Below are 139,681 nucleotides of genomic sequence, written 5' to 3' on the forward strand. Positions count from 1 at the left end.
AGTTGTAAAGGAAATTAATCCTGAATATTCATTGGAAGTACTGATGTTGAAGCTGAGGCTCCAATAGTTTGGCTACCTGATGCAAAGAGCTGATTCATTAGAAAAGACCCTGATGCTGGGAAATACTGAAGGCAGGAGGAGAAGGGGTAACAGAGGATGAGATGGTTGGAGGGCATCATCGACTCAGTGGACATGAGTTTGAGCAAACTCAAGGAGACAGTGAAGGACGGTGAAGCCTGGCTTGCTGCAGTTCACAGGGTCACAAACTAGTCGGACACGACTAAGTGACTGAACAACAACAAACCCCCCTTTGGTCCCCATCAGAGCCAGGCTGTTCCAAACGAGCTCTACAGATCTCAGCCTGCTCCTCGACTCCTTGCTCGCTGATGTGCCCAGTGACCAGATCCAGGACCCCGCTTCTTTAAGTGGTGTGTGTGTAAGCGAGCTTTTTAAACGTTCTCCAAGGGCCAACACTCTTAAAGAACACAGAAACATAACAAAAATATGTTCAGCTATTAAGTTAATTGCAATAATGGAAGACGTTTGAAATTCTTATTCCTCTTTGCTTTTACAATAGAACCAAAAGAGAGTCAACTTAATAACTTATCTTTCCTGCCGACTTCTGCAAATTAGTTATTTTAACCATATTTTACAAACGATAGTAATATTATAACAGTAATTATGGAGAAGTTAATTGGATGATAGAGCTTTTCCACAATTTAAATAGAAACATATAAGAAACTAGAGAATTTCAGCCCCACAACTCAAAAGGCTACTGATCAAACCAACCCCACTGTCTGCACTTCATGGTGACCCTAGAGGAGACTAGTAATTTCTGAGACTCCAGGGAAATATTTACACTCAGAAATTCTCCAAGGTATTTAGTAGTTCTCTACAGATTTTACATTATACCTTAGCAGCCTATCTGGGGAATTTATTTCTAAACAATTTAGGGGAAAAATCATTATGGCTTTTCATGCAGAGAAACCTCCAGAGGAGGAAAATTCCCTGGAGAGGGTGAAGTCAATAGGAAAGGACTTGTATTTCTCTCCAGGGCCTGCTTCCACCCTCCATTACTCAATGCTAGTGCAGACCATTCTCCCAGGATTACAGGAACCCACGCTGTCTCCTTGGGCCCAGACAACAACAGTAGGGTCATGCACTTCCTCAAAACGTGGTGGATGATTTCAGTCACCAAATCCCTTAGAGACTCTGAGTAGCCCCTCAGTGTCCTGATGCAGGGAGAAAATTTGTTTTTAATGATGAAGCTATTGGTACAGACACAGCCTCATGCTCCTTAAAATAATCTTTCTAAACTACAGATTTCCTTCAGAATACGGAGCCAAAACCTACACACATGTGTATTTCATGCTGTACTCTACTCAATTTTCAGCCCTTTGGATTTAAACTCAATATGGAGAATCTGTGACAAGCATCTGCCAAACTCCTCTAGGATCATTTGCTCCGCCAGGCACTCTGAGCAGTGCTCCTTCTCTGCTTCTTCGCCCTGGGCCAGCAGGCAGGCGCATGTGGCTTCCACCACCTCCCAGGAGATGCACGAGGTCGGCCGCCTGTCAAAGCAAACCAGTTGAAGGCCACATTCAGTCACTCCACTGTTTTAAATACCTTTCACAGTCCAGGGGACATGCTTGTTATAGTACTTTAAAGAGTGCCACTGGTAAAATCTAATGTTGTTTTCTTAATACTGGAAATTATATGCCCTGTGACCATATATAGGACTGCTTTTAGAAGAAGAATGCAGAGGACAGATGAGTCTGTCAGCTCCTAGACATCCTTTTCCCTGAAGATTCTGCATTTTCTCAAACTTAGATCCACAAAGGAGCCCGGAAACCTGGGCTGCAGCATCAAGCCTGCAGGCTGCTCAGGGGTTGAAGCAGCAGGAGTCTTAGCCAAGACAAGCCGTGGTCTGGGCTCCGTTCACAGTCTGTCTGCCTGAGGAAAGCGGCCCCAGCACAGCGGGCTCTGGGCGCTGGCCCCTCCTCCCCAGGGGCCCGGGGGCTCTGAGGAGTCGCCTCCTGGGGGCACACTGTCAGCTTGCCTCTCAACACCCCCAGCATCCCTGAAGTGGTTCTGAAAGTCAGGTGAACCACGTCATACAGGACCAGTCACTTCCTCACTGGGCTGCGGGGGCAACTGTGACTTAGCTAGATAGTTGCCCAAGTCATGCTCAAATTGAGAAAATTTAGCAAACCTCTAGATTATGAAAATATAGACATTGGGATTGGTTTAAATCTGTCAAGGCAATACACAATGACTTTTGTTGCAGATGAATGAACAGGGCTGGCCTCAGGTCAAGAGTCTTAACATTTTGAGACCGGACTCCAGAGTATAGAGTCCCTGTGACATTCCATCAGATACTCAGCATCACCATGTCAGGCAATAATGTTTCCACATGTAATTTCACAGAAGATGCAGCCATGCTTCAGTACATTTTTACTAATAAAGACCTCTTCAGGTCACAGTGATGAGTATTCCTGATGTCTCTAACCAACAAAGCAGGAATTTGTCTTTTCTACATGTTATCAATTAATTAATGACATCTGGTAGTTTATCATGACATGACCCATCCCATCAAACTCAAGGAAATTTTTTTAAACAGGTGAATCTAGTCCAATATCTAATAAAATTATTACTCAACCTTTGAGACTTCCTAGGAGTATAATAATCACAAATATTTTTTGTAATTATTACAAAATATTAAAAAATGGCCTCAAAATAATTACACGGAACGACACGCCACTAAAGTGGGCTCTACACGCCCTTTAGTGAGGTGTACAGCACGCACTGAGAGCGCTTCTCACGTCACTTCCTGTGGTGAAGAGCGGTTTAGGCATGTGCTGTCTAGAGATCAGGCCTTTGCCACCTGAGGGCCTGGAGGCCCTCTGCTCTTGTACAAAACAGGGGCAACGCAGACAGTGAGGACCGAAAGGTTGAGCTAGGAGGACAAAGAGGACCGAGGGGTTTGGGCAGCGGGGCGCCTCTGGGGTAACACAGTGTGGGATCGAGGGCTGGTCAAGATAGAGAAGCTGGAGGCTCCCTTCCCTATCCCTCATCTCCTGCCTTCCCACAGACAAAAATGCTTTCTTTCCAGTGTGGAAACCATTTTAACTCTCCTCTTAAATTTTTTCTTGGCTGTGAGGTGAGGCTTACAGGACCTTAGTTTCCCCGACCAGGGACTGAACCCATGCCTCCTGCAGTGGAAGCGCTTAATCCTAAGCCCTGTTTCACCAGGAAGTCCCAACTTCCCTCTCAAGTTATCCTTGAATTCCCTTATTAAGAGGCTGAGTTCAGAGTACCTACCTATCTTTTCTGAATTTTGGCAGTCCTGAAAATTTTGTTGGTGACAAATGATGGCCGCCTTCAAAACCTCCAATTTCCATGTAGTTTGGCATGTTCATTAGTGTTTTTCGTTCTGGGCTTTCTTCATAATTTTTGCAACCAATGCATTTGCAAATAGAAGAACACATAATTTTGGCCTGGTAACATAAAATGCTTTAATAAAACTAGGTTGCCCTAGAATTCATCAAAAACTGACAAAAACTATTTGGACCTTAAATAATGTTTTATATTTGTGTGTACACACATGTAGTAATCGCAATATTCATACCAGAAAAAAAGGGGAGGGGAGAAGTGAAGATGGATGAGTGACGGTGATGTAAGGAGAAAGGCACATTTCCATCCACGTCGCCGCCACCCGGGGTGAGAGAGGGAGGGGGCTCCTGAAGGCAGGTGTGTGGGTGTGGGTGTGAGCCCTGAGGAGAGCTGGGTCTCTCCCTCACCCAGGGGGCACACAGTGAAGACTCTACCTGACCCTTGTTCTGAAGGAAGCCTGCCCTGGCCGATTCTAGAACTCCAGCCGCCCAGACAGCCTTCTCCTTCAGCACTGAGAGCATGGGTGAAACACGAAACCCCCCCGAGGCCAGGCCTGTGGTGGGCGTTGTAGGGGAGGGCCTTCTCTCTTCCTTGTTGGGGGGACATTGTTTCTTGTCACATGGTCGTGTGACACTCAGGGCCGGGGGCCAACCCCTTGTGCCAGCCAGACCTGGGGGCAGCGGGAAGACTAGCTCGTTTCTGGCCTCCTCATGGTTTCAGCCCCTGGGGGTTTCCCTCAGGGAAACTCAGACCTGCGTCTAAAGGGGTGTGCTTTCGTTTGCACCTCTGGGAGTTCTGAGCAGGAGGTTGTCTGGAATTTCTAGTCTGCTGTGATACCAGGCGCTGCAGGCCCTCTGCCCAGCTGGGGAAAGCGGCTGGCACACTGCCCCAGGGTGCCAGGGCCCTGGGGCAGCAGCGGGGGCGCGGAGCAGAGCGGAGGCACTGAGAGGAGGTTTGAGAGCAGCTCCACCGGGTGAGGCCACTGCCTTCCTGTACCTTCAGCTCTACAGTGTTTTTTACTCTATTTTCAAAATGTGAGCTAGCGGATTGCTAGGTCTGCCGGATCTCCAGAATCAGGAAGACTTTACTGAAGCCTGACCTTCTATGACAATCTTCTAAAAATAAAGTTCACAGGAACATCCCCAAGAGACCTCAAGCAAATCAGAGTCTTTGCAGGAGGGGCTTCTCGGCTGCTTCACTGACAAGGCCTGAGGGTTCCCTTCCTCCCTCTTTCTTCCTTTCCCTTCAACACAAAGAAAGACAGAGAGAGACAGAAAAAGGAGGTGAGTGAGGGATGAACCTAAAGGAGAAAACCAGTCCTTCTACTGCCTTTAAATCTTTTGAGGAAGGAAACAAAGCTCTGTCTGAGAACTGGTCAGCATCTCCCCAGCAGCAAGGGCAGCTGTGCATTCTGGTCTCTGTCCACTTGGAAGCTGCCCCCTCGAAGCACCCAGGGGAAGGCTCGTCTGGGGACAAGGCTGTCCTCACTGCCCTCCCAGAGCATCTCTGCTCTGCTCAGCTGGGCAGAAGCCCACCTCGGGGAGCCAACAGACTGCCGGCCCCTGAGGGTGGCTCCAGCATCAGATCAGCAGCCGTAGAGCGGGCAGGGCTGTGGCACTGGGCACCCTCCCGGGACACTCGGGGCGAGCTCAGTGGGGACAACATGCTCCCAAAGGAGCCCTTGCTTCATAAAGTGAAATTTATGTTTGAGACATTAAGGTAGATTGATGAGTGCTCTTTAGAAGCCCTGGAAGGAAGAAAATTAAATTCTTAATTAAATTTTTAACCACAAAGTTACTTAGACCATTTACCTGGCTTTTAAAAATAATGCTTGGCAATTGTTGACTGACCTCATAGCACTCACAGTAGTTCTTAAGGCAGCCCGACCTCTTGCAATTACATCCTTTGTTATGTCGAGGCTTCACATCACCCAGTTTTCCTTTCCCAATTTTTGGTTGGAAAGCTTCTGGATTTCTATCAAGACATGCCTAAGACAGAAAATGCAAAACTCCATCAAGATATATTTTATTACTTAAAACAATGCTTAGTGCCACGTATCTGGCTTGCCATAACTGGGTCTAGCTGTAACTTCAGGAGCGGCCACGACGAGCAGCGGGCCTCTACCCTGGTCCTGCTCCATTCTCTTGAATACTTAAAGGTGGAATAGTGGACGGTAAAGATGCAAAGAAAATCACTGTGTCCATTTGAACACAGCTCCTTCCCGGCGCCTGTGTACACTGTTTCCTGAGATGTTAATAGTTGGGATCACAGCACTCTGCTACCAGCTCACATTTATTAAACGTGCACTGTGTTCCAGGCATCTTTCTGTGCGATGTATGCATTCTCTCACTGAAGCCTCACACAACCTTGTGGAGCAAACACCACCCCTCCTCTTGGCGCCCGATGGATGAAGAAACTGAGGCGCCGAGGGGTCAGAAGATTGTGGCCCAGGGATGGCATTTGGTCTCTGAGTTCACGGTCAGCCCCAGGTCTCAATCACCTCTCTAACAAGATGGCCCTGTTCTCTTTATTAAGCTGGGTTGGGGCAATATGGACATCACAGCGGCAGCCCCATGCTCCTTCTCCCCTCACCATGAGTGTGGGGATCCGTCTTGACACCAGAGCCTGGCTCTGCAGAAGGGCCTTTGCAGTGAGGACCCTTTGGTGTGTGTTCTACTTTTTAGTGAAGCAGAAGGGATGGTGGGATATGATGAATTGGGGCATTTGTGACCCCCGTGTGACCCCCATGTGGCCCCCACCCAGGCCAGGTCAGAGGACAGTCCATCTCCCCACCCGAGGTCCCTCATGTCTTCTGCCCATCAACACACCCCAGTGGGAACCCATCTTCTGACTTGCGCTGCTTTAATTTTGCTGTTCTGCAGCTTCAGCTAAGTGGAACCCTTCAGCATGTACTCTTTGTCATCTGACTTCTTTCACCAGTGCAGTGTCTGTGAGGCTGTCTGGGCTGTGGCAGAGATGGAGGTCTTCCTTTCCCACTGACATGTGTAACCCATCATATACTGCAGACCTATCCAGTCCAGCACAGAGAGGCACCCGGCTTGTTTCCAGTTTGGGGCTATTATGAACACAGCTGCTGTGAACATATTTGTACAAGCCCCTGGTGGACATGTACACTCATTTCTAGGGGTTGTATTTTCAGGAATGAAACTGCCGGGCACAGCACAAACAGAGGTTTAACTTTAGTAACTACTGCCAAACAATTTTCCGAAGTGCTTGCACCAATTTACACTGCTACCAGCTTTCCATGATTTTTAAATAAAACTTTTTATACTTTTAATTGCAGATAGTGTTCTTTATGCCTAAAGAAAATACAACTGTGTTGAACTTCAGATGAATCACTATTTTTTTCTGTCCTGTGGATCTGCCGGTATCAAAACTGATTTTCAATTGATTTATCTATAAATCGAGGCAAATTAAATTATTTTAGAAAAAACCAGACTAACCATGGCACAGTATGAGAGCCTCAAGTCCAAGTTTCCTCTGGTAAGTGAGAGGGCGCCGAGACATGGCCTGGGCAGGTGGGCTGTGCTCCCTTCTCCGGTGGTCTTTCGTCACCGGGGGTGTGGAGGGGTGGCGGTTAACCTCTCTCCTGCATTTAGTCTTTAGCAGGTGGCCTGAGGGGCTCTCCAAGGTGCTGTTCACCTCTAGATTCTCCCTTTCGCCCAAAGCCAAGAAGAATAAAAATCAGCCCAAACTAACAATGGCTGAGAGCTTTCATCAAGGTTTCTTCACACAGTGAACCATCTATTCCTTTTCAAACTATGCTCTTTGAACTTAGGCTTATCTGCTACAGAACACAATCTAAATTTCCAAACCCCAAATCAAGACAAAATGGATATCTGCATGTCCTTAACCCGGAAACTTCTGGGACCCTGCTGCCCCTCTAAGCCTCCTGATACCGGTTGGAGAATAAAGGTCTTTCTCTGGCTGCCACTCTCACAGCAGCTTCTGGTCATGGCCAGTGCCCCTCCTTCATGAAGAGAGTCCTGTTTAATGTATACTCTTCAATACTTTGGGGTTTCCCCAATATTGAAATTAGAAACCTGTAGAGATTGTTTTGTGAATATTCCTGGAACTTTTAAATGCATTTTTTTAACTGGAGTCTAGTTGCTTTACAATGTTGTGTTAGTTTCTGCTGCAATGAAGTGAGTCAGCTATCGGCACACAAAACCCCCCCTCCTGGGCCTGCCTCCCACTCCCACTCCCCATCCCACCCTTCTAGGTCATCACAGAACACAAAGCTGGGCTCCTTGTCTATAGAGCACGTTCCCTCTAGCTATGTGCTTTACACATGGCAGTGTGTGTATGTCAATCCTAATCTCTCAGTTTGTCCCACCCTCCCCTTCCCACACTCCCCGTGTCCACACGTCCATTCCCTACATCTGTATCTCTATTCTGGCCCTGCAAATAAGTTCATCTGTACCATTTTTCTAGATTCCACATATATGTGTCAACATGAGTGTATTTAAAGGAAATTTTTACCTTAATGGCCTTAAACCTTTCGATTTCATGACGTAAATTGTTGCAACAATTATTACAATTGCAGTTGTTGCAAAAGTCCCCGTTAGCAAAGCAATCACAGTACCTGTGGATAAAACAACACAGCGTGTCAAAGGCACCCAGCGAGGAGATGAAGACAAGCGTGCATATACCTATGAGGGAAGGCTGGCCGGCACGCTGGGTCAGACACGACCTTTAGTTACCTGATTCTCCTGTTTCTGTGAAAATAGATCCACTGGGATGATGTTCTCCAGTGACCAACACAGAAGAGAGAGACTAGTGAAAATCATGGGTTTCATAACACAGCAGTCGGCAGAATAAACAATATTCCAGTCAATGTCCACTGGCATCCATTACCTCCTTCCCTTGATGCCCACTGCCCTTGTTCCAGGAGAGCTGTAAGCTGGTGAGCACTGAGCCATTCTCCCATCAACCATCCCAACCCAGCCAACATCACTGAATGCCAGTTCACTTCTCAGCCAGACCTTGCCTATGAGCAAAACCTAAGGGACCTAGAGGTGGACCCAGGCTTTGTCGCACTTTCACTCCATGTCAGCATGTGGAGGAGGGAGACACGACTGGGGCAGAAACACAGGTGAGTGCTGTCACATGTGGTAACACAGGTCTTCCACGTACTCAGAATCCACAGAGTAGCAGGCTGAGTAGACCTGTCTGAGCATCCACCTCCCACCCTGAGGTCCTGGAGTCAGACAGGCAGTAAGTACCCTGTGGCTCAGGCGGCCAGCACCTTCTCTGCTGTGTCATCCTTGAAGACCTCTCAGTGTTGATGACCATGAAACTGCTTCACACGCTCCTGCAGGATCTTCCTCTCGTGCCGCATGACCGAGGCATTTATAGGCCTGAGGTTTTTCAGTATGAAGAGGGACAGGACACTTTCTTCAACTCATGTAAGAATTGAGCATCTGGACAGACTCCGAACAACCTACCTGTAAGCTGCACCCCTGAGAGGCTTTGGAAGGCTCATTAGCCACCCCACAGCTTCAGCTCGTGACTAGAGAGGACCCATAGTGTTCTCTTCCTGAGCACAGTTCATGGAAAAGAGCTTCATATGCAGGTTTAATATCAGCTCTGCTACTAGTTTCCCATGTTACCTGATCCAAGTTATTTGTTTCAGCGTCTAGAGCCAGGACATGGGAATTCTGCCACTTGACTGCCTGGTCTCCCAGAGTTGCTGAGGGAAGCCCTGAAGCCCTGGTGTGCTTCCTCCGACAGAGTGCTGCATGAAGGCAGGAGGGCCTCTGCATCTGGTTATATGGTGGACGAGATGCTTGCAGAAACTTTCCTGTTATAGAATTCCTAAGTACAATTATTTTAACATTTATTATTTTAATATTTTAAATAATGTGTCAAAATTCATGCCAAACAAAGAGGAGAGTAAAGGAGATTGTTGGATGTGAAAAGAAACTGTGAGCCAGAGGGGTGGGTCTGCAGCTGCCAAGTGCTGTCTGGGCCCTCTGCTGGTCCCTAGTGGCCCAAAGCTTGAGTTCAGATTGGCCGCTGCTACAGGAGACAGCGTCTGAGCTACAGAAGGTAGGAGCTGCATCAAAAACCCTTATAAAGTGTGAGTCCTTCAAAGGTAACCTTCCCACAAATCTACTTCGTGGAGATTTCAGAGCACAGGGACCAGAAAGAAGATCCCAGAAGGTTCTAGAAAGAATAATACAGGTTTCATACAAAGGGTGAGAAAAAATTTCATAACAACACCAGAAACTAGAAGAAAATGCAGCAAAGCCTTCCAAATCCTAAAGGAAAACTTAATTAGTTGAAGTTGAAAACCCTACCATCCATCCAAAGTGACCATCTTAGTGTGAGGACAGACATGACACTTTCAGACACGCACAGTCTGAAAACATTCTCTCCATCACTCTTGCTTGGGAAGCTGCTGGACGACATGCTGCCTGAAAACAATGCAGTGAATCAAGAATGAGGAAGATAATGCTATCCAGGAGCCAGGGGGTCAGATATGCGGAAGAAGCAAAGGAAACCCTGGGACCAATGCTGGAAGGAGGGTAAGGAGAACCGCACCTAGGGCTGAGAACCAGCCCCTTAGGAGCAGGACCTTGACGGCGGCAGGAAAGGCTTCCTCCAGACCAGGCCACTGAGCACCTAGCGTGTTTGCATGTGTTGAGAAAGCACTTACACAAGCAGAGAAGAGTTAAGGGTTAAGTTAGTGCTCGATACATTTAAAAACTAAGTATTAACGTGAGGGAGAAGAGAAAGAAGTTGAGGAAGAACAGTAATCAAACCTCAGATGTGTTTTCACAGTCATAAAAACACTACTGATCTAACAAAGTACATCTGATGTCTGGGAACAGGCCACGTGCATGTTGGGAGGGGGTTAGGTGTGAGTAGGAAGAGGAAAAGGCTAAATCCACATCTTTCATGGCACAAAAACAAGAGATCATGCTGAAACTGAAAAGCCAAGAAGCAGCGATGCAGGCATGTTATTTAGATTTATGGAGGCAAATACTAAAAGATTTGGTTAAGGGCCAAAAGCGTCTGGAGATCAGAAAATAAGGAACAATTACCAGGAACTACATTTTTTGGTCATAAACCTTGTATAATTATTAGACTTTTTTTTTTTTTTTTTTGACTGAGCCACATAGCTTTCAGGACTTAGTTCCCTGCTGCTGCTGCTGCTGCTGCTGCTGCTGAGTCACTTCAGTTGTGTCTGACTCTGTGTGACCCCATAGAGGGCAGCCCACCAGGCTCCCCCGTCCCTGGGATTCTCCAAGCAAGAACACTGGAGTGGGTTGCCATTTCCTTCTCCAATGCATGAAAGTGAAAAGTGAAAGTGAAGTCACTCAGTCTTGTGTGACTCTTAGCGACCCCATGGACTGACCAGGGCTCAAACCCAGGCCCTCGGCAGTGCAAATGCAGCGTCCTAACCACTGGACAGTCAGGGAATCCCCTATTTAGCTCTTTAAACTATGTACATATGACCTGGATAAAAGCAATAATTAAAAGTCAGAAAGGATAAACAAAGATAAAGAGTTAGATCCAGATTCAGCATAAAATGACAAAGAAGTTAGAAACATGGGAGAGATGAAGAGAAATGGTCCCTAGTTAGGGGGTCACGCATGACTGATAAGCATTACAGGACAGAAAAGAGAAGCAGAAGAGAGTTATACTTGGAGGATACCTGTGCTTTCCAGTTGTGGGTCCTCAGATTTCAGAAAACTAATGAACCTCAAAAAAGCAAATAAAAAGAAAAATCAAAGATAAAAAGAAAATTGTAAAAACACCAGAGAGAAAAGACATTACCTAGACTGACCAAAGACTTTGTGTTAGAAATAATGGAAAACAGTAGAACAATATTTTTATAGCATGGAGAGGAAAAACTGACAATCTAGAATTTTATACCTAGTTCAAGATATGTTTAGTCACCGAGATCCAAGCTAGGCACACTTCTTTTCTCACTCTACACACTTTGCTGGGTGATTTTATTTATTGACTACTTTTTAAAACTTTGGGCTTCCCTGGTAGCTCAGTTGGTAAAGAATCTGCCTGCTATGCAGGAGACCCCAGTTCGATTCCTGGTACAGGAAGATCCACTGGAGAAGGGATAGGCTACCCACTCCAGTATGCTTGGGCTTCCCTGGTGGCTCAGCTGGTAAAGAACCACCTGCAATGCAGGAGACCTGGGTTCAATCCCTGGCTTGGGAAGATCCCCTGGAGAAGGGAACAGCTACCTACTACTGGCCTGGAGAATAGGCCTGCAAAGAGTTGGACATGACTGAGCAACTTTCACTTTCTTTTTAAAAAAACTTTATGTAGAAGATTTGTAAATCTGTGTCACCAAAGTCTCATTTTCTTCTTTCACAAACATCAGGTAAGGGTTTCCTCACTTGCTGCTCATCCTTCCTCATCCCCATTCATTCTTTAATCTACTGCTCTCGGACCATCTTCCTGCCTCCTTCTAACTCTCAAAGGTGGTCAACAGCCTCCCTAACCAGAAAGTGCAAGGACCTCTGCACTGCATTTACCTCACAGCAGCGTGTGACACGATTAGGCTCCAAAACCATTTCCCTACTGCCTATCAGACATTTCCACCTTCAACTTAGGGTGTCCACACCTTAAGTTCTGACCTTCTCCTTCAGCCTTCACCCTGCTCTTGCTGTAGTCTCTCTGCATTTGTGGTGTCATCACCTACCCAGTGACATGACCCCAAGTCATTTCTGATGACTGCCTTTCTCTCTTTTTTCATATCCAAGAGGTTACCAAGTCTTCTGATTCTGGCTCAGAAATGTCTTTGCTAATTGTCTTCTTGATACAAGAAAATAACATTTGTTGTAGTTTTTTAGAATATAAATAAAAAGAAAAAATTTAAATAATTCAGAATCCTGCTCCCTAGAGATGACCATTTGGTGAATATATTTCAGAGTTTTTCTGTAAAACTATGCATGTTATCAATAACTATATGCTGTTTGATTACATATAATACATAAATAAAAACAAGATCATATTCTATACAATTTCAATGTGATTTTACTATGTATCAAAGTTAGTAATCAATATGACAGCTTGCTTTTATTACTTATCAATATGAGAGTTAATATTACATGTAAATAGATTTATGTCACTGTAATGACTGCACTGTATCCCACTCTGTAGTAACATCAGTATAGAGTGATGAACATTCAGATTATTTTGTACATTTTGGTATAATGAACAATATTACACAGATGGCACTGGCCTCCTTTCTGTTCCCAGAACCCGGTGCCCTCTCTCTCTTGCCATATGGCCTTTGTACCTGCTATTTCCTCTGCCTAGAATGCTCTTATCGACCCACTTTGAATCCACGTCTGCCTCATTAACTCCTGATTAACTCCTCCTCATCCAAAACCATTCCCTTCCTCAGGAAAATCTTCCTGGCTGTCATACTTGGTCAGTTCCCCCATTACCCTCTGCCCATCGCTGTTCCTTTGCCACACATCCACCACGATCTCTGTGTATGTGACTGTTATATTCATGTCTGTCTCCCCAGCTGGACTGTGAGTGTTGAGACGGCAGGGACCATAACTTTTCTTGTTAATTTCTGTTTTCTCTATCCCTGAAATCACAGGCATAAAAAATATTTGTGGAATGAATAAATGAGTGAAAAATGTGTATGTCTCTTTACACACAGTTTGCAGCGTCTCCTAATCTGTGGCTCTCCTCACCCTGCCGTCTCCGCCCGAGTCCAGGTCACCATCACTTTTGTCTGTGCTGTTGTGATGTCTCCTCACCTTCAGCTTCCTCCACTTTGCCATTAGTTTTTAAAACATAAATCAGGCAAAAAGGGAAGCGAGGAAAAAATGGTAATCAGAAAACACAAAAGTGGTACTCTGTATTTCTGGTGGGAATATAAAATGGTGTAGTCATTGTGAAAACCAGTAATGTGTTTCCTCAAAAGGTTAAATAATAAGTTACCATATAATTCAGCAATTCTACTTCTAGGTATATACCCCAAAGAAATGAAAGCAAGAACTCAGACAGACACGTGCACACCCATGTTTGTGGCTGCATTATGCACAATAGTCAAAGGTAGAAACAACCCAAGTGTCTATCAACAGATGATGGACAATCAGTGGATAAACAAATGTGGTCTATGATACAGTGGGATATTAATCAACCTGGAAAAAGAATAAAGTACTAATACAGGCTACGACATGGATGAACCCTAAAAATATTATGTTAGTGAAAAAAGCCAGACACAAAAGCACAATACTGTATGAATCCACCTATATGAGGTGCCTGGAACAGGAAAACTAAGAGACAGAAGGTAGAACAGAGGTTTGCCAGGGGTTGGGGGTAACAGAAATCTATTTAATGGGTACAGACTTTCTATCTGAGATGACAAAAGGGTTCCAGAAATGGGTAACGGTGATGGTTGCACAGCATCATGAGTACAATTAATGCCACTGAATTGTGTATTTAAAAATGGTTAAAATGGTAAATTTTATGTTCTGCATATTTTACCATGATTTTAAAAAAGCAAGGTGCAGATTGCACATATGAAATGCTGCCATTTTGGGAAACAAAAGAACTTAAATAAATTTTAAGGCTTCAAAAAAAATTTATGAGACTTATTTGTGATACAAATAAGTCCACATATATCAATAACGAGACAAAGAATGCAAATAGATTTTAAAGTCTATTGACACATGGATTATTAGATTTGCTTTTTAAAAACCCGACTACAGGACTTCCCTGGCAGTCCAATGGCTAAGATTCTGTACTTCCACTGCAGGATGGTTCGAGCCCTGGTCAAACCCTGGTCACTGGTGGGTTCGAACCCTGGTCACTGCGTGGCATGGCCAAAAGAATAATAGTAATACAATAAGTAAATAAAACAAAATAAAAACCCAACTATATCTAGATGACAGAAGACACACCTAAAACACTACCACACAGAGCATGAACACAGAAGGACGGTAAGAGCACATTTGCTAATACAAACCAAAGAAAATATGGTGTAGTAACAGTAATATAAAAAAAAGCATACAAAGCAAAAAGCACTAGGATATAGAGTCACATTTAACAGTTAACGGAATAATTCACAAAAAGATACCACAATCATGAATTTGTACACCTTTCACTATAGGCTCAAAGTATATAAACAAAAATGGAATTATAAGGAAAAAATAAGCAAATTCACAATCATAATGAGACATCTTAATGAACTTTTATAAAAAACAGATAAATCACACAAAATTTAATAAGCATTTAGCAGATTTAAAAAACAAAACTAACAAACTTGAACTAGTGGATAGTAAATGCATCTAACAAATAGAGAATATACATTTTTAAGTTAATATAGAATATATTAAAAATTGACCAAACATTGTCATAAGGCAATCTTCATTAATTTCAAAGTATTGCTATCATACAAACCATATTATCTCAGCACATTATAATTAAACATAAAAATTGACAGTAAAAATGTTGCTTAAAAATACATATAAACAGATACATGCACATATATGCATACATATATATCTGGATACTTTGAAATGTACACCTAAATGATTCATGCAGTGAAGAGAACATTACAATGAAAATTACAGAATACTTTGAGTGAGTGACAATGAAAGTAGCACATACTCTTGGAGGATGCAGTAAAGCGGTACACAGAGCAAACTTATGGCTTTAAATGCATTTCCTAAAAAAAGATTGTAAATAAATATTTAACACAAAAAAGCTATTAAAACAAGGGAATAAAATGATAAAGTGTGAGGGAGAAAATGGGCTTCCCAGGTGGCACAGTTGTAAAGAACCCACTTATGATACAGGAGACGCAAGAGACTCAGGTGAGATCCCTGGATCAGCAAGATCCTGTGGAGAAGGAAATGGCAACCCACACCAGTATTCTTGTCTGGAAAATTCCATGGACAGAGGACCCTGGCAGTTTAGTCCATGGGGTCACAGAGTCAGACATGACTGGGCGTGCAGGCATGCATTGTAATAATTATTATATGAGGGAGAAAAGAGTTAAGAGTAAGAAGTAATGTTTTTAAAACAGGAATATAAGCAAGAAAGTCAATAAAACCAAAAGTTGCTGCTCTGAAATGACTGACAAAACAGACAAATCTCTCATGAGACTGATCAAGGAGAAGAAAAGATACAACAAACAATAGTAGAAATTAAAATTAGAAAAATTTAAAGCTCTAACTACAGATAGATAATTTTTAAAAATAACAAAAGAGTATATGAACAGACATATACTGAGACTTAAAAATGTCAATAATAATAATCAATAATCTTCAAGAAAACAATAATCTTCAAGAAAATATAAAATAAAATGGACTCAAGAAGAAGCACAAACTTAGAGATGGCAACAGCTTGTAAAGAGAGTGAATGAGTATTCCATCTCTTACCCCCACTCTAAATCCCAGACATTAAATCAAACAGCTTTATGCACAAAGCTTAATCAAACTTCAAAGAACTAATAAATCCTATCTTGCCCAACTTTTCCAGAGGCTAGAGAAAAAGAGGGTCCAGTGGGAATTTGGGAAGACTACTAATGCATTTTATTAGGCAATTCAGCACTAATAGCAATTTCAAACAAAGAAAATATGAGAAAGGAAAACTACAGATCTATCTCACTCATGAAAAAGATACAAAATCCTAACAAAATATTGAAAACTAAATCTAGCAGTGCACATGAAAGATAAAATCAATACATCATGATCAAATCGGGTTTAATCTCTGGCCTACGAGGGTGGATGACCATTAGAAAATGTTGTCATAGATCAAACTGTAAGATTAAAAGAGGAAAGCAATCTGATCATTTAAAAGAATGCAGGTATTTAAAAGGCTTTGATAAAATTCACCACTCATTTATACTAAGAATTAAAAAAGAAAGGCACTTAGGAACCCAGGCATACACAGAAGGACCCTTTCTGAGTCCGAGGTGGGCATGCAGCAGAAAACAGCCCACACACCCCTCGCTCTGCCCCTTGCCACAGCTCTAGTTGAGGGTGTGGTTGACTCTGCATCACTTCCCAGCTTCCTACACCACATGGTCTGACCACACGACTAGGTTCTGGCCAAGGGACGTTGGGTGGAAGTGGCTGTGGCAATCACGGATTATGCCTTAGAAGGTAAGGAGTGTGCCTTTACCCTGCTCTTTCCTCTTCCTCATGGCGGGAAGGCGACTGTGAGGGTGGCAGCTGGGGAATCACTCGAGGATGGCAGGACATCTGCTGAAGGAGGAGGAGGCACTAACGCCGACCAGCCACCACAAGAGCCCTGCTTGCCGTGCAGAGTCTGTTACAGCATCTAGGCATGTCCTCTGCATACTATAGAGCATTTCTCAAAAACCTATAGCAAATATCTTATTCAGGGAATAAAATTTAGGTAAGGGAATTTTAGAAGTGTTTCTATGAAAATCAGCAGCAAGGCAGTGCCCTGCCCCAGCATCCCCTCGTCACAGCTGTGGAGGTCCTAGCTAAGACCATACGCCAAGGAAAAGGAAAGGGTGGGAAAGACACCGTCAAAGACACTTTGCAGACAAAATGACTGCTTAAATACAGAGATGAAGGAAATTCACAGATGAATCGTTACAACTAAGAAGTGGGACAAAAAGCAAACCTTTAAACTTTTATAAATAGTCTATTGGCACATCTATTTAACCTTGGGATATGGCCAGATTTCTTAAACAAGGCACACAAAGGCAGTAACAATAAAGACATTTGGTAATTTTGACTATATTAAATTGAAAACTTCTGTTCAACAAAAGTCACTGCTCATTTTCTGCCGTGTGTATTGAGTGCCCAGTCGACAGCAGCCTTGCACTGGACGCTGGAGGTAGAGTTGTGAACAAGACACAGACTCCTCCCCATGAGGCCTTCCATCGAGCACACGTTCTCTCTCTCAGGGCTAGAACAAGGGTCAGACAGGGTCAAAAACCCATGTCTAGGGCCAGGACATACACCTTGGCCCTCAACCCAAATTCCACTCCCTTCTGTTACCTCTGTGGGCTCCCCTCTAAGCAGAATCACTTTTCCTCCTAGGAAGCTCAGGCTGATCTGCCCCAATGGTAACAGCTATAATGGCAGCCACAAGATGAGAGTTGGAAAAGCACCGCCCTCTCTGGTCTCAGGCTCCTCCACGTGGTGGGTCAGTTGGACAGACATAAGGGTTCCAGTCTTCAGTGGAAGAAAATCCAGCTGCCTGCAGGTTGATGAGTGAGAGTGGGTGGCGCTGTTTCAGGGCCTGCTTCACTCCCGAGCCCATGCTGCCTCACCAGTGCTGCCCGCAGTCTAGCTAGTCTTGCACGAGGTGTTTGTGTTGTCCTCCTTCCTCAGTGCACTCTCACCGTTGCCCAGGAAACCACGTCTACAGCCCTCACTCGAGGTTTGTGGCCCCTCTCTTGGCTATGAAACACCAGCGCATCATCTGCTGAAGATACTGTCCTCGAGGTACAGACTGCTGCAGTGCAGGCAGACAGCAACTTTCCAACCCTCTGTGGGTAGTCTTACTCTGTCACTTAATGAGAAAGTGACAATACTATTCAAGAAAATACCCAGGATGCTCTGTGGTACGTTCACTTCCCGCAGGCACATTGTAGCCTAAAATTTTAGTTGTAGTGCTTGAAAAGACTTGAGATGATACATTCCAAACTCATTCTTTGTTCACTGGCATCCTGGCATATCCCTGGCTACAAACACTTTAAAACTTTGGAACAACAATAAAAACAAAAATTTGAAGTATAAGATTTTTGAGTTTCAAGGGTAAACAGCAAAGGAACTGAAAACAGTGGCTCTAGCCAAGGGGGTTGAGTGCAGACTGTCCCCTCCTCTCCCACAGCAAGATGGCAGCAGATGATCTTTCCAGACATGGAGGCAAAGTTCAGAAAGCCTGAACACAGAAGTCACTGAAGTGGCGGCCTCTAGGGAGAAGTCTGGGGAGGGGGAGGGATGCAGATTATGATGCAGTTCTCTCCATTGTAATCACATATACTTACTGATTTTTACCCACGTGTATGCAGCACCTGGATTTTTAAAAAATACAATAATGTGGTTTTCTCTTTATTAATGGTCAATTAGTAGTAATCCCTCTTAACATTTATCCAAGAGAGATTCCCAATAATGTGGGACAAATAGACTCCAAGAAAATTAGATTCCACTGCTTTGAACATGACTTCGCTGCGGGGAAAAAAGCTAAAGGAAGCTAAGAGCTATGACTGGTGCTGATGCCATGCTGGCTAGTGGAGCCACAGTGGTGAATCCACCCCTGACTGGCATCAGGATGGGTACCTGTGGCACACGGAGACAGAGTGGTGTTGCCACCAGCACAAGCACACAGATGTCACCAAGAAGGTCCACTGGGTTGAATATGCCCATTTCTAGCCTTTCCAAAATCAGTATTTCTGGAGATAATTGGTTTTTCAGTGGTAGATTGATACCAACCAAAGATGCACTGTTCAGAGTGCCATGTGTTAATTTTTGGTGGAAACAGCATCCCCTCCGGTGCCTATAATGTTCCCAGCCTTTATTCAGGGCCCCCTGCTTCTCAGGATGCTGCTACTGAGGAAGCAAAATCACCGGTGCTGAGTGTGAATTTAGAGGTGCAGAGGCACAGAACACACCGGGAGGGCTGCACCTCCCCTGTGCATGGCACCCGCACTTCTCTGGAGTGGGCGGCCCCCGCAGCCCCCAGACACAATGTCTGCCTTCCCAGGACAGCACCACAAACACTCTGAACCTCCTCTTCATTTGTTCTAACGCTGACCAAGCCCCCTTGTGATGATAAAATCTTTCCTTAGCAGGTTAGTCACCGATTAATCTGGAAAGCTGCTTCTAGGCAAGAAGCTATTTCTTGGGCCTTTCCCTTATGAAGTAATCAATAAGTAACCCTTCTTTACTTTAGCTTGGTGGCTCAGACAGTAAAGCATCTGTCTACAATGAGGGAGACCTGGGTTCAAGCCCTGGGTTGGGAAGATCCCCTGGAGAAGGAAATGGCAATCCACTTCAGGACTACTGCCTGGAAAATCCCATGGACAGAGGAGCCTGGTAGGCTACAGTCCATGGGGTCGCAAAGAGTTGGACACGACTGAGCGACTTCACTATTCACTAACCCTTCTTCAGTTCAGTTCAGTTCAATTCAGTCGCTCAGTCGTGTGCGACTCTTTGCAACCCCATGAATCGCAGCACGCCAGGCCTCCCTGTCCATCACCAACTCCCGGAGTTCACTCAGACTCATGTCCATTGAGTCAGTGATGCCATCCAGCCATCTCATCCTCTGTCGTCCCCTTCTCCTCCTGCCCTCAATCCCTCCTAGCATCAGAGTCTTTTCCAATGAGTCAACTCTTCACATGAGGTGGCCAAAGACCTTGAGTTTCAGCTTTAGCATCCATCATTCTTTCCAAAGAACACCCAGGACTGATCTCCTTTAGAATGGACCGGTTGGCTCTCTTTGCAGTCCAAGGGACTCTCAAGAGTCATCTCCAACACCACAGTTCAAAACCATCAATTCTTCGGCACTCAGCCTTCGTCACAGTCCAACTTTCACATCCATGCATGACCACTGGAAAAACCATAGCCTTGACTAGATGGACCTTTGTTGGCAAAGTAATGCCTCTGCTTTTCAATATGCTATCTAGGTTGGTCATAACTTTCCTTCCAAGGAGTGTCTTTTAATTTCATGCCTGAAATCACCATCTGCAGTGATTTTGGAGCCCCCCAAAAATAAAGTCTGACACTGTTTCCCCTATTTCCCCATCTATTTCCCATGGACCAGATGCCATGATCTTCGTTTTCTGAATGTTGAGCTTTAAGCCAACTTTTTCACTCTCCTCTTTTACTTTCATCAGGAGGCTTTTTAGTTCCTCTTCACTTTCTGCCATAAGGGTGGTATCATCTGCATATCTGAGGTTATTGATATTTCTCCCAGCAATCTTGATTCCAGCTTGTGCTTCTTCCAGCCCAGCGTTTCTCATGATGTGCTCTGCATATAAGTTAAATAAGCAGGGTGACAATATACAGCCTTGACGTACTCCCTTTCCTATTTGGAACCAGTCTGTTGTTCCATGTCCAGTTCTAACTGTTGCTTCCTGACCTGCATACAGTTTTCTCAAGAGGCAGGTCAGGTGGTCTGGTATTCCCATCTCTTTCAGAATTTTCCACAGTTTATTGTGATCCACATAGTCAAAGGCTTTGGCATAGTCATTTTTCATTCCAGTCCCAAAGAAAGGCAATGCCAAAGAATGCTCAAACTACCGCACAATTGCACTCATCTCACACGCTAGCAAAGTAATGCTCAAAATTCTCCAAACCAGTCTTCAGCAATATGTGAACGGTGAACTTCCAGATGTTGAAGCTGGTTTTAGAAAAGGCAGAGGGACCAGAGATCAAATGGCCAACATCCTCTGGATCATGGAAAAACCCTTCTTAGAGACATCTTATTTCCAAGTCCTTAAGAGACGCCTCACTTCGTCCCCAGTCACAGTGTACATACCTCGCTCTAGGCTTCACGGGTTGTTCATGGGCAACCCAGTCGCCGACCCAGCCAGCAGCATGGCAGCCCTTGTCCACAGGAACCCCTTCACCCCCCAGCTCCGTCCACTCTCGTCTCTACCACCTCGTCCTCCACCGCATCAGAAGTTTCCATCTGGGCTGGCCACTCTGGCTCGACAGTGTCACATGGTCCAGGCTTTTCTCTCTGTTCTCCTTCCTCCTCACCCAGCTGCATTATTAGAGTTCCTGATCAATAGTCTCATGGTGTGTCCAACGTTCAGAGAGGTATAGGACTTGCATTCACAGACTAAACCAAAGACAACTCAGTATTTACATACAGTCAACCCTAGATTTTAACATTAACTTAAAAAATCAATTTGTTTGTTCAGTTTTGTTTTGTGAACCAAGTTTCACAGACTTCTGGATTTTTACCCACTTCTGCACCCCCACATCACTGTCCCATCAATGGAGCTCTCAGTGACTTCAGCAGGAGCTCTGCAATGGAAAAATCATGTGGAGATAGTGGTTAGGGTTGTTAGACATCGGCACAAGGCGTATTCTCCCCTTCCATCACGTAACTTAAAGCTAGGCGGGCACTCAGGGCAGAAGCTGAGAGCAGACAGATTGCATGGATGAACCTCACATGACAGGCGGGGACGGGAGCTCAAGGGCACGGTGCCACCAGTCATGGTGACCGGTCCACCTCCTATTCCAGCCACACAGTCCACCCCAGCCCGGATTCTGCTTCACAACCTGCCCTACCATCCCCCCGACTGAGCCTCCCAGGAAGCTGGCATCCCTGGGGGAGAATTGTTCTGAGAAGAATTCAATATAGAGTAAACCAATTCATCCAGCTTTTAAAAACTAAGATGCGGAAATGTTACAGTTAATGCTCAACAAGAATGCAGTGTTTAGCACTTGTTGGAGGGGCTGGAGAACGTGAACCAAAATCCAAGAAAATCACACCACTTGAGGCGCAGGCAGAGTCTTTTACTAAGTTAGTTGGTCAAGATAATACCGAAAGATCCCAACCAGGCTTATGCAGAAGGTGCTGTTTCTAGTCTCTCTGGTTTACGAGGAGCGTGAGTACACGGCTGTTGAGTCTTAACTGTAGCATATACACTACTAGCCGTTCACGTTTGTCTGGACCCTGCTCCACTTACTGATTTCTAAACAACCTTATTTCTACTTAATAATGAAGGATTTGCGATTACTTACAATTTCAGACACTGGGATTTGGTACAGTTACATGGCTTTTTAGACTTTGTGTCCAATGAACTAAGAGTTACTCTATAAAGATTAAAAAAGAAAATGTATTCAGATCATTACTCTTCAAAAAGAGAATTAGCTAAGCAGCTGGTGTTTTTGAACAAAGACTGAAAATCTCAACACCAAAGAGTTATAGGTATCATTTATCAGTGCCAGATCATAAGATGGAGCGGCATGCACATTCACAATGTGAGGAGCAGGCCTGGCCAGGTCCAGCTGCACGCCCAGAGACCCTATCGCTGTCTCTTCCCCAAGCCCGCACACATAGTCTCAGGGAGCAGATGGCAGAACTCGAGGGCACAGGCCCCAGGGAAAGTGAAAGTGAAAGCAAAAGCATTAGTCACTCAGTCATGTCCGACTCTTCACGACCACATGAACTGTAGCCTGTCAGGCTCCTCTGTCCATGGGATTCTTCAGGCAAGGATACTGGAGTGGGTTGCCATGCTCTTCTCCAGGGGATCTTCCCAACCCAGAGATTGAACCTGTGTCTCTTATGTCTCCTGCACTGGCAGGCAGGCTCTTTACAACTATGACACACACCGTTTTGGGGAGCAGAGGAGGGAGAGATATTTCATGTCACTGGGGCCTTGGACCTTCCCCAAGCTTCTTCCATTGATCTGTTTAAACCTCTACTGTGTGTGGCTCCCCACACCAAATAGATTTCTATTTCTGTATTTTTCAAATCAGAACACTAATGAAGAGTATAAGCTAAAGAAACAACAGATAAACCATCGTCCACTGTGTTAGAGCTGACTAGTATTACCACGAGTATCACATGTGTTTTGAATGTTATCATGTGGGTACTGGGGACTGCCCTCCTAACTGTTCCTTTGGGGATTAGCCCAGAAGCCGTTTTCAGGGGCATCAGAAGGGGCGAGGTGAATGTGTGCTGGATACTGCTAAACCTGAGGGAGGCTTCGGGTTAAGAAACGGACAAGCTCCCAAGCGCGGCTCAGAAGCACTGCTGCCTGAGGGCACTTGGGATGTCAGCTCTGTGAGATGGTGGGTAGACCCTGGGGTTGAGCAGGGCTCCCCCTCCCTGGGCCTGTGGCCCTCGAGCTCAGCCTCCTGCTCCCCGAGGCTGTGTGCGCAGGCTCTGCCTCTGTGGCCCTGGCTGCTTCTGAGACCACGTTTTGGTCTTGGTCTCCTCAGGAGCTCCGGCAGTGCTCGGCACACACAGACTTGCTGACAGCCTCCTGGCAGCCTGCAGAGCACGGGAGCCACCCTCTGCCTGTGCGCTGTGCCCTCACACACACAGCTGTCTTGAGTCAGGGGAGGTCAGTCTAACCTCAGCTCAGGCCCCCGCCCCCGTGCTCTGGAAGCTCCCCTCATCAGGGCTCCGCCTCTCTCCTCACCGTGGGTTTCTGTTCCAGGAGCCCTGCCCTCTCTCATCGGAAGCCATAAAGGTCCCCGACTCCCGGCTGAGCTGCTGTGTGCTGCTTCTTCTGGAGATGTCTCCCATTTTTAAGGTTATATCCCCACACTATGTTGTTGAGTCTTTATTAATTTATTCTTCATCTAGTCTAGTTTTCCCCTTCATAGAGAGGAGAGTGGCAGCCTTCCATCCCCATGGTGCCTGCAGGCGGCAGATCTGGCTGCACTGGCCCCTGGTCCCCGAACCTGGATCAGATGTGGGCTGTTCAGAGCAGGGGGACACGGGCACCCACTTCACCACTCTTGCCCTCGGCCTTGCCTCTAAAATGGGGCATGGTGTGACCTGGCACTACCTGTCCAGAGGAACCAAAACTGTTCCCTTTAAAAATGGAGTAGGGGCCCATGGAGACACTGCAGTGGTGCCCTGCCGTAACTGTGGAAGGAGAGAGCGCGGTTCAGTGAGCATCTACGGTGCAGGAAGGAGCCAACAGGCGCTGACTATGAGATCACTTTGTGGCTAGACTGTCATAAGTGCTTCAGGGGAATACCAAAATATACATACATACACATCTATTTTAATTTACGTTGCCTGTTCTAGAGGAATCCACCAAATAATTTGGGACATGAGCTATATATAATTGAAAAATTAGAGAACAAAAGATGTTATATAATCAACTATCAACTTATATGATATAGATTATAAATTATATAAAATTCGAGGACAGTTTAATAGAGATGAAAAAACAAAACAAACTACTCCTGAAAGAAGTCGAACTTGACATTGACTTTCGAGGGTGTGAAGTTTTTTTGTTATTCATCAAAAGGATGTTTCAGTTGAAATAACAGCACAAGCAAAGATACCACATCAGGGCTGAGCAAAGAACGCCTGGAGGGACAGTAAAGGGACAAGTTCACTGCAGTGGGTTAAACTGGAAAAAACTTCCATGGCTCTAATATTAATCATATTTGACTACTCTTCTATGCCAACCTGAGAATTAAAGGGCTAGAGGAGATCTGGACAACTCTGCCTCAGAAAAGCATTATAAATAAACTGTACCACAGTGAGATATGACCTCATCTTTAAGAAAAAATTTCCAGAGAAGCAGACTCTTGAATTTTATAATGTTCATGATGTTACCAAAAATAAAGATCTCAAGGGATATCAGAATTCACAGTAATGTCTGATTGATAATTTGATTATTAAAGCCGTGCAGAGTGACAGGACGTGAATTTTTATTCATATGATAGGCTACTGAATAAGTCAGCCAGTTCACCACCTGTATCTTGAGAATGGTGACTGGGTGAATTCACCCACATGGACTGCTTGCTGTGAGGCCCAAGCTGGCCCACATCTAAGTCACCTATCTCAGAACGTTAACACCACAGGGGCTGACAGAATGTCCTTTCTCATGTCCTCACACCTACTTTAACCTTGTTGTCTGATGAAAGTTAAAGAAAAAAAAAAAAAAAGCCTAACAAAGCATCTAAAGAGGTCTAACAAATTAGTCGTGGTTGGGAACTCATACAGAATGAAACAGCCAGCAAATGGTTTTCTGACAGCTCCCTCACCAAAAATAACAAGTTGGTAGAGATTCCAGTATGCCATCAGTGCTGTGGATGTAGAGATAATAATCATCTGGCTGATTCAGTGGCATGACATCAAATCAAGTAGTTATTTGCAGCAAAAAATACAAAAACAAAGCTCATGTTGTTCCTGACAAACCTTCCTGGCACATCATTTATAATAGAAAAATATTTTATGGCCTGCATAATGACTTCACAACAGAGAAAACCTTGCAGAGAGCGGGAAGAAGGCAGGGGGAGGGTGGGAATAAGGGGGTGCACCGAGTGAAAGTCCCCTCACTGCTGCTCCTCTGTGGAAACGTGTAGCAGCTGCAACGCAGAGAAACTTCAAATGGCACTCTAACTCCGAGATCCACACCGGAAATAAAGTATTGAAGCACCGAATGCCCGTGGATATGGTAGGCATGCTAAAGCACATGGTGTGCAATACCACGGGCTGGATGCTCCCAGATTACAAGCGAGGTAAGGTACATATCCTGAGAAAATCCTGGGTCATATGGTATAGCCAAAGATGTAATACCATCAGCAAATCTAGAAGTTGCTCACAGAGTTGTTTTGTCCACAAATATTATGAACCATGATTACAGAACCAGGTAAACAGCAACCACTGATCCACCATGCCAAGATAGTGAAGCCAGGAGAATGGCTCCCACAGTCAGAGTCAGCCAAATTAAATGAGAGTCAACAACTGAGGTGGCACAGAATCACAACCAGCTCCACGACCAACTACTAAGACTGGAGCAGCAAATCCTGTGAGCAACTGACGTTCTTCAGCGACGCCGCAGAGGTGTGTGTTGACTGAATCCCACCAGGTCACCGAACTCGACCTAGCAGCTCACCTAAGCCTCTCACACGGCCCCATGACTCTCCTCACCCTCATCAAGGTCACAGTGAAGATGTGCCTAAAGGCAGACACTTCAGGAGGCTGGGGGCACTAGAGACCAGCCTACATTTCCTAAATTGCTGGCCTGATTTCTTTCAGGCCCTCAAATGTACTTTTTCATTAGGCTGTGTGTCCCAACTTCTGGAGGCAGGAAGAGATGGCCCTCCATAACCAACTAGATGGCTCCATGAACAAAGAGGGCTGCTCTATTCACTGACAGCGCATGAGTGTGAACTCAAGAAAGTTGCAACCAGCTTGGTTAGTTTAGTTAGTTACAATTATAGACATGATTTTAAAATGTCCAGACAAGGTCCCAGATAAGTGCAGCCATATCCACCTGCAGACCATGTGCCTTGGACCCTGCCATTGAACCTGAGCAAAGGCAGCGGGCAGAGGCTGTCATAAAGGCACGGAGACTGCGGTCAGCATTAAGTGACTGCCACACCATTACCTGTGTTGATGACAGCAAAAAAGAAACAGAGCAGCCAAGTTTAAGCCAATGTGCTCTCAAGACAGCTAGGATCGGCAGCAAACCTCCGAAACACTGCCACTGGGCAGTGGGCAGAGAGTGGAAGTAAATGAAGGTTACAGACCAGTCTTTCAAGCAACCACAAACCAGACACTCACAGCAATACTGTTAGTGCACTGCTGAATGTAAAAATCCTATTTTAGAAGTCATGAAAGTTTGCAGGTAAAGTTAACTTTAAAACTCAGAAGAAAATCACAAATGTACCCAAGAGCCTCTTAAACTCTTACATTAAAGTGACAGTTGCTTTTAATTCTTACCCAGCCAAAGTTATTTTTGGTGGTGGTCCTGGAAGAGTTGATCCTGAGGGGAAAGCAGAACCGTTGATTGCAGATGGTAAGGCTCCACTGTCAAGCTGTGTAAAGTCAAAGGCAAGCATAATTTGAATTAGTATACATTTTAAAAGTTTATTATACCTCCCCCCCCCACCCCAGATATAGACAAAAATGATTTTCTTCTGGAAGTTTATACCACAATCCCTTTACGACAACATCCAGGCCTTATTATCACCATGGTTCTGCTAACACCTGAGCGGGTTCCAGCCAAGGGTTTCAGTAGAAGCGAGAGGAGTCCAGCCCCAGTCACCTCACCCACCAGACCACAGGATGCCCTGGGGCGAGAAAGCCTGACTGTGGTCAAAGACTGAAAACAGGCCAAGGACTCAGGGCCAAGCCACCTACAAGCTGACAAGCAGTTCACACGGCCGTCAGTCGGCTGCCCAGTGTTATTGCAGTGGACATCTTTTTCACTTTTATGAACTACAAATTCGGAAATAAATTTAATAACATATTTCTATAAACTAAACATGTTCTTTGATTATTATTATGTTCTTAGTTTAACACAAGAGATCTTGACATTAGAAATCTCATTGGCAACCATTACTTTCTCATCTAATCATAAAAAATTTTGTAATCAATTTTAACAAATTCAAAACCAGTGTCCTAATCTCTGCATTATCCATGTCCTTTGCTTTTTGGTTCTCACGTTCTTTTATTGTATATTATCCATTCACATGGCTTACAGGGAAAGGAAAGGGTAGCAAAATCAACGCTGACCTTTATTTTCTTAAAAGAAGCTTGAAGAAATTTCAACTGTTGAATAAGTTTAGATTTTGAAATTATTTGTGTATATCACAAACATCCTATCCTTGTCCCTTCCTCCCTAAAAACTTGAAATTTAAAAATAAGCTTTATTTAAGAAACATAGTTTTGGAATTTCCTGGCAGTTTGGTGGCTAGGACTCTGTACTTTCACTGCTAAAGACCTGAGTTTGATTCCTGGTCAGGGAACTTCCCTGGCGGCTCAGACGGTAAAGCATCTGCCTACAATGTGGGAGACCCGAGTTCGATCCCTAGGTCGGGAAGATCCCTTGGTCGGGAAGATCCCTTGGAGAAGGAAATGGCAACCCACTCCAGTACCCTTGCCTGGAGAATCCCATGGATGGAGGAGCCTGGTGGGCTGCAGTCCACGGGGTCGCAAAGAGTCAGACACGACTGAGCGACTTCACTTGCAGGGAACTAAAATCCCACAAGCCACTCAGTGCAGTCAAAAAAAAAAAAAAAGAAGCATGATCTTGGGAAAACACAATTTATCTATCATCCTTTCTCTCTTCTGCTTCTTTTATCATTGTGTGTAATCATTCCCTGATGGGCCCTGAAGACACTGAGAAACCACCCAGGGTCCAACTCCTTCATTACAAATCCCCCACCACAGTCTCACAGGGAGTCACCACCAGAACCACCCTGGTGGGTCTTGAGAGCTGGGAGGCTCTGTGTTCCTCTCCCCTGCTTTGCTAGAGGGAAGTGTTCACCAGTGACTGCAACTGTTTTTTTTACAGTCACCCAGACACCCAATTATTGGGCCCACACCTCCTCATGGCAGTCCATGAGGAGTAGACTTCTCTGGACTTTTGCCTTCTTTTGAGGAAGTGATTTAACAGTTCTTGAGGTTGAGATGATTCTCAGAATAAACCAGATATAATTTCTCTCTCTTTTGCTTATTTATTTAGCCTCAAAGTAAAGCAGAGAAAAAGAGATGTCTTTTAAGTAAGATGTTTTCTGTCGCGTTCCACTTCCTCCTGCTCTCCCCTCTTGCTTGCTCCACCCTTGCCCCATCGGCCTCCTGACTGTCTGCACAGCCCACTGGACCCAGACTGTGAGTGCTCCTCGCCATGCCTGAAAGGCTCTTCCACGTGACAGTCACATGGTTCACCTCTTCCTCTCTCTGAAGACTTTGCTCGAGTGTCACCTTCTCAGTGGCGCCAACACTGACCACCTTGCTTAAACTTGCCACCTGCCTTCCTCCTCAAACCCCCACCTCCAGTGCCCTGCCTCTGCTCTCCTAGCATACAGTTTAATTTATTTATTTATTAGGTTTGCTTATTGTCTGTCTCCCACACTGAACTGTAAACTGTGGGAGGGCAGAGTCATCTGTTCTGCTTTGATTTGTTTTGGGGGGTTCACTTAATATTGGCTCACTGATGTAACCCAAGTGCTCAGGCATGCTGCCCTGTTGCAGGCCACCCTCCATGACGGCCTGATACATGTTAGCTTTGCTCCAGCCCTCAGTCCACAGGTATAACCAAGAATCGCAAGACCTCCGCTCTGTGCAGCTTGTATTCCTGTGGGTGGACACAGGCAAACAAACAGACTGAAGAACGCAAGACAGTCACAGTGTGTGCACAATCAAACCGGCGCTGTGACAGAGAGGCGTCTACACTGGGGGCGTATGCAGAGAATCAAACCGGCGCTGTGACAGAGAGGCGTCTACACTGGGGGCGTATGCAGAGAATCAAACCGGCGCTGTGACAGAGAGGCGTCTACACTGGGGACGTACGGAAGGCTCTTCTGGAGAGGGGACATTTTACATCAAGACTTAAGGAAAAGAGTACATTTGTCTTATATTTAATCTATGCACATTATGGTGTAATCATAAAAGTATTTTAAACTAAAGAGCATTTTCCTGATGTGGACAAAGGTGGGAAATAAGTATTCTAGACCAAGTGAGGGGTACGTGCTGATGGGTGCCAGGGCCACAAAGGACACACTCAGCGAATGGGGCAGAACTGGGGTCCAGAGGCCTAGGAAGGCCAGGTGGTCTCACAGAGCCGGCAGAGAAGGCGGTCTTAGACTCACTCTGCTACTCCCAGTGCCTAACGTGGGGTGAAGGTGTTGGATACTTGGTTTAACCACTGATTGTAAAACAGAGGATAAATATACTTTCTGAGTAATTCAAACTTCAACAATTGAAATTTCAAGAGACAATAATACCCTATTGTATTTTTTTTATTAAAGCAATAACTCACTTGTTGTGTAATGAGATTTAATTTTGCTGGTACTGGCAAAAATCTTCCTACTAAAGTAGTCATGGGTTTAGGGACATCTGTAAGGAAGACACAATTAATTACAATTAATTGATAGCATATATTGTTCCTTTTCCACTTGCACATGGAATAAAGTACAAAAATGATAATGTATCATGAGTTTAACATGTGCAAAGTCATTTACACTTCTCTTGATCCTATTTATGTTTTCTATAAAACCTTTCTGGTCAATGTTTTCAGCTTGGGTTTTTTTGTTTGTTTTTACTTATTACACCTTTTTTCTTTGTCATAATGCTACTTTACTTGAGCTAGTTATGCTAAAAAATGTCGCTGCCCAGGTTCCTAAACTCTGTGCCACGGTGCCCTCGAGTGCTGCAGCACTCACCAGGGAGGCTGTAGATACGTCTCATTTTCAAAGAAAGCACAGCGCCCCCTGTGGGACGACACACGGGCCACCTTCAGTTTGTGTGTGCTCTTCCTCAGGTACTGATTTGATGGCATGTGAATACTTACCAGGCTATTGGGAGCAACTACTTAAGATTGGAGCTGATACTGTATTTCTTTGGCCTAAGCGCGCCATGAAGAACACCCGTGAGACACTACGGTCCCTGTCAAATTCCGTGTTTGAACTGGAGTGACAGAAGTCTCCTGATTGCCCACCTACTGAAGGCTTGTGCCTCCTTTGAGTGGTGTTTCCTTGAGATTTACGTAACTGAATGCATCTATTTCACGGTGATATTTAATGTGTACACAGTGACAAAGGAAACTAGGCTGGGGGCTGAGCAGTTATGATGATATGACAAGGACATAGATGAGGAGAGCATTATGTAAATCTTCCTTCTGGGGATGATCTAAGGCATTAGGATTTTGTTGTGTTCCAGAAGGAAGGGAATTGGAAAAGAAGCCTTCTCTGCCTGTGTAGAGGATCAGAGGCAGCTCTGACCCACAGGGACTGGAGCCAGAAAACCCATGGCTGGTGTGCAGGAAAGTGCTCCTGGAGGTGCTTTGCATCATAGAAAAGTAAATGCCTTAGAGGCATGTTATCTGTCCCTGGATAAGGAGACTATCAGGATGGAATAGCAGTTACATTCTGTCTTTTTGCCCTGGGTTCCAAAGGCTCACTGGAATGGCATCAGGACTTAATATTGACTTAAATTATGACAAGGTCAGTGAATCATATGATAATGAAATATTCTGGTTAATTCAAGCTTTAGGGTAACACAATTATGTGCATAGTACACACAGATGCCCAGTTTTGAGTATTAGTGTCTAACTTTTGTAAACACAATCTTAAAACTATGTCATTTGACCTTCCTTTAATCATTCATGAGTCATTTGATGGTAATCAAGTAGTTATAGATTATTCATTATTATTGCACCAGTTTAAAGAAGTTTCTGAATAAATCAACGGCAGATAAGTCAGCATTTGATAGTTATTTCAGAACCCATGATGATGAAAGCGGAGTGCTGGTTCTCCTTGACTGCATTAAAACATTTACATTAAAATGTGTATAATTTTTGCCACATCTGAACAGTCAACCCACTGCCTAATCTGGGAAAGTTTGTTTCAACCCAGTTACCTCTGGCCACACCACTCATGGGTACAAGTAGTTGCCTATTAGGATCACAAAGCTCTCTACAGATAGCAGAAGGAGAGGACAGCTATCTAAGAATTCGAGATAGTCAGAACAATGTACATGAATTAACCTATAAAGATATATTTTTCTAGTCTTAACTCACTAATATGGGCTGTAGGTTGCCAAATTGCCTAACTGCCTATTTGACTTTCACTCTGTATACACATTCACACACATATTCACTTACCAACTTCCATGTGATATATGACATATTTTTCTATTAATTTACTTTGTACCTGACTGTAGATAATTATTTTGGTCTTGATACTGAGGAACCAAATGAAGTGCTTGTAGTTCTCTTGCGCCAGAACTGTCTATACACAGCATTTGTGTGCCCCCTTTCAACTGACATATCACCTAAAATGAAAAATAATGATCAGGCTCCATTTTTAAAAAGATATCCAGTAATATGAATCTAAGTAAACTTAAATCCAAGAACACAGTTTTAATGCACAATTTAAGTTTTAATGGAAAATGGTAAACTATAGATATATTCTCACTTATTTACTCTACAATAACATGCTCTCTGGAGGGACCACAAGGCAAAAAAATTCCCGGGGAAACGTCTTGGGAGGTGTGTTCAGTGTGTTAAGAGAAGTTCCTGCTCACACCTGTCTCTACAGGTATAGGCTTAGGGTAGGGAACAGGTGACTATGAACCAGAGCTTCTGTCCACCTGTCCAGGTACTCCACGGTCTTCAGGAATGGAGAGAGTGTGCTGACTTGCCTAACCTGGCCCCACTGAAATCCAGTTAACCATAGGAAGGGCTTTGTCCCCCTGACTCCATCTCTGTAGCTGGTCAACTACTTAGAATAATCTTTAATTTTATGACAGTTGTTCTCTCCTTCCACATGCACATGTTATTATTTAACATTTAATGTGTTTTTAAGATACCCATTTATTTCATTTCCTACAAGTACAGTTTAGAAAGTTTAATCCAAGTACTGGAAAATTCCAAGAAACCATGTCAATCTTTCTGGGCCTGACCAGCACCCTCAGATCGCCTAGTTGGATTCTGACCATATATAAATCCCCAGCAAGCCTGGTGAGTCACCAGTCCACCACACCAGTCAAGCCAAGCATGGACTCGGCCCTCCCTTGGGCAGCCCTGTCCATGGCAGTGCGGCATGAACATGAAGGTGAGAGGAGTCACTGTCTCTCACCGCACATAGCTTCTAATTCTGATGGTAAAATCGCAAATACCCAGAGAAACTACGGTTTCTGTTGTTAGGTTGCCTTTGGGTTTCCTAGACAGGAAAACCCAAATAAGCTTAAAGGATCGATGTTACCAAAATAACACACATACAACCTACATTAATGAGGTGCTGATCGCCAGCTCACATCTTCAGATCATCCTGACACTGGATAAGAGGCAAGCATTCATGTTCCATTGGAATTTTCTTTGTATTTAGAGGATAATTATAGCCACACACGCACAGGTGCACAGATGGGCTGAGTGGTCTGTCCAGGCCTCTGCCTATTGCACAATTCTGGACTCCTGAGGGACACAATCCTGTCCCTCCTGTGAGCATTCTAACATTACTCAGGAGTCTGGTGTAATCGGAAGAATTCTCATCCTGTTCACCTGATCTAAGTGTCCTAGAAAAGCTCTGCTCATTCTCAAGTATTTTCCAGTTAAAGTACACACCTTAGGTCTAAGGTCTCCTTTCTTGGAATAGAGAGCTGATGGTGGGGACAGCAATTGGTTCTGTGGACCTTTTGCCGAATGAATGCTTGGGGCTGGATTCCCTGGTTTCCCTCCCTTTTTGGTCCTCAACACACCACTTACAAGTAGACTATGCAACATCTCTGTTTTCTGATCCATAAAATGTAGGTAAAAATAATGTCTACCCTACAGAGTTTGTCTGTATTAGTAGCTCAGTCGTGTCTGACTCTTTGTGACTCCATGGACTGTATCCTGCCAAGCTCCTCTGTCCACGGGATTCTCCAGGCAAGAATACTGGAATGGGTTGCCATTTCCTTCTCCAGGGGCTCTTCCCAACCCAAGGATCAAATCCAGATCTCCCGCATTGCTGGCAGACTCTTTACTGTCTGAGCCACCAGGGCAGTTGATAGATTAAATAAAACGACAAACATGCGAACCTATCACATAAACCACAAATGTTACTGATTCCTATCTTACTTGAGTGTTAGTTGGTAGGAGGGATTTGGAGGCAGGCAGGGAGGAAAGCAGCTTCTGCCCTGCAGCCACAGAACCGCAGCTGCCCCCTCCCACCAGCATGCCAAACCACACAGGTCAGCAGCTGCTCCTTTCCTGGGCCAACCCTGGGTCTGCCTGGACTGAGGTGACTTACGGCTTCTCTCTTTAGTGAATACAGCAGTGTCCTAATCTTTGATTTGCTAAGATCGAGTAGAAGAGAATCTTAGATGTGAAGGAAACATTAGAAAGACTCTAATTATATCCCTCTTTTCATAGATAAGACAATCAAAAATGCTGACTCGACAAGTAAACAGAATGCAAAGCAATGACTGAAAATATTTTACTGTTGACTTAGTAATGATAAGGGTCAAACATTTAACATCATGTTAGTCAGACACATTTTCTTTGGCATAATTACCATTGGGTTAGAGTCTTTCTTATGAGAGCAACCAGAGGCATCCTCTGCTCCTTGAGATGATGGGAACTTGCAACATGACTCCTGGGCCAGAGGATGTTGGAAGGCTGCTTCATCCAGATTGTTACTTGTGATAGAACCACCTGCTTCCTTGATTTCAACCTGAAAAAGTAAACGTTATCTTAGAAATCACATTGTGGACACTGCACTTTATTTACAGTTGCATAATATAGAAAATTCTTTGTAGAAGTTACATTTTTGAAGTAAAGAACATTCTTATGCTTAGCATCCTCTCTTCCTCACTATTAATTCATCCTCTGGGGCGACAAGTCATCTGACCATCCTGGCTGGGGATCGAGAACACCAGAGATCAGGACCATCTGCCCATGAGGTGTGGGGATGTGACTTCGATGTAACCCTCTTGCTGTTTGAAAAACATGGTGTGGGTAATCTGAGAAGATTCTGTGATTGGTCAGCTCCCCCTTGAGCTTCTAGACAACCCTCTACTACAAAAGAGCTGGCTGCCTCTTGGGAACTTCCTTAAAATCGCCTAAAATGCTTCTCCTTAATCATCATTCTCAGAGCACGCTCATTAAATTGTATTAATGTTCTAGTCTGTTTTGCCTTTTCCTCAAGAAGCCAGACATCTTTGCTGATGTTTTAATGATATTATGTTGTAACTTGGAGCTTCCCAGGTGCCCTAGTGGTAAAGAATCCTCCTGCCAATATAAGAGACATAAGAGATCTGGGTTTCCCTGAGTCGGGAAGATCCCCTGGAGGTGGGCATGGCAACCCATTCCAGTATTCTTGCCTGGAGAATCCTATGGACAGGGGAGCCTGGCGGGCTACAGTCCATGGGGTAGCAAAGGGTGGCGGGACATGACTGAAGCAATTTAGCACACATGCACATAACTTACAATGTATTTATAGTAATGTTTATAATTAAATAGTAGAGCTTCCCTCACTGAATGGTAGAACGATAATTAACATGAAAACCAAGAGGGTAGAGAATAACTGCCAGCTTTGTTTTTTAAGCTATCTTCTGCAACAACTCAGCGACACATCAGCAAAAGTACCAAAACTAGGGAGAAACATCAATGATGTCATTGAAAGTCAATGGAATTTAAAAAACTAAGTAGTCTCGATGCTTTAAAAAAAAATACCACTAAAGTGTTTCAAAAAAAAATTACCATTTAAAGTGTTTCAAAACTATAATTATATATCTATAGTATATGTATAGTATATATAAATATATTATAATGTATATAACATGTGTACACCCATGGCGGATTCATGTTGATGTATGGCAAAACCAATACAATATTGTAAAGTAGTTAGCCCTCAATTAAAATAAATAAATTTATATTATAAATATATGATAATAGTATAATAAATATAAATATAATATATAAAGTATGTAATAAATATTATATAATATACTATATTAATATTAATTATATAATTCTAAATTATTATATAATTATATAAAATAATATAATTTTATTTTTATTAAATTATAAAATTTTTAAATTAAAATAATAAACTTTTAAATATATACATTATATATTATTATATATTATCTATAATATATAACTATTATATATTAAATATATATTATATATATGTTTGTTAGTTGAAGTCAGCTAGTTGACTATATATATAATATATATTATAGCATATATATTATATACTATAGATATAATATACATAATTATAATTATATATTTACATTATTTATATATTATATATATCATTATATAATTATATATATACATATATACATACAATTATATATTTATAATTTCTATATATAATTATATATATTTATGTTCACACATATAACATATATATAATTAATATATAATTTATATTATATAATAATTTATATTATAAATTATATAAATTTACATATAAATATATATAATTATAAACATATATAAATATATATTATGTATGATTATATATTATATATAATTATAAAGTTAAGATGTAATTTTATATATTGATTATATATAATATATATTATATAATATATATAATAAAATGTAATATATACTAATTTAATTATATTAATATATATTGTTATATTAATATATTATTATATATTTTTTAAGTGCTTCTTTAAAATGTGATATGTAAGGAGATCAGGAAATAGCAGTCAACCCACAATTTATATGGTCTCTCCCCCTCCTTAACCTCCACCTGCACAGACTGCCTGTTAGAGAGCACAGGTGAATTTTCCCAAAGGCCAGGAGGCAGATCATAAAGTCCTTCAAAGAAGATGGTGATTCTGAGGTAACATTCTGAAGACCTTCTGTAAAATCACAACAGAGACAACTATCTTTCCAAGTGTGGGTCTGACTCAGACTTGAAGATCATCTAAGTTAAAATCTGGGATCCAAACAATTAATTATTTTCATGGACTGGCAAATCCCCTAGCACAGCAGACTAGTATCTAGGTAGAAATTTTTTTTAAGATATAGGAAAGTTTAGCAATATTTCAAGTTATAACTTTTTTTAGACATTTCAAATTTTACAGAAATGTAGAATTTTTCAATTTTCTCTGCTTTCTGCTTTGGGGAATTTGTCATGTACATGTCATCAAAGTTTAGATTTTGGTTTTTAGGGAAGAATAATTTTATTTTTTAAATGATCAAGGCTTAGATTTAACTTGCTGCTGCTGCTGCTGCTAAGTTGCTTCAGTCGTGTCTGACTGTGTGTGACCCCAGAGATGGCAGCCCACCAGGCTCCCCTGTCCCTGGGATTCTCCAGGCAAGAACACTGGAGTGGGTTGCCATTTCCTTTTCCAATGCATCAAAGTGAAAAGTGAAAGTGAAGTCACTGAGTTGTGTCCGACTCCTAGTGACCCCATGGACTGCAGCCCACCAGGCTCCTCCATCCATTTGATTTGCCAGGCAAGAGTACTGGAGTGGGGTGCCCTTGCCTTCTCCAGATTTAACTTATTTCCCTGTAATTAACAGATACTTAATAGTAAATACATCAGTTCCTCAATCCCATGCAACTGATACTTGGACTACTTATAGTATAGTAAAACCCTATTTTTACAGAATAAACAGAGGTCAATATGTGGAAATGAATTTCTAGAAAAAGGAAATTAGCAACTGACCCTGAATATTTACTGAAAAATAATTCCATTCTGTTTAAATGATAAACATGTTTGTGCTAAATCTTTTTCATTTTATTAATAAATTTGGACTGTCAGAATCATGTGACTCAGATGGTAAAGAATCTGCCTTCAATGTGGGAGACCTGGGTTTGATGCCTGGGTTGGGAAGATCCCCTGGAGAAGGGCATGGCAACCCACTCCAGTATTTTTGCCTGGAGAATCCCATGGACAGAGGAGCCTGGTGGGCTACAGTCCAAGGGATGGCAAAGAGTCAGACATGACTGAGTGACTAACACTTGGAATTTGTCAATAAAATTAATAAAAAAAAAAAGAAATATCATCCAAGTAGTCCCTCCTTTATCTTGCTAAAGTTGAGTTACATTAAAAGAGAATTTACTATTTTAATGAGCTAATTCCCTTCCCGTTCTGGTGAACACTGAGTCCACTGGGCACAGGAAGGGAACTGCACTTGGACCAACAGGCAAAGGTGCTGGGACTTAAGTTTGGCCTGGTAGCAAGATGGAATGTCCGACACTTCAAGCCATCTCAAAAAGATTCCGAGAAAGACTTCTGCGCTGACTGAAGTCTGGAGGAACAAGATGTGCTCTCTGGTTTCTCCAGGCCTCAGCCTCTCTTCCCCAACTTTCCTGTGCACTAAGGAGCAGAAAACAGGAATCTAAGCTCCTGCTGCTACGGTTTACGATATACAAAGTCAGGTTCCAGCCATCTTAATACCAACTCAAAAATGTTCCACACAGGCTTAATTTATAACTTACTAAAATTAGTGGTTGAGTAATCTAATTTTCCAAACTAGATCCTTTTGGGGGGCCAGTACACATTTCCTTGGAAATCCTTTTCTTCCTTTAAAAATTGATTTTTTAGTTTCAGCAAAAATAAAACAGAAAATGGGAATTCCCTGGTGGTCCAGTGGTTAGGACTTTGTGCTTTCACCACCCAAAGCCCAGGTTCAAAGTAAATAAATAAGAACAAAGCAGAAAATTACTAGTGGTTATCCACAGCAAAATAGGGTAGCTGGCTGACAATTAGCATGAATTCATATAGACTCTGATTTATATTACATACACTTGAGGAACAGCTACTTACTAACAGAGGGAAGCTCTAACACCGTGATTTCACAGCTCACCAAACACAAGTACTAACTGTAAGTCCTACCTAGCAGCGAGTCCTAGCTGTGGAAAATTCTTAAAGAGATGGGAATACCAAACCACCTTACTTACCTGCCTCCTGAGAAATCTGTACGTAGGTCAAGAAGCAACAGAACTGGACATGGAACAAAAGACTGGTTCCAAATTGGGAAAGGAGTATGTCAAGGCTGTATATTGTCACCCTGCTTATTTAACTTATATGTTGTATCATGCTAGATGCTGGGCTGGATGAAGCACAAGCTGGGATCAAGACTGCCAGGAGAAATATCAATAACCTCAGATACAGAGATGACACTACCCTTATAGCAGAAAGCAAAGAACTAAAAAGCCTCTTGGTGAAAGTGAAAGAGGAGAGTGAAAGAGTTGGCTTAAAGCTCAACATTCAGAAAGCTAAGATCATGGCATTCAGTCCCGTCATTTCAAGGCAAATAGGTGGGGAAACAATGGAAACAGTGAGAGACTGTTGTTTTGGCTCCAAAATCACTGCAGATGGTGACTGCAGCCATGAAATCAAAAGACGTTTGCTCCTTGGAAGAAAAGCTATGACCAACCTAGACAGCATATTAAAAAGCAAAGACATTACTTTGCCAACAAAGGTCCATCTAGTCAAAGCCATAGTTTTTCCAGTAGTCATGTACAGATGTGAGAGTTGGACTATAAAGAAAGCTCAGTGCCGAAGAATTGATGGTTTTGAGCCATGGTGTTGGAGAAGACTCTTGAGAGTCCCTTGGACTGCAAGGAGATCCAACCAATCCATCCTATATTCATTGGAAGGACTGATGCTGAAACTCCCAATACTTTGGCCACCTGATGCGAAGAACTGACTCACTGGAAAAGACCCTGATGCTGGGAAATATTGAAGACCAGAGGAGAAGGGGATGACAACGGATGAGATGGTTGGATGACATCACCAACTTGATGGACATGAGTTTGAGCAAGCTCCAGGAGTTGGTGATGGACAGGGAAGCCTGGCATGATGCAGTTCATGGGATTGCAAAGAGCCAGACATGACTGACTGATCTATGAATTAGAACCCTTATAAATCTAAAGGGGAAAATATGTAAAAGGCCAGTGCATGAAAACTCACTGCACTTGTTTTCACAGACACTAGGGCTTCTTTCCTAAAGCTGCTTTTAAAACTTTGTAGGGACTTCCCTGGTGATCCAGTGGTTAGGACTCCCACTTCCATAGCAAGGGGCACAATTTGATCCCTGCCTGCAGAGCTAAAAAAAAAAAAAAATTCTAGTTGTTTCCCTTCTCTTTTGTTTTTTAATCCCTGCTGGGTCAGGCCATGTATTTTTTGTTTTTTAAATATTTATTTGGCTGCACGAGTTCTTAGTCGATGCACATGGTATCTTCAATCTTCCTTGCAGAATGTGGGATCTTGGAATCTTTAGTTGTGGCATGTGGGATCTAGTTCCCTGGCCAACGATTGAACCAAGGTCCCCTGGATTGAGAGTGTGAAGTCTTAGCCACTGGACCGCCAGGGAAGTCCCTGAGTCAGGCCAGATCTTACCTAGGGATGAAGGACCTAATTCACCATCAGCGAGGATGCTTGGCTGGCTGATGCATCTCGCTTCAGCAAGGGATGCGCCTTTTTGGGAATGGTGAGTCCAACAGTGATGCTACTGACACAGGAAAAATCGAGGTAAAAGTCCTCCCTCTCTATTGGGGAAGAGGAGCAGGGGGAGCTGTGCGATGCGGATCTTACTGGAATCACACGGACACCGGGGTGGGTGGCTCCGTCCCTGGCCCAGGCGCCCAGGGGCACGACGGCAGAGCTCCTGTGCGGGGTGAGCAGGGAGGACAGGAAGTGGACGTTGTAGGCCTGCGGCTGCGGGGCAGAGAGAACGGTGTCTTCCAGGGGGTTGAGCTCTGGGAGGTTCGGGTACTCCCCCAGGAGTCCCTCGTCTTCGTTCTCATCCACCAGCAGCTCCACTTTGACCTTGCTCTGGCAGTCCCCGCCGAGCGCGGGGTTGAACGCGTGCAGCAGGGGCTCTTTGGGATCCGCTGGGCCCAGGTACGCATCCTTGAAGACGTGAAAATCGTCTTCCTCGTGCTTTATCGCCACCGGAGTTTTCAGGGGAAGGTTTTCAGGAACAAACTGACTCTCGGCACTGAAGAGGTCTGTCACCATCTCGTCTTCGGGGCTGGACATGCTGCCCAGCAGAGGGGCGTCTTCCATGGCCACTGGGGGCGTCGAGGCCCGGGCATCGCCCCGCACCTGCAACGACGCGGCCCGGTCAGCGGCGGCCCCCAGAGGGCCCTGCAGCCATTCCGGGGGGCCCGCGGCTCCTAGGATCTGATGCGATCGCCCGCCACTCCCAGGGTCTGGTTTGGGGGTACCGCCGCCCCCGGAATCTGACCGGGGGCCCCGACGCCCCCAAGATCTGATTCGGAGGGCCCGCCGCTCCCAGGGGCTGACAAGGAAAGGGTCTTGCGGGATGACACGGGGAAGGGTCCCGCCGTTCCGGAGGGACCGACGGGGTCGCGGCCCGCCGCTCCCAGGGACTGGCCTGGGGGGTGCCACCGTCCCAGGCGAGGACGACCGGAGAAGGGCTCCCTGCTGGCCCGACGGGCTGACAGGAGCGGTGTCCCGTCGCTCTCAGAGGAATGACGGAGGCAGGGTCCCGCCGTTCCCCAAGGGGCTGACTTGGAGGTCCCGCCGTCCCCGACAGGGACGAAAGGAGAGGGGGGGTCCCTCCGCCCCCTCGAGGCTGACTCGGGGCCCACGGTCCCCCTCCCGTCTGCAAGCCCGAGGCCGGGCCCGGGACCGCGGGGAAAGCCGGCGTGTCAGGCGCTGGAGGGGTTCCCCGTCAGGTCTCCTCAGACGACGTACCTGGGCCCGCGGGAGCTGTCAGACCACCTAGCGCAAATGTGGGGGCGAGGCGGGGCCAGCCGTTGGGTTGGCCGTTGGGAGGAGGCGTGGCCAGGGGCAGGGCGGGGCTCGCGGCGATGGGCGTGGCAGGGGCGGAACACGTGGCCTAGGTGGTGAGAGGGTGGGACGCGTTGGGGGTGAGGTGTGAAGGCCGGGAGCGGAAGTGAGTGGGGCGGGGCCGATCAGTGGGAGGGAATAAGCCAGAACTGTGGAAGGGCACGTGGAGGGCTGGAGGGTGGTGTTGGGCTGGGGCCCGGGACCCGCCAGTTGAGGTAGACAGGGCGGGACACTACCGGGACCAGCAGCTCTTGGCTCAGGTGGGGAAACTGAGGCCAGTCCGAGGCAGTGACTTCAGACCCCTAGACTTCACCACATACGTTTCCGCCCGGCCACAGAACACCGCAAGTGGGTGGAAGGCCAGGGGTCCGCACAGGCAGGTAGGTTCCCAGCCCAGCGTGCACTTGAGGTCCGTGGTGCTGGAGCTCCAGATGAAGACTAGGCGTTCCTTGTCGACATAAGCGACCCAACGCTGATGATGTTCTGGGGAAGAGGGAGGTGGTCAAGACCTAGAACTAACACACACAACCACATTAACACAACGCAAACTTAGGGTGGGTGGTGAGCTAAACACACCTTCTTCATCAAGAAAGGAGGTGGGGAGGGGTGGGAGATGAGGAGAAAGGAGAGGGGGGGATATATGCAGAGAGTAACATGGAAACATACACGACCATATGTAAAATCAGCTCAGTTCAGTGGCTCAGTCATGTCCGACTCTTTGCGACCCCATGAATCGTGGCACGCCAGGCCTCCCTGTCCATCACCAACTCCCAGAGTTCGCTCAAACTCGTGTCCAAAGAGTCGGTAATGCCATCCAGCCATCTCATCCTCTGTCATCCCCTTCTCCTCCTGCCCCCTTCTCCTCCTGCCCCCAGTCCCTCCCAGCATCAGAGTCTTTTCCAATGAGTCAACTCTTCACATAAGGTGGCCAAAGTATTGGAGTTTCAGCTTTAGCATCATTCCTTCCAAAGAACAGCCAGGACTGATCTCCTTTAGGATGGACTGGTTGGATCTCCTTGCAGTCCAAGGGACTCTCAAGAGTCTTCTCCAGCACCACAGTTCAAAAGCATCAAATTCTTCGGCACTCAGCTTTCTTCACAGTCCAACTCTCACATCCATACATGACCACAGGAAAAACCATAGCCTTGACAAGACGGACCTTTGTTGGCAAAGTAATGTCTCTGCTTTTGAATATGCTATCTAGGTTGGTCATAACTTTCCTTCCAAGGAGTAAGCATCTTTTAATTTCATGGCTGCAGTCACCATCTGCAGTGATTTTGGAGCCCCCCAAAATAAAGTCTAACACTGTTTCCACTGTTTCCCCATCTATTTCCCAGGAAGTGATGGGACCGGATGCCATGATCTTTGTTTTCTGAATGTTGAGCTTTAAGCCAACTTTTTCACTCTCCTCTTTCACTTTCATCAACAAGCTTTTTAGTTCCTCTTCATTTTCTGCCAAAAGGGTGGTGTCATGTGCATATCTGAGGTTATTGATATTTCTCCTGGCAATCTTAATTATAGCTTGTGCTTCCTCCAGCCCAGCGTTTCTCATGATGTAATCAGCAAATAAGTTAAATAAGCAGGGTGACAATATACAGCCTTGACATACTCCTTTTCCTACTTGGAACCAGTCTGTTGTTGCATGTCCAGTTCTAACTGCTGCTTCTTGACCTGCATATAGGTTTCTCAAGAGGCAGGTCAGGTGGTCTGGTATTCCCATCTCTTTCAGAATTTTCCACAGTTTATTGTGATCCACACAGTCAAAGGCTTTGGCATAGTCAATAAAGCAGAAATTGATGTTTTTCTGGAACTCTCTTGCTTTTTCCATGATCCAGCGGATGTTGGCAATTTGATCTCTGGTTCCTCTGCCTTTTCTAAAACCAGCTTGAACATCTGGAAGTTCACGGTTCACGTATTGCTGAAGCCTGGCTTGGAGAATTTTCAGCATTACTTTACTAGTGTGTGAGATGAGTGCAGTTGTGCGGTAATTTGAGCATTCTTTGGCATTGCCTTTCTTTGGGACTGGAATGAAAACTGACCTTTTCCAGTCCTGTGGCTACTGCTGAGTTTTCCAAATTTGCTGGCATATTGAGTGCAGCACTTTCACAGCATCATCTTTCAGGATTTGAAATAGCTCCACTGGAATTCCATCACCTCCACTAGCTTTGTTTGTAGTGATGCTTTCTAAGGCCCATTTGACTTCACATTCCAGGATGTCTGGCTCTAGGTGAGTGATCACACCATCATGATTATCTTGGTCATGAAGATCTTTTTTGTACAGTTCTTCTGTGTATTCTTGCCACCTATTCTTAATATCTTCTGCTTCTGTTAGGTCCATACCATTTCTATCCTTTATCAAGCCCATCTTTGCATGAAATGTTCCCTGGTATCTCTAATTTTCTTGAAGAGATCTCTAGTCTTTCCCATTCTATTGTTTTCCTCTATTTCTTTGCATTGATTGCTGAGGAAGGCTTTCTTATCTTTCCTTGCTATTCTTTGGAACTCTGCATTCAAATGCAAATATCTTTCCTTTTCTCCTTTGCTTTTCGGTTCTCTTCTTTCCACAGCTATTTGTAAGGCCTCCTCAGACAGCCATTTTGCTTTTTTGCATTTCTTTTCCATGGGGATGGTCTTGATCCCTGTCTCCTGTACAATGTCAAGAACCTCATTCCATAGTTCATCAGGCACTCTATCTATCAGATCTAGTCCCTTAAATCTATTTCTCACTTCCACTGTATAATCATAAGGGATTTGATTTAGGTCATACCTGAATGGTCTAGTGGTTTTTCCTACTTTCTTCAATTTAAGTCTGAATTTGGCAATAAGGAGTTCATGGTCTGAGCCACAGTCAGCTCCTGGTCTTGTTTTTGTTGACTGTATAGAGCTTCTCATCTTTGGCTGCAAAGAATATAATCAATCTGATTTCGGTGTTGACCATCTGGTGATGTCCATGTGTAGAGTCTTCTGTGTTGTTGGAAGAGGGCGTTTGCTATGACCAGTGCATTTTTCTTGGCAAAACTCTATTAGCCTTTGCCCTGCTTCATTCCATACTCCAAGGTCAAATTTGCCTGTTACTCCAGGTGTTTCTTGACTTCCTACTTTTACATTCCAGTCCCCTATAATGAAAAGGACATCTTTTTTGGGTGTTAGTTCTAAAAGGTCTTGTAGGTCTTCATAGAACCGTTCAAATTCAGCTTCTTCAGCACTACTGGTTGGGGCATAGGCTTGGATTACTGTGATATTGAATGGTTTGCCTTGGAAACGAACAGAGATCATTCTGTCATTTTTGAGATTGCATCCAAGTACTGTATTTTGGACTCTTTTGTTGACCATGATGGCTACTCCATTTCTTCTAAGGGATTCCTGTCCACAATAGTAGATATAATGGTCATCTGAGTTAAATTCACCCATTCCAGTCCATTTTAGTTCACTGATTCCCAGAATGTCGACATTCACTCTTGCCATCTCCTGTTTGACCACTTCCAATTTGCCTTGATTCATGGACCTACGGAGAAGGCAATGGCACCCCACTCCAGTACTCTTGCCTGGAAAATACCATGGATGGAGGAGCCTGGAAGGCTGCAGTCCATGGGGTCGCTGAGGGTAGGACACGACTGAGTGACTTCACTTTCACTTTTCACTTTCATGCATTGGAGAAGGAAATGGCAACCCACTCCAGTGTTCTTGCCTGGAGAAAACCAGGGACGGGAGAGCCTGGTGGGCTGCTGTCTATGGGGTCACACAGAGTCGGACACGACTGAAGTGATTTAGCAGCTTAGCATGGATCTAACATTCCAGGTTCCTATGCAATATTGCTCTTTACAACATCGGACCTTGCTTCTATCACCAGTCACATCCACAACTGGGTACTGTTTTTGCTTTGGCTCCATCCCTTCATTCTTTCTGGAGTTATTTCTCCACTGATCTCCAGTAGCATATTGGGCACCTACCGACCTGGGGAGTTCCTCTTTCAGTGTCCTATCATTTTGCCTTTTCAAATAGCCAATGGGAATTTGCTGTAGGACTCAGGGAACTCAAACCAGGGCTGGGTAACAACCTAGTGGGGTGGGATAGGGAGGGATGTCCAAGTGGGAGGGGATGTGGGCAAACCGATGGCTGATTCATGTTGATGTCTGGCAGAATTGCGCTTTATACAATACCATGAAGCAATTATCCTTCAATTAAAAATAAATTTGTTTTTCAGGACTCTGCCAGGGAATTCCTCTGACGAGGAATTGCTACAGGCCAGCAGCTATGGTTGCCTCCCTCTTGTGTTCAACCTCAGGATGTTTCCCCTGGCCAAAAACGGACTAAGTCGTCTCAGGGTTCAAAGCATTCAGCAAGCAGTGGCAAGGCAGATCCACCAGAAGCGGGCACCTGGTTTCCATGACAAGTATGATAATACGCTGTATTAGCTAGTACAGGCCACTGTCTGTGTTGCTCTATGGGTATATATGGCAACACAAATCCGAATAGAGTGGAACCCGTCACCTCTTGGCAGAGTCACCCCAACGGAATGGAGAGAACAGTAATCACCCTAGCTGGTTTAATGCTGAATTGTTTCAAAATCAACTCATAATTGATGCCAAGTAAAAGTACTGTGTATCCATTAAAATATGGCATGTTTAAAGAAATAACATATACTTGAAACCTTCAAAAAAAGTGAGTAAATTTAAAAATAATAATAATATAAAAAAAGGTGAAAGCTTGTCCTTTAGGCCTCAGTTCTAAATCAGCATCCTTCACAAGCCAGGTATTCTCACCGCCCACCCACCCACACACACACACACACACATACACACACGTCTAGGAACCTTGAAGACCCTAGGGTTCTCTTGTTCTTGACTTCCTCCCACTGGGATATTTTTTTAACTGGAGTACATCTGCTTTCCAATGCTGTGTTAGTTTCTGCCGTACAGTGCGAGTGAGTCAGCTGCTTGTACACACACACATCCCCTTCCTCTTGGACCTCCCTCCCACCCCCACCCCACCTGCTCTAGGTCGTCAGAGCACCCAGCTGAGCTCCCTGCACTCTCCGGCAGGTTTTACACGTGGCAGTGCGCATGCCCATCCCAGTCTAATTCATCCTACCTCCCACCCCATGTCCACATGTCCCTTCTCTGCGTCTGTGTCTATTTCTGCACTGCAGGCAAGTTCGTCTGTACCATTTCCCATGACAGCCAGAACCTGGTGGGGTTCCCGCTGTATTCCCAGTGCCTAGAACAGAGCTTAGCATACAGGAGGTGCTTAAGAAGAGCCTTGGAGAAAATGGAAATTCACTGACTGAGCACCTACTCGCTATGTGTCAGCGCTGTTCCAGGCCCCGAGGCACGGGAGAAGATGGAAAACGAACACAGAGCGAAACCCACAGCCCTTCTTAGCAGTAGCCCTTCTCCAACAGAGGTGTGAACCTAGTGAGGTCCACTCTGCCCAACCTGAGGCCTTCTCTGCATATCTTGGCCGGTCACCTTTGTCCCAAGTGCCTGACCTTTAGCCTCCTTATCAGTATAACAAAAGAGACAGAAAGCAGTCCTGTGGTTAATGTTTTTATTAATGGTAACATTCATACTGCGTATCTAAGATTTACATCCAAAAGGGCACCTTATATTTACATGCAATGGCCAGTCCAACATAACAAATTCAGACCACAGCTCTGTTAAGACTATGGCTTGTTCCAAATTAAATTAAATACATGAATACTCTTAACTTCCTGCTTTCAACATGTACAGTACAAACCCAGTCTTCTTCCTTTTAAGGAATATAAAATTGCATTGATGACTGCATGGATTAGTGAAAATTACATTTGAAATATTTAAAACCTGAGAGACAAGCCCAAATAGGTTTGAGTGCTAACATGTCTGCTCTCGAATTCACCCGTGAATCATAATACAGACTGGTCAGTGGTCAACAGTGCATGATTTGGGGGCCCTGGCTTCAACTGGAAGCCACGCCTGGCTGAGTCGGGGGGCTCCCGTATCCCCCGATGCCCCCCTGACTACATACCACAGATGAACAGGATCTTTTGTTGCTATGGTGGTTAGATGTCCTTTTTTGCTTTTTTGTCTGTTCCCATTTCTGCTTGCTTTTAACAGAAAGAGTCTTTGGCCCATTTAGGGGGGGTTTACATCACAACATGTACACGAATAAAATATGCACGTGCCCTGTGGCCAGTGCCTTGCCCCTGCCCCATCGGTTCAGCCTCATCACCAAATCACTGGAGTACAGGACTCTTAGAGATATGAGCCCCACCAGAACAGAGTGCTCAGAAAAATAAATACATGATTTTAAAAATGGACAGCTAAGCCTGTCATGACAGCCCAGAGGCAGTGGGTCTATTTCACTCCATGATTCTTTCTTTTTGCATTAAATACTGAAGACGATGCAGCGCGTCATCACTTTTTGGTCAATCACTCTTTCGAGCAAGGCACACGCATCGGAAGGGTAGGCTGTGTTAAACTCAGCACCCGTCACCTGCGACATTCTAGGAGGTCGCCGAGATGACCCATCTCCCTCTGTCTCCCTGGAGACGGGAGTGGGTCTCCTCTCTCAGCAGGTGGGACGGCCAGCCCTGACTACCTGAGGTTCGCTCTTCTCAAGTTTGTTCCTTTCTCAGTGGCCACTGTCCTGTTATCCCTGCTGGCAGGCTGGGTAAGCAGGAATCCGGAAGCATCTACCATGTGTGTTATCCAGACACGCTATCTTCAACCATCACATGCCTTGCTCCCCATTTCTGACACGCGCCCACATCTTTTTTCGTAGCTTAACAATGAAGCTTGAGGAAGGCAGTCTGATGGAAGGGAATCCGGCTCACAGCTGCCCTTGTAAGGGGACTGGTCCCTCTGGGACATGGGGACATGACAGGAAAATCCCTACACAGGGATATCCACCCAGGAAATTGAGATGGGAGTGAGACACCCACAATTCCACCCAAAGACTTAAAATAAATCTCTTGCGTGGCCTCCCTTATGCTCAGGGCCTTCTGTTTTAAGGCACCGGGTTTTGAAGACTTCAAACACGGAGAGGCAAAAGCAGATGACCGGACTAGACAGTGAGAGTGACCACAGACAGAACAGATTCCAAATCACAAAGCTTGTCTCGGTTAGTGCGCTGCATGTGCGTCGGCTATTAACTGCTAATATCTGCAACTTAAAAGAGGCTTTTCTCTTGGAAGGAAACAAATGTTTACACTGCTCTGATAAAATTAAGTGCCCGTAAGTACCAGGTGTCCAGTGGCAGCCAAGGAAGCGTGCCGGTCTGGTTCCAGCGAGTATGAAGCCACAACCCCACTCATTCCAAAAATCGCTTGTCCCTTAAGGAATGTAAGGTGATGGGAAGACTTTAGGGGGGACTTCATCCAATGTCCCCCAGGTTAGGAGCTGCTTAGAAGGAGTAGGGTTATACTTCACGGCGTGGAGCCTGCTGTCCTAGAAAAGCAAAAACACCAAACCTTCGCTGGAAGGAAACAAATTTTCATCCTGAAATACAGTCAGGACACAGAGCTATTTTTCATTTGGTTTTTCATCAGAAGAACTTCTTTTCCTTCCCAGAAGTGCTAAGAGATTTACTTTTTGGAATTGGGGCTGAACCCGAACAAACTGATGATGTCGGTCATTGCTTCTCTCAGGTTCTTCCCGAAGCGATGCGAATCCTTTCATTTAAAAACAAACAAACAAAAAGAAACTTTATAACGTGGGATTTTTCACATTTTAAACCTTTTCACTTGTAATCTGACTCAAAGAACTAACATTCTTTTTTGCCAGTTCTCTAAGCTTTGACTCAGTGAATCATTAAGTTACAGAGTCTGATGAGATGTTAAGGGTTCATAACGATAACAGCTTACAAAAAAAAAAAAAAGATAACAGCTTACGTGTTTGTGTGGCTGTGTTTGTTTTTCTTTTCCACACAGAGCAAATATAAGTGCCCCCTTCCCAGGATGGGAAGTTCTATGCCTCTGCTAATTGTCACACACCTTTTGAAGTTTCCATTAGCTTCCAACACCTTATCTTTCATAGTGAAACAGCTTTAGTAGTTATTTTTAAAATTTAATTCTTATTTTATATTGGAGTACAGTTGTTTTATAATATTGTGTTAACTTCAAGTGCACAGCAAAGTGATTCAGTTATACATACATATATATCCATTCTTCTCCAGATTCTTTTCTATAGGGGTTATTATAAAGTACTGAGTAGAGTTCCCTGTGCTATACAGTAGGTCCTTCTTGACTACCTATTTTATATACAATAGTGTGTATCTGTTAATCCCAAACCCCTAATTTATCCTTCCCCACTCCCTTCCCCCTTTGGTAACCATAAATTTGTTTTCTATGTCTGTGAGTCTACTTCTGTTTTTTAAATAAGTCCATTTGTATCGTTTTATTTCTACATATAACCAGTAACCATATGATATTTGCCTTTCTCTGACTTACTTCATCCGGGACGGTAATCTCTAGGTACATCCATGTCGCTGCAAGTGGCATTATCTCATTATTTTTATGGTTGAGTGATTGTCTAGTGTATGTACGTATGTGTGTGTGTGTGTGTGTGTGTGTGTGTGTATGTATATCACCTCTTTATCCATTCATCAGTTGATAAACATTCAGGTTGCTTCCATGTCTTGGCTACTATAGACAGTGCTGCTATGAGCACTGGGATGCCTGGTACCTTTTTTCCCTAATGTCAATGCATTACATAAAACACAATAAGCGAGTGAATTCCGAATGTCTCTGTTAAAGGTGATCCTGGTGCTGACTGCCAGGCGACGTACAACGTGGGAAGGTGAGAATATAAGTACGGATTAAATGCGCCGTGCTAGGAAGGAGGTCACGGGTTCCACTTGGAGATCACCGCAGACCGCTGCTGCATGACGTGTGTGAGTTACTTAGCTCATGCACACAGATCTCAAGTCTGTCCTTCAACGCTTCGTGCAAGGAAGTGACTTTGCTAAGTCACTTCAGTCGTGTCTGACTCTGCGACCCCATGGACTGTGGCCCGCCAGGCTCCTCTGTCCATGGGATTCTCCAGGCAAGAACACTGGAGTGGGTTGCCATTTCCTTCTCCAGGGGATCTTCCCCACCCGGAGATCTAACCAACGCCTCTTAGGTCTCCTGCATTGGCAGGCGGCTTCCTTACCACTAGCCCCACTGTAGGAAGCCAAGCATTCAATGTTACAGAGTCTAAAAGTTGTGGCAGCACTCCAACTTAGGAAGGTTTGAAACCACAGCTACCAGCAAAGATGAAGACTTTCAACCAAATACGATGAATCCCTTTAAAACTATTAAAATCCTTGTTTTGAAAACATCCCAACCAAGGAAGAATGCATAACTGAATTGAAATTTTCTGTTAAATCAGGGATGTGCCCCCCACCCAAATCCCTTCGAAAGAAAATAGTACAAATACTCCATCCTGGGAAGGGGGGACTTTTGTACTTACCGTCTCAGGACAGGAGAACTTGGAGGATATGTGGAAATTGATGAGGTCCTCACCGACGAGAATGTACGACACCCCATAGCCGTCATCAGCAACCTATAGAAAAGCACATTCAAACTGAACTTGGGGGGAATTCCTTGGCGGCCCAGTGCTTAGGGCTTCGCACCTCCACTGCAGGGGACATGGGTTCAATCCCTGGTCGGGGAACTAAGATCCCACATACCATGTGGCATGGTGAGAGAATGAATCAACAGAACCGTGGAAATGAGGCCACGGGAAAAGGGGATTTCGAACCTTTAATGAGAATGCCATTCATACTGGCACGAATAGCCAGTAGGAGCACCTTCAGGGCGGGGTGCTTAGAGCTGAGACAGGCCCGTCCTGCCCCGGCGCTTGCTGCTCTGTGAACTCAGACGCCCGGCCACTTACCGGCCCGAAGCCCCCTCCGCACGACACGTAGTCTGGATTCCTATCCAAATTGAACAGTTCCACCTGCTGTGGAGGGGTCTGGCTGGTGGATAATCTCCAAGGCTCAGCTAAGACCTGGGGAGTTAAACAAGGTGACGTTCTAATGACACTTCCCAGCTCCATCCTCTTCTGTCCCCAAGGAGCCCAGGAGATGAGGAAAGGCTTGCTTGGTGTTTGGACTGTTTCAGACACCAGAAGGCTATGTCCCTGGGGGCCTTGCTGGCTCTGGGGGCAGGGGTTCTTCGGAGAGGGATGGAGCAGGTGAGGATACCCAGACTAGAGAGGCAAACACTGGCTGACGGGTCTTGGGCAGAAAAGGTGGCGGATACACGGAGTAAGATTTGGAAGGGAGCAGCTGTGTGCTGAGCAGACTGGTATCAGCTCTCCTAAGCTGAGGGTCAAACTTCCAGGAATTTTCCAAGGTGCCTGTTAAACACAGCCACCGTTAAAAAGTTACATTTTATAAACATAAAAGTAAAACAACTATATTAAAAATGAAAGAAGTAAATACTCAAGAGCTCAAGACTTCCCTGGCTATGCAGTCCCTGGGCTCCCACTGCAGGAAGCACAGGTTTCAATTCCTGGTCAGAGCACTAGATCCCACATGCTCTGCAGGGTGGTCAAAAAAAAAAAAAACACAACCACCTCAGAGCTCCTCAGTTCAGTTGATCAGTCGTGTCCGACTCTGCAACTCCATGAATAGCAGCATGCCAGACCTTCCTGTCTACCAGCTCCTGAGCTTACTCAAACTCATGTCCATTGAATTGGTGATGCCATCCAACCATCTCATCCTCTGTTGTCCCCTTCTCCTCCTGCCTTCAATCATTCTCAGCATCAGGGTCTTTTCAAATGAGTCAGTTCTTTGCATCAGGCGGCCAAAGTACTGGAGTTTCAGCTTTAGCATCAATCTTTCAGAGCACATCACTTGATAGTTATTTTAGTACAAGCATGGTTTTTCCAGTAGTCATGTATGGATGTGAGAGTTAGACCATAAGACTTTGCACTGAAGAATTGATGCTTTTGAACTGTGGTGTTGGAGAAGACTCTTGAGAGTCCCCTGGACTGCAAGGAGATTAAACCAGTCAATCCTAAAGGAAATCAACCCTGAATATTCATTGAAAGGACTGATGCTGAAGCTCTAATACTTTGGCCACCTAGTGTGAAAAGCTGACTCAATCAATGAAGGAAACCCTGATGCTGGGGAAAATTGAGGGCAGGAGGAGAAGGGGTCAACAGAGGATGAGATGGTTGGACGGCATCACCGACTCAATGGACATGAGTTTGAGCAAATTCTAGGAGACAGTGGAGGACAGAGGAGCCTGGTGTGCTGCAGTCCATGGGGTTGCAAGGAGTCTGACATAACTTGGCGACTAAACAACAATGGCATCCCCGGGGTTGAAGAAATGTGGCTCAGATTTTCCAGCGTGAGGACGGCTGAGCCCTGGAACCCATCTGTTAGACCAGTTCTGACTGGCAAAGCTGTACTAAATTTTGTCCTCAGATTGACTAAGTTTGGTTTAGCCAAGAAAGCCGAGTGGGCTGCACAGAAGGGCCTCACCTCCTTCAGGAAAGGGGAGTCGACCGCGAGGTACTTGGACACCACGTAGAGGCAGAAGAGGTGGCGGTCGATCCCCGCACCGGTCATCGCCAGGCGGTACAGAAGCTGATGCTTCTCAGACGCGATCCTGAACAACTTGAGCTTCTGTTCAACCTGAAATAACAAAGGACAGGCAGTTTCAAGTCGTGCAGCACCGTCTGAGCTCCGAGATGAGGGTCACGGGCGCTTCTCGCCAGCAGTCCAACAGAGCGCTGAGACAGCAGGTCACTGGTGGGGCGGGCAGGGGGTCTGGGTGGTCTTTGGCTGGTTACCAAGGCAACCTGACCAGAAACGCCACTGGCCGGCTGCCCCTGCCCCAGATTCCTGCTGCGAGGCTGTGGAGGGGACAGGTTGTGGAGAGACAGTTTGGGGATCCTGTGTGCTGCCCACTGGGCGTCATTTCACCTTTCACACAAATGAGGCCGCTAAGTAGGTAGGAAAGCGCCAGCCTCCGCGTCTCATCATGTGGAATGACGCCCCCTTCCTCTGAGGGGGCTGCGACATTCCTGCGGGCCCTTAAGTAACCCTCCCGGGTGGTCCGTCAGCTCGGCTAAACAGCGCTTCTGGGGCCTACAAGTCCGACCCACAAAGGCCGCTCCAGGTTCTTTAGGACCCTGCTGGTCAATCTCAGTACGAGGAGACACAAGCCCTTCCATGGACGTGGAGGCTGGTCCACTCCAGACCCGGCCCTCAGGCTGCTCTGAAGGCAGTGACAGATCAGAGCCATCTGTGATGAGATCTGCCGAGCGTCTCCCCTCGGAACCGACAGCCTTTCCAGGAATGAGCTCCCCAGAGCGGAGCAAAACCCCGGGCTGTGTCCCCTCGGGAGTCAGCAGACCCGGACAGGATGGGCCTCAGCCCCTCACTGGGTGTGTGGTCAGCAGTTTGCCGGATTCAGCTAAGTCTCTGTTCCTTTATCTATCAAAAACGAACTGATAATGCTTCACGAGCCACCACTAGGACTGTCAAAGGCAGTGCACGGAAAACCCAGGGCCCCGAGCCTGCTCAGGGGGCTTCAGTGTGGGCGGTGGGCTTCAGGAACCCCGGGCAGAAGGTGTCTGTGTGGGACTTCCCTGGCGGTCTAGTGGTTGAGAATCCACGCTCCCAATGCAGGAGTTGTGGGTTCAATCCCTGGTCAGAGAACTAAGATCTCACGTGCCGTATGCGCCAACAAAAAACAGTAATAATAATGATAATAATAAAATAAGAAGGCGCCCATGGACGGTCACCATTTTCTCAGCCTGACACCAACTGCCAGCACTGTCCTGCCTCACCGCCCTCCCATTCCTGTGTTCACCAGCTGTGCACCGCTCTGATTTAAAGACTCTGAGGGGGGCCCTCCCTGGGGGTCCAGTGGCTATGAGTTTCCCATGCAGGGAGCCCAGGTTTGATCCCCAGTCTGGGAAGTAGATCCCACATGCCACAACTAAAGATCCCGCGTGACTCAACTAAGACCCGGAGCAGCCAAATAATAAATAAATAAATAGTAAAAGACTCCTATGAAGTGTAACCTCACTTGTAGAAGTGAGGTTACAGAATAACAGGATGGATGCACACACGAACCGTTGTGTCTGTCTAGATGGCTGCCTTTTAATACTCTCTGTCCTCCCGAGACGGGTGGAGGGAAAGAGGGAGATGCGGACTCGCTGGAGAAGTACGCGTGGGACTGCGATTTAATCAGGGAAGCCTGCGTGTCCACCTCGGGTGTCGTCCTCGGAACAGCAGAGACGGCCCCTCGGGGGCTGTTCTGCCGGCCGGGCGGAACCTACCGTCTGTGTGGGGTCTACCATGGCCAGCACGAAGCTGCACGACTCAGCGGTGCAGGAACGCACGGTCTCCGTTCTGCCCTCTCGGAACAGCCGGGTCATGGAGGCCTCGTAGGTGAGGGAAAATTTACCCATGTCCTGGGAAAGGAAAAATATTTTAACACAAGGCCGGTCGTGTTGACAAAGACATAAGAGGGGAACGGTTCAAGTCAGCCGGGAAAAGCAGACATCATCGTCAGAGGCGGCTTTTAGTCACTGTCAGTTTTTACACGGGCTTATGCAGCAGGCAGGTGGGAACGTCACTAGCTTTGACAGGGGCGGGAGGGTCCAGGTTTCCGTGTCCAGATGCAACTGGTGCCATGACCCGGCATCCGGATCTCACACACCTGCCCGAGTGCAGACGTGGTTTTAGGAAGAATACGGTACAGGACCGGGAACTGCATGCAGGAGCTGGGAATTACTTAACTCCGGGTCAGGAAGGTCCTCCTCCGAGGGGGCGGGAAGCAGGTGGGTGGTCAGTGCCTAGAGCACAGGGAGCCCCCCACCCCGGCCATTAGACAAGAGGGAGAGAAAGCAGGAGGGAACAGCTGTGTGGGGCTGGCAGTCGCTGAGGGGAGCAGACAGGGGGTCTTTTTAGAACATTCACTTTCTTGGTGAAATAAGGAAGTTCACCTCCTAAGAGAGAGAGGATGGAGGGGAGGTGCTGGGAGTCAGCAAAGGGGTGTGAAACAGGCTCTGGGGGTGTAGAGAGTGGGTGGTCTGGGACCACCGAAGTCAGGGCTCATCAGTTAAGAAAGATGAGCTGAGGTTTGGGGGGATTTTCTTGGGTTGTGTCAGCTTCTCAGTGCAGCATCAAAGCAGGCAGACACTGGACTGACCCAGGGGTGTGTCTGCTGTGCTTGGGGCTCTGGGGCAGAGGTCAGGGTGATAGCGACAGGCTGCGGAATCTAAGCCTGAGAGGCAAAAGGGGAGGCGAGATAGAGGGGTAGAGGGCAGGGCAGGCTGGAGACTGCGATGAGGAATGCTGGTGTCAGGGGCCAGAGGGGAGACGGGATGACGGGAACAGCTGGGTGACGTGCGGACAGTTCCTCAAGGGCCCGAGACAGAGGCGGCCGGGCATGACGAGGACAGGCACCGGTCCACGGGAGCTCGGGGCGGCCCCCCGCCCGTGCTGCGGGCGGAAACCACCTGCAAAGCCCCAGCTCCAAGACGACCAGGTTCCCCGTGGGGACGGGAAAGTGCTGAGCAGCAGACTGTGGACCCAGGTTATTTCTGACGGGACAACGTCCCTCTGGGCATTTGGGTCCTGGTGGCCCCAGGGTGACAGGGGACACCTGAAATAGGCCGATACTGTTCATTCAGGAGCTGGCAAGGCTGAACTTCTGGTGTGCAGTCCAGACCTGTGAGCAGCCCGGCCGGGTGGGCTCTTTACCCCCAAGGCTGGTTGGCTGACTTAACATTGGCTGTCCCTACCACCCTGTGTGGTCACGGAGGAAGCCAGCTGGCCATGGGTTCTCAGTGCCATCCCAGCCTCCGGTGGGCATCCCCAGCACCCAGCACAAAGACCCGCCAGCTCATAATCTACTCATCCTTTAACACACTGGCTATTACATTTCCCTTGGATGGGGTCTGAGAGGCTCTAACCCCTCAACTGGCCTACAGAGCCGAACTAAGGTCATTTTGCCAAAAATGCCTTTCAGAGAATTACCTATAGAAGGGGAGCTTACTACGGGGGGGCTTTCTCACTGTCTTATCATAAAGCACTGGGGAGCCTGGAAGGAAGGAGGGGATGAGGAAAAAGTATAAAAGGGCTATTTTAGTCATTTAATACAGGTTAACTTGGGGTATATGATGCAATGATTTATTTGAAGTCAACTTTGCAATATCAAACTTTAACCATGTAAGTGGTCAGTACAATCATGCATTACATCCACAGTTTTTTAATGACCATCTAAAAACCTCACGGCCGATGCACTGAATATTAGTGTACTCAGACCTCAAGCCGGGTTATGGCTACACTCACTTAACCTGCTACGACCAGCCACTACCTCACCATCGGGAGAGCGGCCATCACCAAAACATCTCCAGTGTCTAACCAGCAGGACCAAAAGACAAAGTCTATAAAGATATTAACACACACGGTGTGAGAACACAAACTTTTTGCACACTTGGATTGCTGCCCTGGAGCTAACTGTTGGGGTTGGTGGCATTTGGGGGGATCTTTCACCTCTGTTTTCCAAGTGAGAAATAAATACGACCCCAAAACAGGAAGCCAATTAGCTATAGCCTAGAATTATGACTACGGCCCAAGGTCTTCATTAAATCAATTCCTCAATATGTATTTACTGATGCCTCCCCCATGGCGGCTATCATGATCCCGGCACTGGGATGCGGTGGCAAAGGAGACAGATCACATCCCTGCCCATCTCCAACATTCTAGTGGGAGAGAGAAAGGATGAACACATACCTGACGTTGTGAGAAACAGGTGTAATGCACAGAAATAACGCACGGTCAGGGAAGAGTGTGATGGGGAGGAGGGTCATTTATTTGTTTTTAATTTTTTTTAGTTTTTGGCTGTGCTGCACAGAATGTGGGATCTTACTTCCCAGACCAGGGCTCAAACCCGAGCCCCTTGCATTGGAAGTACAGTCTTAATCACTGCATCACCAGGGAAATCCCTGTAGGGCTCTTTTAAATAGGAGATCTAAGCAACCCCTGGAGAAGGCAATGGCACCCCACTCCAGTACTCTTGCCTGGAAAATCCCATGGATGGAGGAGCCTGGTAGGCTGCAGTCCATGGAGTCGCGAAGAGTCGGACATGACTGAGCGACTTCCCTTTCGCTTCTTACTTTCCTGCATTGGAGAAGGAAATGGCAACCCACTCCAGTGTTCTTGCCTGGAGAATCCCAGGGACAGGGGAGCCTGGTGGGCTACCGTCTATGGGGTCGCACAGAGTTGGACACGACTGAAGTGACTTAGCAGCAGCAGCAGCAGCAAGCAACCCTACCTTGATCTGGGAGGTAGTGAGGACTTCCCTGGCAGTCCAGAAGTTAAGACTCAGTGCTTCCAATGCAGGGCATGTGGGTTCTATCCCTGGTCAGAGAACTAAGATCCCATATGATGCAATGCCAAAAAACTATTTTTAAAAATCTGGGAGTTATTAATTGCCAGTGCAGAGCAAGTGCAAAGGTCCTGTGGTAGAAATGAGCCCAGCACATTCAAAAGCAGCAAAAGGAGGGAACAGGCCCAGAGCAGCACTGGAGATCAGCATAAGCACCAGATCAAGGGTGACTAACCTTGGGGATGTGTGAACCTGGATGGAAAATATGCATAGTTTTTTAATTTCACAAAGCAAATTAAACCACAAAGTGAAATACAGCATTTAGAAGCACAGGCAGCAAATCTCAGGAGTTATGAGCAGTGCCTGTGATGCTGAATAGAAAAAAAATCATAGCAATTTTCACATCAAAGTATGGTGGCTCAGTGGTAAAGAGTCTGCCTGCACTGTGGCAGACCTGGGTTCGATCCTGCGTTGGGAAGATCCCCTGGAGGAGGGCATGGCAACCCACTCCAGTTTGTTGCCTGGAGAGTCCCCATGGACAGAGGAGCCTGGAGGGCTACAGTCCACGGGGTCACAAGGAGTCAGACACGACTGAGCGACTAAGCACACAGCATGTGGTTATTGCAGATACCCCAAAATAGCATCTAAGCTTATCACTGCTTCAAAGTTAAAGGCACTTATCAGACCTGCTGCTTCAAAGTCAGTGCATGAACAATTACAAAGGGCTTCCCTGGTGGCTCAATGGTAAAGAATCCACCTGCCAATGCAGGAGACAAGGGTTTGATCCCTGATCCAGGAAGATCCCACATGCCACGGAGCAACTAAGCCCGTGCATCACAACTCCTGAGCTTGTGCTCTAGAGCTTGGGAACCACAACGACTGCACCCACGTGCCACAGCTACTGAAGCCCCCATGCCCTAGAGGCCGTGCTACGCAAGAGAAGCCGCCGCGATGAGAAGCCAGCGTACTGCAACTAGAGCAGCCCCTGCTCGCCACAACCAGAGAAAAGCCCAAGGAGCAAAGAAGACTCAGCAAGGCCAAAAATAATAAAAGAAATACATTGTATCCAAAAAAGAATCACATCTACAGTACCACAAAAGGACGCTTACTATTTGACACCTGCATGTTAATTAACTGGTTACTTTTGTAACCCTGCGTATTTCATTTTATGCTTTCTAAACATTATTCAGAGAAGGGATCCCCAAGGCTTTCTCCAACTGCCCAAGGGGTCCAGGGCACAAAGAAGGTTAGGTGGTTGGAGCAGAACTCCCCCCCGCAGGGCCACCCAAAATATCTGGATTTGTGCAGGAGCCCCCGTGAGGCCCTCCAGCCCAGAGCTGGGCAGAGACGGGTCTGACTGTGAGTGCCACAGCAAAGTCTGTTCCTAACAGAGCTGGCCTTCCAACAGGCGTGCAGGAAAGAACTTCTGAATGGAGGAATCTGCTTTAAACTATTCATAGACTTCGGTCAATCATTTTTAATAGACTGAGTGCCACATGACGAATTGGTAGAGGGGTGAGGGGCCAAGAATGAAATTCTGGCTGTTTCTAGCCAGAGTGCAGAGAGTAAATATAACTGCTTGGGTTATTAAAACAAATCATCAGTGTCAAATAAACTGTTACGTGATTCCACGCAACTATTCTGGCACCAAAACTATACTGTGCTAATCACTATAAGCTTCTGATTTCTATATTTTCAGCTTTGAAAGAGTAAGTCTCTACCTCACCCTGCCCCATCTCCACCTCACAACCTTTCCTTTTCAAAATATTACCAGTTATTCTCAAACGTTAGCCCTCCACTTGAACTTGGAAGGTAGACCAGCCCAGCCCTTCTCCTAAAGTCTTCTGCGGACCTCTGACGACGTTCACAGTGCCTGTGTGAACCGGGGACATTCATCTCGAAGGTGCTGAGCCTTTCTGTCCAAAATCACAGCCTTCCCTCCCTCTCCGAGGGCCCATTCCTTCTCCTAGGCTCTGGGTCTTTTTCCCAAAGGTCCTGACTGCTTTATAAATAGAGGCTTGGGGAATCCCAGGGTTTTGCTTCTAGTCTGTATCACATTTTCCTACCGTGTTTGCTGCTTGACTATCACAGCTATAAGACAAAGATGCTTGTCTTTGCGTAATTCTGCACCAGACCTCCTTACTGAGCATGCTTCCCAACCACAGAAGCTTTCCCACCCACTCCATCTTCTGAGCAGATGTGCGAATATTTCTTCTGCCCAGTGGTCCTGTCAGCTGCCCTCATGCCCTTTAATGCAAAGACATTCAAGAACAGCCCCTGGAGGTCATGTCATCCTTCCTGCTTTAATGGGGCTGCCTCCACACTCCACTTTTGAGGAAGACCCCGTCTGCGGGCACACGATGTGATTTACTGTGTGAAGGAGATAGCCCCTATGCTACGAGTTGGGATGCTCCATTATGAATGCCTCGTCAGCATCTGTCAAAATGACTGGCTTCTTCTCTGAGCTAGTAACATGATTAAGTCTATTACTGGATTTACTGATACCAAACCATCCTCCGGCCGCTGGCGTTAGCTATTGCTGGCTGCGGTATCTTCCCTGTACTGGTTGATGCTATTTGCTATTACCTTATTTAGATTTTTTGCATTTGCATTTGTGAGCAAAACTGGTCCGTGGCCGTCTTTTTTCGTGCATCCATCAGCTGTATTAGAGTCGATTTGAAGCACAGTTGTGGCCCATCAGTTGTCATTTATCTGATACTAACACTGCCTCTGTGAAGAAGGCTGAGCACCGAAGAATTGATGCTTTTGAACTGTGGTGCTGGAGAAGACTCTTGAGAGTCACTTGGACTGCAAGGAGATCCAACCTGTCCATTCTAAAGGAGATTAATCCTGGGTGTTCTTTGGAAGGAATGATGCTAAAGCTGAAACTCCACTACTTTGGCCACCTCATGCAAAGAGTTGACTCATTGGAAAAGACTCTGATGCTGGGAGGGATTGGGGGCAGGAGGAAAAGGGGACAACAGAGGATGAGATGGCTGGATGGCATCACTGACTCGATGGACGTGAGTCTGAGTGAACTCCGGGAGTTGGTGATGGACAGGGAGGCCTGGCGTGCTGCGATTCATGGGGTCGCAAAGAGTCGGACACGACTGAGCGACTGAACTGAACTGAACACTGCCTCTTGTGCTGGTCTGCATGTGTTTATCTTCCTGACCCGAATTATAGAGGAGTCGAAGCTACAGGCTGCCCCCGGGACCCATGCCCGACTCCAGTATCCCCTTGGCCGCTGGTCAGCTCACCTCTTGGAGTGAACCCCGATTTTCTCAACCAGTAAAGCGGGCCAACTACACAGACCTGCTGGTGAGGAGACCGTGAGAGCTATGTGTGGAGCCCTGAGGCCAGTGCCTGGCACAAGCAGACCTCACACAGGAGACCGTGAGAGCTATGTGTGTGGAGCGCTGAGGCCAGTGCCCGGCACAAGCAGACCTCACACAGGAGACCATGAGAGCTATGTGTGTGGAGCGCTGAGGCCAGTGCCCGGCACAGGCAGACCTCACACACGGAGCCGCTGTCCAGGGGTGCTGCCCTGCACCTGTGTTCAAGCCTCAAGCTCTGAAGACAGAATTCTCCATTAAAGCCAGGACACACCTTGACCCAATGCCACCAGGACTTCCACTGCCCCTGGAAACCAGGGCCACCCTTTCAGCGTGGAATGCTCCCTCCAATGGAAAAGAGCCTCACTGAGGTCCTCCAGGGCCCTGGCAACACCACAAGCTTCTGTGTGTACAGGGACCCCACCCATCCCAGAATGCCTCCCGTGGGGCTGCTGTATCCCCTCCTATGGAAGAGCATGTCAAGGGTCAGAGACCTCCAGTTGCCTGCCCTAAGTAGTTCTGCTTTCCCAAATCCCAGGATTGGGAGCTTACACGTCTAATTCCTGCTTTGTAGAATGAGGAGATCTCACTTGCCTTCCGCCCCCTACATTCTGCCTCTCCTCCCGTGTGAACCAGGAGCCCACGGCTGTCCAGGCACGACTAGCTCCCATGACGGGTTCTCCCCTACGCGCTGGGCGGGCAGCCTTGGGCCTGTGTTCAAGCCCCCAGGAGTGCTCAGGACAAAAGGCCCAGCTGGGTGTCTCACCTTGTAATGAGCCAGCTGGAGCGAGAGCTGTACGAAGGCGTCCGGGCTGGTTTTACATTTCTTAATCAGCCCTTTACCGAAAGTGCGGAATGGGAAGGAGTGGAAATCCACGTCGTTGGCCAGGAGGTTGGCACTGCTCAGCGAAGTCTCAATGACCTCCTGACACTTGGGGAAAAAGGAGAAAAGGCTTCACTTAATGGGAGGGGAAGTTCTGACACAAACTGAAGAAAACACAAGCTGACTTTCAGCACAGCTAACACACAGACTTGTTGCTTAGAAATACATACATCACGTTTACTTGGATTTTTCCAATCTTTCTAACCTAAGAGTTGCAGTAAGTTGGTAACGTGGCACTGCCCCTCACCCCCCAAACAGCAATGGGGTGGCCCACACAGGAGGAACGCCTGGTCCCAGGGGGACCCCCAGAGGGCATTTCAAAGAGTCACAGGTTTTGCTTCATGAGCTCCGTTCTTCTTATATGCTAGCCATCGAGGGACCAGCTTTAAAAAGAAATGGACTGGGACCTCCCTGGTGGCGCGGTGGTTAAGCCTCTGTGCTTCCGCTGTAGGGGCTGCAGGCTTGATCCCCGGTTGGGGAACTAGGTTCCCACATACCAACCAGCACAGCCGAAAAAAGACAAAAAAACAGGGCATGGACTGTGGGACAGCTGTACAGTAGAAGCGAGTCCTCAGCCGTGAAGTCACACAAGGAATCTTAAATGCACACGACCGAGGGAAAGAAGTCACCGGAACCGCTCCGCACTATACGACTCCAGCTGTATGACATTCAGGGACAGGCGACATGATAGAGACGGTGAGACCTGTGCTGTCAGGAGCAAGGCGGGAGAGAGGGACGAGCCGGCAGAGGAGAGGTTTTAGGGCGGTGACGCTGCTCTGCGTCTCATTATCTCTGCCCACGCCATAGATGCACGACAGCAAGCGTGACCCCAAGCGTGACCCTAATGCGAGCTACGAACTTCAGTGATACTGACACGTCGGTGTAGCTGCATCGCCTGTAACACACGGACCAACTGGTAGGGACGTCGGCAGTGGGAGTGACTGTGCGTGTGTGAGGGCGGGCAGAGTGTGCGAAAACTCTGCACCTTCCACTTGGATTTTGCTGCGAGCCTGAAAGTGCTCTAAAAATGAAAATCCATCCAAAAAAAACTTTTCAATAAATGGTACGTGACTTAGTCAGCTAGAAGGACTCTGTCACACACCTCTTCAGAAGTCATGCCTCTCTGAGGACCACACACCAGCCACAGGGATGCAGGCTGGACAAAAAGATGCAGACGGATAAGACCTTATAGTATGGATCCAATATTTTCTATGTCAAAAATGACTTCAAAAAAGAAAAAGACTTCCCAGGCCCTGGGAATTCCTGTTTGGCTTTGATTTGGTATTTCCAGCCCTAAAATTCCTTCCCCAAAGGGCTTCCATGGAGTAAATTGCATTGGAGAAGACTCAGAGGGACAGAAATGACAAATTAGTGATCTAGCGTACTTCAGCTCCAAAGGAAATGATTTCATTGTGACGTCTAGCTAAGTTTGAGCTAGGAATGTCACTGACAATCTTAGCCAAAAGCTTTCAGTGAAAGAAGAACTACTGACTGGGGCTTCCAAGGCAATAGGAGCTGTAGCAGCTTTGAGGTCCCAGGAAGAAACACCCAGGCGGACAGACTTCTGTCTCGGGGGCATTCTGAGCTCGTGAGCACCACTGGAAAACTCGACTGAGAGTTAGACCCGTCTCCTGTCCAAGGTAATTGACAAGCATCTGAGGACTGGGACTTACTTCCTCCGGGATGTCCCACTGCAGCCGGGTAGGGTACGGGATGTTCGGGTTGGTGTCTCCTTTACAGTGTCCATCCTCCGTGTAACCCAGCTGGAAGCTGTCTGTGGCCATGACGTACTGTCAAAAATAAGACACATCTGTTAAGTCCAAGATCATCACAGGTACCTGTTACATACAAGTCACTGACCTCTCAAAGTACATCCTTTCGTTCTAGAAATGCAATCTAGACTTAACCATAACTACTTGCTTAGGGTCTGCTGAGCACTTGACATTCTGTGAACACCCACCTAATAAGGTACTCTGATCTCTACTTCAGGGTCATGAAAGATGGACCTGGAGAGGTTCGACAGTGTTTGGACAGGTAAGGAGCACAGCCAGAATTCAAGCTGAGTGTATGATGCGCAGAAAGTAGCTCAGAGCCTGCTTCTAGGTCCTGGCTGTGAGCTAGTACCGTCTGGGTGTTACCCTGATGGATACTGACCCTATAAGGTAGTAACTGCTGTTCTCACGCATATAAATGAGAAGACCGCCTCAGTGAGGTGAAGAGTCTGTCCGAGTTCACACTTCTCAGGGAGCCAGGATGTGGGCCCAGGTGTGAATGCTCTCTGTTCACTGGCAGGTAATCTTAAGCCAGTTTATTCAATGGTATTTACTGAGCACCAACTATGAGTCAACCCTGAATATTCACTGGAAGGACTGATGCTGAAACTGAACCTCCAGTACTTTGGCCACCTGATTCGAAGAGCCGACTCATTGGAAAAGACCCTGATGCTGGGAAAGATTGAGGGCAGGAAGAGAAGGGGATGACAGAGGATGAGATGGTTGGACGGCATCACCAACTTAACGGACATGAGTTTGAGCAAACTGCAGGAGCTGGTGAAGGACAGGGAAGCCTGGCATGCTGCAGTCCATGGGGTAGCAAAGAGTCAGACGTGACTTAGCAACTGAACAACAGCTATGAGTCAGCAATGCTTCTGAGCGCCAGTGGACAAAGCAGACAGGAATTTCGCCTTTCTACAAAAGTTTACAGATGGCCACGACCAAGCGACTCCATTCTTAGGTATGGACTCAAAAGAAATGAAAACACAGGTTCACATACAACTTGTACACTGACGTTCACAGAAGCGATGGTTATAGTACTTAAACAGCGAAAAGAGCCCAAATGTCCATCGAGTTATGAACAGATAAAATACGGTATTATCATGCGAAGGAATACTATTCAGCCATCAAAAGGAACAAAGCCCTAGTGGTTAGGATTCTGGACTTTCACTGCTGTGGGCCAGGTTCAATCCCCAGTTGGGGAACTGAGATCCCAAAAAAATTTTTTAAAAAGGAATGAAGCCCTATAGAACAATATAGATGAATCCTGAAAACATTAGCCAGATACACAAGACCACATACTGTGTGGATTCTGTTTCTATGAAACGGCTAGAATAGCCAGAGACAGAAAGGAGATTAGTGGTTACCAAGGGTTGGGTGGGGTGGGGGTGCGGGGAGGTGTTTTATTTTGGGAGTGATGGAAGTGTCCTGGAATGAGACAGTGGTGATGGAAAGAACAACCATACTGAACTGTACACTTGAAGAGGTGAACTATATGCTTTGTGAATTACACCTGAATTTTTAAAAATAATAAAAATATTTTTTAAAAGGTATTTCTGCCCTCGGGGAGCTTACATTCCAGTAGGGGAAGCAAAATGAACAAAAAAAGAGCCCAAGGTCAGAGGGTGACACTGTTGGACAGTGAGCGGGGGAGAGCAGCGGCTCAGGGACGGGGAAGTGTAAGGCGGGCCTCATCTCACGCATGTGCAGTCAGTGCCCCTGTGAGCTGAGCCTGTGAAGGGGCCCAGCCTAGCTGTGTCTGCTCTGCATCAGAGCCCCCGAGTCCAACACAAACCAGAAACACACAGACAGCCAACAGGACTCAGCTTGGACCAGATTTGTTTTTAATTGGCACAGGTGGCATCATTATACCAGCCCATTAATTGGTCCTGGTGTGGGCCTCCATGACAAGACGGTGGGTCAGTTCTCATCCACATAGGGAGCATCTGGGTTCCTGTTTGACCCCTGGAGTCACGGGCCACAGTGTCCATCGGGTGATTAACAGTTAAACACCACCGCATCCAACTGCTCACCCTGATGTAAGACTAAATCCTTTATCCTTATCTTATCCAGAGTACTGAAAAAATACGCCTGGCCTTGTCAGTATCCTGTAGATTTCTCTACTTGGTAAATGTACCTAATGTGATCCAGACTGCCTATGACTCAGAGATTTCTCTTTCACCCAAGTACTGCTCTGATGCTCTTATTACTGGGAAAGTCCTTGGAACAGGGTGTAATAGGCATGGAACATTACAAAGTGCAAAGAGACTTAAAGTGTCTCATTTCAACATTCAGCAGTGGTAAAGGGGTTTGATCTATGACAGATCTTTAGTTGAAAGGATCTCTCAGCCTTTGTCGGCATCAGCAAAGACAAGGGTGATGAAGAGCCTTTTTGACAACTTGGCTACTTTTATCACATGTTAATGTCTTAGGACCACGCCAGTGTCTTACAGACTGGAGCAATTTTTTCTTTCCTTTTTAAAGGTTTCCCGGACAGGGGAGCTTGGCGTGCTGCAGTCCATCGGGTCAAAAGAGCTGGACATGACTGAGCGACTGGACGCCAACAATGAACAGTGGTGAGGACTCCACACTCCCACTGCAGAGGGCTTGGCTTCGATCCCCAACTGGGGACTACGATCGCACGTTTTACGGCATAGCCCAAAAAATAAATAAATGTAAAGTGTTAGGTGGAGGGAGAGGATGACAGGCTTTGGTGGGTTTTTCGGTAACTTGGTAATTCTAAGAATTAAGCGAAGTGGGAAAAGGCACACTGCACTTTCATAAACCAAGATTTCAAGACCCTTGCTTTTATTTGGCCTAAAACTTGGCAGCTTTCAAAATAACCGAGCTTCAGTTCCGCCCTGAAGTCACTGCGTCTGAGCCAAGGCCACCTCATTATTTTGGCACCTTCAGGATGTGACAATAAATGTTTCCATTTCAGGAACCTCAGCCATACGTTGACGGTGCCAACAGCTGCTGAAAACATTGTAACTGGACGGATACTACCAAGTTTAATTCAGTCTGGGGTTTGCTTTTTCAATAGCAGTTTCTATGGTCAAGTTAAACTTTCAGACACTCACCTCCCAAAGGTGACCCATGATGGGCGCATCGGCCCAGGAGTGCTCCGCATTAATGCCCATCTTTCCGTTTTTAAAGACGATAAACGTGAATGATTTATCAAACCACCTGCACGACACAAAAATATTAATGCAACTGGCACGTTTACAAAGACAAAGCAAATCCAGACAATGTGTTTGTTTTCTTATGGATGGCCTCAACTGACTGTATCCACCCCTCCTATGGTTGGTAGAGGTGAACGACTCTCCACCAGTGATAATAGAAGTACATACACAAGGGCCTCCCTGGTGGCTCGGCGGTAAAGAACTCTCCTGCCAATGCGGGAGATACAGGTTCAATCCCTGGTCCGGGAAGGTCCCAGCGTGCCTCGGAGCAAATAAACCTGTGGGCCACAGCTACTGACCTGTGCTCTAGAGTCCAGGAGCTGCAGCTACTGAGACCTGCGCGCCCTCGAGCCTGTGCTCAGCAACAAGAAGCCACGGCAGGGACTTCCCTGGGGGTCCAGTGGCTAAGACTCCACACTCCCAATGCAGGGGCCCCGGGTTCGATACTTGGTCAGGGAACTAGATCCCACAGGCTACAACTAAGATTTTGCAAGCGGCAACTAAAGATCCCATGTGTTGCAACTAAGAACCAGCACAGCCAAATAAATAAATACATCTAAAAAAGAGAGAGAGAGAAGCCACTCTAATAAGAAGCCCGAGCACTGCAACTAGTGCTTGCTGCGACTGGAGAGGAGCCTGCACGGCAACGAAAATCCAGCACAGCCAAAAATAAATCATTCTTTTTAAAAAGTTTAAAAAAAAAAGGTACACATAGAACCCTAACTCACTGGTTTCTCTCCTGCTCCCGACACAGAGATAAGCATTTGGGTACTGGGGACCAGAAGGAGAACAGGCTGTATTGTTATAACGAGAAAGGATGCATAAGACACTGGCAGAGAGGCAGGAAGCCGCAAGGTCGTCCTCGGGTATCTGCTGGGGGCGTGGCTCTGGGACCCACTGGCCGATAAGGAAACCTGAGGCTGCTCCGGCCCCAGAGTCGGCCCTCTGCAGCCGCAGGCTCCACAACCAAGGCTCTGAAACACGCTCCCTGATCCACAGGTGGTTGAACCCCACGGACACGGAGGACCAACTGTGCGTGCACCCCCCTTCCCCCACCTCGGCCAACCCTCACCCCCAACCTGATGGGCAGTCAGGACCTCCCTTCACAGGGAAGGGGATGGAGGCTCCAGGAAGTGGAGCAGGCTCACCCAATCACATGACGAATGAGCAGAGCCAAAGCCGACATCCAGGTCAGGCCCTGGGCAGCCCCTTCTCACGAGCATCTCCAAATGGAGGAGGTCATGCAGAGGGGAAGAATCTCAAGGCTGCTGCTTACGTGTGTGCGTGACAGTTTGGGTGGAAAGAAGAAACTCCCCAGTCATATTTTCACGGCCCCCTTGCTTCAGCGGATGCTTACGGCTGGGTGTCAGCCATAGGCAATGCTTCTTCCAGGTTTCAGGCAAAGCACTGTGTTTCAGAAGGTAAGCGCGATACCTGTCGAAACACCTGCCATGCAGCAGGGACTTGGCGTAGCTGTCCATCGACGTTTCCGGGTCCTCCTCCCTGTATCCCTGCTCGGTTTCGTCTAACGTCACGAAGAACGCTGCTTTTTCCACGGCATCCAGAGACTGCTTGTTTTTCCCGTGTCCAAAATAGGCCTGGCGACACCTGGCCCAGGGGACCCTGCGGTGAGGATTAAGTACCATGAGACCTGCAGCAATTTGGTGACATCTCCTTCGAGGCACATGCGAAAGGACAACGTTTTTCAGTTCTCAGTGTTTTAGGGGTTTAAGGAAAACTCGGCGTTAAAGACTTTCTCCATCTGCAACTGCCTGCCTGCCTGCCGGCTGGGCCGCCTGGTTGGAGGGCAGGGGTCTCGCCTTCTCCTTGTACCTGCTCCAGGGACGTTGCAGGCGGGGAACTTCATCCATAAATGCCGAGTGAAGGACAAGAGGGCAGATGGGCCCGGAGCTCTGCCGTCCGGGGCAGCAGAGCCCCAGCCAGGCAGGGGCCTTCCTTGTGGCCTTCTGACCCTCTCCATGCGACCATCCCTTGGAAACTACAGCGAGGGCCAAGAGCACAGCCCTGGTGCCGGGACCAGCTCAAGTTCACAGACCCCGACACCATTGTCCCATCTTTCAGATGAGGAAACCGAGGCACAGGCAGGAGGTCACAGTGCCTTCGTGGTGGGTCGGGACTGCTACCCAGGCCAGCCGGTCCCGAGCCCACACGCCCATGCTACAAATGGCCACACGACAGCCTGGTGATGAGGGGCGCCCCCGGGAGCCGAATCCAGGGATTCTTTTCCATCCTGCCCCATGTGGGGTGCACGGAGCTGATGGGACACCCAATTCCCGAGAGGCGCCCCAGCTGTGGCCTCTCCAGATAGCTCCTGGGCCCCTTCACTCAGGCGCCCTACCCCACTACCCTTCCAGGCCAGGACCACCTGTCTCTGTCTCCCGCCCTCTTCTCCCCACCGAGTGCTCAACCCAGAATCCCAGGCGTGCCACAAAGCCCAGAAGCACAACAGGTGGCATCGCAGGCCCAGCTCCAACTGCTGTTCTCGACGCCTGGGGACAGTGGTGACCACGAGAATCGCTGGTACGTGCTCAGCACCTAGGTAAGTGAGGTGGGGCATAGTCCTCATGGGGACGCGTCGGGGGCGTTGCTCGCTGAGTCTGCACCCTGCCCCTCTCTGCCTCACTGGCCACCCCCAGTGACGCTCGGTCAGCACTCGGGACCCAAGGTTCTTCCCCAGGACGCGTCCCCTCTGTTCCAGCCGAGCCCTTGCCACCCAGCAACGGCCGCCCTCCAGCCTCTTGGACTGAGCCTCCTCTTTACTAACACTGCCCATGTCCAGCCCCGGAACCCCCCGGACCAGAATATAAGTCTGGGGCTTCCCAGGTGGCGCTAGTGGTCAAGAGCCTGCCTGCCAATGCAGGAGACGTAAGAGACCGTGGGTTCGATCCCTGGGTGGGAAGATCCCCTGGAGGAGGGCAGGGTGAACCACTCGAGTCTTCTTGCCTGGAGAATCCCACGGACAGAGGAGCCTGGCGGGCTACAGTACGTGGGGTCACATATGGGACACAGTCGAGAGACTGAGCATGCACGCAGTCACTCCAGGCTAACGCGGCCCCTTTATCAGCGCCTGGTCACAGAATTAAGCCCAAATGTGGCTGGGTACAAGGGCCCCACTCCACAGCTCCCAGCATCTTCTCCCCAGACATCTCTGCTGCCCGTCGGTCATCCCGGCTCAGCACCGCCCTCTGCGTGCCCTCGCCTGGGTCTCTTCCTCTTCTCTGCAGGACAGTCACTCACCATCTTGCTCCCAGCGCCACCCTAACAGCAGCCACACTGCCGGCCCCAGGGGTCCTCATCAGGGACCACACTGAACCAGAAGCCCTGGGCAAAGCCTGAAGACAGACTTGCTTGTCCCCCAAGTGCTCCCCTCCCCCATCCCAAACAGACTAGCTCAGCCCCAGAGATATCAGAGCCCAGGCTGTACAGGCCGGGCCCTCGAGCTTTAACCCTGACATGGAGGCCTTGGCTAAACTTGTCTGTTTCCTAAGTCCAACATGCCCAAGGGCTTCCCTGCCGGCTCAGCGTTCACCTGAGAATTCACCAGCCAATGCAGGGGACAAGCTTCGATCCCTGGTCTGGGAAGATTCCATATGACGCGGAGCAACTAAGCCCGTGTGCCAACTACTGAGCCTGTGCTCTGGAGCCTGGGAACCGCATCGACTGAGCCCGGGTGCCCTAGAGTCTGTGCTCTGCAACAAACCAGGTCAAAGCAACGCGAAGGACGTGCACCACAGCTAGAGAGCAGCCTCCGCTCTCAGAAACCAGAGAAAGCCCTCGTGCGGCAACAAAGACCCAGCAGAGCCAGACTAAATAACATTATTTAAAAACAAAACAACAACCAAAAACATGCCGCAGCCCACATGACAACGCCTACTTCCTTCCTTCAGTCACGCGTCCCGAGATCCACGCACACGCACACCTGCCTGTCACACAGACGGCCAAGGGGACCCGGGAACAAAGCCGAGCCCAGCGCGGCAGGCCGGGGACCTGCTTCCCCACCAGGGGGGACCCTGGTGAGGAGAGGACCCTGAGCCCCCGAAACACAACAGCATCTTGGAGGGGCCGCGCACCTGTCTGCTCCCCTGGTGAGGAGAGAACCCTGAGACCCCCCGATAGCCCCCAGAATCTCAGAGGGACCGCACACCTGTCTGCTCCCCTGGTGAGGAGAGAACCCCGAGACCCCCCGACAGCCCCCAGCATCTCGGAGGGACCGCACACCTGTTTGCCCCCCTGGTGGGGAGAGAACCCTGAGACCCCCCCGACAGCCCCCCGGCGTCTTGGAGGGGCCGCACACCTGTCCGCCGCCGTAAGCGCCGCCAGCTTGGCCTCCCCGGGCTGCGGCTCCGACGGGTCCTCCAGGATCCGCTGCACCTGCTGCTCGATCTCGCGGGGCCTCAGCAGCCGGCCGTCGTGGTAGAGCCAGACCTTGAAGTAGCGGCCCCGGTGGAAGACGACGATGTGCTTGCTGTCCCTCAGGTGCTGGATGGTGTCTGCGGGGGGCGGGGGCAGGCATCCAGGGGCACGTGGTTAGAGGAGGAGAGAACACACCCTCGACGGCACCACCTCCTGTCCCTGCATCACTCGGCTCTGCTCAGAGTCCACTTCCCACAAGCTTGCAGAGGGCTTGGAGCTCTGGGCTGGGGCAGGCCTGGGCGCTGGCTCCGCTTGGCCACCCCCTGGATGTGTCACCCGGGCCAAAGGGCCGACAGGGGGCGGTCCTAAGTGGTACTGGTCTGTCCCCTTGCATTTGTGAGGGCATCCCGGCTGGAACAGACAGGAACCCCCTACACTGGGCAGTAAGGAAGGCAGGGGTCAGGGGTCCTAGGTCAGGCTACTGGGCCACAAATCTGGCTCCCCCTGAAGACAATAAACTTCCTTGGTGGTCCAGTGGTTAGGAATATGCGCTTTCACTGCAGGAGGCATGGGTTCAATTCCCGGTAGGTCGGGGAACTAAGATCCCTGTGCCGCACCATGCGGCCAAAAAAAAAAATTCCTAACCCAATCTGGGAAAAAAACTACTGTAAGACATCCTTCAATTGAAGAGAAACTGAGTCAGTTAAATTAATTAACTGTCCAGGCCTGAGAAAGACAAAGGCAGTTCAACAGAAGGAAGGTTCTTCAGCCTGAAATCTCTGAAACCTTAGGAGAGGCCTCGAGCCACTGGTGTGGTCTTCTCTGATGTCTCCTGAGCACAAGGATGGGAAGTTTTGATTTCCGAAGGAGCCCTGAGTGGGCTACCCACCTGTCTCCTCTCCCGGGATCCGAGAAGTATTAAACATGCGCTCCCACTGGGCGGAGCAGAGCGGAATCGTAGACCCCAGAAGAAGAATCTGTAACAGAAATATGTCTCAAACAAAAATTCAAGGAGCAAATTAAGTCCACACATTTAAATGCTGGATTTGTTTTCCGGGCCCATAGCATGGCTGGACCTAATCTCCAAACTCTGTAAGAACGGGGGTTCCCTGGGATACCATGCACCCTGGGGTTTGCTGAAACAGACCAGAGCACAGAACCCTGCATCTTATTCGTAAATAACACGTCCTCAGCAGGCTCCGCGCTTCTACCGCAGGGAGCACGTTTTCAACCCCTAGTTTCGGAACTGAGATGAGATCCTGAGTGCTGCGTAGTGTAGTTAAAAGAAAGAAAGAAAGATGCTGACACTTAAGTCAAAGGAGTAGTTAAAAAAAAAAAAAAAGGCCTCAAGACTTCCTTGCTGGTCTAGTGGTTAAGAATCTGCCTGTCAGTGCAGGGGACACGGGTTCGACCCCTGGTCTGGGAAGATCCCACGTGCCACAGAGAAACAACTGAGTCCGCATGCGGCATCTCCCGAAGCCCGTAGGCCCTACAGCCTGTGTTCTGCAACAAGAAAGGCCTCTGTAATATGAGAAGCCCGCTCACAGCAACCAAGAGTAGCCCCGGCTCACCACACCTAGAGAAAGTCCCTGTGCAGCAACAAAGACTCAGCACGGCGAAAAATATCAATAAATTAATAAACAAAAAGAATTTTTGTAAAGGCCTGACATCTATATTATTTCCTTCACAAGCAAGAGAGGGTTTCCTCAAAGGACAAATTATAGAACTAAAGTGCATCAGACATATATCCATTTAGGACACTACAGAAGAGAATTAAATCTCAAAATAATTATGTTGAGGGAAAGAGGTCAAAACAAAAAAGTTAAAAGTGAATGGGGATTCCCTGGTGGTCCAGTGGTTAAGAATCCATCTTTCAGTGCAAGGGATATGGGTTGGATCCCTAGTCAGGGAACTAAGACCCTTCTAGTGCGCCGCAACTAGAAGGTCCATGCTCTGCAAGTGAATATCCTGTATGATGCAACAAGGACCCTGCGTGCCGAAAACGAGACTCGACACGGCCAAATAAACACTGGTTGGTCTAGTCGCTCAGTCATGTCTGACTCTTTGCGACCCCATGGATTGGAGCCCGCCAGGCTCCTCTGTCCATGGGATTCTCCAGGCAAGAATACTGGAGTGGGTTGCCATTTCCTTCTCCAGGGGATCTTCCCAAACCCAGGGATTGAACCCGGGTCTCCTACACTGCAGGTGGATTCTTTACCGACTGAACCACCAGGGAAGCCCCGAAATAATGAATGTTTAAAATAAAAAAAAAAGCAAGCACAAGCTGTAAGAATCCACTTACAGAAAACGCAAGCTAATCTAGAGTGACAGAAAGCAGATCAGGGTGATGGTGGGGAGCAGAGACAGACACAGAGGCGCACAGAGGAACCCAGGGTGGGCCGGTGGGCGGGGGTCTCACTCACTTAACTGTGATGGTTTCACATGTACAGAGATACACATCAGAACGTCAGAACTCATTACAGTGGGTGCTTTGAAGGTGTGCTGTGTATCAATTACACCTGGATAAAGCTGTTTTAAAGAATTTTTTAAAAAGCAGTCTGGGACTTCCCCGACGGTCCAGTGGTCAAGAGCCCACGTTGCGGTGGAGGCTGTGTGGGTTCCGTCCCTGGTTGGGGAACCAAGATCCCACGTGTCATGCAGCAACTAAGCCATAAGCCACCACAAAGACCTGGACAGCCAAATAAAAACGTTTTTTTCTTTTAAGAAAAAAGCACTTTGCGTGCATACCGGTTTGATTTCCTCCCGGTCCAGTTTGCGTCTGTAAAGCAGGATGGCGTGGATCCCGTTGCCAGCTCTTGCCGCCTGGATGTGAGTCGGTATGATATACAGCAAGTCCTGACACAAAACACACAGCATTAGGGGGAATGTTCATGGAAAGACAGCGAACTTCAATACACAGCGAATGTATTCCTCCTACACATGTGTTCACGACACCTGCTCTGCTGTTTCAAGCTTCCAAGCAATTGTCGGGCTATGAAAGGTAAGAGTATATTTTAAAATTAAATGGTAAATAAATACAATTCAAGTCTAAAAAAAGATAACAGTACTACATCCTAAATATCCTCATATAATGCATAAAAAGGAAAGCGGAAATTAAAAACAGCAATTAGATAATTAGGATGCTTTCTGAATGAGAAGTAACCAAAGGTTAAAATAACCTTTTATATAGAGTAGTGCTGGCAAATTTTTAGAAACACATTTCTAAGTGTTTATATTTTTCAAGTCCAAGGGTCGCTTGTCTGTCTCAACGATACTTTGAGAGAAATTATATGTGTGCGGTTGCCCCCCGATTACGTGGGAAATAGATACCAAAGTCTTTGGGAACAAAAGGGGACCAGATGGGCAGTTCACTCTAAAAAGTATTTTTCTGGGCCATGTCAACAGTTTTTCTCTAAGTCTGACCTTGTTTCCAAAGGACAAGAACAATTATTTTTAAAGAAAAGAAATTTTAAAGGAGAAAAACAGAAAAAGCAAACAATAAGACAGATATAAGTGAAGTGAAGTTGCTCAGTCGTGTCTCTTTGCGACCCCATGGACTGTAACCTACCAGGCTCCTCTGTCCATGGGATTTTCTAGGCAAGAGGACTGGAGTGGGTTGCCATTTCCTTCTCCAGGGGATCTTCCTGACTCAGGGATTGAACCCAGGTCTCCCGCACTGCAGGCAGAAGCTTTACCCTCTGAGCCACCAGGGAAGATCTAAGATAGATATAAGGAGAAGGCAAAAAATATAAAAGAAAGCAAAGAGGAGAAAGAAGGGGAAAGACAGATTCAGCAGCAATTTAAGGCCAGTTATCAGACACCGGTGGTGGTTAGCTGCTCCCTTACGTCTGACGCCTTTGCAACCCCATGGACAACAGCCCTTCAGGCTCCTCTCTCCACGGATTTCCCAGACAAGAATACTGGAGTGGGTTGCCATGCCCTCCTACAAGGGATCTTCCTGACCCAGGGATCGAACACACATCTCCTGCATTGCAGGCTGATTCTTCACCTGCTGAGTCATCAGGGAACCCCAAGGAGGTGCTTCTAACGAAATAGTGGGGTTTGCTCTCCAGACCACCCATGTCTCAAAAGGCAAGAAAGACCAAAGAGACATGAAAATAACAGGGTGGGACCCACGTCACCCCAGGGCCCAGAAGGACAAGCTTAGTACGTGGACGAGCTCTCAGCTGACCAACAGGTCAGGAGCGGGCAGGGATGTGGGCCTTCAGCATTACTCAGGCTCAGTTAGGAAAACAGAGGGAAAGGTTTGCTGCGTGAGGAGTCCCGAGACCATTTCTGCAATCCAAATTCCTCTGCAGCAGCTCGGTGGGCGCCCTTGAATGTCATTGGAAATACAAAAGGACCTCCACGGGCCCCTGTGCTGTGGACGGCAGGTCCTGGGCTCCCTGACGGGGGTGTGAGGCCTTGGGTGGGGGAAGCAGGGCCAGGGGAGGCCCAGAGCATCCCCAGGCAGCCCGCAGGGCCGGGCCGGGCCACCTGGGGCCTGGTCTCCACCGAAAGCCACGGGCCTGCGGGACTCACCATCGCGAAGTAGTTGCTGTTCACCATCAGCGGCCCTCGTCCTCGGAGGTAGATGTATTCCTCCCACCAGTCGCTCACCTGTTAGGTGCAAGCAGGAGAGAGCACGGACAGGCTTAACCAGGCTGCCCGGGACAGGGTGGGCGCATTTACAGCATTTCTCTCTCTTTCGGGGCCAAGTCAGCCCCAGTGAGGCCGAATGCAAAACAGCGGGCACCGGAAGATGGCTTTATTCAAGTCAAGACTCAGCTACAGGGTACATCACCTTCATTTCATAGACAGTTTAAAAAATAAAAACACCAAATGGGAAAGAAATGATCAGTGTCTGGCTGCTCTAACATTTCTTAACAGTGAACACCACCAGTAACTGTCCACAGACTGCCTCTCCCCTTCTGCTCCCACAGCTTCCACTCTGTGTGGAGCCACCCCGGGGCCACGTGTCCTGTCTTCCCAGCATCCCTCAGGAGGCCAGCAGTCTCGTCCTAACCACACCCACAGCCTTCGGGACCCAAGGATCACCATCCTTCCACTTTGTGTGGAAGATTCTTACGGTGCCCACCTAAGAATCTAAGTACCTGTGAAAACTTTTACAGACTCAAAACACCCATGTCACCAGTGCAGGATCAAACCCCGACGTGACTCGCCCACCCACCCTGGACTCCGACTGCTCTCTCCGGTCATGACTCGCCCCATGCCTGTGCCCCTGGTGTGCCCCACCCACCAGTTCTGTCTGGGTCACACCTTCTCTTCCACCCTGTTGTTCAGTCACTAAGTCACGTCCGACTCTTTGTGACCCCATGGACTGCAACCCGCCAGGCTTCCCTGTCCTCCACTATCTCCTAGAGCTTGCTCAAACTCATGTCCATTGAGTCGGTGATGCCATCCAACCATCTCATCCTATCACCCACCCTCTTCTTCTCCTGCCTTCAATTTTGCCCAACATCAGTCTTTTCCAATGAATCGGCTCTTTGCATCAAGTGGCCAAAGTATTAGAGTGTCAGCTTCAGCATCAGTCCTTCCAATGAATATTCAGGGCTGACTTCCTTTAGGATTGACTGGCTTGATCTCCTTGCTGTCCAAGGGATGCTCAAGAGTCTTCTCTAGCACCACAATTCGAAAGCATCAACTCTTCAGAGCTCAGCCTTCTTTATGGTCCAAGTCTTCCACACTAGCTGTTCCTCAAAGCTCAACTCCTCTGCCTGTTTCATCCACCACTTGTCTCCTTCCACTCGCCATATGTAGGGAAGCTCAACTGGCTCAGGAACAAATTATATTCCTACACAAAATTCCACCAAGAAAAACAGCATGTTTGTATACTCACATAATTGGTAGCCCACCAGGATTTTAGCTTCAAATACCACTGCAATCTTGGTCCCAGATTGACAGCAAAATCTTGTGCCAGAGCCGTCATCCGTGTAAAGTCTCCCTCCTTCATAAGAGGCTTCACAGATTCCAAGTACTGGGGTTAAGGGAAAAAACATAAGCCCAGCTAAAATAGAAGGTTTCTTTCCTTATGCCTTAGAAAAAGGCTAGTCTTCACTCAAGTTAACTAACTTCAATACCAAAGGACATTTTACATCAGGGATAACTCAACAATTAAACTTTTGGGGGGACATCGCCAGTGGTCCAGCCGCTAAGGCTCCGAGCTCCCAGTGCCAGGGGCCTGGGTTCAATCCCTTGTCAGGGAACTAGGTCTCACATACTGCAACTAAGAGTTCGTATGCTACAACTATAAGACCCCGCATGCTGAAATTAAGACCTGAAGCAGCCAAATTAATTAATTATATTAAAAAAAAATAACTTCTTTGTCCTTTTACTGGCATGCACCCTCCTCAGATCTTGAATCAGCACAAAATCACCAAAGTGGACTCTAGACTGACAAGATCAAGATTTGGTCAACAATGAGCTTTTAATGTGTGGGGTTTTTTTCTCCATCATCTGGTCCTTCATAAGAGCTCTGTTCTCACCTAGGCTATGAAGGTGCCAATGAGATGGGTGGGGAGGCTCTGAGAGCCTAGGGTGGTACTAAAGGCTGGTGCTTAGGACCCCAGGACAGGAAAGAGGAGCCGTAAAAATGACAGGGACGGGGAAGGTCACACCACCAGGCTGAGGCCAGGCCACCAGTTCAGAATTTCCAGGGCCCCCACTTTGATTTGCTCTGGTCCTTGCAGGTAGGAGGAGGCAGGCAGCAGTTCATGGCACTCAACAGCATCGACAGTGTATTTTTTGGCTGCACCAGGGGGCATGAGGGATCTTAGCTCTCCGAGCAGGGATACAACCCAAACCCCTTGCCGTGGAAACTCGGGGTCCTAACCGCTGGACCAGCAGGGAAGTCTCATCAAGTCATAAGCCTTGATGGCAAAGATGCTGGTGCTCAGAGCAGGTGACCCAGAGGCAGCGTGAAGCCGACCTACCCTGTTGACGGTGTCCTGGACAGCTGGCACGGGCAGGCGCGGCAGAGACGTCTGGAAGCTGTACAACATGGGTTTTCGGCCTGAGAAGATCTTGACCATAAACTAACAAAAGAGAACAAAGGTATGTTCTGAAAGACGAGATTGTGTTAAAGGCCCAAAATCAGTTTTTCAGTGTATATGACTCGCCAACTGTTGACTGCTTCTCCACTGCAGCTCATCTCCTTCAATCCATTTTCTGCCCCAACCCCCGCAGGCCTCAGCAAACAGCAAACCCCAAATAAAACCCAGGGCGAATGAGGCCCTGTGTCTGAGACACATCCTGCCCTGTCCAGGAGGTGCCATTCCCTGGGCACCCTGACACGGGGTCCGATTGCACTTCTGCACAAGGGGATTAAGTTCCATGTGCCTACTTCTGCAAGGCCCTCGGTTTCCAGATTGGCACCAGGGGCTGGGTGAGGGGCTTGGACCCAGAAGCAAGCTCAGGAAAAGCAGTGGGACCCTCTGGTCATTGACAAGTCTGGTGAAGGGCACACACTTGCCCCTGCTTTAGTCTGGAATGATCTAAACATGGTCTAGTAATTGGTCACCTCATGCTGACCTGACTTCGGAGAACTTCTGGGGCTCATGGCAGCAGTGGGGTGGGGGGCAGTGCTGTGATTCTTGATGCTGAAGAGCAGGTGGGACTCAACTGGACACCAGCTATGAAGGCCACCCTGGGGCAGGTCATTTCTCTTGCTTAATAAAGTGTGGACACCACCTCAGCATCTCTCCTGGGAGTTAAGTTCTATTTCTCTGGAAATCAGAAATCTTACATGCAAGCAACAGCAGGAAGTCTGTTTGGGAAAGAGGAAAGGTGTGGTGTGGCGGGCTCCAGCATGTGGATGCCCCCCCTTTCAGAAGGAGCCCCAGGGGGCAGCATTCAACCACAGGTGGAGGTATCTCTGGGTGAGATCAGGACAAACATCCATCCATGCATTAGTCCAGTGACTGCTGGACCAAGGACCAAGGTGAGCTGGTGGAACTACTAAAAGCTAAGGGTGAGTCAGGGTGTCCTAGTTTCATCTAGGGAAACCACTTATCGCCCGAGTTAGTCAGAAAGGCTACAAAAGTAGATGGAAAGTACTTTTGTTTAATGGGTGACCGAGATGACAAACCCAGCAGACATCAACACCAGATATTCAGAACACACTCATTAAAGGAAAAGAGTCCCCAGCCCAAGCTCATGAATCACAGTGGGTCAGACTTCTCTGGCAATTACAGGGCGACACTCAAGTCAAGTCACCAAGGGGACTGTACAGCACAGGGAACTCTATGCAATACTCTGTAGTGACCTGTTTGGGAACAGAACTTAAAAAAAGAGTAGATATATGGATATGACAGGCTTTCCAGATGGCTTGGTGGGTAAAGAACACACCTGCAATGCAGGAGATGAAGGTTCAATCCCTGGGTCGGGAAGATCCCCTGGAGGGGGAAATGGCAACCCACTCTAGTAACTATTCTTGTCTGGAGAACACCATGGACAGAGGAACCTGGTGGGCTATGGTTCATAGAGGTTGCAAGGAGTCGGACAGGACTGAAATGACTGAGTGCGCGCGCGCACACACACACACGTATGCATAACTGATTCACTTTGCTATACGCCTGAAACTAACACAACAGTGTAAATCAACTGGACTTCAATACAAATTAATTTTAAAAAAGGCACCAAGGGGCAAAGGCCCAGTGAGGACCCTTTCTGCAGAAGAGAAAGTCTCCCACACCAGACACCAGGCTGAGTGGGTGAACAAGACTCAAAAGGACATATCCTGGGTGCTCTCAGGGGTCCGTGGAACCACAGAAGCAGCAAGGAGGGAAGGGGGCTGCCAGGGGCCAGAGGACGGGGGCGGGGATCGTAAATCTAGTTGGCTTACACCGCTGTGTTAGCGTCAGGTGTACAACACAGTGAATCCGTTATGCGTATACACGTGTGGGTACGTCCCTTAAAAGGGACAAGGTTTCAGTTACAAGACATAACTATGTTCTCTTTGGTTGGGCGTTTTTTGGCTTTTCTTTTTCTGTCTTCCTTTTCTGGCCATATCACTGGTCATGTGGGGTCTCAGTTCCTGACAAGGGATAGAAGCCCCTGCAGTGGAAGTGTAGTGTCAACCACTGGACTTTTCAGGAAGTCCTGAAAAAAGTATGTGTGGACACTGGGCCTGGAACAAACAACCCTGCGTTGGACCTTACAAATTTGCTAAGAGGGTGAATCTTAGGTTAAATGCTCTTACGTTCAAAGGCAAAAGGCATGGGTGGGGCCCAGGTTTCAGGGAGGGCAGGGTGCATATATTAGTAACTTTGGCAGAAATGAGGGTTTCACAAGTGTATATTTATCTCCAAACACATCAAGCTATGAAACAGCCACAGCTTTGAGCCACAGTTAAGAATCATCTATCAGGGAGCTCCCCGGCAGTCCAGCGGTTAAGACGTGGGCTTTTCACTGCCACGGACTCAGGTTCGACCCCTGGTTGGGAACTAAGGCCCTACAAGCCTCGAGGCACGGCAGAAAGAAGCAAGACCCTCCCCACCAGCTGCGTGCTGGGGCAGCATTACCATCCAGATCTTGGTGGTGCGGCTCAACCTGCCGTGCTGGGTGAACATCCAGCCGTGGTAGGACAGCAGCACCTTCAGGGAGTAACGCATGGTGACGATGAGGGCCACCCACAGCCCCGTGCCGAAGATGACGCCGCTCACCACCTTCTTGGTCTGGCTGGACATGCAGCCACTGCCGAAACAAGACCAGACAAGCCGCGGGTTCATCAGCGAAGGAAGCCACGGCCCCGGCGCCAAGAGACACCACGTGTTCCCAGGTGGGGCGGCCTCCTGGGGCCACAGCGGAGGCTGCAGACCCCAGGCCTGATCAGAGAGAGGGGCCACCCGCGTTCACCTGATTCTCCCAAGACTCAGCCGTCTTTCTTCTGGATGTGAGATGAACCAGCCCCATCTGCTTTGCTGGTACTTGAAACAAACCCAGACTAACAGGCATAATCAGGGAAAACAGACAGCTTCCTCCAGGTCCAGGCAGGACGAGAAGGTCACGGGTGAGGCACTGGCTGGCTCACAACAGGAGCTACGCCCCAGACTGATGACTGACCTGCGTTCTCCTGGAGCCGGCTGCAATTCTCTGCCTTCTGTTCCTGCTACTCAAGATGTTTTTCCCTTAAACATAGCTTTGCATTTCATCATGACTCATAAGGAATGCAGGTCACTTGATAAAACTATTACTTCAACTATTTATATCAAAAGAGCTTGGTTTTGATCTGCGTAGGGACATTTATCATGAATACATGTAGAAACTGATGCTGTTAAACGATCACTTAAAAACCTAGAAAGTATTTTCATTTGCTAGGGAAAGTGATATAGATAGGAAAGTGATCTGATAAAGATGGGACTTAAAAAACGAGAAGAAATGCAGCCACTCATACACCCTTGTGGGCTGGAGTTTCACTTCTTTTGAAAAACCACAAGATATTCACAAAATAAAAATAATTTAAATAGCAAATGTTGGTGAGGATGTGGAGAAAAAAGGGAACATTTATGCACTGTTGGTGGGAATTAAACTGATGCAGTCACTATGGAAAACAATATGAGATTCCTCAAAAAAATTAAGAATAGAACTACCATATGAGTCAACAATTTCACTTTTGAGTATTTATCTGAAGGAAACGAAATCACTCCATGTTCCACTACAGCATTATTTACAACAGACAAGACATGGAAACTTAAGTGTCCATGGACAAATGGATGGATAAAGAAGAGATGGTATTAATATCGATTGATACAATGGAATATTATTCAGCTAAAAAAGGAATAAATGCTGCCATTTGTGACAACACGGATGGGCCTTAAGGACATTATACCAAGTGAAATAAGTCAGACAAGGACAGACAAATACCAGCTGAATTCATTCACATGTGGAATTTGAAATATGATGCAAATGAACTTTTTTTAATGAAACAGAAACAGACAAAGAAAACTAATATATATATATACACACATTCCTGAGTCATTTTGCTGTACGCCAGAAACTACCACAACATTGAATATTAACTATACTTCAATTAAAAAAAGTTAAAAAAAGAAAGACATATACTGTATGGATGGTCTCACACGTGAAATCTGAAACAAATTTTTTTTTTAATTTGTAACTATATTGGGTGATGGATGTTAACAAAACTTGTGGTAATCATTTTGCAGAATATATATAACAAATCATTATGTTGTACACCTAAGAACTGATGTTTTCAAACTGTGGTGCTGGAGAAGACTCTTGAGAGTCCCTTGGACTGCAAGGAGATCAAAGCAGTCAGTCCTAAAGGAGATCAGTCCTGAATATTCATTGGAAGGACTGATGCTGAAGCCAAAGCTCCAATGCTTTGGCTACCTGATGCGAAGAGCCGACTCATTAGAAAAGACCTGATGCTGGGAAAGACTGAAGGCCAGAAGAGAAGGGGGCAGCAGAGAATGAGATGGTTGGATGGCATCAGTGACTCAGTAGACATGAGTTTGAGCAAACTCTGGGAAACAATGAAGGACAGGGAAGCCTGGACATGACTGAGCAACTGAACAGCAATGAACAAATGATGCATTTGGCATTAGGCACTTCAACTGAAAGCATTAGCAAAAAAAGCTTTCTGTTATATGTTATGCCCCTTCTAAGGCTGCAGGGGATGGCCTACCCAGAGGTCGGGGGGAGGCCGTGACTTCAGGGTGTTGGGGATCCTCTCCAGCAAGAATGTGCAGAACAGCCCTTGACCCTTGACCCTGGGAGCTGCTGGCCTGTAAACCTGGTCTTTCTAAATCTGGGCCAAGGATGGCCCAGTTTACTGCAATTGGTTTAGAGGGATGAAGAAACAAATCTTATAAAGACTCAGATTAGAAAGGGCTTTAAATAGCCGACACTTCTAAATATAATCCACTGTGAAGAGACCGCCCGCGGTCCAGAATAAATTAAAAAGTTTAACAGGGATGCAGAGATGAGCTGTCTATAGTGGGACAGGCCTGTGACTCTCTGGAAAGAGAGGGCAGAGACGTGGGCAAGGTGATGAGAGAGAGACGGAGTCCCCTGCTTAGGGACCCTGTCGGGACTCCTGGCACCCCAGGCAGACCAAGAAGTCTGGCAGGTGTGAAGCGCGGGTTCCCCGGGGTGGGTTTGTACCCAGGGCCTCGCAGATGCTGACAGAGGTGTGAGCTGGGGTTAGGAGGCAGCTGGGGGCTACGCGTGACTCAGCGCGTCGCACTGGCTGCTAAGCACCCCAGGGCCTGGTGAACAAGGAGCAGCTGTCGGCAGCAAGGGGCCCGGCCCAGACAAGAGAAGATTCAGACCTTTCCGTGAAAAGTGCTTAATCCTTTCTTGACTGTGATCAGAATTAAACTCGGTCCTGAGCCGTGAGCTTTCTTTTATGTTCCATTTTGCCACTTTATTTTCCTGTCCTTTTCTGAAGGCAATATTGAAATCCAAACAACCAACTTAGTAAAGGGCCCAGAAATTCATCTGTTTATCTTGGGCCAACCCCAACACTGCAGCTACGGCCCAGAGACCCGGTGGACACACTTGGGCTACAATCTGTCCCCCACCTTCTTCACAAAACTCCTGGCCCCAAAAGCAAAGCTCAGGAATTCCCTGGTGGTCCAGTGGTTAACACTCTGCCCTTCCACTGCAGGGGGTGCAGGTTCAATCCCAGGTCGGGAAACTAAGATCCCACCTGCTCGGAGGCACGGTCAAACAATGAAGAAAATTAAAAAAAAACAAAAAAACAAAAAGCAAAGCCCAGACATGGCACGAGGACTTGCGGATTATCGTTTCTCCAGTCACAGACCTAAAATGTTCACCGATATAAACAAGCAACATGTGAACAGGATCAAAGGTCTGGCGTGGGACAAGCCACAGCCAAGGTGGAGGCACTAGACTGTTTCAACCAGAAAAGAGAAACCGGTATCCCACAGGCATTCTCGTGCAGTCCAGTTGTTAGGACTCAGCACTTTCACTGTGAGGGCCTGGGCTCCGTCCCTGGTTGGGGAACTAAGATCCCACAAGCCTTATGGCACAGCCAAAAGAATAAAAATGTGCCTTTCAGAGCTGCAATCACAAACAGTGTAATGGAGAAGGGGTGGGGTAGGCTTAGCCCCATGCGGGTCCCATCACTGGGCCCCCCCAAACGCCAAGGCAGAGGTGCTGTTCCTGCCTTTGTCTGGCAGGAAGGTTCTCCGGGGAGGTTCAGGGCCTGCTGAGGGGGGCACAGGGGTCCGAGGTGCTGCACAGAGCTGGGTCTGGAGCCCAACTCCCCACTTCATCTCCATGACTCTAGCAGGAATCCACATCTTTTTTTCTCAGTATTTTCTCGTGAATTTGTTTGGCTGCACAGGTCTTAGTTGCGGCAATCGGGATCTTCGATCTTTGCTGTGGCCTGCGGGGTCTTTTGGAGAAGGCAATGGCACCCCACTCCAGTACTCTTGCCTGGAAAATCCCATGGATGGAGGAGCCTGGTAGGCTGCAGTCCATGGGGTCGCTGAGTCAGACACGACTGAGCGACTTCACTTTCCTTTTCACTTTCATGCATTGGAGAAGGAAATGGCAACCCACTTCAGTGTCCTTGCCTGGAGAATCCCAGGGACGGCGGAGCCTGGTAGGCTGCCGTCTATGGGGTCGCACAGAGTCGGACACGACTGACGTGGGATCTTTACTTGTGGCATTCGAACACTTAGTTGCGACATGCAGAATCTAGTTCCCTGACCAGGAATTGAACCTGGGCCCCCTGCATTGAGTCTTAGCCACTGGACCCTGAGGGAAATCCCAGGAGTCTACAAGCTTGAGCGTTTCCTCACTTTACATCAGACAGCCCAGTGAAAGAGGTCACTGCAGCGCAGGGGCCACCGGGCAGGAGATGATTGCGGGAGCCAGGGTCACCCCCAGGACCGGAGGGAAGAAAGGACATCAGAGGGGCTCCACAAAGACCCTCGCGGGCATGGCCAGCATTCTCGCACGAGACCCCAGGCGCCACACACCTTGAAGGAAAAGTATCAACCAAAGGCTTCTCCAGGCCAAATCTCACGATATTAAAAAAAAAAAAAAAAAGGCAAGCCTATTTTCAAGCTCTTAGAAAACTACAGTCACTAGGATAAAGTGTTGGGGGTCCCCCCCGAGATTCTAAGTCACTCAGACAAGGAGCCGAGCGGCTGAATTCTCCCCAGAACCCCCAACAGCAGTCAGCTCTCGGAGTCCTACAACTCCAGGATGGCCCCGTGTACAAGGAAGACACCATGTCCGGAAGCAGTGCCTTGGACAAAATTCATTCTGAGGCCCCCTGGCCAGGCTAAGTGGGCTGGCAGGCACCGCAGGATAGAGGCTGCTCTTCACACCTCTGGGCTTCAGAGAAGGAGTGACAAGGGACCCCAAACTCCCCAGGGGACCTCCCCAGGACATGGGGAGAAAGCTGTCGTGAGAATCATAGCAAAAGCCTCAAAGAGAATACCCAGAACAGACCGTCCTGACATTTGAAAAGACAGAAAAAGAGCAGCCACAAAAAAGGCAGGCATTCCCTAGACCCTCTGAGATTTGAGAGGCTTACTCACGTCGTGTCCAGGGTCCGATTGATCTTAGCGATTATTCCCAAAGAGGGGTCGATCTTGGCGTACATGGTCGACATCACGCCCACAACCACGATGAGCCAACTGGAGGGACTCGCTGGGTACACGCCGGTGATGATGCCATTCTAGAAACAGACGGGAGTGCCGTCAGAAGCGCCCCAAGAATATTGGAGTGGGTGGCTATTCCCTTTGCCAGGGGATCATCCCGACCCAGGGATCAAACCTGGGTCTCCTGCATTGGCAGGCAGAGTCTTTACCACTGAGCTACCAGGGAAGCACATGAGTCAAAAACTTCTCTAAAACCGTCTCCCTGGAGAGTGACCCCAGGACATTAGAATCACCCTAAGTTAGGAGCCTTAAGTAAACATACGGATTCCTTAGCTCCCCTGAGACTGACTCAGGGACACTGGCCACCTTGCCCACCATGATGTCCTCTCCCCAACCTGCTGCGTCCAGGATGCCCCGAGACCCTCACTCTCAGATGCACCCCTCTTGCTGAATCAGACACTGCTTAACCGGAGGTATTAATATCTATAGGAGACCTCACTCCATGGCCAGAATCTCCCATAAGATGCTTCAGCCAAAGCCCCACAGCAGCCCCTTAAAAAAAAATGTAGCAGGGAAGAAGGGTTAGGAAGAAATAAGACCTCCAAATCAGCAAAATGTTGATAGTTGTGAAAATGAGTGATGTGACTTTATTATAGCTGTGTGCCTTTATTATTTTCTTTACTTTTGTGTATGTTTCAAGACTTACAATTTAAAAAAATTTCATACTGAAATCATGTTAATAAGAGATTGATTTGACCAAGACAAAGGATTAAAAAAAATTTCAAAGCTTTACTGAATTCTCTTAGGAGAGACTACCATGTTATTCTCATTATCGAGAGGTATGGAAGATTTTAAACAAAGCTGGCTGCGGGTGAGGGGCGGGGGCAGGGAGGGGGAGCCTTCTGGTATTCTCCGAAGTTCTCTGAAATGTTCTTGTAAATAAACAGACACATTAAATGATAATGGGGGAAAGAAGGTTCTAGATAAACGGCCTCCACTCACCACACTCCCTACCCTGCAGCAGCTCTGCTAGCCTTGGCCCCACCCCCACCCCTGCCCCTAGGTGCCCTAGGAAACCACATGGTTAGGGAGGTTCAAGGAGGCTCCCAACAAGGTCAGGAGCGCAGAGGGCACTTCTCTCTGCAGGTGGCGCCCTCCTCCACTTTGAGTGGGTCACAGCAGCTGGGGCCTCAGGCAAAAGACGTACCTGACGCAAAGAACTGACTCATTTGAAAAGACCCTGATGCTGGGAAAGACTGAAGGCAAGAGGAGAAGGGGACGACAGATGATGAGATGGTTGGATGGCATCACCGACTCAACGGACATGAGTTTGAGCAAGCTCCCAGAGTTGGCGATGGACAGGGAGGCCTGGCGTGCTGCAGTCCATGGGGTTGCAAAGAGTCGGACACAACCAGGCGACTGAACTGAACTGAACTGAACCTGGGCCCCAGGACCCTCCAGTAGAGCCAAGGGACACCTGTCCAGCCAGGCCAGGTCTCCCTGGTCATTGCTCGCACCCACTCCAGCTCCCCGGCCTTTCTCAACAGCCCTCCTCTGAGCTGCCCTCTGAAAGGAAAACTGGACAACAAACCCAGTTTTGTTGGGGAATGGGGAGCGGACACTTTTGATACGCTTTCAACTTGCTTGAATTTTTTTAAACATGCATTTGTCCTTCTGTGACTTTCATTTTTTAGGAGAAGGAGGGATCTATTATTACTGGCAGTGAGAAAAGAGAACTCTGGGGACTTTTCCCAGCGCTATCTCCCCGAACAGCAAAATTGAGGAAGTTTCAAGCAAAGAGCACATGCATGTTCACGACTGCTGTGATTTTTAAAATAAAATGAATTAAAAACAAGACACATCGGACTTCCCCAGCCATCCAATGGTTAAGACTTAGCCTTCCAATGCAGTAGGTGCGGGGTTTCATTCCTGGTCAGGGAATTAAGATCCCCCAGATGCCGCCAGCCAAAAACCCAAAGACATAAAATAGAAGCAACGTTGTAACAAATTATTTCAATAAAGACTTTTAAAAAATGTCACTCTGCTGGCCTATTTGCGAAAACAATCTTAAAAGGAGTGGATATTTGTATGTGTGTAACTGATTCACTTTGCTACACATCTGAAATGAACACCACACTATAAATCAACTATACTCCAGTAAAATTTAAAAAAACAAGACACGTGGTTAAACACAGTGAATAAATGTCCACTCTTGCCGGTAAACACAACTGAGAACTTTGCATTTGCTCAGCCGCTCAGTTGTGTCATGTCCAACTCTTTGCGACCCCATGGACGGGAGCCTGCCAGGCTCCTCTATCTATGGGATTTTCCAGACAGGAATACTGGAGTGGGTAGCCAATTCCCTTCTCCAGGGGATCTTCCAGACACAGGAAACGAACCCGCGTCTCCCGCACGGGCAGGCAGACTCTCTCCCACTGAGCCACCTCGGAAGCCCGCGTCTGCATTTACATGCATCTCTTTCCGTGGTGGACTATTTCATCAGTGAGATATTTGTTAAATAAACTCTCTGTGGTTTCACACGGATGAAGAACAATCCTTTTCCGTGAAGCGTAGAAAGGCCCAGACTCAGAGCTAGAGACATTTATTCTCCTTCTACCCCAAAGGTTGCTTACCCTCTGTGAACGCCAATTTCCTCGTCTGCCCAAAGGGTCCCAATTCACCCCGCCTGCCTTACAGAATTTCTCCAGGATTTCAGTGAGCCAATACATATAAAATTGTCTCACAGGCCTTAAGGACCAGGAAACATACATAAGGTGCCAATTATCACGGGCACACTGAACCTTCAGTAGAGCCTGGAGTTTTCAAATAGGAAAGCGAATACGGTACAGATTGAAGCAAGTATCTGGAAACCTTGAATCTGATGAACTTCTTCTTCCAGGAATGAAGACCAGACAGATAGATCTGCCTGAGGGCCTCATGGCTCATCCGGAGGTCGATCCCATCTGGAGTGACTGTGAACTGGAAGGCCACGGCTTGGTGGGCCTCCGCCATGGTCAGCGAGCTCCTGGAATGACAAGGGCGAACAGAGCATGGTGAGTGTTGACCAGATGTCAGAAAACCCCTTGCTGTTGCTCTTTAGTCTCTAAGTCATGTCTGACTCTTTGCGACCCCAAGGACTGTGGCCTGCCTGCCTCCTCTGTCCACAGGATTTCCCAGGCAAGAATACTGGAGTGGGTTGCCATTTCCTTCTATAGGACATCTTCCCGACTGAGGGATCGAACTGGTACCTCTTGCATTGGCAGGTGGGTTCTTTAACGATGAGCCACTGGGGAAGCCCCTATATAGATGTGTGATCCATTCTGAATTTGACCATTTCCTCCCATTTGATAAATTGAATGTTACTCATGAACACACCTGGTTGTGATTGCCCATCATCTCTCCCTGCCTGCTCCAGTGGGATACAGACAACCCATCGCTGCCTCTGCCTGGAGGCGCTGGGTGGTCAGCAGAGTCCAGGAGCTGGAAATCCTCACCCCCAGGCCCCTGGCCATCCCACCAACCCTGCCTCCAGGCAACAGGCAGCCGGAGCCTCACCCAACTGGAATCCCGAATCCCAGGGCGGTTTAGCAACTTGCTGTGCCAGGGCAAATCCCATCCCTACCCACTAGGCAGCCTGGAGGCTGGCACATAAAGTCCTCAAACACATCCATAACAGCCCTGATCCTTATCTCAGGTGGGAACTGGGCTCAAAACCACACACCTTGGCCACTCCACAAATCACTTCAGGTTCCAGAAGACTCCAGGAAAACCCAATGCACAGAACCCTGGGGCAGGGGGGCGGGCCTCCCTCCCGGTGACTTGGGAAATCAGACAGCTGCCACACTCATCCCCTGAAGGTTTGGCCCTCACGGCTGGTTTCCAGCCTCTGCTAGGCGAGCACATTTCATTTTCTTGCTGTAAATATTTGTCTCCTTTCACCTTCTTCCTTGGCCAACTCCTGACTCACCTCTTCCCTCTTAGCTTCCCCGACATCAGCCCTCCGCCGGTCTGCTCAAGGTGCCTGATGGCACCACCTCCTCCTAAACCCTGTGCCAACAAGCACACCTGCACACAAAGGAGCTAAAAGTTCATCAGTTCCGTGCAGTCGCTCAGCTGTGTCCAATTCTTTGTGACCCCATCAACTGCAGCACACCAGGCTTCCTTGTCCATCACCAACTCCCAGAGCTTCCTCAAACTCATGTTCATTAAGTCAGTGATGCCAACGTTCGTAGTAAACCAGAATAAAACCCCAAAACTGTGAGTGTGTGTATCCCTGCTGCTGCTGCTGCTGCTGCTGCTAAGTCACTTCAGTCGGGTCCGACTCTGTGCGACCCCATAGATGGCAGCCCACCAGGCTCCCCCGTCCCTGGGATTCTCCAGGCAAGAACACTGGAGTGGGTTGCCATTTCCTTCTCCAATGCATGAAAGTGGAAAGTAAAAGTGAAGTCGCTCAGTTGTATCTGACTCATAGCGAACCCATGGACTGCAGCCCACCAGGCTCCTCCGTCCATGGGATTTTCCAGGCAGGAGTACTGGAGCGGGGTGCCATTGCCTTCTCCGTGTATATCCCTAGCGCATGCTATTTTCCCTTTTCTCACCATGCAAGCCTCTTGGGCGCAGACATCAAACCCATCAAAATCAAGGGTAATGCGATTTCAAACAACAACTGTTGTTGTTCAGTTGCTAACTTGTGTCCGACTCTGTGACCCCATGGACTGCAGCACCCCAGGCTTCCCTCTCCTTCAGTATCTCCCTGGAGTTTGCTCAAATTCATGTCCATTGAGTCAGTGATGCTATCTACCATCTCATCCTCTGCCCCTCCCTTCTCATTCTGCCTTCAATCTTTCCCAGCATCAGGGTCTTTTCCAATTGAGTTGGCTCTTTGCATCAGGTGGCCAAAGTATTGGAGTTTCAACTTCAGCAACAGTCCTTCCATGAATATTCAGGACTGATTTCCTTTAGGATGGACTGGTTTGATCTCCTTGTAGTCCAAAGGACTCTCAAGAGTCTTCTCCAACACCACAGTTCAAAACCACCAACTCTTTGGTGCTCAGCCTTCTTTGTGGTCCAACCCTCACATTGGTACATGACTGGAAAAACCACAGCTTTGACTATACAGACCTTTGTTGGCAAAGTGATGTCTCTGCTTTTTAATACACTGTCTACATTTGTCATAGTTTTTCTTCCAAGGAGCAAGCATCTTTTAATTTCACGGCTGCAGTCACTGTCCGCAGTGATTTTAGAGCCCAAGAAAATGAAATCTGTCACTGTTTCCATTTTCTTCCCATCTATTTGCCATGAAGTGATGGGACTGAATGCCATGATCTTAGTTTTTTGAATGTTGAGTTTTAAGCCAGCTTTTTCACTCTTCTCTTTCACTTTTATCAAGAGGCTCTTTAGTTTCTTTTCACTTTCTGCTATTAGGGTTGTGTCATCTGCATATCTGAGGTTATTGATATTACTCTCGAAATCTTGATTGTAGCTTGTGCTTCATCCAGCCTGGCATTTAGAATGAGTTATTCTGCACAGAAGTTAAATAAGCAGGGTGACAATATACAGCCTTGTCATACTCCTTTCCCAGTTCTGAACAAGTTTTTTGTTCTGTGTCTCATTCTAACCGTTGTTTCTTAGCCTACATACAAGTTTCTTAGGAGGCAGGTAAGGTGGTCTGGGATTTCCATCTCTTTAAGAATTTTCCACAGTTTGTTGTGATCCACATAGTCAAAGGCTTTAGCGTAGTCCATAAAGCAGAAGTAGATGTTTTTCTGGAATTCCCTTGCTTTTTCTTCAGGAAATCAGAACAAGTGATCCCGGCTCTCACTCACTTGTCCGTTCAACAAGGGTTACCCCACAGCTCAGACAGGGGGGCAGGAAGAAGCGGGAGTGACAGAGAGGACCTCCCAAGTGACACGGAAGCCCAGGGGAAGGATTAGACAGAGGGAGAGATTTTCAGGATTGGAGGCAGACCTGTGAAAGGGCCGGAGGTGCAGGCTGGCTGGGGTCAGGGCAGGGCTGAATTCAGAGAGGAAGGCCCAGAAGCAGCCGGGTTTCACAATTAGGGTGATGGAAAAGTATCAAGGGCCATGATTCGGGGGTGTCAGTTCCTGTGTCTGTTCCAAAGAAGACACGGGTATGTATGCCAAGTTACTCAGCCGTGTCTGACTCTTTGCAATCCCATGGACTGTAGCCCGCCAGGTTCCTCTGTCCAAGAGATTCTCCAGGCAAGAATACCGGAGTGGGTTGCTGGGCCCTCCTCCAGGGAATCTTCCCCACCCAAGGATCAAACCCGGGGTCTGTGCACGTCTACCTGCCTTGGCAAGCAGGGGTCTTCACCACTAGCGCCACCTGGGAAGCCTGAAGAAGACCACTCTGGCTGCTATATGGAGAGCAGGTGGACTGGGCGGGGCAGTGAAACCAGTAAGAAGCTGGGGCAGGTTTCCCAGAAGGGCATGGCCCACAGTGGGAATGGCAGGAGGGCCCCCTGCAGACAGGGCTCAGAGGCACCCTGGGGCTGGAGCCTGGACTGTGTGGGCTCCACCAGCCTCCCCAGCACAGAAGAGCCACAGAGCAGGGTGGGCGAGGTGGGGACTGGGAGTGGAACATTCGCCCGGGGGCAGTGGACGGGGGGCACCCAGGCGGGGACATCAGGGCCAAGGAGAGGCTGGGATGGGCAGCCGAGAGCTCTGCTTGGACAAGCTTGAAAGAAAAGAGCGAGGCAGTAAAACTGCATCCACGCATGCAACCTTAGCCTGGTGCCACCTGCCTAGCATTCAAGGATATTTACACGTGGGAATTTCCCAGCAGTCCAGTGGTTAGGACTCTGGGCTTTCACTGCCGAGCGTTCAGTCCCTGGTTGGGGAACTAAGATCCCACAAGCCACATGGCACAGCTGGAAAAAACAAAACGTGACCCTTTGCGTACTGTTTACCTGGCATGGAACAAACGTCCACAGCCCGGCCAGTTTTGAAGACGTAAATCTCATTTTTGAAAGCACCAAGATCTCTAAGCAAAAGCTTGCCACAAGCCAGTTTAAACAGTTCAAGAGGGCACTCCAACCAACAGCTCGAATCTGTTTCTCAAAAAGTTACCCAAGGGGGCTTGAAGATTCTTCCAGAGCCTGAAGGTTAACTCAGCCCCTCCCCCCATCAAAGCCTTAGGGTGAACACAAGTCTTAAAAGAGATAAGAATTCTACATGGCATGCATCACAGCAACAATTGTGGCGGGCTACCCTTTCAGTGACTTATCGGATCTTTCAAGGGCTTTACTCAGAACAGGAAGGGATTACTAAAGGCAGTAGATTAAATATAGTGTCGAAAAAAAAAATAAAAAAATAAATAAATATAGTGTTGAGTGTTTGTAGCCAATTCTCCCCAAAGGTGCATGCCCAGTGTGTGCTCGTGGATCTAACCCCCTCTAGACAGGGGCAGACTGAGTGTATTTGCAGCCTCCTTTTCTGAAGTCGGTGGCCTTAGCAGAAGTCTCTGAAAACAGATAACTAATAAGGACCTAATGGGGGCTTCCCTCGTGGTCCAGTAGCTGACTCCGCACTCCCGAAGCCGGCGGCCCAGGTTCAAAGAACTGCAACTAAGAGTTTGCACGACTACAATTAAGACCCAGCGCAGCCAGATAAATAGATGAATAAAAATACTTTTTAGGAGACTCTACTCAATACTCTGTTATAATGGCCTATATGGAAAAGAATCTAAAAAAGTGGATATATATATGTGGTAACTGACTGCTGTACACCTGAGACATTATGAATCAGCTATACTCCAATAAAAATTATTCAAAAACAAAACAAAACGCCCTGAATTTAACTAGAGATTTGCTTGGTTCAGACTAAAAACTAACTGTGTGTCTTAGGTGCCAAGTCGGAATTACTGAATCAGATGACAAGGACTTGAGACATTCCCTCTGCCAATCTAATGAGTGAAAAATCCATCCTGCATCCTGGCATTCACAGCCTCAAAGTTGGAGACATCTAGAGTTGTAATAGTGCCCCCTGCGACCGTGAGGGCAACGCAAAGCAGAGATGCAGCAGAGGAGCACTTCACACCCACCAGGATGGCAGTCATCAAGATGCGGGGAAATCAGAGTCCTCGTTTGTGGCTGGGGGGAACGTCAGTCTGGCAGCTCCTCGAATAGCCAAACGTAGTCACCGTGTGACCCAGCAATTCTGCTCTCAGGCACATGCCCAAGAAAACTGAAAACGTATATCCACACCCAAACCTGTACACAGATGTTCACAGTAGCGTTATTCATAATAACCGAAAAGTGGAAGCAACTCGGGCGTCCTTCCACTGACGATGGATAAACAAAACGCGCTCTATCCACACAACAGGATGCTATTCACAGGCGGTACAAAGGGATGAAGCGCTGACACACGACATCCTGCACGGATGAACCTTGAACACTTGATGCCGAGTGAGAGCGGCCAGACACAGATGACCACATGCTGCTGCTGTTCAGTCGCTCAGTTGTGTCTGACTCTTTGCAACCCCATGGACTGTGGCATGCCAGACCACATGTTTAATGATTCTTGGTATGTTAAATGTCCAGAACGGGCAAATCTACAGAGACAGAAAGCAGTGGCTGCCTAAGGCCAGGGGAAAGTGGAGGGTAAAGGAGGGGAGGGCGTCTTTTGGGGGTGATGAAATGTTCCCAAATTGAATGGGGTCACAGCTGAATATACTAAAAATCACTGACGTGTACATGTTAGATGGTTGGATGGGATGGGATGGGAATTATCTCCCATAAAGACTTGGGAATTCGTCCAGTGGTTAGGAGGGGCTTCCCTAGTGGCTCAGTGGTGAAGAATCTGTCTGCCAATGCAGGAGATGTGGGTTCGATCCCTGGGTCAGGAGGATACCCTGGAGAAAGAAATGGCAACTCACTCCAATATTCTTGCCTGGAGAATACCATGGACAGAGAGGAGTCTGGCAGGGCTACAGTTCACAGGGTCGCCAAGAGTCGGACACGACTTAGCGACCAAATAAGATCATCACACGAGAGTGGTGGGGACCTTGCCAACAGATCGCAGAGCTGCTCCTCAGGATGTTTACCTGGAGTCGCTCAGGTGAGCAGCCCCACCGTGAAGGTAAACGGGCCCGGAGCTGAACCAGGACAGGGCCACCTAGGAGTGCCCTCCCCACACTGGTGACTCCACTTGCCTTGGGAGCAAACTGCCTCCAGGTAGGCTGGGCGGGGGTGGGGAGGCGAGACCTGCTCCAGGGCAAGGGGGCAGGCCAAGATAAACTCCTGGACACTCAGGAATTATGAGGAGCCCCAGTGAACAGGAAAAGAAGGGGACAACAGAGGATGAGATGGTTGGACGGCATCCCTGACTCTATGGACATGAGTTTGAGCAAGCTCCGGGAGTTCGTGATAGACAGGGAAGCGTGGCGTGCTGCAGCCCATGGGGTCGCAAAGTCAGAGGAGACTGAGCGACTGAACTGAACTGAACCAGCAACTTTACTATATTAATACAGCAGGATGTTTTCTATCTTGAATCAGGAGAGACTGCCAACACACTAGAGCAAGGAATCACCCCTACACACCCTCTTCCTGGAAGGAACAGATACTAATACTTTGCCATGCTGATCAGAGACTGCTTGGCCCCAGCCCTCCCTTCCTGGTCTGTCTCCCTGGAGCCCCGAGGCACCCCTGACCTGGCCAGAATGGCCCTGCTGTCTCTGTGACCACAGCTGGGAACCCCAACATGCTGCGAGAGGAAGGGCCCTGGGACCAGCTGGCAGGCCGGGCCTGTGTCTAGATCAGGGCCACTTAGCTGCACAGCTTCTTCTCTGGATCCCTTCAACCTTCCAGGATGAAATCAAAAGGCACTCCAGGGCCCCAGGGCCAGGCGAGCAGGCACACATGGCGTGTGCAGCCTACGCCATGTGCCAGCCCAACCTCCAGCTTCCTCTCCCTCCTGGGCAAGGTCACCGGGCATGCAGACTGTCTTACCGGTTCATTCCCTAGGGGTCCTCTTCTAGCCCCCTTGCACCAGGAGTCATTCACCCACAGGGCCCTGTCCGGGACCTGGACTTGTATCAGTGTGGACGATTCTCTTGAAGCCCCGCTGATGCCAGAACAAGTCAACTGAAAACCCATCTTGCATCCTTCCACACCCTCCCTGGCATCACTCCTTCAAACACCTCCACCGCCTGTCATGCCTGGGCACGAATGGGTTGGGGTGGTCCTCACTCCATCCCCCACCCGCTGATGTGGGGATAGTGGTATGATGCCCCTCCCCACCAGGATCACTCCCACCCCCACCCCTGGGTGGAGAGAGGTGGCTTCCCTGGGGACAAGGTATACTCGGCATGACCGCTGGGACCCACCCGCAGAACGTGCAACTGTGCCCCGCGGTCTCGGGAGGTTGGAGGAAAGGAGAAGACATATGAACGGGCTCCCTTTCTGTCATTCCCTTGTTCCTGCAAACCATCCCTGGGCAGACTGGAGGCCCTCTGACAAGAACCCTGAGCTGGAGGGGACAGCGGGAGCACCTCTGAGGAGCACAGGCTGGCTGCTCCTCCCAAGGTCTGGCTGGGTGATGGGAGAAGCCCCTTGGGGACTATTCTTGATTCGAGGTCACCTCTTGCCAAACCGGAAGTGGCTGCTGATGGCAGCAAGCCCTCAGCTGCAGGAAGCCATCCAGTGATTGATCTGACACACTGAAAACAAAGCCCTCTCTGTGTGTGCGTCTGCAGTGGGCTATCCATGAATGTGTGCTAAGTCACTTCAGTTGTGTCTGACGCTTTTGCTACCCTATGGGCTGTAGCCTGCCAGGCTCCTCTGTCCATGTGATTCTCCAGGCAAGAATACTGGAGTGGGTTGCCATGCCCTCCTCCGGGGGATCTTCGTGACCCAGAGATAGAACCCAGGTCTCCTGCATTGCACACGGATTCTTTACCACTAGTGCCTCCTGGGAAGCCCCTGCAGTGGGGCTACATACCTGCTTATTCTCCCTGGCAGGACAGAAATCGCTTCCAGGTGCATCATGCGGAGGGTGTCCACCTGGAGCCCCACCTGACGGTGATCGTCCCCACTTAGGACACACCTGGGTGCTGCTGCCAGCCCCGCCCATCTTGGCTGAACGTGGGAACCCTGGGACGGTGCCACCTTAGAAACCAGGAGGGCCACTAGAGGAGAGAGACTGGCACGAAGGTCTGTTCCAGGGCACTTAAGCACCTTATGCTAATCTGCTCCAGGAGAACACCAAGATCCAGAATAAGATGCCCCAGTTGAGCATAATGACCTATTTCAGTTCAGTTCAGTCGCTCAGTCGTGTCCGACTCTTTGCGACCTCATGAATCGCAGCACGCCAGGCCTCCCTGTCCATCACCAACTCCCAGAGTTCACCCAGACTCATGTCCATCGAGTCAGTGATGCCATCCAGCCATCTCATCCTCTGTCGTCCCTTTCTCCTCCTGCCCCCAACCCCTCCCAGCATCAGTCTTTTCCAATGTCAACTCTTTGCATGAGGTGGCCAAAGTACTGGAGTTTCAGCTTCAGCATCATTCCTTCCAAAGAAATCCCAGGGCTGATCTCCTTCAGAATGGACTGGTTGGATCTCCTTGCAGTCCAAGGGACTCTCAAGAGTCTTCTCCAACACCACAGTGCAAAAGCATCAATTCTTCCGCACTCAGCCTTCTTCACAGTCCAATTCTCACATCCATACACGATCTATTTACTGCCATTTAAAAAAATTCACACCTCTGGTCTTAAATTCCCTCCCAAGCTCAGACCCCCGTCACCCTCCTCTTTGGCCAGGCCCACCCACAGGTCCTGCTCTGTAGCCAGGGAACTCTGATTCACAACTGGGGTACCTTCTGCCCGTTTTTTTTTTTTTTTTCTCTTTCCCTGCTTCACACCTGGCTCACAGCTCCCTCTCCCAGGTGCCTGCCTTGGAATCCACATTCTAGAAGCACAGGAAATTCTATCAGTTACATCCAGCAATTTCAGCTGTACTTGCTGCGAAAATGACTTTCACTTGTCAATTATTCATTTAATCTCTCATCATAAGCTGTAAAGCTCCCCAGGACACAAATCCTTGTTGAATTCTCTGAACAAACCACAAGTCCACAGACAGCTCTCCAATCTGGGGGAAAATGCTGCATGTCTCATTCAATTTTGGTAAAATTACCTTCATTTTAACAGTGTTGCCCAAAGCCAGCCCCAAGATTCTTAGCCAATGCATTGGTCTATACTTTGTTTTTCAAATGTGTGCACTTTGCCTCTTTCTCCGCAGCCAATCCTTCAAACAAAAGCCGTTCACCTCGGAAGCCAGTGGCCTGCAAATCCTCACACTGGTCTTGTAATCAAGAAGTCATTCATAAGACTTTCTGTTTCCCTCAAGGGTATCTGGCTTTCTTCAGAACGGTTCCCTGTTCTGCCCGCCGCCCCCGCCCCCACCACTGAGGTTCTGCAACAGGCAACAGGAAAGGAGGTGAAAGGTCATCCAATGCAAAGTGCAGGTCAAGACTTCAAAAAGGCCTGGGGGAAAACTGAGGTGTGAAATCACCTCTATAATTCAAAGCAAAACAATAAAAACTTGCCAAGAGACAGCAGACTTCCAAGAAAACTTTATAGCAATGGAAATACACAATAAATCACACGTCAGAAGTTTTGCAATACGGTCTTGAAATTAACAGATGCTGAAGCTCCAATCCTTTGGCCACCTGATGCAAAGAGCTGACTCATTGGAAAAGGCCCAGATGCTGGAAAAGACTGAGGGCAGGAGGAGAACGGGGTGACAGAGGATGAGATGGTTAGGTGGCATCACCGATTCAATGGACATGAGTTTGAGCAAGCCCCAGGAGATAGTGAAAGTCAGGGAAGACTGGTGGGCTGCAGTCCATGGGGTTGCAAAAAGTTGGACAGGACTTAGCGACTGAACAACAAAGAAGTCTTTCAATATAGTCTTGAAATCAACTGACAAGGAGAGAGGTAGCTCTCAGGTAGATAGATAAATAGGGCATACAGACTAATTTTTTGCTATTAACAATGAAGATACGAAACATTCTTTCTACCAAAGTGTTTGGCATATGCCAGACAATGTGATGCATATTTTATCTGCATTAACCTATTTAATTCCCACCAGAATCCTAGGATATACTGATGCCATCTCATTTACTAAGACCAAGGCTTGGAGGTCTAGAAACTTGCCCAAGGTCACAGTTGGCAAACAGCAAAGCTGGGAATCAGGCCCAGGTCCAACTCCAAGTTAAGTGGTAAGCACTCCGTACAAAGTTCCACTTAAGATTCCTAAAGTTACGACACAGAAAAATTAGGTCACTCTATCGTAAGCAAAATGAGGTAACTTCAACCAGCAGTAGAAGGACAGTAACTGCAAATGTGGTGGGTGCCAACTCTCAAATTCTTCCCATGCTCCAGTATTCCCGCTGCTGCTGCTGCTGCTGCTAAGTCGCTTCAGTTGTGTCTGACTCTATGCGACCCCAGAGACGGCAGCCCACCAGGCTCCCCCGTCTCTGGGATTCTAATTGCACAATTCACAAGCCCAAAGAGGCAGACCCTGCCTTCTGTTAAAACCCATCTCATCCAGCAGCAAACAACTGAGCTAGAAATCCTCTGAGAAGAGGTCACCCCCAGGAAGCGATAGCTGAGTGCAGGATGAATTCACCAGGCAGGGTCTCCAGGTGCATAGCCAGTATCCCTCACCAGGGGAGGCTGGAGGACATCCCACCCCCTTTTTAAAAAAATAAAAAAAAATTTATTTATCCCTGGCTTCCCTGGTGGCTCAGTGGTAAAGAATTCGCCTGCCAGTGCAGGAGACGTGGGTTCCATCCCTGGGTTGGGAAGGTACCCTGAAACAGGAAATGGCAACCCACTCCAACAATCTTGGCTGGGAAACCACATGGACAGAAAAGTCTGATGTGCTACAGTCCGTGGGGTCGCAAAGAGTCCGACACAACTTTGTGACTAAACAACATCTATGGCTGGCTTGGGTCTTGGTTTTGGCATAGGGGCTCTAAGTTCCCCAGTGAGGACTGAAACCTGTGTCTCCTGCCCTGGAAGGCAGATTCTTAACCACTGGACCACCAGGGAAGTCCCTGGAAGCCCTCTAGAAAGAAGCTACTGCAGGCGGAGAATGTGTAGCATCATCTTTAGCTGAGAGCAGAGCGATTACTTTAGCATCAACAACATATTCTTCTCCTGCCTGGTAACCAGTGCCTGGGAGGGTTCTGCTTGGCTACACAAAGCTGGTTCTGCCCTCCAGGACTGGCTCCAACTTGGGGAAACTGTGTTCCTGCTGTGCTTGATGGCCAAGGCGGTCTCCAGGCTGACCTCAGCACTGCTACCCAGAGCACTTCAAGGAAAGCACCAGGAAGGTTCAGGAAGGCTTCTCCAGCCTAGGGGGTTCACAACTCTTCTTCCGTTCCTGCTTACTCTCTAGTATTTAGTATTCAGCCATTTGGCCGATGATAAGAGTTTAGATGCGGGCAAGAATTAGCAAAATGAAAGGGCTCCTCTCTACTTGAGTGTCGGCACCCAATCCCCGTGCACTCATGAACCCTGTCCTTATTCCCTTGCACACGTGATTCACTGTAATTGTGCTCTTGTGTTTTTTCAGTAACTGTGTACACAAACAAATTACTCTTCCCCTAATCTGATGGAGGTAATAATGGGACTCGGGGGGGATTCTCAGATGGCTCAGAGATAAAGAATCCACCAGCCAGTGCAGGAGACAAGGGTTCAAGCCCTGATCCGGGAAGATCCCACAAGCCGTGGAGCAATTAAGCCCGTGCTCTGCAACAAGGGATGCCACCGCAACAGAAGCCTGCACACCAACAGCTAGAGAAAGCCCAGCCAGCAACGAAGACACAGCACAGCCACAAATAAATAAATAAAATTATTTTAAAAAGAATGTGGGACTGAGAATACAGAACCCCCCTGGAAATTCTGGGGAGGGCTCTGTGCACAGGAAAGGGACAGGTATTTTCACTCATGAAGGGCTACATCTTGAATTCATGACTGAGCACTGAATAACCGCATTATTTAATAACTGCTTTATTTAAACTGGCCACATGGTTCATTTCTCACAGTGAAGTATATCATAATAAACCATTCACATTTACAGGGTAAAGATGCTGAGTCAAGGCAGGTTACAGGGGAATTCTGCATCATTATCCTTGTTTCTATGACTTTTGATAACAGATTTTGCCTACAGAGCTGCTATAAAAATAAAGCAAATTCAAATGTAAGCCTTACACTGTGCAGTATCCACAACTGATGATTAATCAGATAGATCTTTGCAAGAAAAAGAATTGAGGAAAGGTCATCGAGGGCCATGTCTTTATAAGGAAAATACAGAATGTCTTGGGGACTCCCTGGTGGCCCAAGGGTTAACTCTGTGCTTCCACTGCAGGGGGCACAGGTTGTTATCTCTGGTCTGAGAACTGTTAGGTGGCGCCCTGTGAATGCAGGAGACAAAAGAGACTCGGGTTTGATCCCTGGGTCGGGAAGATCCCCTGGGGTAGAAAACGGTAACTCACTCCAGTATTCTTGCTTGGAGAATCCCCATGGACAGAGGAGCCTGGCGGGCTACAGTCCATAGGGTCGCTTCAGGCATGACTGAAGCGACTTAGCATGCAAGCAGGCACTGGAATAATATCCTAGAAGTCCTTCATTGGAAGGACTGATGCTGAAACTGAAACTCCAGTCCTTTGGCTACCTGATTCAAAAAGCCGACTCACTGGAAAAGACCCTGATGCTGGGAAAGATTGAGAGCAGGAGGAGAAGGGGACGACAGAGGATGAGATGGTTGGATGGCATCACGGACTCAATGGACATGAATCTGACCAAACTCAGGGAGACAGAGAAGGACAGGGAAGCCTGCTGTGCTGCGGTCCACATGGTCACAAAGAGTCAGATGCGACTGAGCAACTGAACAACGACAAGCCGTGAGGTGTGGCCAACAAAACAGAAAAAAAGAAAATACAGAATTTGGCAGGCCCCAATTAATTGCACTACCTATTGAGGTGTTTTTCTCTGGATGCCCACCTGGAAGGACCTCCTCCAGACTGGCCAACATCAGCACAAGGGCCTGAGTGACGACAGCTGGGTGGGGCAGGCATCCACCCAAGAGAGTTTGCAGAGCCTCTCCTCCCCACCACGGAGTGGTTCTCTCCAAAGCCTTGGCGGGGGCGGGGGGGGGGGGGGGGTGGCGCCCATGTGCTTCTCCTTTGCACCCAAAAGTGCAATTGAACTGGTCAAACCACATGTTCCAATCTGGGGACTGCAGAAGGCAGCTGTACCCATAAAACCTGCCTACAGACAAGGGATTCACACCAGGGAAATGACTCTCACATCTGGCCCCTTAGGGATCCTCATAAAATCCCCGTGAGACAGGATGACAGGTGTCAGAGGCACCGGCTTAAAGAGGAGGAAATGCAAACCCAGAAATACACACAGCTGATCCGGTGTCATGTCCAGTGGGCCCAGGGGAGGGGGAGCACCAACACCCAGGCCCTTGAGCTGCACAGTGGTCTGGGAAGCAGCCTGTTAGAGCACGGGGCACAAGCTTCGGAAAACACAGATGGAGGTTCAGATTCCAGCTCTGCCATGTACTCAGATGTGTGTGTGTCCGTGTGTAAGTGTGTGTGGCCTAGAGCAAATGTCATCGCCATTCACAAGATCTGTTTCCTGGCAAATAAAGTAGGCACATTGCTCATAAGTAACATCAGGCCTCCCGCGCAGGAACAGACTTTGTACCTTTCCAACTGCAGCCGCAGGCCAGCAGCAGTCCTCCAAGAATGCAGGTCGCCATGTGGGTGCCATCCCGCCTCTTGCCACTGTACTTGATACCGCCACTAAATGTCTTTGACATTTAACAGCATCATTGCTATACTTCACTCTGCACAAAAATCTATGCTGGCGAAAGTTCAAAGAACCCAAAATTCTGAGCATCACCGACTCAATGGACATGAGTTTGAGTAAGCTCCAAGAGTTGGTGATGGACAGGGAAGCCTGGCGTGCTGCAGTCCGTGGGGTTGCAAAGAGTTGGGCACGACTGAGCGACTGAAGAGAACTGAAATCTTTTAAAAAAGGCACAGATGAGCTGACGCTTGGGGAAAAATCAGTGATACAGGTATAATCTTACAAATGAAGTATTTCAGAAAAAACAAAGTCCAAGTTACAGTATAAAACAAGTTTTTTTAAAGGCAAGGTTATTTTGTGTTTGTTTTCAGTACAAACCTGTACTACTTGTTTAATTGTGTGGAAGGGAGTGACTCCTTAGAGAGTCACTGCCTGTCCTTAAGGAGCTTACTCCCCTCCCCACCAGGATGTTGGAACACAACCTAACATACCCTGCTGAATGCTGTGTGTGTGCTGGGGGTCAAGAGCCTTGGGACCCCAGAGGAAGCCAGTATACTGGTGGGAGAGGGGGATCCTGACCCCTTGATGTGGGGAAGGACAGAGCTGGCAGGAGTCCCGGACCCCGGTAATAACAAGGTGAAGCAAGGCTTCCCAAGGGAGACCCAACTGTCCCAAAGGTCCCTCACTATCTTAGCGTACAGCAGTCCAGGGGAGGGGCTTCCTTGGTGGTCCAGCGGCTAACACTTTGAGTGCTTCAAATGCAGGGGGCCCAGGTTCGATCCCTGGTCAAGGAACTAGATCCCACATGACGCAACCAAGAGTTTACAGGCTGCAACGGAAGAGCCCGCATTACGCAATGGAAATCGAAGCTCCCACGTGCTACAACTAAGACCCGGTGCAGCCAAATAAATGTTAAAAAAAAAAAGAAAAGAAAACCGCACAACAATCCAGGGAAGAAAGGGACTCAAACTTTCCCTTGCAAATACCTGAATGCCTGCTCTGGGTCATGGAAATGGGGAGGAAGGCAAGTTCAAGAGCCATTTAGGAAGCAGAAGCAGCAGGTGCAGCTTAGGGGCCAGTTGGGAAGAATCTAGGAGGATCCTGACCTCCCGGGACGTGGGAGTGAACCACCACATCCAGAGTAGGAGCAATTTCTTTCTTTTCTGCCTAGAGAACTTGGTGTCCAACGATCAGCTGATAAGCCCTCAGAAGTTGAGCCTGGCCGCCCTGCTTCCCAACCCTCCATGAGGCCATTGCCCTACTGTACCGCAACTACTTTCAATTATTAACTTCCCGAAACATTGTTGGACATAAAAACAACTCATGCAAAAAAAAAAAAAAAAAGTAAAGGGCATTCCACAGTCACCTTACCTAAGGAGGTCAAGTTGGCCTCAGTCCAGGGCCTGCTGGGAACGCAGTGTCCACCTAATATTTGCTTGGGGCAAAAGGTGAAATTCACAAAAGGCAGCAAAATAATCAGAAATCAACAAGCAGAAAATATTCCTTATTTGTGTTAACTAGCAGATTTTCTTTTAAATGCCCTGTACAGCCAGGACTATCTCTGCAGTTGTCAAAGAAACAATAGGGGTGGCTTCTCGGGAGGGGCACGAGAGAGGCAGCCCGTTCTGTGCTGAATTCCCATTGGTACCCACTTCGTTTTGCATCTTGGGCTTGTGTTACCTATTTTTTTTAAACAGAAAAGTCCTCGTAGCAAAAGCTCAAAAGAGGGGCTCGGGCAGAGGGCTCGTTGAAGTTGGGAGACAGAGAATCTCCGAAACACACTTGAAACAGACCAGCTGGAACAACAATTTTCTTCTTAAAAGCAGCAATTTTTTCCGGAATTCAAAGTGCAGGCTTCCAGCGGCAGCTGCACTCAGTCGGGTCTGCCAACAACAACCATGCAGAGTGACTAAACAGTTTTTTCCAACAAAGGAAAAAATGCATCCGATCAAAGTGCAGAAGCAGCCCGAGGCCCGGAGCGGGAGCGCGTTTCCGCCTCCCACCTTCCCACCGCCTTCAGACTCCAGGCTGCGACTTTAACTGCTCGCTTGGAAGGCGTCCTCCCGGCCGCCGCCGGCAACTGCGGTCGGCGCGCCCCGCCCCGCCCCTCCCGCGGGCGTCACGTGACGGCTGAGAAAAGTAGGGGAAAGGTTACGGCGAGCCCCGCCCCCGGCCTGGCGCGTCCCGGACGCGCAGATCCTGTTCCACCGGCCCGGCCCACAGAGACCTTCCGGAGCAATCTGGCGCGCGTCGCCAGCGCTGTCACCCTGGAGGCAGCAGGCGACAAAAAGAGCCTTTGGGTGGGAAGGCCTGCGTGGTCAACCTTGGGGACAGCGGAGAGCCTGGTGTCCCCGAAGACAACCCACGTCAGAAGGGCGGCGCCGCGCCCAGAGAGCGCAAGGCGCCTCCGGAAGGGGCTCACCGCGAAGCCCGAGAACAATTAACGGTGCTTCCATGAACCCGCGCGCGGGGCCAGGGTTGCGTAAGTCCGCGCCCTCGCCCCAGAACTCCCCAGACACCCAGGCTTGACCGCTCGGTGACCACGGGCCCGGGACTAAGGGCGACAGCGACGCCAGGTGCATTCTCTTCACCTCCTGTTTTCAGTACAAACTCGAAAGGTTATTTGGGCCGGTGCATGACGCCCATTTCTGCCAGTCTGATACAGAGTGTGTGCACGGCTCAAGGTGGCCCTTTTTCCAATTCTCACAGCTGTTCACGTGGAGTTCAGCATTCAAGATCAGATCTCGCCACACATCTTAGGAAGGAAACCGGTCATTTACATACGAAAAGGAGCCCTGGAGCCCGCAGAGGCAGAACCACCCCGAACTCGGCAAGAATGCAGCCTCCAGTTCCTATCACAACGAAACACTCCCCTGCCTCCACGATAAACAGTATCACCTTAAATAATTTGTAAAGTTTGGGGGGGCTGATGCTTGCTGGCATTAAAAAAAAAAAAAGACCAGTGTGCTCGACCATTTTTTATTCATTTGGCTTGGGGTTTAGGAAATGGTAACCCACTCCAGTATCCTGGCCTGGAGAATCCCATGGACAGAGGAGCCTGGTGGGCTACAGTCCATAGGATCGCAAAGAGTTGGACACGACTGAGCAACTACCCTTTCTTTCTTTCTTAGAAGGAAGTAAACATGCTTGAATATCTGGAATGACCAGAAACCGGACTCCTGTGTGAGAAAATGGTGTAACAACAACAAAAGGTGTAACAAAATACACGTTTCAGGAGGTTAAGCTGAATTTCATTTTATCAGGTAGCTTGCAAAGTTATCAGTTTCCTACTAAAATCTGTCCTTCGATATTTTAATATCACATGAAGCGCAGAGGAACCGAGAGTAGTTCCGAGTTGGGAATATTAAGTTTGCTCTGTATTCAACCTGATGACGAGATTTTTAACTGCTGGAGTGAAGAGTACGATCATCCTTCTCTTTGGCATTAATGAAAGTCAGCCGCCGATTTACAATATAAAGACGCTGACCCACGGTCTTTGCAAACAAAACGAAAGGGACTGGCTGTCGGCTCGCCTAGGGAGTTGGGGTTAGGGACTGACGGAGCCCGGGATGCTCCACCGCCCTGACCACGCCGTCCGGGCTCGCAGGCCAAGTTCGCCTGGGCCTGGTCACGTGAGGCCCCCACACCCTCCCACCCCCCGCAAGTCAGTTCCCTGCCCCGGCACGACCTTGGGCAGCCTCCGCGGCCACCTGCCCTAGACCGCGCGCCGCACGCGGGGATGGAGGACACTCGCGAGCGGGGACTCAGGCCAGGCGCCCCGTTTCGAATGCACCTAGGGCGCTCGGACTGCGCCTGAGTCCCAGCGCCAAGGGCGTGTCCCCACCGCTGCACTGCGGGGGCGGACGCCTGGAGGGGGGTCGGCGGCGTCCTTCTGAGTCCCTAGCGTCCCTCTGGCTCCCGCTTGGGACCGGCCCGCGATCCGGCGACTGCACCCCAGACCCAATCCACCCCAGGAGGGGGAGGGATGGGGCGAGGTCGAGAAAGGATCCGCAGCGCCCTGCTCAAGTCCTCTGCCAGGTCCGGAGGGCTGAGCATCACTCCCGCTGCCCTACTGCGGATCCCCAGACTCAAACCACTTCGGCGAGGGGAGTAGGGTATAAGGAGGGGAGAGGGAGCCGGCGGTCCTGGTGGCCCCCGGCCGGGGGCATCGTGCCAAGTCCGGAGAGTCAAGCACCCCGCCAGCTCCCGCACAGTACCTGTCCCCAGGCCGATCGACCCTCGGACTGACCCCCAGACCCAAACTACCCATTCCTTGAAAGTGAGGGTGAGATAGGAAGGGAAAGGGAGCCGGTGGCCTTAAGGGCCCCCGGCCGGAGGAGTCCTGCTAAGTTCGAAGGGCTGAGCATCCCTAACCTGCAGCCGCACCGGACTGCTCTCCTGCGCCAGGGTCGCGGACCCCCTAGACCCGGTCCGCTGCGGGGTATGTGGTGTCCCTCCTCGCTCCAGTTTCGAGCTCTCCACGAACCCCGCGTCCCCCGGCGGCCCCAGCCCAAGAAGTGCTCCCCCCCGCCCCGCCTCGATCGGGACCCCTGCCGTACCCGTCCGCACCCGGCCCCGGGGCCCGCCGCAGCTAGTGCTCGGCGCCCGCCCGCCCTCCCCGCGGCGCGCGGACTCAGCCCGGCCTTACCGAGTCTGTGGACAGAGGTGCAGCGGCAGAGACAGCGGCGGCCGAGTGAGCGAGCGACGAGCGGGAGCCGGGGGTGGGAGGACCGCGGGCGAGGCTGAATGCTCCCGGCGCGGGCAGAGGCCGATTGGCTGAGGCGCTCGGGGCTGCGGCCGCGCGGGCGGCGACTCCCGGCGCCAGGCGGGCCGGGGGCGGGGCCTGGACGGGGCGGGGCATCCTCAGGGGCGGGGCGCCCTGGGCAGCTGGGCCCGCGAGGAAACTGAGGCTGGCGGGGGGTGTCACGCCACCTCCGCCTCGGCAAGCCTGGGGCCTAGGGGAGATTTCTCGCCCTGCGAACCTCAGTTTACTCATCTGAAAAATGGGCCAGCTCATTAGGGCTATGCCCATAAACGCGCTCAGCACAGTGCCTAGCTCATGCTCGACCTTTATAGGCATTGCCCCGTATAATCCTCAGGGCACTCCTATAAATAGCTGATCCTAGCCCGGGCTGGAGAAGGGATCACTAACCTGCCCACTAAGATCACACTAAGAGGATGGATCCGACTGTCTGATTCTAGAGCCCACACCTCAGATTGGACCCTCTACCGGGAGTGAGAGCGGAGAGGATCTTTGGGCCGCGTGACTCCTGGCGCTGAAACCTTAATGCTTATTCCAGTGAGCTTTCTGAGCCTCTTCCTCATATAACTGGGATAAAAATTCCTCCCCTGCGAGGCTTTGGTAAGATTTAGGAAACTATTCAGATGCCGAAAGCATAGTAGGTACCAGGAAAGAACTGGCTGGAGGTGGAGACGAAGTGACCCGTATACTTTGTGTGGGTCCTGGGCTCGCACTGGCCGGTCTCAGGGTCTAAATCTAGGCCGATGGCAGCTGCCACTGGGCGGCTACATCGTGGGGTCCGCGCTTCCCGCGGGGTCAGCCGCACCTTCCCTGTCTTTGCCGAAACTGCTCCCCAGGCCCCAGCTCGCGGTCCCGCATACAGCAGGTGCTCCGTCAAAAAACCCGTTTAATGACCAAAGACCGGGCTTTCCTAAAGGCCAACCACTTCTTTGGACGGTGAAAAACCCTTGCTGGCCTCTGCCTTTCGGTCTGCAGTATTTGGTCGGCACCGCAGATGGATTTAGAAGAGAAAATGAAAGTCCTCTCTAGTTCCCGCCCCCATCGCCGCAGCCACTACTCCGCGCTGTGGGCGCACACTCTTCAGGCTGCTTTGAATGAAGTCGCAGGATACCTTTGTTTTCACTTGGGTTAGGTCGTGGACGGGTCACCGAGATAACCAAGGCTTTCACTCTATCTAACGCGCCCCAGGGACACTTAGTGCTTCCCTAGTGGCTCAGACTGTAAAGAATCTGCCTGCAACTTTGGACACCCGGGTTTGATTCCTGGGTCAGGAAGATCGCTTGGAGAAGGGAATGGCAACCCACTCAAGTATCCTTTCCGGGAGAATCCCATGGACAGAGGAACCTGGTGGGCTACAGTCCATGGGGTCGCAAAGAGTTGGACACAACTGAGTGACTAACATGGACACTTGGGCTCCCCCTTGTCACTTTCACAGGCATAAATGAAGCTGCATGGGCAGTCAGTGTGCGTCTTTGAAAGACTGTATCTCCCTGTAGATCACTAGACGTGAATCAACAAGGTCAAAGGACAGGCACATGAGATATCTTGGTGACATTTTGGTGCCACTTGCAGAGCTGAGCTGCTCTTTTGGAAAGCCTCCACTCCCGTGGGTGCCTGGGAGGGCACCCTCATCTCCGGGAGCTCACCACTGCTGACCCTCAGTCCTAAAGAGGGTGGAGCCCGAGTATCTCTCCTTATTTTAATTTGCATTTCTTTGAAGTTAGAAGTTGAAGATTTCATTCCCCTGCTGGCTCCTGTCTGGCTGGTGAGCGATCCCAGACCGAGAAGCCTGGAAGATCTCATGGCCCAAGAGGGCAGGTGGGCTGGACCAGGGTGCACGCGGTGAGGCTGGGCTGCACTGCACCTGCCCTGGTCGCTCCAGCGTCCCCTTGCACGCATCTACCTGCTTGTGGGCCTTCTAGGCTTGTGCCTCGCAAGTTGGACTGCCGCCCTACCTCACATGCCCTTTCCTCCGATTCTTAGAACCCCAGCTGTTTGCGGGTCCCCGGCCCAAGGTCACTTTCTCCCTCATTCCTTTCCCCCTCCCACGCCCCTCGGGGAATGGGGGGGGCGGGCGGAGGGGCGCAGGGGGGTGGCGGGGGGCACCGGGTCTGTTTCCAGGGCTCCACGGCCTTGACTGTGCAGCCCTCCCTGCGAGCCGCCTTGGTGTCACCTGCTGCCGGGAGGGACAGGGGCAGGGACCGCGGTGGCCTCCCCACTCACCTGTGCCCCAGAGGCTGGACTCTCTCTGGGGACCTTAAGGAGCCCAAAACCACGAGCAGCTGCAGCCAGGGGGCAGAGGCCTTACTCCCTTCTCAGCTCTGCTCCCCAGACTGCAGCTCCCTGGGGACTGCAGTTCCCTGTAGCGAACAGAGCATCTAGGTTCCTGGGGAGCTCTGGCCTGATTGAACCCTGAGTTTCCTCAGGGCCAAAAATAGGCTAGAGTCTGCCTCAGAAAGTAATCTTTCTCCTTCTCTGTTTTCCCCAAATTCTTTCCCAGTTTGATTGGAACACACTGTAGCAGCTGCCTGTTGTGGCTATAAGGAACCCTTTTTAAAAAAATGCATGTAATGATTTCATTACTACTCAAACATTGTCCCTCTGTTCTTCTGATTTCTTTAAAGCAAATCCAGAACTCTTATCATCTTGTCCACGAGTTCTTGAGTACCAATCCCTAAAAGATAAAGATTCTTTGATTATTTACTTCTAAATTTTTTTGGCGGTGGTGCATGGCTTGTGGGATCTTAGTTTGCGATCAGGGATGGACCCGTGCCCTTGGCAATGAGAGAGAGGGCAGAGTCCTAACCACTGGACCGCTAGGGAGATCCCTAAAAGATAAAGGCTCTTTTAATGAAAACATAACGGCAATGCCACTGTCCAACCCAAAATAGAGAAACAATTGTAATACAAAACTTGTAAAGCCTTCCTGGCTTGCCAAGAACACAGTTGAGTCCCACTCACTCTTGCCAGCCACATTTCTTGCTGGCATCTCCCAGCGGGTTCTGATCCAAAAGTGTGTGAGATTTTGGGGAACTCAGTTTCCATTTCCCAATGGAAGAATTTTGTAATCTCTGGGTTCTGCACTTCTGAACTTGAACTTTGAACCCTGTGGGCCGTGAGTAAACAGTGAGTTACACGTCAGGGTAGTGACAGTGTTTGCTTGGCCAGCATCACTGGCATTTGGTGAAGACAAAATGAAGTAATGCAGATGCATTAGTAAAGAAGGAAGGCAGCTAGACCACGTGCCGGTGAAAGCAGCTCAGAGTGACAGCATATTCTTAATTGAATGGGCTCAGCTTATGACCCAGCAACCCTACTCCTGCATGTGCAACAAAAAAGAAATGAGAACCCACGTCCTGGAAAAGACGCGAGCAAGAAGGCTTACAGAAGATTCGCTTCAGGTGACAAAACCCAGAGACAACCCAGATATCCAGCAGCAACAGAATGGGTAAATAAATTGTGGTTTCGCCATACAGCGTAATACTACTCAGAAAAGTCGACTGCTGAACACACCCAACGTGGGTAGATCTTACAGATGTTACGTGGAGCAAAAGGAAGCCAAACAAACACACAAAAGTAAATATACTGCATGATTTCAATAACAGAAGTGAGACTTATTGATGGCAGTGATGGTAATCACTAGAAATACACAAAGAAGCCCCCAGTGTGGGCGTGTGTGTGAAAATGCATCGCTCTGTACGCTTAACAATGTATACTCTTAACAATCTTTGCTCCTGCATGTTAAGCCTCAGTTTTAGAAATCAAAACTTAAAAAAGATCCTTGAGGTCGAGATCTTGACAGGCCTGCCTGGACACTGGGACCTCAAAGACCAGAAAGGACTGTTCTGCAGCGCATATTAGCAGATGCCTGCATATGCAAATGAGAGCACTGACGGAAGACTTCCGCGTCAAGATGCTAATTCCTCCCCTTTGGAGAAGGAGCTGGGGAGGTCAAGAGCTTTTGAGTGGATAGTTTTTAAACTTGGGGGAGGCTGGTTCACTAACCCTTTGAGAACCTGATGACAAGCTGCAAACCTTTTTTTCCAGGAAAAATGCGCACACACATTAAGAGTGGTAAAGAATATCAGTCTTGGAGCTTCCTAAGCCCTTGTACCAACTCCTGACCCACATAGATTAAGAAAAATGTATCCGCAATTTTGAAACAAGGTAGAAGGGTATCTGAAATGTCCTTTCACTGGCTCACTGTCTAACAGGCCGCCCAGGGATTGGCTCTTTCTCTAGGGAATTGTGTCTTGACTAAGCCCTAGATGCTGCAAAGTTACAAGTAACTGGTAAATTTTTGTCCAACAAAAATGCAAGGGTTAAAACAGATCACAAATCAGGACCCACCGTGTAGCACAGGGAACTCTACTCAGTACTCTGTAACGGCCTATGTGTATGCATAACTGATTCACTCTGCTGCACACCTGAAATTCACACAACATTGTAAATCAGCTATAGGCCAATAAAATATTTTTTTTCTTTAGCCATGGACTTTATTGTTTGAATATTTGCAATTATTATTCTATACACAAACGTTAATTTCTTACAAAACTCTGTATTCCATATTGCTAGGTCACTTCACTCTTCATTTTATGTCACATTTCCATCAAGAACTATTTCCCCAAATCACAGCCTGCCTGATTGTGTGTTGTTGTTGTTCAGTTGCTAAGTTGTGTACGACTCTGCGATGCCATAGACTAGCCCACCAGGCTCATCTGTCCATGAGATTTTCCAGGCAAGAATACTGGAGTGGGTTGCCATTTCCTTCTCCATAAAATTTTTTTAAAAAGAAAAAGAAATGCGAGGATTTCTATCGGTTGAAAAAAAGAATTTTCCCCAAAGTTGTGGTTTTGTCTACCTTCCTGTGCAGGGAAACCCCCAGCTCTTCCCCATTGTGTATTTCTTCTCTGTTTTCTTTACTGCTCACAGGAAACATTTCACTTTCTTTTGGAAAGAATTTTCTTGTTTAAAACTTTATTTGTTTGCCACACTGCATGATACTTGGAATCTTAGTGCCTTGACCAGGGATCGAACCCCTTCCCCCTGTAGCAGACTAACCACTGGACCACCAGGGAATTCCCCAACACTTCACTTCTGAGTTTCTGGTCACCCAGTGCGTGGAGGTTTTCCCCACACCAACAAGCAATTCACGGACACCAGTAGGGTGTCCAGGAACCAACTCCAGTCTGACACCCTCTATCCACTGACAGCATCAGATTTCACAGGTTAAGGGCTCAGACCCACAAGACTGTCTCCCCTCTTCCCCTTCACGTCAGGTGCAAGCCCAGATTATCACCTGTGCTTCTGACCGCCTGCTACAGATCAGAGGTTCCTAAGAGCCCCCCTTGAGTTCGGTTGATCACAGAACTCAAGGAAGCACATTCACAAGCTCAGTAAAGGGCGTGATCAAGGATGCAGAGGAGCAGCCAGATGAAGGGATACGCAGGGCTCACCCGTGACCCTGTGCACCGCCTGTTCCCCGGGTGCCACCCTGTTGAGACCCTCTGCTCCATTTCACTGTTACCCCATCTCCCCCCAGGAGACTGCTCCTTCTGTAACCTGTGAGTCACCCCTGCCCCTGTCCCCCTCCCCTGGGACTTGTTCCGAGATGCTCTCCCTGGCTGCCTTCCATCTGCCCTGCCCTAGCCTAGATGAGGTTCCCAGCTTCTTGCCCTGGCCCTACCTCTGCCTGCCAGCCCTGCTCCCCTGCAAGATTCCACCTTGCCACACTGGCACCTCCATTCTGACTCTCCCAAATCCCCAACAGAGGGGCCTGCTCAAGAGAAATGACTCAACCTCCTTGCTTTCTAGGCCTGAGTGACCTACCAGGAGAAGTCAAGCTTCAGGTGCCAGCAAAGCAGGGCCACAAGGAAAGGAAAAATGGGGGAGAGGTGTTATATTTTCTATGTTGAAGAAAGCCCCAAATAGCCTTCGAGGGGAAAATGAGACCCTTGATGGATTGTCTTACACTTACGTTAGTAATATGATTAGGGTAACCTCTTCACGTGTAATTTAAAAGATATTAAATTACGATATTAAATTAAAATATTTAATTTAAATATTAAATTACACGTGAAGAGGTTACCCTAATCATTTTAGCAAGTAGGGCATTTTTTGCTTGTTTTTGGCCATACCATGCAGATCTTACTTCCGCAAGCAGGGATGGAACCCACGCCCCCTGCAGTGGAAGTGCGCTGGACCACCAGGGGAGTCCCAAGTAGGACTTTCAGATGATCTGAATACAGCCCTGGTCTTACCTGTATTCATTCACTCGTCCATTCATTCATTCACTTGGGAAATATGGACTGAGCAACTCAGCAGTGACAGAGCCTTTAGATCAAGGCCTGTCCTTAGGAGTCCACTTTCTGGTGGGAAAGGCAGGCAAGAAACAAGTACTGTCTCCTGTGAAAAGAAAGGGAAAATGAGGAAACAGTAGAAGTGGGAGAGAGGGTGTGTCGCCTTGGACAAGGTGGGTGGGGACTGCTATTCAATGGACCACAAGCTCCCAAGAATGGGAACCGTATAACCAGAACCTAATGTATCACAGAGCCTTCGAAATGTTAGCTGTATGATTAGCCGATGAATCGGTGGTGGATGGGTGGTGAACGGATGGGTGGGTGGGTGAATGGTGTATGCATGGAGGACCCTGCAGGCTTTGGCTTCCTGGTGCCCCTCCATTTGGCCCTTCCTTTCCAGGCCCTCATCCCATCTCAAAGTCCCCTGCAGGAACGTCTGTAAACTGTCCTGCACCTGAAGTCACCTTCTGGATCTCAACACCTCCGTTGCATCCTGTGATCTCAGGCAGATCTAGCTATTCACACATAATTTGCCTGGCACAACATGAAGTGAAAATGAAGACTCTTACTCAAAAGTTTTCAAAACTTTCAAGACAGTGGTAAGAGGATTAAACCAACCACAGGGCTCTTCTGCGTGCTGACCCCACAGGTGGGACACCCACACGACACGCTGTGTCTCCAGGGCAGGCCCAGAAGGCCTCCCCAGACCTGTGCCAGGGGACCACCCCAGCCTGTGTGACAAGCCTTGATGATTCCTGTGCTCCTTCCGCTCAAGTCTTCACCCCACTTCCTGCCTCTGGACATCTATTCTTCCTGTTTCTGCTGCCCAGGGTGCTGTCCCACGCCATGGGCTAGGTGCCAGGGAGGGAGAGGGGGAAACCACACCCAGTCCCAACTCCCCAGAGAAGATGGGTTTTGGAGCAGCTGCGGCCCTGCCCAGCAGTGAGGCCCAGATCGGGTAAACTTCCTTTTGTTCCAAAATGAGAGCAAAGAGGACCATGCTGCCTCGGTCCTTTAGAGGGAGGAGGGCTTTGAGGCTGTGCTCAACATAGCCCTCCTCCGTCTAAAAAATCCTAAGACAAGAGGAGTTCCCTGGTGGATCAGACAGTAAAGAATCTGCCTGCAACGCAGGAGATGCAGGTTTGATCCCTGGGTCAGGGGGATCCCCTGGAGAAGGGAATGATAAACCGCTCCAGTGTCCTTGCCTGGAGAATCCCATGGACAGAGGAGCCTGGCGGGCTACAGTCCATGGGGTGGCCAGGAGTCCAACATTGCTGCGTCTGACTGAGGGACTGATACACACTTGGATGCCCACCAGCTTCCAACGCGCCTGTGTGTGTGTCTGGGGGTGGGGGTGGGGTGGGGTGGGGTGCAGCCTCCTCTATGACCTCGATCCTGAAATACTAGCCACTGGCCAGCTCCATTTTCACTTGAAAAATTCCCACTTAACCTTCAAAGTCCAACTCAGACACTATAGCACAGAAGCCGGCCTCAGATGACCCCAGACAGACTGATAACTACCGGCTCCCACCCGGCCGGCTCCAGACACCGGCCTTTTCTGAGATCTGAGGCGTCTCCCAGCCTCACTGCTGGTCCGGAACCGCGGTCCGGTCCCATTTCGGAAGGCCCTGGGCTTGGACTCAGCCAACTCGCCAAACCTTTTGTAGACAGGAAAAGAGGGAGAGCGGCTGGGCGCTAGCTGGACGCCGGATACACGAATCCTTTCCCGGAGATTTCTTGCCTGTGGCGCGAGGAGGAAGACCCCGGGGGATTTCGGGGGTGGGTGGGTGCTGAGGAGGAAGTGACAGCAGAGGGGGGCCGCGGGGCGGGGGGCGGATCTCGGGGCGGGAGCGGCCGACCGGCTGTTTCAGGACGCAGTTTCAGTTGAAAAAAAAAAAAAAAAAAAGCTCAATTGTCCTGCTCCCTTGAATTTGTGTTTCTCGCAGGAAGCTCGGAAGCCGATCCCGAAGCTTCGGTCCCCTCCCCTGCCCACCCGGGGTACCCGCCTGGGTACCAGCCGCAGGCCCGGGGAAGGTCAAGGCCCCGCGGGTCCAGCCGGCTGGGGAGGCGCTGGTGGCGGGTGGGGACGGGCCCGGCTTCCTGCACTCTGCCTCCCCGCCTCCTCTCGGCGCGCACCGACGGCCTCTTCGTCCCGGGGGCGCCCGGGGGCGCCCTGTTACGCAGGAGGAGGAGCTGGAGGTTAGGTCCGGGAGGCGGCTTCTGCAGCGCGCTTCCGCCGGGGTCAGCCGGGGTCAGCCGGCGGGCGGGACCGGGTGCTGCCGGCGCTCACTGCGGACACTCCGAGTCAGAGAAGACTTCGGGAGGTGCCGGTGGGGTGAGGGGCCGCGCGAGGGTGCGAAATCCACCCCCACCCCAGCCGATTTCAGGCTGCAGAGGGGAGGCTGGAGGGGGGCGGCGCGCGTGCCCTCCAGGCTGGAGATCCCACCGGCGGCGATCGGAGCACGCGCGCCCTGCGCCCCCTCCGAGCGCGGGGCTTCCTCGTCGCCGCGCGCTTCCCGCTGGGGTGCCCTAGTCTGTGCAACCCTGCGCGGGTGGCGGCAGGGGCTGAAGGGGGAGGTGGCTTCCAGGGCTGGCACCCCTTTCTTAAGCTTTTAAATGACGCAGTTGAGGTGTATTCAACAGGAAACACTTTAACAGTAATCCAAAAGCTTTAAAATTGCCTGGAATTTCACTCCCTGATAACACGCGAGTGCATTTCCTTCCCGACTTTGGTCAGCGCTATCTTTAGGTCTCAATTCACTCTCATTTCCTGCGTGTTTACAAAACAGAAGTCGTAAGGTACCTAGTTCAGTTCAGTTCTGTCGCTCAGTCGTCTCCGACTCTTTGCGACCCCTCATGGACTGCAGCACGCCAGGCCTCTCTGTCCATCACCAACTCCCGGAGCTTGCTCAAACTCATGTCCGTTGAGTCGGTGATGCCATCCAACCATCTCATCCTCTGTCGTCCCCTTCTCCTCCTGCCTTCAATCTTTCCCAGCATCAGGGTCTTTTCATGAGTCAGCTCTTCACATCAGAAGGTACCTAAGCTTTCCTGTTGGTGTTTTGATTTGATGCCTTTCATTTTCACCCGAGTGCTAGATGGGTTCTCTTGGAAGACGTGGCAGCTGCACAGACCCCTCCAGTCACCTCCCTGCCTAACCCATCCAACTCCCCTGTCTGGTAGTAACCTCTATTGTTAGTCTACTGGATACTCTTCCAGATTTTTCCACATTTTCAGGTCAGTTCAGTTCAGTTGCTCAGTCGTGTCCGACTCTTTGCAACCCCATGAATCGCAGCACGCCAGGCCTCTCTGTCCATCACCATCTCCCAGAGTTTACCCAAAGTCATGTCCATTGAGTCGGTGATGCCATCCAGCCATCTCATCCTCTGTCGTCCCCTTTTCCTCCTGCCCCCAATCCCTCCCAGCATCAGGGTTTTTTCCAATGAGTCAACTCTTTGCATGAGGTGGCCAAAGTATTGGAGTTTCAGCTTCAGCATCAGTCCTTCCTATGAACACCCAGGACTGATCTCCTTTAGGATGGACTGGTTGGATCTCCTTGCAGTCCAAGGGACTCTCAAGAGTCTTCTCCAATCCCACAGTTCAAAAGCATCAATTCTTCAGCGCTCAGCCTTCTTCACAGTCCAACTCTCACGTCCATACATGACCACTGGAAAAACCATAGCCTTGACTACACAGACCTTTGTTGGCAAAGTAATGTCTCTGCTTTTCAATATACTATCTAGTTTGGTCATAACTTTCATTCCAAGGAGTAAGCATCTTTTAATTTCATGGCTGCAATCACCATCTGCAGTGATTTTGGAGCCCCCAAAAATAAAATCTGACACTATTTCCACTGTTTCCCCATCTATTTCCCATGAAGTGATGGGACCGGATGCCACGATCTTCATTTTCTGAATGTTGAGTTTTAAACCAACTTTTTCACTCTCCTCTTTCACTTTCAATAAGAGGCTTTTTAGTTCCTCTTCACTTTCTGCCATAAGGGTGGTGTCATCTGCATATCTGAGGTTATTGATATTCATCCTGGCAATATTGATTCCAGCTTGTGCTTCTTCCAGCCCAGTGTTTCTCATGATGTACTCTGCATAGAAGTTAAATAAGCAGGGTGACAATATACAGCCTTGACATACTCCTTTTCTTATTTGGAACCAGTCTGTTGTTCCATGTCCAGTTCTAACTGCTGCTTCCTGACCTGCATACAGGTTTCTCAAGAGGCAGGTCATGTGGTCTGATATTCTCATCTCTTTCAGAATTTTCCACAGTTTATTGTGATCCACACAGTCAAAGGCTTTGGCATGGTCAATAAAGCAGAAATATATATTTTTCTGGAACTGTCTTGCTTTTTTGATGATCCAGTGGATGTTGGCAATTTGATCTCTGGTTCCTCTGCCTTTTCTAAAACCAGCTTGAACATCTGGAAGTTCACGGTTCATGTATTGCTGAGGCCTGGCTTCACATTTTACATCACACTAAATATATATGCTTTTATTTAGAGGTCTCTTTTACACAAGTCAGATTGGGTTGTATGGAATACCCCAACCTCCCACTTAACAGTATGTGTTTGAAAATCACTTGGTTCAGACACCCGTCTTTCTTAACTACAGTGTTCTTATATCCCACAGTGTGAAGGCACCTTGCTTCATTTCGAGCATTCTCAGTTGTTTGTTAGTTTGTTTCTCTCTAACCATTCACCCCAAATGTGCTTCCTGTGCTCCTGCTGTGTGCCAGACCCCTCCTAGGTTCAGGAAGTATAAGGATGAACAAAATCGACACCACCCTCCTGGACCTGACCTTCTACAAAGGCACTGCAGGTGTGTGAGGAGGGGGTATTTATGTTTTTAAATAGGGAATATGTTCCAATCATTCATTTGGCTCAAATATCAAATCAATACAAGAAGTGTCTAGAAAAACACTGAACACACTCATTGGTTTCTTATGTTTCGTTTCAGAGTTTCCTTATGAAAATACAAGCAAAAATGAGTTGTATGTATATTTCCTTCCTTAAGTTCAGTTCAGGCCAGGCCTCCCTGTCCATCACCAACTCCCAGAGTTCACTCAGACTCACGTCCATCGAGTCGATGATGCCATCCAGCCATCACATCCTCTGTCGTCCCCTTCTCCTCCTGCCCCCAATCCCTCCCAGCATCAGAGTCTTTTCCAATGAGTCAACTCTTCGCATGAGGTGGCCAAAGTACTGGAGTTTCAGCTTTAGCATCATTCCTTCCAAAGAACACCCAGGGCTGATCTCCTTTAGGATGGACTGGTTGGATCTCCTTGCAGTCCAAGGGACTCTCAAGAGTCTTCTCCAACACCACAGTTCAAAAGCATCAATTCTTCGGCGCTCAGCTTTCTTCACAGTCCAACTCTCACATCCATACATGACCACTGGAAAAACCATAGCCTTGATTAGACAGACCTTTGTTGGCAAAGTAATGTTTCTGCTTTTGAATATGCTATCTAGATTGGTCATAACTTTTCTCCCAAGGAGTAAGCGTCTTTTAACTTCATGGCTGCAATCACCATCTGCAGTGATTTTGGAGCCCCCCAAATACAAAGTCTGACACTGTTTGCACTGTTTCCCCATCTATTTCCCATGAAGTGGTGGGACCGGATGCCATGATCTTCATTTTCTGAATGTTGAGCTTTAAGCCAACTTTTTCACTCTCCTCTTTCACTTTCATTAAGAGGCTTTTTAGTTCCTCTTCACTTTCTGCCATAAGGGTGGTGTCATCTGCATATCCGAGGTTATTGATATTTCTCCTGGCAATCTTGATTCCAGCTTTTTATGAAGCTTGCTGTAGCCCCCCGCTCTGTGTTTGCCTTAAATAGATTAAAAAAATTTACTTGTATGTCTTGGCACTATTTTGCTATCCTCACAGGACAGAGCTTCCTCTTTTACTTTATTTGTGTGTGATTTCAGGGGACACAGTGTTCTATCATAGGGGTTATTTTACCACAGTCTATTTGTGCCCTGTGACATTTGGGTGCTTCCTCTCTTTCCATATAATGCTGTAGCAGTGAATAACTGTACAAAGGTCAGTTCTTCCACCTGGAAGTCCGTCCATAGAGTGGATTTTCAGAACTGTAATTGCTGGGTCCAGGCCTTGTGTGTGCACGGTGTTGATGTATGTTACTGTTTGCCTGCTGTATTAGGCAGGGTCCTCCAGAGAAGCAGAGGGATAGAGGAGATTATGTATATATAACATACAGGTAGTTTTATATGTAGTATAATATAAAATGATAATTATAAGGAATTGGCTCACCACTATGAAAAACAATATAGAGGTTCCTCAAAAAATTAAAAATAGAGTTGGCATATGATCCAGCAATTTCACTCCTGAGCATATACCCAGACAAAACTATAATTTGAAAAGATGAGCGCACCCCTGTGTTCCTAGAGGCACTGTTTACAATAGGCAAGACATGGAGACCACCTGAATGTCCATCGACAGGTGAAAGGATAGAAATGTGATAGATACATACAAGGGAATACTACTCAGCCATAAAAAGAATGAAATAATGCCATTTGCAGCTACATGGGTGGAGCTAGAGACTGTCATTTAGTAAGTCAGAAGAAAAAGAAAAATGCCACATGATCTCACTTACATGCGGACTCTAAAATATGAGACAAACGTATATACGTAGAGAGCAGACTCACACATTCAGAAAACAGACTTGTGGTTGCCAAGGTGGGGAGGTCGGGGAGGGAAGGAATGGGAGTTTGGGATCAGCAGAGGCAAGCTATTATATATAGGGTGAATAAACAAGGTTATACTGTATAGCATAGGGAGCTACATTCAAAATTCCATGACAAACCCTAATGAAAAAGAATATGACAAAGAGACTGAGTTATGTTGCTATTCGGAAGAAATGAACACAACACTGTAATCAACTGTCCTTCCATAAAATCAAAAAGAATCGACTCACCTAATTATGATTTGCAGTCTTCACGTTGGTGAGCCGGTGGTGTAGTTCCAATCTGCAGGCCAGCAGCCACAGGGCCAGGAAGAGCCAGTGTTGCAGCTTGAGTCCGAAGGCAGGATGAAAACCTTCCAAGGCAGAGCTGCCTCTTACTCAGGGGGAGACCAGCCTTTTCTATTCAAGCCTTCAGCTGATTAGATGGGACCCACCCAAATTTAGGGTGAGCTGTCTGCTTCCCTTAGTCTACTGATTCAAATGTCAGTGTCATCGAGAAACACCTTCACGGACAGACCTAGAATAATGTTTGACCAAGTTTCAGGGCCTCCTGTGGCCCAGTCAAGTTGAGATGTAAAATTAATCCTCATACCTTCACCAGTGTGTCTTTTTTTTTTTTTTCTGACAGCCTGTTGCACTCTAAATGTGTAATACTCGAGGTAAAAGAAAACCGCATCTAATATTTTTATAAATAAAAGAGATCAGTCGTCAAGGGCTCCAGAGTGAACAGCATCTTCAGAACCTCCATGCTTATGTCTTTGCTTTCTGGGTGTAATATAATAAGATCGTCAACTCAAAGAATGGTAATTGCAGCTTCCGTTGCAAATTTCAGACTCTTAACTTTAACCATGGTTGATTCAAACACCCCTGCTTGTGTGTTGTTGCGGGCTTTACCATTGACCAAGTCAAGACGATCCATTTTAGATTTTTGTATTCTGGGTTTCCTTGAGCCTCTTAATTTTGCAACCAGATCTGTGGAGTCTTGGGCAGCATTAACTGCCAGAGTAGTAAGAATAACAAGAAGAGATCTTGCAAACTCTGCAATAGCAAGCACCAGTGTGTCTTAAAAAAATTTTTTTAATATATTTATATATTTATTTGGGGCCATGTTGCGGTGTGGGCTTTTTCTCTAGTTGTGGCGAGTGGGGGCTCCTCTCTAGTTGTGGTGTGTGGGCTTCTTGCTGCAGAGGCTTCTCTTGTGGAGCATGGGCTCTGGGGTGTCCAGGTTTCAGCAGGTGAGGACGTGGGTTCAGCAGTCGTGGCTCCCGGGCTGTAGAGCACAGGCTCCGTAGTTGTGGTTCACGGGCTTGGTTGCTCAGAGACAAGTGGGATCTTCCCAGACCAGGGATGGAAGCCATGTCTCCTGCATTGGCAGGCAGATTCTTTACCACTGAGCCACCAGGGAAGCCCCTGCCCGCCCCCGCTCCAAGTGGGTCTTTTAAAAAACAGCATTATATTGGATGAACCTAGCACTTATTATACAGAGTGAAGTGAGTCAGAAAAAGATAAATATTGTATTCTAGCGCGTATACACGGAATCTAGAAAAATGGTACTGAAGGATTTATTTTCAGGGCAGCAATGGAGAAACAGACATAGAGAACAGACTTATGGACATGGGGAGAGAGGGGGAGAGGGTGAGATGCATGGAGAGAGTAACACGGAAACTTACATCACCATATGTAAAATAGACAGCCAATGCGAATTTGCTGTATGGCTCAGGAAACTCAAACAGGGGCTCTGTATCAGCCTAGAGGGGTGGGATGGCTAGGGAGATGGGAGGGAGGTTCAAAAGGGAGCAGATATATGTATACCTATGGCTGATTCATGTTGAGGTTTGACAGAAAACAGCAAGATTCTGTAAAGCAATTATCCTCCAATAAAAAATAAATTAATTAAAAAACCCCACAGCATTATCAAAATATAATTCACAGCAGTCCCCTGGTGGCCTAGTGGTTAGGATTCCAGGCTTTCACTTTTGTGGGCTGGGTTCAGTCCCTGGTTGGGAAACTGAAGTCCCATAAGCCATGCAGTGTGGCCAAAATACATAAATAAAATATAAGATATATATGTTATATACATATAATTGACATGTAAGATATAGTTCATCCAGCTGAAATGTATTTTCAATGGTTCTTAGTATATTTACAGAGTTGTGCAATGATCACCATGATCAATTTTGGAAATTTGCATTATTCCCCAAAGAAACCTCCTACGATTAGCAGTCACTTCCCATTTGACCCCATCTCTCTCAGGCTTAAGCGACCACTAATCTACTTCAGGTCTGCGTGGATTTGCCTGTTCTGGACATTCCACACGCGTGGAATCATACTTTGTGTAGGCTTTGGAGCCAGCTGCTTTCACTGAGCATACTGTTTTTGACGTCCATCTGTGTGGTAGTATATGTCAGTGTTTAATTCTTTCTATGACTGAATACTGTCTCACTGTATGGATATACCACGTTTTAAAAAATCCATTCATCTGGTGATGGAGATTTGGCTTCTCCCCGCTTTTGGGCTCTGCACCCTATTATACTCCCATCCACAGTACATGAAGTTTCCACGTTCTCCATGTCCTCAGCAATACCTGTTTCCACCTGTAGTTTTGATTATAGCCATCCTCGTGGGCATGAAGGAGTCTCTCATTTTGGTTTTGACTTGCTAAACCGTTCATCTTTTGGCTGATTCTTTTTAAAGAAGATTTTTTTCAAAGAAGATGTTTTTCTATACATTTATTATCCTTTTATGGTTTTCTGAATGTTGACTTAAAGAAAAAAAATTGTCTATACTCTAGGAGCATAAAGAAGATTTCCTATATTCCCTTCTAGTACTTTTATATTTTCAAGTTTTTCATTTAAAACTTGGATCCATTTGGATTTTATTCTGCCGAGTGCTGTGAAGTATGCATCAGCTTCTCTCCCTTTTCCAGAAGTTATAGTGTGTCTTGGCCCCTGTGGTGGGTGGAGAGAGGATTCTGATCAGGAGGCTGGGAAGCCCAGTGTCAGGAGGTGACACTGCATGAAGACCTGGATGAAGTGAGGAGAAGCGAGATCAGCGTGGCTGCAGGTGGTGGGGAGGCCACAGGTATGAAGGTGGCCTGGTCATGTAGGGCCTTATAGGTAACCATGTGGAATAGGATTTCATTTGGAGTTTAATTGTACTGAAGAGCTAAAGGTAAGGTCTTTATAGCTGTTTATTTGATAAAGTAACACCTGGAAAGGAAACTTCTGAGTCCAAGGTTGCGTGCGTGCCTGCTCAGTTATGTCTGACTCTTTTCAACCCCACGGACTGTAGCCCGCCAGGCTCCTCTGTCCATGGGATTTCCCAGGCAAGAATACTGGAGTGGGCTGCCATTCCCTCCTCCCGATCCAGGAATTGAACCTGTGTCTCCTGCATCTCCAGCACTGGCAGGCAGATTCTCTGGCCATTGAGCCACCTGGTTAGGGCACTTCAAATTTTGCTGCAGACTGTTAAATTGTTCTCCAAAAGGGCTATTTGAAATTACTCTCCCTTCCCCTCTGCATGCATGCTCAGTCATGTCTAACTCTTCCCAGCCCCATGGACTGTAGCCCGCCATGGCTCCTCTGTCCATGGAGTTCTCCAGGTAAGAATACTGCAGTCAATTGCCATTCCCTTCTCCAGGGGATTTTTCTGACCCAGGGATCGAACCAGGGTCTCCTGCATTGCAGGCAGATTCTTCCTCATCTGAGCCACCAGACGCCACTCTCCCTTTCCCCTAAGTTTGTTATTTCAATACCGTTTGCCATTTTATTAAATATTTCTGAAACATGGTTTAGTTACTGACTTTTAAAGAAAACGTAACTGGGGCCTCCCTGATGGCTCAGCTGATAGAGACTCTGCTTGCCGATGCTGGAGACGCTGGTTTGATCCCTGGTTCAGGAAGATCCCCTGGAGGAGGAAATGGCAACCCACTCCAATATTGTTCCCTTGGAAATCTTATGGACAGAGGAGCTTAGCAGGCTGTAGTTCATGGGGTCATAAAAGAGTTGGACACGACTGAGCGACTAAGTGTGTGTATATATATATATATATATATATATATATATATAAAACAAGTAGTTGTGAAAACTAATAAAGGGAAACCTTACTTAAAATGGAGTCCTGGGACTTCCCTGGCAGTCCAGTGGTTAAGATTCCAAGCTTCGAATGCAGGGGGCACAGGTCTGATCCCTGGTCAGGGAACTGAGATTCCGCATGCCACATGGCATGAATGAATGAATGAACAAATAAATAAAATGAAGCGAACTCTCCAAGTGTGGCTCAGATGTCTCTGCTTGGAATAAGGGCTGGCAGTTTGGGGAGGTACTTTTGTGGCCATGAAAGCAACAAGCATTAACCTCTGATGGGATCGCCTCTTCTGTTGGCCCTGAGGTTACTCTACCTTGGTAGGGTCCCTCCCAGAGCAGGCTGTGATGGCACCAATAGCCCTCCTTCAGCCGTGCCCCACCCTACAGAATTCTGAAGATGTCTACCCCAATGATGGCAAAATAAAAACCTTGGATCAGCTTTCTGGAACTCAAGAGGCTTCTCTGATGGAGTCTGGGCCTCCAGGTATAGGGTCCTCCGAGAGGCTGAGAGCAATTCTGGGGCAGGTGGAGGGGAGAAGCAGGCTTGGGGGCACGAGACAAGCCACCACAACCTAGGTTTATTGGGCTTTTGAGTTATTTTGACCTAGAAGCTGAGGCTCCAATCCTTTGGCCACCTGATGCAAAGAGCTGACTTATTGGAAAAGACCCTAATGCTGGGAAAGATTGAAAGCAGGAGGAGAAGGGGACGACCGAGGATGAGATGGTTGGATGGCATCACCGACTCTATGGACATGAGTTTGAGCAAGCTCTGGGAGACGGTGAAGGACAGTCCATGGGTCGCAGAGAGTTGGACACGACTGAGTGACTGAACAATAACAAAAGCCATTGAGAACCATCAGACACAGAAAAAGCTCTAAAAAAGCTCTAAAGACAGGGCACAGGTTTTCCGTTTGTAAAAGAAATTTGTGCTTTTATACCACACTGCTTAGCTTTCAGATCTCAGTTCCCTAACTGGGGATCAAACGGCTGCCCCGTGCAGTGAAAGTACCTAGTCACCGAACCATTTTTTTATTCCAGAAACTTTTATTTATGATGGCAATTTCTTTTTGTAAAGAATCTCCCGCTCCCATCTAGGAAGCAGGGGACTAGAAACTCTCATCAATGGAGAAGGTAAAACTTAAACCTGCAGAGCAAACCTCACTAAACAACCCTCGATTTTCATTCTTTTCCCAGTCACCTTCTTACAATTTGTATTCACCCACCCCAAAGCCCAAATACTCTTTTCTTTGGCTTTAAGCTTAGATAGTATTTAGGGTCAAGTTCTAACCACTCCAATGGGTTACTCATCACTGATGCTCCCTTGGGTCCATATGAGACGCCCAGGCTAATAAACTTCTTTTTGCTTTTTTCTTCTTGTTCTTATGTTTCTGGCCACACTGCATGGCATGTGGGATCTTAGCTCCCTGACCAGGGATCGAACCCTTGTAGTGGTAGCACGGAGTTCTAACCACTGGGCCACAAGGGAACTCCCCACCTTTTTCTTCTTAACCTGCCTTTGGTCCATCTCACTTATAGGGCCCCAGCTGGAGAACTAATGATGGGTTCAGTTCAGTTCAGTCACTCAGTTGTGCCCGACTCTTTTCGACCCCATGAATCACAGCACGCCAGGCCAACCTGTCCATCACTGCCTCCCGGAGTTCACTCAAACTCATGTCCATCGAGTCAGTGATGCCATCCAGTCATCTCATCCTCCATCGTCCCCTCCTCCTGTCCCCAATCCCTCCCAGCATCAGAGTCTTTTTCCAATGAGTCAACTCTTCCCATGAGGTGGCCAAGGTATTGGAGTTTCAGCTTTAGCATCATTCCTTCCAAAGAACACCCAGGACTGATCTTTAGAATGGACTGGTTGGATCTCCTTGCAGTCCAAGGGACTCTCAAGAGTCTTCTCCAGCACCACAGTTCAAAAGCATCAATTCTTCGGCACTCAGCCTTCTTCACAGTCCAACTCTCACATCCATACGTGACCACTGGAAAAACCATAACATTGACTAGACAGACCTTTGTTGGCAAAGTAATGTCTCTGCTTTTGAATATGCTATCTAGGTTGGTCATAACTTTCCTTCCAAGGAGTAAGCATCTTTTAATTTCATGGCTGAAATCACCATTTGCAGTGATTTTGGAGCCCAGAAAAATAAAGTCTGACACTGTTTCCACTGTTTCCCCATCTATTTGCCATGAAGTGATGGGACCAGATGCCATGATCTTCGTTTTCTGAATGTTGAGCTTTAAACCAACTTTTTCACTCTCCTCTTTGACTTTCATCAGGAGGCTTTTTAGTTCCTCTTCACTTTCTGCCATAAGGGTGGTATCATCTGCATATCTGAGGTTATTGATGTTTCTCCTGGCAAACTTGATTCCAGCTTATGTTTATTCCAGCCCAGTGTTTCTCATGATGTACTCTGCATATAAGTTAAATAAGCAGGGTGACGATATATAGCCTTGATGTACTCCCTTTCCTATTTGGAACCAGTCTGTTGTTCCATGTCCAGTTCTAACTGTTGCTTCCTGACCTGCATACAGGTTTCTCAAGAGGCAGGTCAGGTGTCTGGTATTCCCATCTCTTTCAGAATTTTCCACAATTTACTGTGATCCACACAGTCAAAGGCTTTGGCATGATGGGTAGAGGAAAGCATTTTTTCCTCCCCTGCCAGGACAAAACTCCCCAGCTAGGCTTGGGACGTAGGCCACCTGGCCTCAAGTCCAGGCATCTCTGCTGGTGCCCACACTGGCAGTGTGGGCTTGGCTGTGTTTCCTAACTTCGCCCAACTTCCTTATTTGTATTGATAATTAGAGGATAATAAAAGCCTGCGGTGTAAGATTATTGTGAGAATTACATGGGTGTGATGGTTAATTTTAATCTGTCAACTTGACCAGGCTGAGGGATGCTAGTGAAACATTATTTCTGAGTGTGCCTGTGAGGGTGTTTCCAGGAGAGATTAGTGTTTTAATCACAGTGAGTAAAGAAGGTGGCCTAACCCCCATCAATGAGGCAGCACCATCTACACTACAGAGGGCCGAATTGAACAAAAAGGCAAAGGAAGGGCAAATCTGCTCTCTGCTTGAGCGGGAACACCCATTCTCTGCCCTTGGACTTCAGTGTTCCTGGTTTTTACCTTTGGATTGGGACTTATATCATTGGCTCCCCTGATTCTTGGGGCTTCCCTGGTGGCTCACACGGTAAAGAATCTGCCTGCAATGCCGGGGACCAGGGTTCAATCCCTGGGCTGGGACGATCCCCTGGAGAAGGAAATGGCAACCCACTCCAGTATACTTGCATGGAAAATCCCATGGACAGAGGAGCCTGGTGGGCTACAGTCCATGGGGTTGCAAAGAGTCAGACATGACTCAGTGACTAATGCCCCTGGTTCTCATGCCTTCAGGTTTGGACTAGAATCATACTCTTCTGGGTTGCCAGCTTGCAGATGGCAGATTTTGAGATAACCTCCATAACAGAGTGAGCCAGTCTCTCATAATAAATCTTTCTCTATATCTATATATATCGTACTGGTTCTGTTTATCTGGATAGCCCTAATACGATGGGATTGTGGTTATGTATGGATGTGAGAGTTGGACTGTGAAGAAGGCTGAGTGCCGAAGAATTGATGCTTTTGAACTGTGGTTTTGGAGAAGACTCTTGAGAGTCCCTTGGACTGCAAGGAGATCCAACCAGTCCATTCTGAAGGAGATCAGCCCTGGGATTTCTTTGGAAGGAATGATGCTAAAACTGAAACTCCAGTACTTTGGCCACCTCATGTGAAGAGTTGACTCATTGGAGAAGACTGATGCTGGGAGGGAATGGGGGCAGGAGGAGAAGGGGACGACGGAGGATGAGATGGCTGGATGGCATCACTGACTCGATGGACATGAGTCTGGGTGAACTCCGGGAGGTGGTGATGGACAGGGAGGCCTGGCGTGCTGCGATTCATGAGGTCGCAAAGAGTTGGACACGACTGAGCAACTGAACTGACTGACTGAACTGATTGCTAGCCTAAAACAATAAAATAGCCAGCTATTTATTTATTTATACCAGCAAACAGGTTTATTCAAGAGCAGCAATGAATTGCAATACAGTAGGACTATGGCAAATCACATACAAGTCCAGACCAGAGGAGAGGAAAGTCTTTTATAGAGGACAAGGGGGCGTTGGGAAGAACTGTTGTAAACAAAAAGCCCATTGGAGGAAACTGGGGGCTGGAAGTGTAGTGTCTTTTCATTGGCTGAGTTATGACAGTCTCTCATTGGCTGAACTGTTGCCAGGCAAGGAGAAAATCTTTGCTCCTCTGTCTGGAGGTAGTAAGCAGTGTCTCTTCCTGCCCAGAATCTGAATTGGGGTCAAGTGGTGAGAGCTCCCCCTTGTGGCCTCCTGAATCCGTTTTTAATAAGGTTTCCCTTTATTGATTTTCCCACTGTGAAAGCGCATGCACAGTGCCTGGTACTGCACCTGGCCTATAGCTAGCCCTGGATGGAAGGGAGTGACGGCGTGGGCTCAGCTTGGCTTGAGGCAGAGTCAGACTCCCTGCAGAGGAGAGAAGGGCAGGCGGGGTGTAGAACCGCTCCCACACCTGCAGTGGGCCATAGGCAGTCCACCCACAAACTGACCTCCCAGCGACCTCACGGCCAGGTGCTCTCCACTTCTCAGAGGTGGAAACTGAGGCTCAAGACCCACAGCCATAGTAGTCAGTAGAGGCTGGGACCCAAAGTGGTCTGGGTGCGTCCGGGCTCAGGGTGAGATCTGGGTCACAGAAACGCAGTTTTGGACTTTGCTGGTGGTCCAGCAGTTAAGACTCCACCTTTCCACTGCAGGTCCGTGGGTTCAGTCCCTGGTTGGGGAAGTAAGACCCCAGATGCCCCCAGGTTTGGTGGGTGTGTTTTTGCGGGGTGGACACATGCAGTTTCATTTTCACAGTTAGGTATTTGTTTAATGGGCTTCCCTGGTGGTTCAGCCGTAAGGAATCTGCCTGCCAGTGCAGGAGACGTGGGTTTGATCCCCTGGAGTAGGAAATGTTAACCCACTCCAGTATTCTTGCCTGGGAAATCCCACGGACAGAGGGGCCTGGCGGGCTACAATCCATGGGGTTGCAAAGAGTCAGACATGACTGAAGTGACTTAGCATGCACATACACAATATCTTTACAAGAAGTGAGTAATTTAATAAGGAAACTGATTCCCTGCGTGCTGTGAGCTTTGCCAATGAACTGTGGACTCTGAGGATAGAGTTATGAGAAACTCCAGTTTATTGCTGTTGGTCAGAAGCACAGAAGCCCTGCACTGGCCATGGGCTCTGAGGGGTCTCCCCAGGCTGGTGGCATCGGAATTCAGCTGTCGGACCCCCAGCTGGTGTCCTGAGTCTGAGGACGGCTTGGTGTGGTGGAAGCTCCGCACTCCGTGACCAGACGTGCAGTCTGGGTGGCCAGGTGTGGTCCTGAGCGGACAGCCATGTGAGGGTGTGGCGGAGCAGAGAATCAAAGAGGTGTTTCTTCTCACAGGCCCTTTACATTTTTTCTCTGTGCATTTGGTCGTCTACTTTCTACCTTGGCATTGTATTCTCAGAGGCATAGGATTTCACTTTTTTTTTTTTTTTTTTTGCCTCACTGGGTGGTTTGTGGGATCTTATTTCCCCACTCAGGGATCAAACCTGTGCCCCTGCAGTTGAAGCTTGGATTCCTAACTGCTGGATCAGTGGGAAGTCCCAAGATGCCTCTTCTTTGTGCTTGCGTTTAACTGCTCAGTTGTGTCCAACTCTTTGTGACCCCCTGGACTGTAGCCCACCAGGCTCCTCTGTCCATTGGATTTCCCAGGCAAGAATACTGGAGTGGGTTGCCATTTCCTCCTCCAGGCGATCTTCCTGACACAGGGATCAAATCCATGTCTCCTGCTTGGTAGGCAGATTTTTTTTTTTTTCCTCAGTTGAGCCAGCAGGTTTTTTTGTTTCGTTAATTCTCTCACACAGGCAACACTTGCCCCTGGCAAAAATTCCAAAGATACTCAAGGGCAGATGCTAAGTCACTTCAGACGCGTAGGACTTTTTGCAACCTGCCATGGGATTCTCCCTGGTGGCTCAGACAGTAAAGCGTCTGACCTGGGTTCGAGCCCTGGGTTGGGAAGATCCCCTGGAGAAGGAAATGGCAATCCACTCCAGGACTATTGCCTGGAAAATCCCATGGACAGAGGAGCCTGGTAGGCTACAGTCCATGGGGTCGCAAAGAGTCGGACACGACTGAGTGACTTCACTTTCACTATGGGTTTCTCCAGGCAAGAATACTGGAGTTGGTTGCCATGCCCTCCTCCAGGGGATCTTCCCAACCTAGGGATCGAACCTGTATTTCCTGCACTGGCAGGGGGGTTCTTCCCTGGTTCTTTGCCACCAGGGAAGCCCAAGAGTTCCTGAGAAGACCAGACAGGACATTTTCATCCCCAAAACATAGGCAAGTTCTTCCTGGGATGACTTAGTTTCCCCTTTGTTTAGTATTTACAAGCCTTTGAAGATAAACAGGGACGGCCTTGGGAGTGGTAGAAGGAATTCAGGAGCCACCCTTCTGGTCCTGTAAAGACTACATTTGTAAAACAGGGACAGTTTTGTTGTTTAAAAACAAAAACACCCTTCCCCCCAAAACAAACAAACAAACAAAAAAAAACAAAGGCAGATCAGTTCAATTCAGTTGCTCAGTCGTGTCCAACTCTTTGCAACCCCAAGGACGGCAGCACGCCAGGCTTCCTTGTCCATCACCAACTCCTGGAGTTTACTCAAACTCGTGTCCATTGAGTTGGTGATGCCATCCAACCATCTCATCCTCTGTTGTCCCCTTCTCCTCCTGCCTTCAATCTTTCCCAGCATCAGGGTCTTTTCCAATGAGTCAGCTCTTCACATCAGGTGGTCAAAGTAGTGGAGCTTCAGCTTCAGCATCAGTCCTTCCAATGACTATTCAGGCTTGATTTCCTTTAAGTTTGATTGGTTTGATCTCCTTGCTGTCCCCAGGGTGACCTCATCTTATCTAAAGTGTTAGTCACTCAGTCATGTCTGACTCTTTCCGACCCCATGGACTGTAGCCCGCCAGGCTCCTCTGTCCATGGGATTCTCCAGGCAAGAACACTGGAGTGGGTTGCCATACCCTCCTCCAGGGGATCTTCCCCACCCAGGGACTGAACCCATGTCTCTTGCATCTCCTGCAGTGGCAGGCGCATTCTTTACCATTAGCCCTACCTGGGAAGCTAATCCCATCTGCAAATGGCCTGCCTCCAAACAAACCTCATTCTTTTTTCTTTTTAATATTTATTTAATCATTTGGCTGCACCAGGTCTTCGTTGCAGCTTGGGGGATGTTTAGCTGTGGCATGAGAAATCTAGTCCCCTGACCAGGGGTCGAACCTGGTCCTCCTGCACTGGGATCTGAGTCTTAGCTGTCGGATCCCCAGGAAAGGCCATAAGTCATGTTCTGAAGCTAGGATTTCAACATATACATTTTGGGAGGATACCGTCCAGCCTGTCATGGCCACCCATCATCCTTTTAGCCAGGCTGTCTGATTGGGCTCCCTTGTCCACGCCCGCCCTGGTGATGTGCTCAGGCTTCTTCCCAGGCATGGGCTGTGGCGGGCTGTGATGCCCCCAGACTAGAATTCCCCGAGGAATTGGCATGCCACTTCCCTAAGGAGCCAGAGGCCTTGGACTTGGGTCTCGGGTGACTGGAAGACACTTGGGCTCTGATGCCCTAGCATAGCGGGCAATGCCCCAAGGCACTGGCTGCAGTCTAAGAACCTCATAAATCTTTTGTCTTCTCACCTGTGAGGCCATGAGCAGAGTTCAGGAGACTCAGCAGAGAGGCTGGCTCACCTGCCCACAGCTCTTGGTTCCAGAACGTGAACAGAGAGGCCAGATATCCTTCCATCCCCGTCTGCACACACCCAGACCTGGATGACCGGCAGGCATGCATTGCGAGTCCCCGGCATGGGCAGACCCAGCTTCACCAGGAGCTGGGAGCCTCTAGGTCCCACCTGCATACCTCACTGGGCTGTGCGCCGGGAGGCAGGCCCCAAGCTGTGCCTTGTCCGGCATGAGACTCAGCATTTCATTCAGGTGCTCCCTAAACAGAGGTGTCCGCGTGTCACCGTACATTTGCCTAAAAGCCCGTATGTACTGTTCCCACAAAGAGATTTGGGCCCTGCTGGTGGGGGATGGAATTGGTGCTCCTTGCGGTGACTGCCAGGGACGCCCCGAGATCTCCTTCTGTAAGTCCACTTTTCAGGACGGCCATCTCTCTGGCTGTCTCTTGAAACTCTCTTCCTCTCTGCAGTGGCTGTCAGATGGACAGCTCCGAGGACATTTGAGCTTTTTCCCGCCTCTGGAGCTTGGGGAGCTTTGTACCTTTTATTTCGTGGGTGGTGTCATGTCAGCGTCATGAAGGCTTCCTGGTCCTCCATTGGGGGTGCTCCCTCCTGGTCAGCCTCTGTTCTGGCTTCCTGTCTGTTGCTGCTGGTCTGAGCACTCCCAAATTTACCTTGTCTGTTCTGTGCCAACCGCTTACGCAGTTGATGCCAGGGCCCCCAGCACAGCCCCGGGGGGCCCACAGGAGGACTCTGGTATGTGGGGGTCGGGGGGCTGGTGGATCCTGACATAAGTTAGAGGTGTCGCCCAACCTGCACTAGGTTTTTTGTGAGCGGGAAACAGAAGCTCCCTGTGCGGAACCCTGGAGGGAGGGGCTGATTTGCTGCGGTGGGGTGGCAGAGTCAGTGCTGACAAATAACACCGGACCATTCTGTGGTGCAGCCGGCATTGAGACCTGCCATTGGTCTTCTGTGGTTGACTTTCTTTGTGTGTCAAGTGGTGAGAAATGATGGTGCCCACGCTGCGGGGCTGCTGCTGGAGGCACAGACGAATCAGCCCCCGTGCCTGGTCCAGTGCCCACAGCAGCTCAGCAAACATCACCACCACCGTCAGGGTCTGGGCACAAGTCTCCTTGGGGCAGGGGCTGCGTCTTACCCACCCCACCTTCAGAATTTCCGCTCTGGCCTGCTGACTGCAGGCAGGCCCCACGCCAGGTAATGCACTTGAGCATGAGTCTTCATGACGTGCTCTTTGTCCTTCTGCGATTGTTCCAGGACGCCCTGATAATGGCTCTGCCAGCCCTGGGCGCTCTCAGAGCCTGGGGTAGGGCAGGGCGGAGGTCGTAACTCTGTTCTGTACACGGAGGCCTGGGAGCGTGGCCCAGGCTCTAGGGCATGGTTGGTCTCTGGGAGGAGGGAGGGAGAGGACCAGATGGCGGGTGGCTGTGCCGCTGTGCCTCCCAGGAAGTGGGTCAAAGGGCACCCGGCGGCCGGGTGTGCCACCCTTATCTCCAAGAGCCGGGCCCTGCGGGTTTGTGTTCTGACTCAAGAGGAAGTGGCCCCAGGGATCCGAGGTCTCCCAGGGTCCTGACAGCTGGGCTCCTCGCCTTCAGGAACCAGAGCCGCAACCGCCCGCCCCACGCCCCCCACCTGGCATTGCGATGTAATTTATAACTTTTAATTTTTTAAGAAAATTTTTGAGCGAGCTCAACCTGGTGCTCTGTGACAACCTAGAGAGGCGAGATGGGATGGGGGATGGGGGAGACGTTGAAGGAGGTGGGAACACATACATCCTATGGCTAATTTATGCGGTTGTGTGGCAGGAACCAACACAGCATTGTAAAGCAATGATCCTCCAATTAAGAAAAACATTTTTTTTTTTTTGGCTTCATTGTGAAGCATGAAGGATCTTAGTTTCCCCACCAGGGATCAAACCTGTGCCCCTGCAGTGGAAGCACAGAATCCCAACCACTGGGCCACCCAGGAATTCCCAGCCATTTACATCTTTAACGCTGTCAGCTCTGTCTGATGGTGGCCCCGCCAGACACCAAGAGCTCCAACTCTTCCATCAAACCACCGGGCCAGCGGCCTTCCCGACACCACTGGGTGGGCGCCCCCCAGCCCCCATGCCGCCCTCTGCACTGCCCGGAGCCCAGCCTGGGACCCACTGAAGGAGCTACTTCAGTGCCTCCCTGTCAGCAGCTGCGTGGAATCAGGGGCTCTGATGGAGACATTGCTGCGTTTACCTCCGTCCCTGTCTCGGGTCAGGTGTGGGAGTGGATGCTGGGTGTCCCTTAGTGAATAAAACAGATGCCTCCCCCTTCTAGAGCCGGCAGTCTGGGCTGGGAGGGGGAGAAACCTGGACAGAGCAAGACCTGTGTTGACACCAGGTGGAAGACGGGGAGCAGAGACAGCGACCAGGGAGGGACCTGCTGAAACAGCCCCTCTGAGCTCACGCCGCGCTGCAGCAGCGACCAGGCCCGCTGGGCAGGGATGGGCTGAGTCTGCTCAGAGCTCTCGTGCCCCGTCCCTCGGCTGCCCCACGCCTCGTCACCCCCTTTCATGCCCTCCTCATGCTCTCACCACCACTATCTCGTGGGACCCCCTGGGAAGTTCTGGGGGGGGCGGGCAGTGGCCTCAGCCACGCCTGGCCCTGAGAGGGTGAGCCCTGCGGGCTGGTGGACGAACTGGGGCAGAGGACAGAGGGGCAGTCCTTGAGGGCAGGCGGGCAGAATCAAGGTGGTGCCCGTGGGTGGGTGGCTGGGTTACCGGCTCGGGGTGGGGGGCGAGGCAAGCTGGTGCTCGGAGGCCAGGGTGGAGCCCCTGCTGCTGAAGGAAGCAAAGTGAAGATGCCAGTCGCTCAGACGCCTTGTGACCCTGGGCACTGTAACCCACCAGGCTCCTCTGCCCATGGGATTCTCCAGGCAAGAGTCCTGGAGGGGGTAGCCTCCCCTGCTGCTGACTGAAGAGCAAAGTGTTCCTGTCAGAAAGGGAGCAGACACTGTCCTGAGAGGCGGTAAGGGTGGTGCGGCCAGAGCCTCCTGCCAGCCTCAGGCGACTCAAGGCCAGTGTCCAGGCACCGCTAAGAGTGTAACAGCTTAGTCATCAAAGTCACGGGGATCCAATTTTTGTTCCTTTTCTTTTTTTAGTCAAGTGACGTGACTCATTAACCTAGTGAGGTTTCTTTTCTTCCCTATTTTGAAAGAATTGTGGTGAAATGTATACATAACATACAATTTACCAACCTGACCACTTTTAACTGACAATTCATCTCCATTAATGACATTCACAACCTTGTGCAACCATGAAACTATCTACTTCCGGATTTCTTATGACCTCAGGCAGGAACTCGGATGTGCTGGGACCACTAATCCTGTGTTCCCCTCGCTCCCAGCCCCTGGTGACCTCAAGTCTACTTTCTGTCTCTGAATCTGCCTATTCTGTGTATTTCATATAAGTTGTTGTTGCTAAGTCATGTCTGACTCTCTGTGACCCCATGGACTGCAGCACCCCAGGCTTCCCTGTCCTTCACCATCTCCTGGAGTTGGCTCCAATTCATGTCCATTGAGTCAGTGATGCCGTCCAACCATCTCATCATCTGTCATCCCCTTCTCCCACCTTCAGTCATTCCCAGCATCAGGGTCTTTTTCAGTGAGTCAGGTCTTCGCATCAGGTGGCCAAAATATTGGAGCTTCAGCTTCAGCATCAGTCCTTCCAATGAATATTCAGGACTGATTTCCTTTAGGATGGACTGGTTTGATCTCCTTGCAGTCCAAGGGACTCTCAAGAGTCTTTTCCAGCACCACAGTTTAAAGTATGTACTCTTCGGCACTCAGCCTTCTTTATGGCCCGGCTCTCACATACATGTGTGACCGGAAAAACAGCTTTGACTCTACAGACCTTTGTTGGCACAGGGATGTCCCAGTGGAATCATAGTGTCGGTCCTTTTGTGTCTGGCTTCTTTCACTCAGCGGTGTCCTCCAGGTCATCTGTCCTGTAATGCGTATCGGAACCCCATTCCTTTTTCTTGGCCATGCTGGGTGGCTTGTGGGATCTTAGGTCCCTGACCAGGGAAGCCCCACCATTCCTTTTTATTGATGAGTAATATGCCATCGTTAGAACTAATACTGCATTGGAGAAGGAAATGGCAACCCAGTATTCTTGCCTGGAAAATCCCATGGATGGAGGACCCTTGTAGGCTACAGGCCACAGGGTCGTAAAGAGTCGGACACGACTGAGAGACTTCACTTCACTAATATTCCATTCTAAGTATAGGCTACATTTGTTTATCCATCTCTGGATGGGCGTGAGTCACTTCTGCCCTCTGGCTATTGTGAAGGATGCCTAGCCTGGTTTTTAAAAGGAGTAAACTTTCATGGACATCATCAGATGGTCAACACCGAAATCAGATTGATTATATTCTTTGCAGCCAAAGATGGAGAAGCTCTATACAGTCAGCAAAAACAAGACCGGGAGCTGAGTGTGGCTCAGATCATGAGCTCCTTATTGCCAAATTCAGACTTAAATTGAAGAAAGTAGGAAAAACCACTAGACCATTCAGGTATGACCTAAATCAAATCCCTTATGATTATATAGTGGAAGTGAGAAATAGATTTAAGGGACTAGATCTGATAGATAGAGTGCCTGATGAACTATGGAATGAGGTTTGTGACATTGTACAGGAGACAGGGATCAAGACCATCCCCATGGAAAAGAAATGCAAAAAAGCAAAATGGCTATCTGGGGAGGCCTTACAAATAGCTGTGAAAAGAAGAGAAGCAAAAAGCAAAGGAGAAAGGAAAGATATAAGCATCTGAATGCAGAGTTCCAAAGAATAGCAAGAAGAGATAAGAAAGCCTTCCGCAGCGATCAATGCAAAGAAATAGAGGAAAACAACAGAATGGGGAAGACTAGAGATCTCGTCAAGAAAATTAGAGATACCAAGGGAACATTTCATGCAAAGATGGGCTTGATAAAGGATAGAAATGGTATGGACCTAACAGAAGCAGAAGATATTAAGAAGAGGTGGCAAGAATACACAGAACTATACAAAAAAGATCTTCATGACCAAGATAATCACGATGGTGTGATCACTCACCTAGAGCCAGACATCCTGGAATGTGAAGTCAAGTGGGCCTTAGAAAGCATCACTACGAACAAAGCTTGTGGAGGTGATGGAATTCCAGTTGAGCTATTTCAAATCCTGAAAGATGATGCTGTGAAAGTGCTGCACTCAACATGCCAGCAAATTTGGAAAACTCAGCAGTAGTCACAGAACTGGAAAAGGTCAGTTTTCATTCCAATCCCAAAGAAAGGCAATGCCAAAGAATGCTCAAACTACCGCACAATTGCATTGATCTCACACGCCAGTAAAGTAATGCTCAAAATTCTCCAAGCCAGGCTTTAGCAATGCGTGAACCGTGAACTTTCAGATGTTTAAGCTGGTTTTAGAAAAGGCAGAGGAACCAGAGATCAAATTGCCAACATCTGCTGGATCATGGAAAAAGCAAGAGAGTTCCAGAAAAACATCTATTTCTGCTTTATTGACTATGCCAAAGTCTTTGACTGTGTGGATCCCAATAAACTGTGGAAAATTCTGAAAAAGATGGGAATATCAGACCACCTGACCTGCCTCTTGAGAAACCTATATGCAGATCAGGAAGCAACAGTTAGAACTGAACATGGAACAACAGACTGGTTTCAAATAGGAAAAGGAGTAGCTCAAGGCTGTATGTTGTCACCCTGCTTATTTAACTTATTTGCTGAGTACATCATGAGAAACGCTGGGCTGGAAGAAGCACAAGCTGGAATCAAGATTGCCAGGAGAAATATCAATAACCTCGGATATGCAGATGACACCACCCTTATGGCAGAAAGTGAAGAGGAACTAAAAAGCCTCTTGATGAAAGTGAAAGAGGAGAGTGAAAAAGTTGGTTTAAAGCTCAACATTCAGAAAATGAAGATCATGGCATCCAGTCCCATCACTTCATGGGAAATAGATGGGGAAACAGTATCAGACTTTATCCATCCAGTCCCATCACTTCATGGGAAATAGATGGGGAAACAGTATCAGACTTTATCTTTTGGGGCTCCAAAATCACTGCAGATGGTGACTGCAGCCATGAAATTAAAAGATGCTTACTCCTTGGAAGGAAAGTTATGACCAACCTAGATAGCATATTCAAAAGCAGAGACATTACTTTGCCAACAAAGGTTTGTCTAGTCAAGGCTATGGTTTTTCCAGTGGTCATGTAGGGATGTGAGAGTTGGACTGTGAAGAAAGCTGACTGCCGAAGAATTTGATGCTTTTGAACTGTGGTGTTGGAGAAGACTCTTGAGAGTCCCCTGGACTGCAAGGAGATACAACCAGTCCATTCTGAAGGAGATCAGTCCTGGGTGTTCTTTGGAAGGAATGATGCTGAAGCTGAAACTCCAATATTTTGGCCACCTCATGCGAAGAGTTGACTCATTGGAAAAGACTCTGATGCTGGGAGGGACTGGGGGCAGGAGGACAAGGGGACGACAGATGAGATGGCTGGATGGCATCACTGACTCGATGGACGTGAGTCTGGGTGAACTCCGGGAGTTGGTGATGGACAGGGAGGCCTCGAGTGCTGCGATTCATGGGGTCGCAAAGAGTCGGACACGACTGAGCGACTGAACTGACTGAACTGAGTGAAACTCTCAGCAGTGCATCACCGGTCAGTGCTCTGTAAGCACAGCACCAGCTCCCCAGAGCACAGCGGCTTTGCCTTGTTCTACATTACAAACGAGCCGAGTACTGGCTGCGCAGTTACTGTCAGCCAGAGTCCTCCACAGGAGAGGGTGCCAGGCTGGCCCAGAGGACTGAGAGCCAGGCCCCGGGATCCAGAGCCGTGACTCTCAGAGAAGTCCGCAAGAGCTACGAACTATGGTGTGTGGAAAGTCATCCCAGGTCCCAGGGCGGCGGGGTCAGAGGGACAGCTCTGCAGGCCGACCTGGACGCCCGCCCCTCCAGGACCGCAGCTCGACAGCCAGAATCCGGGATCTCCACGTGCAGAACTGCTGCCACCTGCTGTACAGGGAAGGTACTGCAGCAGGGGCAGGGCCGTGTTCCCCAGGGTTGGACCAGCGGGCATCCCCCAGAGCCCCGAGGGTGACCTGTACCTGAAGAGGGGCAGGGAGGAAGGGGAGGTCTCCTGAGGACGGGCCTCAGCCTTTCTCAGCCCCCTACCCCTCGTCACAGGGACGACCCCCATGGACTTGTAAAGCCATCTTGCAGAATAAAGTATTAACTATGCTTGAAAAAAAAAGCTTTTTGTGCTGCTTGAAAGTCCTAAATTTTCTCTTGGAGCAAAGCCAGGTCTCTGTTAAGGACACAGAACCAGGGGTCTGGACT

The 139,681-nt window shown here is 48.4% G+C and overlaps 2 protein-coding genes and 1 pseudogene across 12 annotated transcripts; 1 reads left to right on the forward strand and 2 right to left on the reverse strand.

Annotated features, from left to right (window-relative positions):
* Window positions 1-494: 494 nt before the first annotated feature.
* TESMIN (testis expressed metallothionein like protein) lies at window positions 495-42,106 on the reverse strand. 6 transcript variants are annotated; one of them, XM_059882938.1, is made up of 11 exons: window positions 41,179-42,106; window positions 40,051-40,563; window positions 34,050-34,208; window positions 31,707-31,827; window positions 29,816-29,892; window positions 26,773-26,867; window positions 22,095-22,166; window positions 7,897-7,999; window positions 5,205-5,381; window positions 3,322-3,497; window positions 495-1,571 (listed from the first exon to the last, which is right to left on the reverse strand). In XM_059882938.1, exons 2-11 carry the CDS (start codon window positions 40,522-40,524, stop codon window positions 1,379-1,381), a joined length of 1,647 nt encoding a protein of 548 aa, XP_059738921.1. In that variant the 5' UTR covers window positions 40,525-40,563; window positions 41,179-42,106; the 3' UTR covers window positions 495-1,378. The 6 variants fall into 6 exon arrangements, with proteins under 6 accessions (XP_059738921.1, XP_024842931.1, XP_059738922.1 ...); XM_024987163.2 differs by having other exon boundaries at window positions 5,244-5,381; window positions 41,179-42,104; XM_059882939.1 differs by lacking the exon at window positions 22,095-22,166 and having other exon boundaries at window positions 41,179-42,103.
* On the forward strand, window positions 45,467-45,930 carry LOC100297506 (cytochrome c oxidase subunit VIIb pseudogene; annotated as a pseudogene).
* Window positions 46,808-107,379, reverse strand: CPT1A (carnitine palmitoyltransferase 1A). 6 transcript variants are annotated; one of them, NM_001304989.2, is made up of 19 exons: window positions 107,254-107,379; window positions 88,634-88,787; window positions 85,700-85,839; window positions 80,681-80,852; window positions 78,092-78,193; window positions 76,999-77,136; window positions 75,681-75,758; window positions 73,887-73,994; window positions 72,028-72,115; window positions 71,080-71,275; window positions 68,199-68,387; window positions 66,663-66,768; window positions 63,484-63,600; window positions 61,694-61,858; window positions 54,534-54,668; window positions 52,726-52,878; window positions 51,129-51,242; window positions 50,703-50,795; window positions 46,808-48,922 (listed from the first exon to the last, which is right to left on the reverse strand). In NM_001304989.2, exons 2-19 carry the CDS (start codon window positions 88,772-88,774, stop codon window positions 48,836-48,838), a joined length of 2,322 nt encoding a protein of 773 aa, NP_001291918.1. In that variant the 5' UTR covers window positions 88,775-88,787; window positions 107,254-107,379; the 3' UTR covers window positions 46,808-48,835. The 6 variants fall into 6 exon arrangements, with proteins under 6 accessions (NP_001291918.1, XP_005227433.1, XP_059738787.1 ...); XM_005227376.5 differs by lacking the exon at window positions 107,254-107,379 and adding an exon at window positions 103,977-104,708; XM_059882802.1 differs by lacking the exons at window positions 46,808-48,922; window positions 50,703-50,795 and adding an exon at window positions 51,439-51,593 and having other exon boundaries at window positions 51,153-51,242; window positions 107,254-107,300.
* Between the last annotated feature and the right edge of the window lie 32,302 nt (window positions 107,380-139,681).

The sequence above is a fragment of the Bos taurus genome, chromosome 29 (genome assembly GCF_002263795.3).
Source record: "Bos taurus isolate L1 Dominette 01449 registration number 42190680 breed Hereford chromosome 29, ARS-UCD2.0, whole genome shotgun sequence".
Lineage (NCBI taxonomy): Eukaryota > Metazoa > Chordata > Mammalia > Artiodactyla > Bovidae > Bos > Bos taurus.

What these genes read in the sequence shown, in the direction of transcription:
- TESMIN (XM_059882938.1), bottom strand. Translation starts at nt 40,524, where the DNA reads ATGGAAGACGCCCCTCTGCTGGGCAGCATGTCCAGCCCCGAAGACGAG. An exon ending in AAATAATTATCTACAGTCAG is followed by an intron (nt 29,893 to 31,706) that starts GTACAAAGTAAA and finishes TCTTCCTTACAG; the next exon opens with ATGTCCCTAAACCCATGACT. An exon ending in AAAGGTTTAAGGCCATTAAG is followed by an intron (nt 5,382 to 7,896) that starts GTAAAAATTTCC and finishes TTTCTGTCTTAG; the next exon opens with GCATGTCTTGATAGAAATCC.
- CPT1A (NM_001304989.2), bottom strand. Translation starts at nt 88,774, where the DNA reads ATGGCGGAGGCCCACCAAGCCGTGGCCTTCCAGTTCACAGTCACTCCA. An exon ending in ACAGCAACTACTTCGCGATG is followed by an intron (nt 73,995 to 75,680) that starts GTGAGTCCCGCA and finishes GTTTTGTGTCAG; the next exon opens with GACTTGCTGTATATCATACC. An exon ending in CATGGCAGGTGTTTCGACAG is followed by an intron (nt 66,769 to 68,198) that starts GTATCGCGCTTA and finishes TGTGTCGTGCAG; the next exon opens with GTGGTTTGATAAATCATTCA.